The following is a 143697-nucleotide window of genomic DNA, read 5'->3' as shown; positions in this document are numbered from 1 at the left end:
TGGGGAGCCGGAGGGGTAGAAGCCATGGGTGCTGCTCCTGGCTCTGGAGTTGCAAACAACTGAGTTGACTTTGCAGATTTTATTATAGCAGCATTCATGTTTCTAGGTACAGCACCCATGCAAACTAATGTGTGGCGTTGTGGCAATCTCCTCATCCCTTCCCTCCCCTCCCCACGTAAATAAGTCCTTTGAAAGAACCATCTACTTCACCTGGCTAAGGAGACCCAAGGGTATCTGCTACACATTTAATGGTTACCTAATCAGAGAGGGAAAAGACAGATATATTTTGTTCGTGTATTACATATCCTTGGCCTGTTTCTGATTATTTCAGCACCACAGTGCGGACAGCTCCAGCCAACAGATTGTCTCTTACAAGAAGCTTTGTGTAATTTCAGGTGCCTCTAGAGGCAGAAGCTAATGCAGCATTAGGTGAGCAAGAGGTTTTTAAGGGGAAACTCATGTGAAGGATAAAATAAAGATGAGGAAGCTTCAAACCACAGTGCAGTTCTGCAAAATATGTCGTTAGTATTTTAATAGGAATTGAGTTGAATCTATAGATTGCTTTGGGTAGTATGGACATTTTAATGATGTTAATGTTTCCAATCCATGCACATGGTATATTCTTCTATTTGTTTGCATTTTCCTCCATTTCCTTTTTTTAAATGTCCTGTAGTTTTCCAAATATAAGTCTTTTACCTTCATGGTTAAGTTTATTCCAAGGTATCTAATTTTTGTTGTTGAAATGGTAAATGGGATTGTATTTTTAGTTTAACTTTTTAAAAAAATATATTTTATTGATATTGTACAGAGAGGAAGGGAGAGAGATAGAGAGTTAGAAACTCGATGAGAGAGAGTCATTGATCAGCTGTCTCTTGCACACCCCCCAATGGAGATATGCCCACAACCAAGGTACATGCCCTTGACCGGAATCGAACCTGGGACCTTTCTGTCCCCAAGCCGACGCTCTATCCATTGAGCCAAACCGGTTTCGGCTAGTTTAACTTTTTGAGAGTGAGTTCATTATTGGTGCCTCGTCTTTTTAAATCACAAGGTGGCTCTCATCCACTTCCCCAGGCCTCTAGTCACATAGTATGTATTTAGCCTGTTGGCCTTGCTCATGCTGACAGTGTTTCTGACCTTGTGAAACCCATGCTGCTGCTCTTTGGTGATCACCAAACTTCTCAGGATCTGCTGCCTGTCCTAACAGCCTATTGCATAAGGCTCATCAACTTGGAGATCACTGCTCTGTTTTCTATGTATGGCAAACAGCGAGATCTCCCTAAACTTTTCTTTCTATATTTGTATTTTATACAAGTATTACACTCTAGCCCTATTTTGAAATTATATTACAGTGTTTTCATATCAGTTGTCTTCCCTTGGAAATCACTCTTCCCCTTCCTTCATCTTAGAATCTTCCTAAATTTTTATCTTGAGATTTGCTACAATAGAAATACAGTGATGAGAGTGGATTTTTCTCCCCTTCACTCCTTTCATTCCTTCCCTCCCCTTAGTCTCACTACTGTTAGAAGTGGTCTTTGATAAGACAGAACAAAGGCAGAAAATTCTATTAGGCCAAGAATCTGTAGTCCCTGTGGAAGTGCACATTCCTTATCCTTACCACCTTGCCATCAGACTTCCATGTATCTGAATGTTGTTGCCTGAGGGCTTATTTTGGCAACAGAATACTTTTTTTGTTTTTTTTGTTTAATAATCACAAGTAGGCCTAAAGCTCCAAGGAATTAACAGCTCCTGGAAATAAACATGGATTAACAAATACTCCAGTTCTTTGAGGTGTTCTCCCTTAGCTCCCAGAGTATCCCTGTGGGTGGCATTGAGCTCCAGTGGCCCCCAGAAATAACTAGCTGAATAAGGAACTCTTCCCTGTTCCACTTTCCCATTCATCTAACAGTGTTTCATAGGGTCACTTCCCAGGTAAAATTTCTTGCACTCAAATTCTTATCCAGGATCTGCTTCTAACAGAACTCAAAATAAGGTATAACTCATCCAAGCTCTACTCTGAAGGAGTTTAGTAGTCAAAGGGAGGTTTTTTTTGAACGCTACACAGAACCAGAACTTCCTCCAGCAAAGCCATGCTACCTCTCCAGGTAGGGCAGGACCCTGGCAGGAAGGAAGAGATAGGGCTTGGAACAGCAATGGTAGGGGAAGGGAGCTGGTGGAAACATGTGGTTTTCCTGGACACCCATCTGACTTGACACTAATGGAGATGTGATGGAGAGGTAGAATGATGTGCTCAAACCTAATGATAGACATGACTCCTTCCTGAAAATGGGCTGGAACCAAGTAGGCTCAAAGAGGTTATCCTCCATGTCTGTGTGTAGGTCTATGGATCCCTCAATATCTTTGACAGATTTGGATGGGAACATATTAGATATTTCTCTTTAACTGGAATTTCAGGGCTTCCTGTCTCTAGGCCCGTTCCTTCCTGTTGGTTAAATCTGCAACATAGTCTAAGACAAGTGGCCAGAACAGGAGGCTAGTCTTTCCTGTGATCCAGTGTGAAGGAGCAAGATTTTGCATAGATTGCTGTTGGGAGCTGGTAGAGTGGCCTCTCAATGATGGTGCTGGGCTGGCTCAGGCTGAAAGGTGATGACTGCATCACTATATATCTGTCTGTCCAGTAAATCTTAAGGAAAATTTTATTTTATCATTAGCTATTTTGATGTTGGTATCCTTAATTTTTCCAAATCTTGATCCAAATGGGGGCGATTATGTATGAAACAAGAAGCCTGGGGAGTGTGTCGGTGGAATGGTTCTGAGCAGAAATAACCACAGATATTGGACTGAGGTAGAGATGGGTCCCTTTCAGATGTCAGGAAATCCCCAAAGAATTCTATTTGCATAACACCTACCTGCCCGGTCCATGCCATACACCTGCAGGTGGCAGCCTGTGTGTTTCTTCTCTTATTATTTGATGTAATACATGTTGTCTTTGGGGTGTGTGGATTATACCTAGTTTAGAGTCCTGGAATAGCTATAAATAATCATGAATTATAAAAAATCACATTCATGCAATAGAATGGAATAGAAATGAACAACCTGGTTCATTTGTGGGCTTTTAATCCTCAAGGTACAGAATTCTTTGTAAAGCATCAGATTTCAAGCTGTCCTAGCTATTGACAGGCAAAGCAGCAGCTTTCTCTGATCCGCTCCAGTATCTCTGGGAGATTAGGGCAGCAGTGGACACAGGGGTGTTCTGGGCATACTTATATATTATAGAAACATCCATTTAAAGGAACCAAGTGAGAATCCAGAGATGACCTTTATATAGAATGACTGGCATCCCAGCTTGAAAGAGAATCTCAAAGCCTAAAATCAGCCTTTTGGACTGGAACTGAGGAGCTGCCTGTAAAACCTCCCCATGACTCTCATCTATACTAATGTGTGAGTTTCTGCTCAAAATAGTAGAGGGGACTGTGGGTGGAGGAGGCAAGTCTCTCTTTAATTTTCTAATTCAGATATTCTGTCACATGGCTCCTGATTTCTTTTTTTCTTTTCGAAAAGTGCACAAAGCAGACTGTAGGATTAGAGGACACAGAAACCAACAGGTTAAACAAAATCAGGAGGTTCATATTGGAGGTCAGGAAATGTGACTCACATTGAATGTGTTGGTGGGCATGTGGCCCAGTTCTATTTTTCTAAGATAGGGACACATTAATACATTATGGAGCAGAATTCAAAACATATATGAAAGTTTCGGCTGAAACAGGATATTTAAAAGAAACATTAAGCCTGGTGGAAGTGTGAGTGGGAAGGGATGACTTGCTTCAAGTTATTCCCCCAGATAGTCAAGGTGCATGCTCCCTCTGGTTCTCAATTTCAGGTCCCTACTGAGGTAGGAAACATCAGTCACACCTTAGTACAATTCTGTTTAATTTGGGTAGCTGGGATAAGTGGGATTTATCGAGTCTGGAGGCTCTTTGGTGCGGGGGTGGCTCGCTTTTTGGGCAGCAGGAAGGCACCATGAACCTGATAGGTGAGGGAAGGAGGGCACTGACCACATGATTTTGTCTGTGGCTTTACCTGCTCCTCACCATCTTTCTTGTGGGCTACAGGGTAATTTGATCTAGAAAGTAGTCCCTCTCAATGGTCCTTTGAACATCAGGAACTTAGTGGATGATCATCCATGGCCAAATTAAATACCATATTAGAAGCTTCCCAGCTCAGGGAATACAGAGCCCCAAAATGTAGAATAATCCCATAGTCAAGCCCCACTCCACCCTCAACTATGTATTCTCTATGACAGGAGAGATTGAATGTCATTAAAGTGTTCACTGTGCCAAGAGCTTGCCGTGCATCCTCTTGCAATCTTCCCCACACCATACGAGGTGGTGTCTTGAGTTGGATTCTCTCCAAAGCAGTCCCTGAGACAAAGACCCAGGTGGCTGACTTGGGAGGTGATCCCAAGAAGCATGGTGATGTTGAAGGAAAGTGATACAGAGATTTGAGGAAAACAAAAACAGGTGTATGGCTTTGCAGGTTATATTGTATGCACCTAGGCTCCAGCAGATGGGGGGCCCTTTGAAAGAACTTGTGGAGTACTCCTCAGAATCATCTCACCTTGGGGCAAGGATGCTGGAGTATCTCTCCCCCAATTTCCAACCTCAATGGTTGAGGATGGTTTTGGAGTGTTAACTCTTGGGCACTTGTGACCTTCCCGACACATGCTGTTGAGCTTGCTGGCTGTGGCCAGAGGAAGCTATGGCCTTTGTAAAACTGTCCCTTTGTAAAACCTCCTGAGGATGCCAAGTGGCTATGAGTGAGACTCTGACAGCACCTGGTACATCACTTCCATTTAGATGGGAAAACAGATTAAGGAACTCCCCAAATCAAAGAACTCAGATCTGTTGGTCTAAGCAGGACAGATATCTTGGCTGACTCAAAATATAGTAGCATGATCCTGGCTGGGTGACTCAGTTGGAGCATTGTCCAGTACACCAAAAGGTTTCGGGTGTGATTCCCAGTCAGGGCACATACCTAGGTTATGGTTTTGGTCTCCAATCAGGACCTTTACTGGAGGCAGCCAATCAATGTCTGTCTGTCTGTCTATCTGTCTCTCCTCCTCCCCTTCTCTCCCTCCTTTCCACTTTCTCTAAAATAAATTACAAAACAGGTGAGGATAAAATATTAAAAAAAATATATAGTAGCACATTCTCAACTATACCTTCATTCCTCTCTTCTCCAGGGCTCAAAACGTTGATAGTCAGGAGTGGTCATTATAGTTGTGAAACCAGGCCATGGGGTGGGATGAAGAGACAATAACAAGAGCAGGCAAAGATCTGAGACTAACAGACAAGCAGCCAGCCCTTACTACCCTCCAGCTCTATCGTCACCCACAAAGCCAGAGATGGCCCTCCCTGTTTCCATAGACATCTCCCTCTGTTCTTTTGTCACTATCCTCCTGGGCAAGGCAGTTCCAGCTGATCACTTTCATAGTATGATGTCTAAGAGCACACATTCAGGGGCTGAACAGGTCTGGGTACAGGTCACAGTTCCATGGCATGCCTGCTGTTTGTGCAGGTCACCTACCCTCAGTGATGGGGAAACTGCAATCTCATTTGTAGACCAACCATGACACGGACCCCTGTGGGATATTGTGAGGATCAAATGACTCAGGTGCCCACATATATTGTGTTGAATAATGTGAGCTGCTGTTATAATTATTGTTGTTAAAATACCTGGGGGAGAGGAAAGGGGTGGTGTGATTTGTCCAGTTGGAGTCCTCAAGGGTGGTCTATAGTCCCCAGTAATGTTAACCATTACTAATTAATTACTAATTATGCTGAACTAGCACAGCCACATGACCTCTGTCCAAGTCCCCCATAGGTCTTGTGGGGACACTCAGGTGATCTGAGGACCTTAGATGTCAACATTATCAGCCCTGGGCTTTATGCTGATGGGGAAGTAAGGAAACTGGTAAAGCTATGCACAGACTGAGATCGGTCCCAGGGCTGGGGAGGGCTTGCAAGGTGGAGGCCGCTATAGAATGTGCGCTCCCTCTGCTTCTTAAAAGCCAGCTCCCTTGGTTATTTTTGCTGCTCCCGGGGGTGGAGGGGATGGGGAGAGGGTGCTCTCCAGGTGGATTGGTCTGGCCAAGCCCTCCCTGTGCCCAGTTCCTCTGCTGGAGGGCTGAGGCCTGTGCCAGGACCCCATGACCTCCCTGCATCCTCAGCATGCTCTGGAAAGCTGAGCAGGACTGGGAGCAGGTCCTCCTGCCGGCTCACCAGCCTGTGCCTGGGACCAAGCTCTTAGCACCCATCTTAGTCACTTCAGGGGAATCTTCTGGCTTCCAGGAACAGCTAAGCTCACAAGGCCACATGGGGCAGAAATCACAGCCCTCTCCACAGGCCTTTAGACATCTTTATTGACTGCAAAGTGAAATCCCTGTGAGACTCAGCAGGAGCTCAGGCACAGGGTAGGTGTGCCTTGTTTCCCAGGCACTGCCCTTGCTGCTTGATCCCAGGGTTGCACTGCACACTCCCGGGCTTCTCTCTCTCCCTTCCCAAGGGTATTTTCTTTGTGACTTAGAATAAGTATTGGGTCATGTGGATGTTACTATGGCAACTGGTATTTTAAATAAAAATAGGCCTACACCCCCGGTAGCCTGTCAGTGTGAAATGTGTCTATAGGCAGTGAAAGGCTGTTGGCATCTGCATCCCTTCGATTCCCAGCAGCAGCCTCCTGGCACCCCCCAGGCACCCAGGGCAGAACCTGAAGCTCTGTGCACTGGGCGGGGCTCCTCCATCCTTTAAGGAAGCGGGCAGGGAGCTGGCACAGGTGTTCCCAGCTAGCCAGGGGGTTCTGCCTGGCGCCTCCTTCCCGCTGTAGAGGGTGATGCTGTTCTCGAAGTCTTTCTGGAGAGAAACTTTACCTGACTCAAGATGGGCTTTGTCTTAGAGTCTACTTACTGAGTCACGGACTTATGTGCAAGTAATTTATTTTGGAGTGATCCAAGAAACACCAGTAGAGTAGGGAAGTGAGGCGGGAAGGGAAGGCAGCCAGCTAAGGTGTTTTCACTGCTGTAGATGGGCAGGAGGGGGGCGATGGGGAGCTCTGGGAGACCATGCTATCCCTCCAAGGGGCAAGGAAGCTGGTGGGTTTATCTAGCAAATTATCCTCTGTCTTTAGGTGAGGGCTCCTCCCAGGGGCATTCACTCCCTACACTCCCAGCTTGTGCATCATCAGAAAACAAACAACCCCACAAAAGGCCATAGGCAGAGTCACAGGTGTTGGCAGGCAGCAGTCTTCAGCATTTGAAGGTGAATGCCTACCTAGAGGATATGGGCAGGGTACCACATCACCTGCTGAGGGCCTCCTGGTTGAGCTGTCAGCCTTCGGCATGTTAATGAATTTCCCCAACTATCAGAAGTGCTTTAGAGTTGGAATAAGGAGCTTAATTTGAGAAGTTAAAGGAATGAGAAATAGCCTTTAAAGATGTTGAAAGGTTGCCAACATTTCAAAGCCTGGTGATGAAATTGGTACTATTAGGGCCCATTGTTCTCCATCACAGTGGAGAGTGCAGGCAGGGTTAAATGAGGGAGGGGAGGAGAGAAAGGAGGAAGTTTACTACCTGCCAAACAAGTGATTCTGAGTATGTCCTTGACTCAGTATCTGATACTTTGGGAGATGAGAAATATTAAGATTAGGCACAATGATATTGATCCCAAGCAACTCAAATTGCGCACTTGGGGAAGGAATGGGTGGCTCCTTAGGAAGGAGCAGACAGGCAGAAATGCATTGGAGATACATTGTTTTGAGCGCTTGGCAGAGACTGGGGCAAAGTGGGCATTGGACATTTTTCCATCTGGCAGATCCATGCACTTCTAATGGGTCTTGCTTTGGATGCAGACTGATGGTTCTGTCTAACAATGGAAGAAGAGTTGCTTCCCAAAGTGCCCCACCACCTGCTGGACCCATCTGACACATTGCTCCTGGAATTTGAACCCTGAGTGGGATGTTACAGGACTACAATTTAGAGTTACTGATATTAACAGTGGTGTCCTGAACAAAACAAAACAAAAACAAAAGAGCTCATTAATTCCGGGAAGTTGGGAGCTTTTGGGTCCCTGTCCTTTAGGAGCCCGGTTCTTCAGCTTTTCCTGAAATGCTCTGAGTATGCCACAGCATGCCAATAAGGTCTAACTCATTTTCCTCTAAATAAACTAGTCCATTTCTGTTGCTTGCAATGGAAAAGCCCTGACTGATCCTGATTCCTTTGGAGGGATCCCACTGGGACTAAAAGCCTAGAGATTCTCAAATGCAGCCCAATAGAAACCTCTCTCTGGGGCTGCCATTTCCTGCAGTAGGTCTACTCAGAAATAGGAGAAAGGAAAAGGGTGTCTTAGCATCATGGTTTCAGGGGACCCAAGTGAGAGGGAAGTGGGAGTGAAAGAGGTCTATTTTGGGTAAAGTGGAAGGTTGGGATGCCTGTGAACAGTAAAAAGGGGAGGAGGCAGGACCGGGCAGGAGCACCTGGCTGGCCACATGGGTGTGAGGAGGTTTTAGCTGGTCCAGTGGGGGAGCTCCTGAGCTGGGGGCTTCCTGCAAAGCACGTGGCCTCTGCTCTATAAAGCTGAGGCCCAGCTGAGAAAGCTGTGCTGGAGACTGTCAGCTGGCTGCACTCCTTGCCGCTAAACATCAAGTTCTTTCTCAAGGAGAGCTGAGCAGCAGAGCTCCACCAGATTTCCCACAGACAGGGTGGCTGCCTTCTACAGAGTACACACTGTGGGCATCTTGCTTAAGCCTCTCTCCATTCCTGTGAGGTTGGTGTTATTTCCATTCCCACAGTTGGTGGAGACCTACCAAGGTCTTTATCCACTGAGATTGCCCTGCTAGTGAGTGGCAGAACTGGGGTTTGAACACGGATCTGTCTGGTTGGACTGCTCCTGCTTCGATGTTCTGTGACAGTGGCTATTACCCCTATGATAAGGCCTTGGGCTCTGCAGCTTTAGTGGCTGTTTCCTGTCCCCAGAGCACATTCTCTGTCTGGGTAGTGTATATGCATCAGCCCCTGAATTTGTTGGTCTTGGGTTCAGAGCACAGCTCTCCCCCCATCTTTCCCTGCCCCATGCCTTCAAAGGCAGATGCTGGGACAAGTAGTTTATTTGAGAGGAGATCTCAGGAAGCAGAAGTTGGGGTAGAGGAGTCAGTGCGAGGGGGAGTATGAGCCAGTAAAGGGGCATCAGGGAGCTGGTCATCATGGGCAAGGGAGGCTCAAATCTGCAGAGGACTATCTGAGGAACTGCACAGGTTAGAACAGTTTTGACTTCCATTCTTCCATGGTGGAAGGCAGCCCCACGTGTACTGGCTTCCCTGCACTTCTGGGCAGATGTGGATACATGCTGAGCAGCAGGAAGAGCATCAGGTGCAGAGCTGAGAGGTGATGCAGTCAGCATGCAGGGAACTGTCTATCAGGGCTGCGGGCAGCCAGAGGTGGCCCGAGTGATGGGTGTCTACGGCATCTGCCACTTAAGTATTCAAGGCTTGTGGAAATGACCTGCCTCCTGTTGAGAGTACTGGATGCTTGTGGCTCAAGATGCAGAAGCAGCAGTGGCCCCCATAGCTGCGAGGGCATCACATTGGCCAACTCATGCTGCCATACTAAAATGCACAGAAATTTATGTTCTTTTAGTTCTGGAGGCTGAAAGTCCGAGATCAAGGTGATAGCAGGTTTCATTTCTTCTGAGGTCTTAGCTGGCTGATAGATGGCTGCTTCCTTGCAGTATCCTCACCTGGTCTTTCCTTTGTGTACTTTATCAGCTTAGGCCTCCCCATCCCACTGCATGACCTCATTTAACACAGTTGCCTCCTTCAAGGTACTGTCTCTGAATATATTCACATTCCAAGGCAATAGAGATTAAGACTTCAACATAATGAATTTTAGAGGGGGACACAATTCAGTTCATAACAGGCATGAATGGTTGGTTAGAGAACTTGGATCTGAGCTATATTTCTTCATTTCACTAGAGACAGAACATTGAGAAGTGTAGGGTCCCACAGTTTGAGTGGCAGTACAGTGCTGAGTCAGAAGCAAATCTGTCTGCCTAGGGTGACTCCCACACTTGGAACTGCCCACACCCATGCCCCAAGGTCTCTTGGGATTGGGCCCTTGCTTCTTGGGAACCCCTGATACCGTTCCTGCCTTCTGAGGCCCCCACACTTTCCTTCTTCCTGGGGTTTCTCTCTACCCTATTGGTGCTCCAGGAGGTGGCATGACACAGTGTTGAGGGGCCCAGCCAGGGCTTCTGTCTCCTCATCTGGGAAATAAGGGGCTGGGTTGGCACCATTCCTATCCCCTAGCCTATCTTTTATTAAGCATTGGTGAAAAATTCTTTTTGGGAATGGGCGCTGGTACCTGCTGGAAGGATTGAACATGGGCATCGTCCATCTGGGAAGACAGTTTGGTAGGATATTTACAAAGCTCTAAAGAATGTGCATATCCAAGATTATCTCCTTATGATACATTCCGAGGGGGAAACAGATGGGCCAAAGGCTTAGCTAAGAGGAATCAATAGTGTTGAGTTCTCACATACTATTTTAATAAACATCAAAACATCCAACACAAATAAACAATCAACAAATCATGGAATCTTATTCAGTGAAACACGCACACACATCAAATGTGATTCTGTAAAGAAAATTTAATGATTTCGAATGATTTTCTTTTTACCATATCAAGTGAAAGGCTAATTACACAGCAACCTATCATGTGGTTTCATTCATGCTAACAATACAAAGATCTGGAAAGATAATAAACCAGGAATTAACAGGGGTAACACCTGTGAAGGGATTAGAGATTTTTAAATCCTTATCTTCTAAAGGAACAATGTAGATTTATTGTTTTTGTAGTAAGAAAACCCACACACACAAAAACAACAGTTACATTAAACAACTTACATAGTTTTGGCATATGCCCTGGCTAATTCTACAGCTATAACTGCCCCACTCCTCTCTCACTACTTCAGCTTTCCACTCTCTATGGTTGAATCCTCACCTTTCTAGCTTTGCTAACTATGAGGGTGGAGGTCTAGCCAGTGAGATGCAAGTGGAAGTCTGCTGGGTGGAGGTGGAAGTTTCTGGAAAAGTGATGTCTCCTGATAATAGAAGGGAATCCTACGGCCTCCCTTCCTTCTTCCTGGAATGTGGAGGTGATGGCTTGAACACCAGCAGCCCTCATGTGACCCTGAGGTCATAAGGGTGGGGAGTGGAAAGGTAAAGCCTGTGTGTGTGTGTGTGTGTGTGTGTGTGTTTGTTTTTAATTGGCATTCTTGAATCATTGCATCAATCCTGGAATCCCCACTGCTAGGCCTCTTGTTATGGGCGATATTCAGACATAACTCTGGTGACAATAGTTATCAAGGCTTTTGGCTTCGAGTAACAGAATGTAGGTCTCTCTTCTAGATTCCAGATCATTCCTGCCACTCCACAATGACCTCATGGATAGAAACAGGGTCACCTTCACCAAGATGCTCTCTTCCCAAGCTAGGGGTACTATTAGGTGTTAGTCTCAAATTTGTTCGGTGGCCCTGGGAGGAGAGGGGCACTGTCTTTTGCAGGATAGGGGATGTGTTAAGGACCACTATGTGCCAGAACAGAGCACTGCATGAGACGGCGAGTCAGCTCTCCCTCAAAACAACTATGTGTCAGGCATTGTGCCAGGTGCTGGGGAGGCCAAAGAGCAAAACACCTTAACCCTGTGCTTCTGAGGTTTATTGCTTCAGGGAGAAGTAGGGTTCTACAGTCACAGTTAATTCTTCGCTTAATTATGTGTGCAGTGTTTTGAAATACAGGGCAGCATACAAATGATAGGGAGCCTGACCTGGTCTGGAGTGCAGGGAAGGCAGTCTAGAAGCTCTTTTCTGTGCCTTAAGTGCAGCAATCCACGTCGAAAATTCCCGGGCTTGTCTGTGCCAGCTTCCGGTCACAATACCTATGGAAGCGTTCTCCCCTTTGGCAAAAACTCTGGCCTGGGGGCTTTATTGTCCATATCAGTGGGGACTTGAACTTTTAGCTTGCCAGAGCTTAAATGACACATGAACACAGCTGAGCGGAAGCCATCCCTGGGAACACGGGCATGCAGGCAGGAGAGGCAAAGCTGGGGGCTGTCAGGAGAGGGGCTGTTTACTGCCCAGCCTTGGCAAAGAGGAATCCCTCATGTGATCATTCAGCAAACCCGCAATGAACACCAACACTATCCTGGGTACTGGGGATACATCAGTGATCAGAGCAGACAGTGATCCCTGCCCTTGGAGGCCATGCTCTGATGGGAGGAGACTGGATCACAGGTACATTATGTAGTAGTCTGCGGGTGGTGCATGCTGTGAGGTCAAGGCCAAGCAGGATAGCGGGATGGGAGGGAGTCGAGCTGACACCTGGGGAGGAGAAGCATATGCAGGGGACAGAGTGTGGAGGCATCTGGGCAGGCACTGTGACAAACGGCAGAGTATAAAGGGGGCAGGGTCGGGTCCCCCATGGCCATGGACATAGAGGTCAGAGCCCTATAGTCCGACTTGTGTTTCAAAGGGACTGCAGGTCAGCCCTTGCCTGTTCTGAGTCAAAAATTGGAGGGAGGGCATGTCAGGGGTAGGGAGGCCTGGTAACCTAAATGTCGAGCTGCATCAATGGGTATGGTCTCAGACCTGTGCCTGCCAAGGAAATGTTTATTTCCTTTCAGTTTGCTCTGATGAATCTTTGAATGTGTATGGTTTTTGTAAGCACGAAGAGTATATAAATCATTAAAGAGTGGTTATTGCTGGGATAGGATAATAAAGGACTTTGATATCTTATACATCTGTACTCCTGATTTTGAACGGTTTGGTCCTTGAACAGTGTTTTTATTTATTTATTTACCGTATTTTCTGGCATATAAGACGACTTTTGAAACGAAAAAAAAGCCTGCTCAGATTGGCCAGAGTCAGAGAGGCTGTCTATTAAAAAAAGAACTGGTGTTGCCTCGGAAGTGGGGGGTAGTCTTATGCAGCGAATATAGGCCTAAACCTATGTTTTAACTGTAAAATTAGGGGATCGGCTTATACACCAGAAAATACGGTATTTATTTATTTTGCTGTTATTTGTTTTGTGCCTCTACACATCATAGGTATTCCTCTAGGCAATGTACAAGTAGTAATAGTACAGGCAAAGGCAGAGGAGAATGAAATGAGTTTCACAGTCATAAAGTCATTTACATACAGACCTGCACACCCACCCACACACCCTGACTCTCACATTCACACATCCTCTTCCATTTAAGCCAGGCCCCAAGGGAACAAACTTAGAGGTTTACTCCATGATGGAATGGCTCCCCCCTCCCTTTCCCACTTCCAGGGTTTTCTCTCCCAGTGTTTCAAGCCGAAGGCAGGTGTCACCTGTTGGTGGGTGAGGGGAGAGCTGTCCGGGAAATAGGGAGTTGGAAGATGTCTTTGGAGCCTGACAGCCTACTCACTGGCTGAGACCTCAAGTAAGTTCCGTGACCTGTCTGAGCTTGTCCCTCACCTGCAAATGGGAGTGACTACACTGCTTCCCTTCCCAGGGCTGCTCTGTACCTACAGGAAATGACACAGGCCAAGTGCCTGGCACTTGGTAAATGCCAGCAGAGTAGTGGGGTCACTATCCCTGGAGCACACAGACCTGTGGCTCTGGAAATAGAAGGGCAGGCTGTGTGGCCTAAAGCAGGTTACTTGACCTCTCTGAGCCTCGGCTTTAACTGTAGAGGGAATTGCAATGGGGCAAGGCCAGGGGTAAGCATTTCCATAGCAGGCTACAGTAGCTGTCACAGCCATGACAGCAGCTTCCCTATCCCCAGTGGCTCTTACCTTCCCATTCACCTGAGACCATGATGGACAGCTGGCAGGCCTCCAGCCATGGGCTCCTGTGCCCGGACCTGCTCTTGTCCCCCTTGGCCATTTCCCCATCATTTTTAGTAGTTCTCAAACTTGAGGCACTTCAGACGACTTGTTAGCACACAGGTGACTGGGTTTCACCCCAGAGTTTCTGATTCAGGGTTGAGGGTGACCTGGAGGATATGTATCTCCAACATATTCCCCAGTGATGCTGATGGTCTAGAGACCACACTTTGAGAAACACTGCTCTATTTGATATTAAATATTTACTCAGGAAACATCCTTTGCAAACCCAGCTTTCCCCAGAGATGCTGACCTAGGTCAGCTGATAATGACCAGTTTGAGAAGATGAGATGGAGGAAGTGACAGTGCGTCTGACAAGCTCCCTGCAGCACCCTGGCTTCCGGTTGTCTGCACTGGGGCTTCTTGAGAGAACCCTGTAATTTGGAGTGCGGCTGGCTGCAAATGTAGGACCCCAAGGTAGTTTATACTATAAGATTCTGCATGTAGATTTCAGAATCTTCCCTAAATCTAGGTTTTTGAAGAAGGTGGGGGTGGATACTTTTTTCTCTGGTCAGGTAGTATCGAGCCTACCTAAGTGGGGGATCTGGAATGTTCTGGAGGAGGGCAGGCGCTCTCAGTGAGGCAGGGTACATTTCGGAAAAGCAGCCACACTGTGGGCAGAGATGCGTGGGCCAGGCGTGGGGTAAGATGAATGGGGCGGTGGGTAAGAGTTGGAAAGGCAGCCCAGGTTGTGCTCACTCAGGCTGGTTCTCAGCAGCGTATGGTCCTGGGGATGAGAGGGACATACGTTTGCCTTTGCAGCCTCCAACCTCTGTGCAAACCTCCAGTGAATTCAGCTTAACAACAAAATTAAGTAGAACTTTCTTAAAGCAATTCTCTATCTCATTCTCTCTCTGGAGTTGACCCCATTTAAAAATTTTTATTAGGTTTTTAATCAGGTTTCATGATTAAATGCTTTAAACAAGGTTAGAATCTAGCCTTTTACAAAGCACAAGCAGGGAGAATACAATAGCCCCCCTTTATTCATGGGAGATACAATTCAAGACCACTCCCCGAGAATATTTGAAACTGCTGATAGCACTGAACCCTGAATATACCGTTTTTTCTTATATATAAGTACTTATGATAAAATTTAATTTATAAATCAGGTACAGTAAGAGATTTACAGTAATAAGAGAATAATTATATACTATGTTACACATAAATATGGTCTTTCTCTCAAAATATCTCACTGTATTGTACTCATTCTTCCTGTGATGATGATACAATGCCTGTGTGATGAGATGAAAGGAGATGAGTGACACAGTGGTAAGTAAAACAGGGTTACTTCAACACCAGCACTGCGACATTTGATCTGATGACTAAGTGGCCAGTGGGTGGGCAGAGTGTACATTATGGATACTTGGGCAAAGGGACAGAGTGGGATAGCATGTGATTTGATCATGCCATTCAGACAGGTGCGTAATTTAAGACGTATGCATTGTTTCTGGAATTTTCTACATGATATTTTTGGATTGTTGGTAACAGGAAGTAAAATTGTGGATAAGGGGGAGAATGCTGAACGGCCTGGTCCACCGGGTTTAGGAATGGAGAGGGCTGTGCGGGGTTCCTGGGAGCAGGCCCTGGGGACTTCCACATTCAGCTTTGTTCTGGCTCTTCAGCTGCAGGGAGCAGTGGCTCAGGGTGGGGGCCAAGAGGTGGCTGGGGAGTGTGGGGCGACTCCTGTGGCAGGCAGGATGAGGCCACCTCTTTAAGCAGTCTTAAGGCAGAAGGTGGAGAGATTCACATGATGTTGGCATGCATTTCGAAAAGAACATCCTGGCCATTACATGTAGAAGAGATGGGGCTGAAATGGGAGCAGGAGAGGACGTGGGGAGACCCAAAGGGGAGAGCAATTCTAAAGAATGCCCTCACCCCCAGTTCCTTAGCCCCTCCCCATGCAGCAGGTGTGTGATGGCCCAGATCCTGCCTTTCCAACATGCTGATGCTGCCACCGCAGGCCACACTGAGGGGCCCTTGCCCCGGCTCTGCTGGTGGCAGGGGAGCTGGTGAGTAGACGGGCTGTCAGTGCGGCTTGTACATTTTGAGAAGGCAGGGAGACCTTTCTGAAAAACTGGACTCTCTGTAGCCTGAAGAGACTTGTCTACAAGCATAACTAGTTACAAATTTCAGAGATGCCTTGGCGCTGCGGGGCTGCCGTGAGGGTGGAGCTCCGCAGCAGCAGCACACTCACTTGGAACACCAAAGTGACAGAGCCTGGGGTGCTCCGGTGAACCCGGGCTCTGGCCTGGGACCTTGATGTTGTGCAGGGTCTGCCCTGCACTTGTTTTGTCCACCCCTGTTTTCCTATCAGACAGCAGCACAGCACTGAGGTGACAGAAACTGGGCTATCAGAGTGGCCCTGGGTCTCTCTGTCCCATAGAAAGCCAGCCAGACGGACATCCTTCTTTTTCTTAGTGTTCCAAAAGGGCCACTAATCAATCCAGCCACCCTGTCTTCCAACTCCATCCTCGGCTCTGACTATGGTGGTAAGATTTAAGGCACACATAAAACCGTTCGGACTCTGGAGAGCCCCAGGTCTGCCAGGCCCCTGGCTGGGAGGGCCCAGGGAGAGGAAGCCCACCTGCCAGCATGGGAGTGTCGGACAGATGGGCGTCCTAGGCAGGGTCCTCTTGGCTCTCATCCAGCGGGACACCTGCCTGGTGGGGAGCCGTGGAGCTCCCACTCAGAGAAAGGCCTTTGTTCCCCAGGGCACTGGAAAATGGATGTGTGCCACGTCTAGGGGGCTGCAAAAGGCTGTCCATCCTCTCTCTAGGACTGATTGCCCTCACCTGGCCACCATACTGTAACTAGGGCCTCCCTCCCCTCCGGTTTGCTGTCAGAGGTGCCACCACTCCTCCAAGCAGAGGCCGCCGGTCACTGCTGTGGATTCCCAGCACCTCGGAGGGACGTTCAGTTCAGTGGCGCTTCACCCTCCTGAGAGCCCCTAGCCCCCTTCTGCCGGTGGCACCAGTTTCCCTGTAGGAAGTTAATGCTTCCAGGTTTTTCCCTTAAAAGGGAGGCTGTGCTGGGGGACCCACAGCCTAAGGCCCCGCGTGGAGCTCGTACTGCAGGACAAACCTCGTGCTGGGGTTCTGCGGGGTCTGGCGGTGTCCAGCAATGATGAGCCACTGTGGGGGGCTTGGTTGGCGCTGGAGCCTGGAGTGCTGCCTGTGGTGGGGTGTGACCCTGGTGTTGTGAAGTAGCCGTTCTCTGATTGGCAACGGCCTGATTCACAACACCAGCTGCCCCACCGCACCGTGCCTGGGAGGCTTGGGGTGGCCGGTGGTCGTGGGGTTCCCTCCTCGGAGCTGCTTCTGGATGAGGGAAGAGAGAGCGGCAATAGGTTACAACCAGAATGCAAGCAGATCCCACACTTCATCTCTCTATTTCCATCCCACTGGCTTCGCTTTTTGGTTGTCCCTCGTCAGCCTTCCTCTCCCTGGGTTCACAGGTGGGCATCAGTGGCTGTAAGGAGCCCTGGGCCCACTTATCTACACATTGACACTTCCTTGGGGAGGGTGTATAACCCTCAACAAACCTTCAGCGGGGAACACAAGCCTCACCAGTGTTCTGAGTAGTCACCCTGCCCAGGCCCCTTCCCTCTCAAGGTGCATGCTCTCCAGGGTCCCCAGACATGAAAGGTCTGTGAAGTAGCCCCCACATCTACTAAGGACAACCAGAGACTGAGGCTGGAGAGTACCTAGCTCCCTAGCTCAGTCCTCCAAAGGCTGGAAACATGGTCCCATCACAAAATAAGGCCGATCACTGAGGATCTGGGCAGTTACATAAACCAACAGAAACCGAGATCAGCTGAAAAGAATCCGGGCAGTCAGTGTGAAAACCGTCCCCTTCCCTGCCTGCCTTCAGCACGTGCGGCCGGGCTGGTCCTCTCGGGGCCTCAGCTGGGAGGGGCTGTGTGTGCTGGAGGAACTCAGCAGTAAAATGACTGTCCTTTTGGTATCTGCCTGGATTTTATCAGCACTATGAAATAGCGTAACAAAAACTGCCATGCAAATAGCATTTGAATCCCCATTTCCAGGTTTCGATAAACGCTTTTAAATGAGCAGCTCTTTGGCCCCGGATAGCTCCTGCCTGCTCTGTTGTTCTTAGTTACCCAATCAAGAAAAATGACATTTCCCACTTTCTGCTGCCTACCTTGGAACACGCTTTATTTTAAGGACGCGAAGTTGGCAAGTTCCTAGTACTGGATGCGGCACAGAAGTTCTGCCAAAGTTCTCGCTGGAGTCGGGGGAGCAGAAACTTTGAGTAATTCATCAGTCACGCATAACACCTGGCCATATGGCGTTGGAGTTCAGAAATGTCTGGTTTTTCATGTCTACAATCTCTGTGGGGACATTAGGTCACAGTCTGCACTGGGGCCTCTGCAGCCCATCGTTGCCACCTGTGGGCCAGCTGTGCAGTCACTGGGACGTTCAGGCCCAGCTGCTGTTCTAGGCTCTTCACACCTGAGGAGTCATGCTCTAACACTGTGCCCACTTGGTTAGTGATGGGAGGCTCAGGGGGAGGAGCCAGAGTGGAGAGGGCACCGGCTCCAGTTCAGCTGCCAACTTCCATGGGTAGACACAACTGCGTCTGGGTGCCTCTCCTATTCAGATGCTCCATCGCTGAAGGGGGGCCCGAAGCTCTGCAGGCTGGGAGCTGTTCTCTGGAATGCAGTGTGGACTGGAGGGTGGCTGTGTGGCACCGCGGTTGAGCAGGGAGAACTAAGTGTCATTCAGCCACTCTGAGTGGCCCTGCAAGAACATACCCAGTTCCCTCCCACCGCAGGGACTTTTTAGCTGCTGTTGCCTCCCTCAGACCATAGCTATCTTTTTAAGGCCGCAGCTGTTCGCAAATTCTGCACCGATTTTAACCAAAGCTTTTCACCTCTTTATTTTCCAGTTTGCCCTGCTTATGTTAGACCTTCTTCACTACTTGTTTGATAGGGTCAAGCCAGCTAATTGTGTGTGTGTGTGTGTAAATGTCACATAATGATCACTTGGTGTAGGCAATCCCAAGCACATGGCATTTATCTAAGCTTTGTGACAGGTCTCAAATAAACAAACCATTTTCTGCCTGTTACTTCTGGAAAAAATGATGGCAACAGAAACACAGGTTGGCTTTCTTACTGACGGCCTCCAGGTTGACCATGGGTCAGTGCAGATTCCAGTTGGTACTTATCAGCCCCATTCTGGCAGGCTGGGATTGGGGGACAGGGAGGGGAGGGTTTCAGGTGTCAAAAAACATCAAGGCCGTTCCTGCTTCAGTCGGTTTGGAAGTGAAGCCAGGAAACGCCCCTCCCCCCCACCTCCCCAGGGACTCTGACTGGGAATGGCTGCTCTAAATCTAGGCTTTGTTAAAAACCCATGTTCCTAAGGAGCCTCACGCAGTGGGAGTCTGATATGGCTTCAACATCTTCAGAAGAAAATTAAATCTTACCCACAGGGCAGACACTGTTCTGTGCACAGGTTAACCTCAGCCTGGAGCTTCCTTGGAACAGGAACGGGAGCAGGAGTGTGTGTGGTCAGGTTGCACACGGCTGGCTGTGGGTTAACATCCTGGAGTTGGTGGGCAAATAATACCCCTCTTTTGCCACACAAGCTTGCAGAGGTCCCCACCTGCTCACAGCAGTGACCTGATGGATAACACCATCTCCATAGTGCTTTCCTGGACCCAGGTCCCAACACCCAGCTGTGCATCAGTCAGTGCTAAGTGTATTTAAGTGCACCCATGCTTTGGATGGGTAGGTTTTAAGTTGTTCCCTCAGTCACTCTCAGCAGCAGCTGGGGAGACCTGGGTAAGGGGAGGGAGACAATCACTCTTAGATGTTGACCCTGCTTTTGCACCTGCAGGCCTCTGAGCACCTCATGCAGTTTTGTACCCTGGACTGTCTTGCTTGCTCACCCTGATCCCATCCTGACTTTCCGGGAATTGGGATGTAAAAATCAGGCAAAACAGCCCATTGATTGCAAGAAGTTTTTTTTTTTTGTTTTTTTTTAAATTAAATTCTTGATTGTTTAAAGGGAGGTATTTTCTAAAGTGTGTTGTACCTAGGTTTCCTCATTGTTTTTTTCACAGACAATATCCCTCCAAATGGAAGACCTTTTGGCACCAGAACTGAGCTATTAGGCTCGTTCTGCATGGTCAGTAAGTCACACACGCTGTCTCAGGCATTTAAGACAGCATGTCTACTCTAGGACCGTGGCAAAAACAAACCCAAGGGCAACCTGTGAAGCCTGCTTGCTGGTACCTTATAGGTAGGCTTTCAAACAAAAACTCGTGGTTCAGACAGGATGCCCGGCTTGGCAGCCCCAGCCCAGAGTTTATTAGCACAGTTAATATCGCATGCAAATAGATTTCCCCGCTCCGGTCATGCCAGTCCATTAATTCAGCCCCTTGTCTGCTACATCTTTATCCTTGGCAGGTTAATCCTGCCAAATGCCTTTGCTGTAGCACATGTCACGCTGTGCCTATGTCCAACAATGTCGTTTTGCTAATCCTGTTGGATCAGCTTTGTGGCCCTGTCTGGTCAATCCAGTGGTGGAAAAGTGCACATATGGTTTTTGCCAAGACCTTCCTCCTACTCTGGTACCCATGCCTTGCCTAAAAAAAAAAAAAAAAAAAAAAAAAAAAAAAGGTTTCAATTAAATGGTTTGAAAGTCAGCCACAGTGTTTGGACAGCTGCCAATGCCAGCGTCTTTCAGAACAGAATGTCAAGGCTCTCAGCAGGCCTCCAAATTCTCTCCAACAGCCTCAGCCAGCCGCCAGCTGAATATGCTTAAACAGGAAAAAAACCCCAAACTTCTCTTGTTCTTAGGCTCTCCACACATCAAGGGCTTGAAGATGATGGAATGTATGGCATATGGATCATCCCTTATCTTTGATGCCAACCTCTTCCCAGTTTAGTAAAATCATTAACACATGTTATCGGAAGAGGAAGTTATCCCTTCCTGCAGTCACCTTGGCCAGGTATACAGCTAACAGAGGGTGGAAAAGTGTCCCCAGGACTCACGGGGTATTGCTCCTCTAGTCTGATGACTGGCAGGGTTAAAAGCATGAGCTTTGTAACCAGATTCCAATCTCAGCCGGATCATTTTCTTCCTCTGTGACCTCAGGCAAGTTGCTTTACCTCTCTGGCCTTGCTGTCCTCGTCTGTAAAATGGGCATAACCATAGCACCTGCCACATGGGACTGCTGTGAGGATTCAGGGAGTTAACACATTATCACTCAGAATGGTGCTGGTACACAAAGAGCAGGCAATCGGTAAATGTAAGCTGATATTAGCACAGATGGTGAAATTGGTTAAAACTCTGTCATTTGCAGCAAAGTCATAGTAAAATGGCACATGGGCAGGTCTTTTTCAGTAAACGTCACTTTCTTGCCTGCTAATGAGAGAAATGTGGTCCTGAAGTTAGCCATGTAATTAACCCCATAGGAGTCAGCCCTGGCAGCATTCCAGGGTGGGCCTTATTGCCTAGGACTGACTCTTGGGCCTTTACCACCCAACTCCGGGAAGGTCCTCCACCTCTAAGACTCGTACAATCCCATCAGAAACGAGACTTGGTTCTGCATTGCTGAGTCAATGTGAGGAGCTTGGCACGCTGCTGACAGCACAGTAATTGCTCGGTAAATAAGGGCCATTATGGCTCTGGAGTCTCCTGCAAGAAGATACCGGGCTTCCCTCTTCAATCCTCCACCCATCTGCCTCCTAATCTCACCACAGCTTGAATGGAGAGGGTGAGAGTTATGTGGGTTCATATAGGGAAAGCCGTCGGCACAGAGCCTGGATTTCAACACAGGCTCGGGAGATGGAGCCGTGCTCACTGCTGTTAAGCCATAGTTCATTCACCTGGCTCGTTTCTTACCCCAAATGTCCTCAGTACCGTACACTTTTGTATTAGTCTGAGCACCTGCCTCTAGTTTGAGCCCAGTGAAAACCTGTGAGTGGTCTTTAAATGAGGGTGGGCATGTGTTGGTGTGAATTTGCCCATGTTTGAATTTGAGCTAAGTGTACATTCTGACCTGAGCACCGATGAAAACCAAGGGCAGAGGATTCAGTGTATTTGGCATTGGATAAATCAGGACAGGATTTTTGCCTTTGATGTGGGGGGAGTATTTTGTTACTGGGAAGAGCTGTATGCTTCCCCTGGCAACCCACCCACCCAACACCACCTACCTCTCCTGGATTCTGCTAAATTTGTTCTTTTTAAAAAATTTTCAATTACCGTTGACATACAATATTATATTAGTTTCAGGTGTACAACATAGTGATTGGGCATTTATATAGCTTATGATCACCCCAATAAGTCTAGTACCCACAGGACACCGTACTTAATTATTGCAATATTATTATTATTATTTTTAAATATATATATTTTATTGATTTATTACAGAGAGGAAGAGAGAGGGATAGAGAGTTAGAAACATTGATGAGAGAGAGTCATCAATCAGCTGCCTCCTGCACACCCCCACTGGGGATATGCCCACAACCAAGGTACATGCCCTTGACCGGAATCGAACCCCGGACCTTTCAGTCCCCAAGCCGACGCTCTATCCATTGAGCCAAACCGGTTTTGGCGCAATTTGTACTTCTTAATCCCTTCACCTCTTTCACCCATTCCCCAATACCTCTCACATCTGGCAACCATCAGTTCTCTGAGTCTATGAATTTATCTGTTTTGTTAGTTTGAGTTTTAGATTCCAATAGTAAGTGAAATCATATGGTATTTGTCTTTTTCTATCTGACTTAATGTATGTACTACATCTTCTTTATCCATTTGTCTATTGATGGAAACTTGGGTGGCTATTATTAATGCTACAGTGAACATAGGGGTGCATGTATCTTTTTCAAATTAGTGTTTTTGATTTATTTGGATAAATATGCAAAAGTAGAATCTTGGGATCATATGGTAATTATATTTTTAATACTTAGAGGAACCTTCATACTGTTTTCCATAGTGGCTGCACCAATTTACAATCCCACTAACAGTGCAAGAAGGTCCCCTTTTCTCCACATCCTTGCCAACACTTGTTTGTTGGTTTACTGGTGGTAGCCATTCTGACAGGTGTGAGGTGATAGCTCACTGTGGTTTTAGTTTGGATTTCCTTGATGACTAGTGATACTAAGCATCTTTTCATATGTCTGTTGGTCATTTGTATGTTCTCTTTGGAGAAATCTCTTTTCAGGTCCTCGGTCCATTTATTATCTATCAGATTTTTGGGCGTGTTAAATTATATGAATTCTTTATAAATTTTGGATATTAATCCCTTATTGGATGTACTATTTGCAACTATCTTCTCCCATTCAGTAGGCTGTCTTTTCATTTTGTCGATGGTTTCCTTTGTTATCTAAAATCTTTTTTAGTTTGATGTAGTCCCATTTTTATTCTTTAGTTTCCCCTGCCAAAGACGTATCCAAGAAAATATTACTAAAAGCAATGTCAGAGTTTACTGCTTATGATTTCTTCTAGAAGTTTTATGGTTTTGGATTTTACAATTAAGTGCTCCAGGGGTGTGTGCCCTCTGTTGTATTAGTTTTTGATTGCTGTTGGTATAACCGTGGGTGGGTTTGACCCCCAGGCTGACTGGCTGTGACTACACCAGAGGAGCTATTGTGCATGGACTGACCCCACAGTGCAGGAGTTGCCTTTCCAAGGCTCTGATGCCAACCGAGTCTGCCCTTCAGGTCTGTTGTTTATAGAGCTGTTTGGGTGGTGCTCTGGTGTGGTCTGAAGCTGGCCACCAGGTCTATTATATATCTTAATCCAGTTTCCATTTACCAGTCTCTTGAATAAAATGGGTTTGTAATACTTTATGCTAATTAAAGCACGAGGAAATCAAGCTATTTGCAGAATGAGCAGTTCTGACTCCGGCCTCCGTGGCTCAGGTGGGTCCACTGAGGCACACCTGTGTGCTGCCTTGGCGAGGATTCCTGCTGAGAGGGCAGTCCACCTAGGTTAGGTCTGGAGAGAGCCATGCTCACCTAGCAGAATGCAAACAGCTCTAAACTTTGCTTTCTGGATAAAGGCAGCATTAGCCTCCCGCTGCATGTCCTTCGGCAGGCTCAGTCTCACATCCCAGCCTGACACTTGGCCCTGCTCGTGATTAATCTCGCAGAGGTGAAGCTCTGCCTTGTAATGGGCTGCTGGATGCGAGCACAGCCTTCTGGGGGGAGGGAAAGAAAGGCTGGGAGCAGAATAATAAGCGTGGAAGTTTGAGAAGCCTGCTCTGTGCCATGTGTTGCAGGAAGCTTTATTTAGTGGTTCACTGTCAGAAAATTATCTTTGGCCATGAATGCTACTGAAGCATTATGGAGGGAATGTATAATTTCATTTTTTTCTTTAATTTCATTTCTCTATGGTGTGAATTTGGTGCTTCAGTTGTGTATTGTTGTTTCTCCCCTTTTCAATCAAATAAAAGTAGGCTAAATCTGGTCTCTTTGGTGGTTCTAGGGATGTGCTTAGCACTTGTGTCCCTCTACTCAAAAGAATCTGACAGTTTCATTCAATTGAAAGAGACCTGCTTCTGATTATTCATGGAATTTGAAAATGCCTGAAGTTTGTTGAATTTTCTTTTTTTATTTTACTGTGGTCATCTCTGTTACTAGGCTTGATGAAGGTATGTGTGTGTGGGAAGGGTGATTACAGGGAAGTGAAAATCCCACGTGCTCATCAGAGGTGGCTAAGATCTGAGGTGCTAAGAGCTTTCAAACAGTTGTCAGCTCCTTGCCTTTCCTGAATAATTCTGTTACTATTTAAAGAACCAAACCAGGTGCAGGCAAACCTTGCTTTAAAGAAACAATACATGGGAACCTCTATTTATACAAACTAAGGAGTGACTTCAAGAGTTCTAGTTTCCTGTTAAAAAGCAAGTTTTCTTGATACCGTGACTATTACATGAGATTCACTTCATTTTGGGGATGTGCCCATTGTATAGAAGCCCATCTACATATCTCTCTGAAAAGGGATTTCTTTTGAAAAAGCCCCTCACAAACTCCTGGTATTGACAATAGAAGGATTATTGCCTAACCTGGTGTGTGACAAGTGTCCAGTATTAATAAATGAACCGGACATTCCTGTCTTCATTTGCACTCAAAGCCCCATCGCCCACTGACCAGACCTGAGGTGTCTGTAAGGTGACTGATCTCTCCTTTCCCGCTGCCTGCTCAGGGCTCAGGAGAGACCTTCTGGATAGGTCTCACAGTCCAGACCCAGGTGGCCCTGGAGGGGCCCAGAGCTCCACCACCAGGACAGCCATCATTGCCATCGGTGGCTCACCAGTAGGTGCCCCAAATACCACAGTGGGGTGTCCCTACAGCTGGCTCTGCCTTGGGGAGCCCTGGGCTCAGAAAAAGGTCTGAGAAGACCCTCTGCAAAGCTTGTCTTCTTAGTCAAAGGTACAGCCTCACTCTCTAGTCTGCAATAAATTTCCAGAAAACAGTCACACTCCTTCTGTCTTCAGACCCTGAAAAGATAATGTTGGGACTCTGGTGAATTTCATGGCAGCCATTCTAGTCCAAAGAAGGTGCAACTTATCAAGAACCTGCTATCTTAACTCTGGGCTGAAGATCTTCAGTGGCTAGGGTGGGCTGGTGGTTCCTTGCAATTTGTGTATTTTTTAAAGACAAAGTGACAGGACACAGCTGACATTATCACAGCACCCGTAAGTGCCTCTTAGCTCTCATTTGATGCAATGCTTCTAGGAACATACTAGTACTTTGATGTCTTAAACACAAGTGGCAAGAAGATGAAGAGTTTCCTGTTTTAGGGATAGATGCAATACTCTTAAGACAAAATACTAAGCCTGCAACCTAGCTGATGTTATTCCTTTGTCCTTTCACTAACAGAGGCAACAGCTTCAGACCTGGGGGTCAGGAAAAGGGGTGAAATGAGAAACTCTGCAAAGCTTGTCTTCTTAGCTGAAGATACACCTGACCTCCGTGCCTCTTGTCCTTGTCAGGCCCTAAAGTGGGCCATGAGAAGATGGGGAATGGGCCATGGCTTTGTCCCCATTTTGCAGATGGGGAAAACTGAGGCAGTGGGGCTTTGAGCAAACTTCTGGAGGCACCTATTAACCTTTATGGAAGTCACAGGTTGGTAGGGGCCATACATATTTTGTAAAGGTCTTTGATGTTTTAAATTTTTACTTCATAGTTAATATTGTTTATTTTCTTTATTCCTTTCATGGGTTCAGACCAGCAAAGTGATGAAGAGGTGGTAAAGGACAAGGCAGCTGGCCCACAGCGTTTCTTCAGACTGAGTTGGTGGGAAGTTCAGGTGAGCAGGCTGCACAGCAGCAGGACTGGGAGGGAGCGTTCACCACAGCAGTGCCCAGCGACACTTCTGAACTGAACCTCTATTGCCTTTTTCAGTTTGAGTCACCTGCTAACAGGCAGCTATGGAAGTTACATGAGATCACGGCCTGGCTTCTTCAAGAGGAGCCCTGGAGGCAGGTGAGAGATGCTGTCACTCAGCCCGTGTGACCCCGGGCCACCACTCATCTACCCCAACTTTCAGCTGTGTCACACAGAACAGGGAACTGGCTTATGTGGACATATTGTCTTGTTCAGTGACAATAAGGCTTTGTCACTTACAAAGTGTTCTCCTCACTGCCACCAAGCACGTGTAACTATAAGAGACTGCTCACCTTTCGTGGCTGCTTCTGAGTGCCTGAGCACCTAGTAGTCATCAGAGCGAGTCGGTAGGAAGTTCTGTGTGAAGAAGGTCTGAGAGGACTCCCACAGAGACACCGGCACCTAGGGTGGAAGGGTAAAGGTCCGTGAGACAGATTGCCAATAATTAGCTGACAGTTTCCTCATCTGTAAAATGGGGACAATACCACTGATTCTCCTTGGGCTTAATATTCACAGCGATCATTGTCATCAGTGGCTCACCAGTAGGTGCCCCAAATACCACAGTGGGGTATCCCCATAGCTGCCTCTGCCTTGGGGAGCCCTGGAGGAATAGTACACACTTGGAGCATTCCTTCTAAGTAACGCTTCTGGGCTCTGACTTCATTATGTCGAAGGATGGCATGTTAGTTGAACCCACTATGTTCTTGGAAGTGATTTACTCCAATATCAGATTAGGAGGAAAAAATAAAAAGGGATCAAAGTAGAGGATTGGTGATTCACAGTCAAGATAGACTACATAGTGTTTAGGTATGCACAGTGAAAGCAATGGAGAAAGGAAACATTATGTGGGTCAGTTGGTAGGAGAGCTGGACAGCAATACTGAGCAAACATCTTGATGCACATTGGGTAACTGCCCACTTTGTCCCTGGCCTCTGCCATGCAGTGACCCCAGCATGCCCAGCCTACAGAGTTCAGCCACCACAGAGCTCTAAAGGGCGGCTGGCACCCCCTCCCTAACTTAATTCTCAGGGTCTTAGCAGGGAGTGCCCTCTGAGCCTGCTCTGAGGACAGGGTGAGGATGTGTGTGCAGGGCATACGTGATAAATCCACTCCAACACCCTGGCCTTCCTACGCCTTGATTCCTTCCTTCTACATCATGCAGGGAAAACCTAGGACCTCAATGAATGTATCATAGAACCATTGAGCCCAATTTTTAGCCAATCAGCAAAGCAATCTCTTATAGCCCCTTCCAGCTGCTTGAGCTAACATGTTAAGTTGAAAATCTATTTCATCCTTCTTAGCCTATCCTTAAAGCCATTCTTACTTGCATTCGTTAGGCTTTCACCAATATAAATTTGCAAAACGTTATCTTTCCAGAGGAATGCCATCCTGTCTGCCCAAGGGGCTTCTGGGCCCCAAATTGTTGCTCCCCTAGTTTCCACCGGTGGAATCACAGTTCTTTGGGAAGCGAGAGATTTGCTGATTTGCTAACAGATGCTCAGCTCTGGTTTGGTGTTGTGCAGAGATTTCACTTGGGCTGGAGATGGAAGAAGCCGGACCATGAAAGGGTCCCTGTGGAACAAGCCTGAGGAAATGCCCTGGAGTCCAACAGAGCTGCCTTCCAGCGACCTCTCAAATTGTCTTTGCAGGCAGGGATGCGGGTGGCCAGCCAGAACCTGTATGCTCCCTCCAAACACCACAAGATTGTGAGCTGTTATCAACCACAGTCTGTGAGATCGGGCCTGCTGAGGAGGGGCAGAGATGTCTGGACCAGCTGGCAGCTTCAGGAATGCCTCTGCTGCAGTGACCACCCTTCACCAAGCCTGACTATGCACGGTGGCCCAGGTGCGCTCACACCTTCTCTCCAAGCCTCACGGGGAGATGGGTATCACTGCTCCCTTCATGGGTGAGGAAATGGGGACTTGACCTCACCTATGTGCCCACAGTGGGAGTGATGACAAGATAGGGAGGTTGGTTTGATTTCCCTTGAAGAGGAGATAAAGTTGCCTCTGGATCAAGGAGTGGGTGGTGAGGCGAGGTGGGAAAGTGGCTTTCACGTGGGTCATGAGGGTCAGGACTTGGGCTCTGTCCATGGTCCGCCAGCTCCGGGCATTGTCGGGAAGCCTCGCCCTTCCTTTCCTCACCGGTTGGCAGGCTCCTAGCTTCTCCAAATGCCCTGGTTGCTCCATTTCACTCCTGCTTTTGAAGCATTCCTTAAACTTGTTTCCAAAAGCCTGGAATTGGCAGCAAAGTGGACATTTCAGATTATCTAAGATTTAAATACTTAGGTTGCTTCTGAAATGTGCATGAGAAAGTGTAGGATTCCTAAATGCAGAGCTGGGACATGGGGTTAAAAAGATAGGGTCTTGGGGAAGCCCTGTGAGCTCAATCTCTCCTCTTGGTAAAAGGGGGACAGTTATCCGCCCCAAGGGTCGTTGTGGGGAGCAAACCAGATGAGCATGGGTACAAATGCTATTAACTAATAGTGAGGACAGTTGAGCTCGACACACCCCCTGTTTTAGTCTTCTTGCCCTTGAAATTCTCATTCTAGTTGCAGGAAGAGACTTTTCTCACTTTTGAGGCATTCCTACGGGAATTTCTGCTTCAACATCTGAGGAAAGTGAGTCAGACACGACAAAGTTGGGTAACCAGTGATCAATAAACACATGAGCACCAAAGTCAAGTTAAAAGGCTGGTCCTGGCTACCCTGAAGAGAAGACCAATTTAAGGGATGAGACTTTAAACAAGGAGACTTCCTTCCCAATGATTGCTGCTGCTAACTGCTGCCTACTTGGCTATACCATTAGCCAGCAACTTCCAGTAAAAGCTCCTTCTAACAATAAAAGAACAGTGAAAACTATCAATATTAATACATCCAACCAAGCTTAAACAGGCTGAGCAAATCAGGACACAGCACGTGCAAGTCATGAGAAGGCGAGGATTTAAATCTTTGGGGACAGAATTTTGCAGGCACTTCGTTTTTATCCTGCTCTTCAATGACCCCACACTGGGGAGTTGGGAATGCAGTTGCCAAGGCAGTGGGGTGCGGGGGAATGAGATCGCGTGGGGTTCACTGTGTCTGCTTTCTATCAGAATGGACCTGGGCGGGAGGGAATGGACTGCAAGGGCTGAGACTTGCTGTGAACACCCCAGATGAACCAGGGGCTCGGACTCCAGCAATAGAGCTGTCCCCCTTTCCTTCCACGGAAATAGAATCTGCCTGATGAAGCAGTCCAAATGCAGAGAGATCCTCCTCCCAGGGGACTCCGCTCTTGGAAATCATGTTTTTATGCTTTCAGCCTAATTAACAACAAAGGGTCAGTTTATCTTGCCATCCTGATTTTGTTAGTTGGCTTTCAATTTAGGTTATTACGAACCAAATCAGCCAGAAAGGGATTATGGACAGATCTTTCCTCTCCACACACAGACACCACCCGTGCCCCCTCCCTTAGTCTCTGCTGATAGGACTAAGTCTACAAGCGAGCAAGTGCCATTAACTGACATTGATCAAAACACTCTCCATTGTTCGCAGATGTGAGCGGCTGAGAGGTGGGAATTACTTGGCATTTCATTTAAATCTGTATTGAAGACCTGCCTGACAAAACATATTAAGGGTAAGAATTGCCGGCTTGGGAATGGGGCTATGTTTATGGCTTGCCCCATATTTTTCTCTCCTAAAGAAAGAAAATGACACTTCCCCTCTCCTTCTGCAGCTCTCCATCCCCTGCCCCACTACCGTCATCCACCAAACGGCAACATTTCATTTTCCTCTGTGAGCGAAGCTTTTGTTAGCAGTGTCTATAAAATTATGATAAACACTCTGGGCCTCTGCACCAGAATCTAATAGTAAAATAACCCACAAGCTCTTTTTTTTTTTTTTGGAAAGATGATTTATTGAACTTACTAGGGTGACATTGGTTAATAAAATTATATAGGTTTCCGGGGTACAATTCTATAACACATCATCTGTATATTGTATTGTGTGTTCACTACCCCAAGTGAAGTCTCCTTTCATCACCATTTATCCCCCCTTTACCTCTGGTAATTACCAAACTGAGGTTTTATTCGATTTTGCTTAATCCCCTCACCTTTTTCACCCTGCTCCCTCCCCTCTGACAGCTGTCAGTTTGTTCTCTATATCTATGAGTCTGTTTCTATTTTGTTTGTTACTTGTCTTTCTCTGACTGGCTTATTTCACTTAGCATAATGTTCTCCAGGTCCATCCATGCTGTCACAAAAGGTAAGATTTTCTTTCTTTTTATAGCCGAGTAGTATTCCATTATGGAAATGTACCATAACTTTTTTTTATCCACTCATCTACTGATGGGCACTTGGGCTGCTTCCAAATCTTGGCTATTGTAAACAGTGCTGGCTATTGTAAACAGTGCTGGATTAACATAGAGGTGTATATATTTTTCAGAAATGGTGTTTCTCGATTCTTTGGATTTATTCTCAGAAGTGAACAAGCTCTGCGTTTAATAGTGTTATAGGTAGGATCTCCCTCGGGGAGGTACGTGGTGGCCCTCTACACACAGGCACACGAGCTGTGTGCTTCTCTGGAGATTCGGTCACTAAAGGCCTCTGACCAAGAATGGAGCCGTGCTAATGAATGCACAGAGCTGCCAAGGGCAGTGATTTTCCCTGCTGGATTCTGCCGGTCTCCAAGGGCAATCCTGCACATGTAGTGCTTACCACCATGTTTTTATTGATATTTGGATCCTCAAGTTTACATATTATCTTTCAGGTTACTTTTGCATTGTAATCAAAAAGTCAAAGAAGCTCATAAATGGAAGATTGTTTTTACCTTCTTTTTTCAGTCTGCCTTGGATCAGGAGACTGCTCCAGAGAGCAGGTAGGCACAACATGCACGTGTGGGCCACAGAGGTCCAGGAGAAGGAGAATGGTGGGGGACCTATGGGAGCAAAGTGGAGGTGGGGAAGCCGGTATAGGTCCTTGGGAATCAGAGGGACACTTGCTTTTGACCATTTGGTGCATCTTTTGCTTAGGAGCCCTCTGATGTTGCAAACTGGTGCTGAGTGTGGGTGGGGTTGATAAATCCTGTCAGGTCTTGCATTGTGATGAAAGCTGTGCATTGGGCCACCGATGAGTTGTGCTTCTTGGTGAACTTTCTGTTTCTAGGCTTTGAAGTGTCACGAGCCCCTGAAGATAGGAAGTCTGGCCGTGCTCTGTTGAACTTGGTGAGGGTTATGTGGCCACAGTCTCTCCAGGGAGACCTCTGTGGTCCCCAACATTGCTGGGATATGAAACAGCTGTTAATTTCAGCCCTTTCTTTGGGCATTTGCTGTTTCCAGGATTTCTGGGATGAGTTGAGCAGAGGAAAGGAAAACATAGTAGTGCTTTATGTTGTCCCCCTGGAGTGGCTCGCCCACCCCTTCAAGCTGTAAGCCTCAAGGCGTCTGGCTAGGGCTACCCATGCAGCCCATAGTTCCCATCCCTGGATGAAGGCTATGGGAATCCTGAGATTCATGGGGGAGGGACTGAGGAACCAACTACAGAGTGATGGCAAAATCCCCAGCTCACTGATGGCGTGTGGCTGATGGCCTGGCTGGATGTCATGGTTCTGTCCTGTCATAGGCATCAGACCCTCCTGGTTCCTCACCCTCCAAGTAAGAGCCTTAGGCCCAGTTTGGTGAAAACATACATTTACTGGAGGGTGTGTGCACACTTTTCTGTAATCTATATATATATAAAAGGTTACTATGAAAATGTCCCCTTGGGAGTTCGACTGGGAGACCAGGAGTTTGATCGCTCACTATGATGTGCACTGATCAGCATGGGGTGGCGCACTGAGAGAGTGAGGGAAGGAGGAGGTGGGGAATCTAATCAGCTCTGATCACCAGCCAGGCCTAGGGACTCTACCCGTGCACAAATTTCATGCACTGGGCCTCTAGTATACACTATAACATTGCTCTTCCTAACTGGTTTGGTTCAGAGGCTGGAGCATCGGCCTGCTGTTAGGGACAACTGTGAAGGAAATGGTAATCACTCGTCAAGAGTTACAATCATTTGAATTAAGTATATGGTCTAGTCCCATCTTGTCTAGGAAGCATAAGCAAGATGATATCTGTCCTAAATTGTTGTACATACTTCTGATCTTCATATAAAAATCAAACAAATGCTAACGCCCTATTAGCTTCCCTTTGAACAAATAAAAAGTTCAATTTCTTTAGTCTCAGATTATCATATGAACTCTTCTGCCGTTCCTTGACCTCAGGTTCTGCCTCTACAATGCTACACAATGCTGTTTTGTCTTAAGAAACCCCAAATGACTTAGAATCTCCTATAGACTGCCAATAAGGAGCTCCTGGGACCCTGCTCACATCTCCCCACGTACACATCCTGGATCCAGCCGCAGGGAAAAGCAGCACCGGGGCAGAGACGACAGACTTGGGGAGCCAGGGTGAGTGCCTTTCCCACTGTCTTCCAAGTTAGCTATTTTCACCTGGAACTGTTTTACTGGTGTATCACATGACTCTCCATTGGACATAAGCTCCATAAGGAGGGGAATCTGGTCTGACCTGTTCAGCTCTGTATCTCTAGCTCCAAGAAGAATGCCTGGCACACAGTAAGTGCTTAATACATACTTGGTGAATGAATGAGAAGCGACATCTTTGTTCCACAGAGCTGCCGACTCTCCCCTGGGATTTGCACAGAGCAGGAGAGTGAGGAAGCAGTTCAGGAGATTCTCGTGGAAGATGGAGAGCAGGCAAAAACCTAAGCTCAGAATTATGGCTCAGACAAGAGCCATACGCCAGAAGGATGCACTAAGTACTGTGGTTAAAGCCTCACGACCCTGGCATCACAGCCTAGAGACAATTTCTAGGATCTTTCGGGTCTGCATTTTTAAGACTGGAAATCACTGCAGAAAAACAGAAAGGGGAGGAGGAGAAGGAAAGAACTGAAGAAAGGAATTAAGTTGAGCAGCAAGCAGCTCACATAGAGAGGCTGTCAGAACTGTGATGCTGTTCAGAATTTACCATGTGTCCATGGGTATGGATGAAACTGGCCCATGCCAGCAGAAAACTTAGGCCCTGGAAGGCGTAGACATGGAGGTCTTCAGTTCCAGGGGCAAGAAAAAAAATCTCTAAATACTTCTTCTAGATCCAACCTTGTGTAAACATAAGCTCTGACACACATTTCCCACAAAAATATTTCTTAACCTTATTAAGATAGCCTACGTATGTTTGCTAATGTATGTGGCCCTTTATTTTAGGAGTTTTTACTTCTCAAACACTTGCTTTCCTATTTTAGGATGAATAGCTGCCTACTCTGTGCTGAGTGAGATCTGAGGCCAGAGCCCTTGGCTTAGTGCACTGGGGCCACACTCACCCAGACACACTTAGGGGTGGTGGGGCTGACTTCTGCTTAACAATCCTCTTAAGGAATTAGATTACCCAAAAGAATATTTCAATTGATGACAGAAAAATGTACTTTCATCTAATCAAGAGGGAACATTAGCAAAACCCAAAATGAGGGACATCCCTGTTCCCTTAAAAAGTATAAATGTCATGAGAGGCTTAGGAAGTGTTTCAGATGGCAGAACATCTAAGAGACATAGCCAAATGCAATGAACACTACTGGACTGGATCATGGACCAGGAGATAAATAAATTTATTTAAAGGATATCATTGAGACAAACGGCAGAATTTGAATATGGATTGTGATACTGTATCAATACAGTCAACACAATACAGTTGTATGAATATAATAATATTACATCAATGTTAAATCTCCAGAATTGAATAATTGCATTTGGTTATGTTTTCTGGAAATACAAGCTGAAATATTTGAAGATTAACTCTCAAATGGTTTAGCAAAATATGTGTATATGTATGTATATATGTTTGTGTATGAAGGAGAGGAAGAGAAGTGATAAGGTAATTAATTTAGGACTAGAGTAAATAGGAATTCATGTATTATTCTTAATAATCTTAAGTTTTAAATTATTTTCTTTTGGGAGGGATAATTTTTCATTTTTCCCCTCATTTTTTAAAAGGAGTTAAAAAACATATTTGAAGTAACTGACATCACATTTAATGTCAATTTACCATGTTATTTCTTTAAACTCCGTTATATGATCCCAGTAATTACTTCATGTACTGTATAATCTTAAACATGTACTATATAATCTTAAACTGATTCTTAATTTTCTGGGTCTTGCTGAAAAGCTGTTTTGGTGAAACAGAAGGTTTATACTTTTCTTCTATCAGTATAATGTGACTTAAATCATATCATGCCCTTTGGCTTTTTAATTGAGTCAGAAAAATAAATTCCTACTGGTTAATCAGAACTTCTTCCTGCTCCTACCGTTAAGTTGGTAATTTTGGGGTCTGATGTGGCTAGAGGTCTTTGGAAAGCCCACTTCTCTCTCATATGCTCAGTCATCAAGGGGTATTCACTTTTAGCAGCAATTAAATGCAACTGTTACTTGTTTGGCATGATCATACTCTTTCTTCCACTCAAATGATCAAAAGGATACAAGCAAGAATATTTTGTTTGGCAAGTGGCCAAAAATTTCTAAATTTATGTATTCTATTTTTGCTTCATCCTCAGATTGGATTAGTTACTAGGCAACGGAAGTATTTAATTTCATTTGCTAATAGTTACATTTTAATAGAGGCAGCTGTGTACATGACCAGTGTCGGCTCTACAAACACAGCTTAACACCAGCCTCCGTGAGCAGCAGTCCACACTACTTCCTCATCCTCTTAACATTATATTTGACATGTACAGGAAAAGTGATGGCTCTTTAAAATATTTTTTTTTCTACAAATAAATCCAAGTGATTAATTTTTTTTACTCAAACATCTACCTGTTAGGGCATCCTAAACCCTCTTTCAGACTCTGGTTCAAGATGGCAGACCAAGCACATGAAAATAAACCCTTAACAGCATGGAAAGAGCACCATCAGTGCCCCAGTGATACTGATGAAAGACCGGAACAGTGAAAACCGCTACCCCAGCAGGGAACGTGGCAGAAGTCTGTGAGTCTTTCCAATGGTGGGCTGGAAAACCCCTCATTAATAGAGAAGGCAGACCACAGGTACAAGTTTGTGAGGGAAACTGGTTACAAGCCGCATCCGTACACCTGGACCCTCCCCCCAGCAGGTGGAAGGCTGGATGCAGTGTGTTCTGAGAGTGGCTTTGAAAGAACAGTAGTCAGAGAGCACAAGGTGCCTCGGCAGATGGAGGTGGGCAAGGAGAGGAGGAGAGAAGCCCAGTTCTTCCCAGAATGGAGCTGAGTGGGGGAGGCTGATGGCTTGACCCCAGGCTGAAGCTTCCCTATGAGAGGGGTTCTGGAGGGTCCTCTGCTGTTAGGACACCCCCTAACTGACAATGTTCTCAGCCATCCCAGAGAGAGCTGCAGTGGGGAATTGCCAACTCCAATCCATACACACCTGCACTTAAATGTGTGACTGGACACCCAAGAATCAGGAGATGTTGGAGGAAATCATTTGCATAATTGAGAAAGATAAAAATAACCTGAGCTGGAGTCCAATGCAAAGAACCGAACTCGCACATAGACAGACAGACACAGAGGGTTACTGCATCGGTGAAACAAGATTGGGCTACTGTGGAAACGAAGCAGTCTGAGAACGAGAATGTGTCCCTGGAAGTTTGTCCTGTGGGGGGCGGCATACAAATCTGGACTAAAATTATTTTCCCCTCACAGTGATGAGAGTGAAATGCTCTAACAACTGAAGAAGAGTCGGACGAGGAGCTTTTGAAGCACTAAAGAAAGCAAGAGAAACATGAGTATAGCAATAAAGAAAAGGGAGAGAAACAACGAGGATACTAGAAAATGACAGGGATAAGTCCAAACAGACCAGTGTTTACAATGAATACAACCGTCTCATTCCCCCATTAAAAGATAGACTTTCCGGTGGGACTGAACTGTACGTTTACGAAAGACTTAAAGTGACATAAAATAGAATGATTAGCATGCTTGGAGAAAAACCTACTAAGTGTTATAAAATAGTATTACTAACAGACAGAAATTGGATTCAAGGCCAAAGGTAAGGGAATATTTTATATAGATTAAAAATATAATCAGAAGATAATAGTCACAAACCAACACAGCACTAACTGTAATAAGTGTTACAAATGGCAATAGCAACAAATGGCAATAGCAACTATTAAATTCATAATCATAGTGGGAAACTTGAGCACATCTTTCTCAGAAATTGACAGATCAAGTAGACAAAAATATAAGTAAGAATATACCTATTGAATACACAGCTAGATGAATTTCATATTTAAGCTAGATGAATTTCATATTTAAATTCAGTTTCCAACTAACAGAAAACTTACGGTTTAAATTTTTATGTAATGCTCAAAAGATAAACACTACCAGTTTCTTAGAATCTAACACAAGAGTAATTTATAAAAGAAAATGAAAGGTGAAATTAGAGATGGTATGGCAATGAATGATGATGAGAGCACTCAGCAATGTTATGAATTAAAACAGAAAATATCACTACATACTCCAAAAGACATCAAAAAGATAATCAGGGATTACTGTGAGCAAATACACACTATATATATGAATTTAACAACTTAGATGAATGGACTAAATCCTCAAAAAAGACAAACTACCGCAAGCCCGCCAATAGGAAGTAGATAATTTGACTAGCCCTGTAAGTGTTAAGGAAATTGAATTTGTGATTTAAAATCTCCCCAAACAGAAATCTCCTGGCCCACATAGTTTCCTAGGAGAATTTTACCAAGTAATCCTTTTTTTTTTTTTTTTTTTTTTTTTTTTTTTACATTTCACAGTTTATTCTATGGTCTTTGCAACAGAAAGAATTGCTCATAGAGAATAATTCTGTCCATCTGCCGTATTAGTTTTGTTTTCAATTACAGTTTACATTCAACATCTTTTGTATTAATTTCAGGTATACAGCATGGTGGCCAGACAACCATATACCCTACAAGACATTCCCCTGATATTTCCAGAACCCACCTGTACTATACATAGCCAGCACAACATTATTGACTAAGTCATGGGATGTGAAGTACCGGAGGGACAATTTTGTATCAGTCTGTACTCTTCAATCCCTTCACCCTGTTCCCCAACTTCCCTTCCCTCTGGCAACCATTAGTCTATTGTCTGTATCTGTGAGTCTGTTTCTATTTTGTTTGTTCTTTTCTATTGTTCTTTAGGTTCCACATACAAGGGAAATCATATGGTACTAAAGAAGAGTTAACAGCAATATATATATACATTCTCTTCCAATAAATAGAAGAGAAGGAAATACTTCTCATCTTGTCTTATGAAGCCAAGATTATCCTAATATCAAAACCAGACAGGGACAGTATAAAAAAGAAAATTATAGGTCAATATCTTGCATAAAAATAGATACAAAACTCCTTAACAAGACATTAGCAAATATAATTCAGAAATATATAGAGGAATTATCCACCATGGCCAAGTGGGGTTTATTCTAGGGTTAAAAGTTGGTTCAACAGTCAAACATAGATCAATGTAATCTAACACATTAACAAGCTAAAGAAGAAACTCACTTGATCATACCAATTAATGCATAAGAACATTTGACAAAATTCAACACCCATTTATGATAAAAATAATCAGAAAATAGGAATAGAGGGGAACTTCCTCAACTTGATTAAAGCATCTACAGATTGTTGATCAGTAAGTATTATACTTCATGGTGAATGCTTTCCCCATAAAATGGGATAAGACAAAGTTGTCTGCTTTTACCATGCCTGTTCAATATAGTACTGAAAGTTCTATCCAGTGCAATACGGCAAGAATAAGCTAAAAAAGGCATAAAGAATTAAGAGGAAGAAAAAAACTCTGTATTTCTAGATAACATAAGATTATGTAGAAAATTCCAATGAATCTAAACAAAACAAAAATAACTAGAATTTTTAAGGAAGTTCAGCAAGGTGACAGAATACTAGACAAACATACATAAATCAACTGTATTTTTATATGCTAGCAATGAACCCATGAACGCCAAAGTAAAAAAAAACCCACATACCATTCACAACTGCTCAAAAACAAAGAGAAGTACATGTAAATCTAACAAAACTTGTAGAGAACTTGGATGCTAAAAACTGCATTGAGAGAAATCAAAGATCTAAATAAATGGAGAGACATATTGTATTCATGGATTTGAAAACGCCACACAATAAAGATGTCAATTCTGCCCACATAGATACAGTTTAACTCAATTCTGCCCACATAGATACAGTTTAACACAATTCTTAACAAAATCTCTCTATTTGTAGTTATAGACAAGATTATCCTAGAATCTCTCAAACAATTGTAAGACGAAAAAGGTAAGAGAAATCAATCTGCTCAATTTTAAGACTTAGAGCTATAGTAACCAAGACTTTGTGGCATTAGCAGAAGGAGAGACACAGACAAATCAAAAGAATAGAGAACTTAGAAATAATTACACATTATTGCCCAACTGATTTTTCACAGATGTGCAAAAGTAATTCAGTGGAGGAAGGATAGGCTTATTAACAAATGGTGCTAGAACTGGACACCAATGCACAAAAAAATAGAAAAAGGAATCTCAAACCTCATATCTTATATAAAAAGAAACTCAAAATGGATGAAAGCCTTAAATGTAAGTCTTTTATCTAATATAAAATTTAGATAAAAACAGACTATCTTTGGGGTTTGGGGTTAGGCAAAGGATCTTTAGATATGACATGACACCATAAAGGGAAAAAAAGTGGATTTTCACAAAATAATACAGACCGAGAGAAAATATTTGGAAGCCATATATTCCCCAAAAGATGGCTATATAAAATATTCAAGGAACTCTCTAAACTCAACAATAAAATAATCCGATTTGAAAATGGGCAAAAGACATGAACAGACAGCCGTTTTCATAGAAGAGCAAAGAAGCACCTGAAAAACTATCCATTAGGGAAATGCAAACAGACCATGATGAGGTGTCCCTACACACCTGTTAGTACCGACAAAATTAAAAATAGTGACAGCACAAGGTGCTGGAGAGGATGTGAAAAATTGTACATTGCCTATGGGAATGTAAATGGGATGTCCACTCAGGAAAATCGTTTGGCTGTTTCCTAAAAAAATAAACGTACACTTGGTGTATGACCCAGCAACTGCACTCTTGCGCATTTTTCTTAGGAAAATTATAAAACTTTTGTATTTACTTGTAATAGCTCCAAACTATCCCTTCCTAGGTAAATGGTTAACCTAACCATGGTTCCCCCACACAGGACTACTATTCTGCTATAGAAAGGGAAAAACACACACACACAGACACACACACAAAACTGATACAACAACTGCAATGGGTCTCAAGGGCATTATGATGAGTAAAAAAGCCCATTAGAAAAGGTCACATTTAGATAGTATTCTCAAAAGGATGAAATTTCAGAGGTGGAGAACAGGTTAGTGGTTGCCAGAGGTTAACATGGTGAAAGGTGTGTGTGCTGATTATAAAGGGGTAGCACAGAGCAGATCTTTGGCTAGTTGTGCATCTCAATTGTGACAATTACATAAATCCATGCAGGTGCTTTTGTAAGGTTGGTTTTGATAATGTATTATAGTTAGGCATGATGGGGGGAACTGGATAAAGGATGCACAGGCAACTTTAAGTGATTCTAAAATTACTCTGAAATAAAAAAAAATTGTTAAAAAGTTACAAAAGGTTAGAATATAAGCTCTCTGAAATCAGGAACTTTATCAGTTCTTTGGTATTAAATCCTTAGCACCCAAACAGTGCCTCACCCCATAGAGTCCCGTTTTTGTTCTTAAGGGCACATGATTATAATGGTGAATATTTGAAAACATAAACACTACATGGTGAATGGTGATGATGGACAAAGGTAGACAGGGATGGGAAGAGGTGAGGAACATCTTACAGACAGTGCAGACATACACAGATAATAGTGTATCAATCATTCTAATACAAGGTCTCCCCCATCTTAATGTGTTTTTTTAAAAAAAAGGATTAATAGATGCTTATTCTAGAAAAAGAAAACATATACATATATAAGTCATACCCCTCATGTCTTCATTCTGCTGTCCTGGGAGGCAGCAAGGAAGGAGCCATGAACACAAGGCACAGCTGGCCTGTAGCATGGCATCCTTTCCAGGGGTTGGCTCACCCTGCCTGCCAGCTTGTGTCTGAATAGACACTGGTCAGTGTCAGAATGGGAAATGCATGTTACATATGAAACAAGTCCAGCTTGTTTTAAAACTTGTTAAATTATTAAAATAACACAAAAATTATAGTCTATAAATAACATCTACCTACTATTTGGGAATCCTTCCTCTTCTCAGGCCCCCTTGCCTTTCTGCCAGTACAACACATTTTTAAAGCTTTCTCTTAAATCAAGGGTTTTCTACCGTTTTCATCTCCTGGCACACATAAAACTAATTACTAAAATTCTGTGGTACACCAAAAATACAATTGCCAGTCTGACAAAGAAATATGTATGATTTTGGTTCATTCACACCAGATGGCTATTGTTGTGTTGGCTGTTGTAATTTTTTATTTGATAATCTATGGGAAAAGAGGTCAGTGCCCCTGGCTAAATAGGTATTGCATATTCTAAAAATTCTTGTGGCATACCAATTGGAAATGCTGTTTTAAATGATAGTGGTCTTTTAACCAGTGTATTGCCTTCTGCAGCTGGTGGCGTAAATTCCCTTTGCCATTAGGGCAAAAAAGCATTGAAAAGTTACCCATTATATTCTTCACTTCCCCTTTTAACTCTCTTTTTCTATGAGATGCTACCTTAAATGTAAAACAAATTGGCAGATACTTTACTAAAGACCCACTGCGGTGGTTTGGAAGCCCACTTCCTACAGAAATTCCGCTGGGGAAACTCTAGAATAAAAGGAAACTTCTGGCCCCCAAAGCATCCTTAATTTAAAACAAAATTATGATCTTTTACAAAGCAGAGCCAAAACACAGCTTTGCTTTTAGACAAAGGTCTGGTGAAGCACAACAAATAACTGCTTTAGAGTCGTGGAGTCTTTGTTACCACTGTTAACAGCCTGCAGATGGACTAAATTGGACCAAGAGTGTAAGGTCACACACAGCTTAAAGCTTTAAACCATCTTCTTGGTGAGAAACATGGCTATTAAAGGCTGTGCCAGCTGTGGAGGGAAAATGAAACGGTAGCATGAAATGTATAAGAAAAATCAATGGGAAAAGTATAGAAAACCTGGAGGTTCTACTGACTAAGGGGGGACTAGGAGGCAGGCAAGTGTTATTCAAAATGAAACGGTCGTAAAAGCTGTCTCCGAGATCAGTGGTTCTCAAACTTGGCTGCACAGTGAACTCACGTGGGCTGTTTGGAAAAGTACCAGCACCTCTCCCAGGGACTCAGTCTGGGCAGAGGGTTTCTAAAAGCACCTCGTCCCCCGGTAATTCCAGTGGGCAGCAAGGTTTGAGCCCCCCTGACCTCTAGATACTACAGATCAGTGGGTCTGCACAGCCTCCACCTGCCCCTGAGGTCACTGCAAACCTAGGGTTGCAGAGCACGAGAACAGGTGAGCCGGAGGGCCAGCCTTTGGAGCAACCTGTTGATCAGCTCCCGGTGCAGCCTCCCCGGCGGGGTTATGGCTCAGTGGCCCTGAGGCAAAGTGTAAAGCAGGAGGTATCATCTGTCTCGTGGGGACCAGCTGCATGGAGGGAAATGTGCTAAGAATGAGATCCTTATAGAGACCCCGCTTCCCTTTTTCAAGGATAAGAGGATAGCTGATAAGAGTTAGTGATTCACTAGGAAATCAGCCTGGTAGCAATTGCCAAAAATTACATTTCCCCTCCTTGACTTGGTGAGTAAGTTCCCAACATTGCGGCTTAGGCACCTCTCTTTTAAAAGCCAAGAGGGTTAGGGTTAAGGGGGAAAATATTCCTTTCCTCTGCTTCCACTGTGAGTGAACTCTGACCCTTTGGTCAAAGAAGCAAAAATTGCCTCTCCCCCACCCCCCCACCAAATGAAGTCCAGTTTGCTGCGTGGAACAGGGAGGCAGGAAGGACACATGGAGGAAGGCTGTCCATCCATCCCAGGGATCCGCGCGGCCAATGACAAGGCTGCCTGTGGGGGTACACTTCACGCTGGGCAGGTCTGGCCCCCTGGGGAGCAGGGTGGAGGCAGGGACAGACTCAGTAAGAGCTGGGCAGAGTCACCTGAGATCAATGTCATCTGACTTAATTATCGAAGAGCTCAGAGAAATTAAGCGTTTGATTAGCACCTTCAAACACAAAGGCAGGAATCACAGCTTTTATCTCTCTCCGCTTTCCCCCTCCCCTCTTTCCTGGCAGTCATTAAGAAACAGACACAATTAGAGAAACAGCGGCAGTGTGGTCCTGTCACTATTCCAGATGTGGGAGCCACCCTCACCCTCCCATTAGTTTAAGGCACACAGAACCTTCTAGAACGTGCATCTAAAAGGGGACATGGGCGCTGCCTGACTGTTGATTTCACCTCTTCCAATTAAGTATGGCTGCTGTTTCTCTGAATCATTCATTGGACATTAATCCCCTTGAAACCGATCACCACAGGGACACTTTGCTTTTTAAAAATCAGGGCATGTTTCGCCGAAACCGGTTTGGCTCAGTGGATATAGCGTCGGCCTACGGACTGAAAGGTCCCGGGTTCGATTCCGGTCAAGGGCATGTACCTTGGTTGCGGGCACATCCCCAGTAGGGGGTGTGCAAGAGGCAGCTGATTGATGATTCTCTCTTATCGATGCTTCTGGCTCTCTATCCCTCTCTCTTCCTCTCTGTGAAAAATCAATAAAATATATATTTAAAAAAAATAAATAAAAATCAGGGCATGTTTAATAAAAGGCGCCGGCCTGGCTTTGCTGATGGACCAGCAGCTTCGTCGTGGTAAAGCCTTGGCCCCCTGGCCCCCTTGGCCTATGCTCCCCAAGCCCCATCCCTGCCAGGCGGTGAAATACATCTCCTGCCTTTCTCAGCTGATAGACTCTCTTTCGAAAGGAAAGTTAACCCTTGGGCAACGCAGTATTAAACCGCCCGAGGAAGAATGAAATGTTTCAGAGGAGCACAGGGCGAAAAATGGCAACTGCTATTTTAGACTCTTTGAAAATTTAAGTAGAGGAGCAAAAAATAGAAAGCAGCTTGTACTCGGTGCCACGGATCTTAGCTCGCTTTTGTGAGACTCTCAATACCGTGCAGGGAGACTGCGGAAACGGCAACACGCTTGGACACAGCAGGCGCTCGAGTTTCCGGGGCCTGGAGACGGTCCTAGCCTCTTAGGTGTGCAAAGGATCTGCAATTTAAATAAAAACTGACCTATTTTCCTTCCCTCACAGCATCACAGCGAAAAGCGAATCTTTCACCCTTGGAAAGAGCAAGCTCTAGAGTCTGGTGCCCCGGGCGGGGTGGCCTCCTGCTCCACGTTCTCGCCTGGCAGGTGGCGTGGCCTCCGACTCTGCTGAAAAGGGGAGGCCCGGAGAGCCTGCAGCAGGGTAGGTGTGGGGGATAAATGCCCTGTGTCTCGGGGAGTGGTGAGCAATCAATAACCCGGATGACGACGGTATAATCATGAAACAGACTTAACCCGGACACCTGTTTTACCGCAGAAGCATAAAGAGAAAGCACTCTCCTCTGTGGATTGGGGAGAACCAGGTAATTGTAAAAACACTGCAATCATTTTTCTAGCCTGTGCTCTTACAATCCAATTTATAGCTCTGCTCCTCACAGCTGCTTTCCATGTGCACACGGCGGTTAAACGTATTAGCTGGATTCGGAATACAGGCTCTCATATTTATGGCTCACCCTGGAGAGGCACAGTGATGCGACTTTAGCTGTTTTTTTTTTAACTTGCTGTGCCCTGTGTCCCTCTGCCTGGGGCTCTGCACACATGCACGTGGCCGGCGGGGACAGAGGGGTTGCGGTGAGCATGCCACCAGCCTCAAATGTTCCTTCCCATACCCCCCACTGCCTGACTGACACTCTTTGAAGTCCTGTGGGGACCTCCCTGCTTCTACTGGCAATATCCCCTCCTCCCAACAGGCTGGGTCATATTGCCTCATTCCAGTCTTGTCTCACATGCCCCCTCCTCCATGAGGCCTCTCCAGTCCCCTGCCAGCCAGTCCCCCCCCCCTTCCCTGACACGTGGTGTATGTTATAAACCCGCAGTGGTGTGCATTATGGATTAACACGTGCCAGTGCCTGTGAGGCCCTGGACACAGGGTTGTGTCTTAGATATCCCTCTACCTGGCCTGTTTTCTCACCACATCCACGCATGCACTTAGTAGGTGTACAACATACTTTGGTTGAACTGTATGTTTGTTCACCAAAATGAAATAACCTAGCTCTCAGAAATCCTGAGTCAGGGTCTGGCGGTTTTGTGTGTTGGGCGCCCAATGCAATCAAACAACACAGACCCTCCCAGAACCTGAGAGAAGCCCTGACGCCAAAGGCATGGGTTCAGCGCCTAACCGAGAAGCCCTTGGTCCCTGGAAGGGGTGCAGAGGCCCCGGCAGGAGTGGGACTCCCCACTGAAGGAATGTGCCTCGACAGAAGCCCTGGACATAGGTGTCTGTGAAGCACACAATGCCCAGTTCTCCGTGGGCACCTTGTCACTGTTAGACCGCAGGGTTCTAAGGGCCCCCTGTTCAAATCCGGGCCCCAGGAATGTCCCCTGAGCATGTGTGTGGTTAGGGTGGAAGCCGCTCAAGCTTGCTCTCAACTGGACAGCAGTGTGAGGTTCTGGAGCAGGGCCCGCCCAACACCACTATTCCCAACCAGCTGTCCCTGTCCACGGTCCTGATCCACGTCTGTCTGTTTCCTCCTGTGAGGTGGGGAAGGTGACTCTGTCCCTACCTCCCAGAGGCGTCTGGCACAGCTAACGAGCTACTGGAGGTGTAGTTCTAGCACAGTCCCTGGCATACAGTAAGCGCTCAGTAATGCTCACTGTTATTAGGGTGCCGCTGTTGTGAAGGGGCGGTTCCACTGGGAGTGAATTACGGCTCCATAATCTGGTATAAGCCAGAGAATATGGGTGAACCTGTTTTGCTTGCTGAGTCCAAGTGGGTAGGAGGAAGGCAGGGACTCAGAGATCTAGACCACTCATACTGGCAGATGCAAAACTGCTTTTTAAGTTTTAAGATGGCGTAGAGGAGGGCGGGAGGTGGGGGAGGCTGGAGAGAGAAAATTGAATGTTTTTTTTTTTCTCACTGACTTTAATTTAAAAAATAAACTGTCTCATGACAATAACTACTTCCCTACTCAGCTCGTCACCCAAAGATTAGAAATAATTAATAGATGGTAAGTGAGAGACGGGACCCAGTTTATGACCCTGAGGAGCTGAGGAGCTAGGACACACGCTGGCTGTCTTACCAGCTTCCTCTTAGCCAACGAGGGCCTGAGTGAGGGTCTGAGAAATCACCATCCTCCAGCACCCTATGCTTTTCAAATCCAGCGGAACTACAGCAGCTCTCTCCAGTTAATGACTGACACAGCACCGGGACCTGCCTCCCTGAAATTCACTGGCACAGTCCAAGGGCAGGGAGGCCAGCCTTGCAGACAGCGGTGCTTAAAGGCTCATCAACTATCTGCCTTCATCCCTGGACTCAAATCACCCCGGGAGGCTGGAGAAAACCACTTTCAGTGTGTGCAGGGCGGGCGGGGAGAGAGGGTGGTGGTGAAAAAACACCGCATTTGAACTGGAGAACCATTTCAAGGAGGAGGAAATCAGCGAACCACTCAAGCCAAGCTATTGATGGTGCGGCTGCTATTAACAGGTAATTTACAGTGTGCACAAGAGCCTTTGCTGCCAGAAGCATCTGCTTTCAAGCAGCACCAGTGAGTACCCATAGGGGACGTCTCCTAGACACGTGGGCTTAACCTACTCAGGAGGGCAGCAGCGGCCCTGGACTAGGGGAGAGCGAGCTCATTGCTGGGGGAAACACTGCTGGACCAGGAGGCCTAAGAACGCCTGGCCCAACCCAACGGGGGCCCTGAAGCTGAGGGAGCAATCCGCCCGAGGTTAGCTGGCAGCTGAAGGATGTGGAAACCCAGGTGGGAAGTTCAGGCTCCTTCCACCTCCTGCCTCCTTTCCTGACCTGCGAGCTTCCGAGAGGTGCGACACCCATCCGTACCCTCTCCCATGCCCATTCCAAGTTCTCAGTTCTCCCCCAAAGCCCCCTCTCTCATCAGCTCCTTGACGGTTCTTCTGTTTCAGTCTATGTCATTCCACCCACGGGGGCAATTAAGTCATCTTAAAAGTACCATTTGAACATATCACCCACTAGCTCCAAACTGCGTGGCGTCCCCGTTTGCACAAGCCCCTTGCCTGGGTGTTCTGCCACCTTTCAGCCCTAGCACAGCCTGCAGCTCCTCTCACCTGCAGACAAATCTTCTGCCTCAGCTCCAGGGCGTGCACAGACTCCGTCTCGCCACACCTTTTCCCTCCGCTCTGTTCGCACCATTGCCTGCATCCGCCTGGAGTTCAGATCCAGCTCCTTGGGGCTCTCTCCTCCTCATTTCCTACAGTCCCTTGTTTTCTGTCCCATTTATCATTAAACAATTAGTCATGTCCTACTTCTGCCTGCTTTGATCGGCTGTGAAAGACACTCGTTTAACTCTGTCTGCTCCAGCCAGTCCTGCAGTTAGTTCTCTGGAGATGTGACTCGGCGTCTGTCAGAGTGCCAGTCAAATAGAAGGTGCGGGAAAGACCGAGTGTGAATAAATTAGGTAAAGGCCTTTTGGGGTCTGAGTGCCCTGTGAACCAGAGAGAGTGCAGTGACAGCTGTTCTCCAAAGGGCCCCAAATGAGGTCCCTGATTTTTGTTTTCTATATAAATCTGGCCTCACTGCAACTGGTTAAAAGTTTTGCAAATCCTATTTAAGTATTGGTTATGACTAACAGACGTTTTTCTCCAAAGATGCTTAAATGTTTGTGTCCTGACCTTCATGTAAGACCCATGTGTGAGATAGTAATGCCACTCCTGCTCAGGGGCAGGCCCCGGTCACATGTCGTCTGCAGCGTTATAGTCCTTTCCCACTGGCTACCACTCCTTATCCTCTCCCAGTCTAATTCCCAAATGAAGATTTAAAAAAAGACGAAGTTGGCCATGCCATTCTCTATCCCCCACCCTACAGTTCCTCAAGGCCATTCCCCTTGTTGTTCCCTATCAGGATGACCCCCAATTCCTGCTCATTCTCCCTCCACCTGGCGGCCTCATCGAGCCACCCTTTGGGTTTCTGCCTAAATGTCACAGTACCTATCTACACAGTACAGGCCCTCCCGCCCACCAAACATAAACCAAGAGGCAAACACGTTGGTGTGGTTCCCTCTGTGTCTTGTACTTCCTGTGCATAGTAGGTCCTCACATGTCAGTTTCATTCAAGATAAAACTGACGACAGTGGCATTCAGAGTGAGGCAGCCATTCCAAGGGGTTTATACTCCCGAGCGTCTCAGGTCTGTTAACTTGTTCAGTCTCCTCCCCAGCCCTCTTGAGGAACATGTGATTTTTATCCCTGCATCATGGAGGGAGGAAACCAATGAGCCCCACGGTCTCATTTTACCCCAAGTCACCCGGCTATCGCAGGCTCCAGCACCCACACTCCTAACCACTGTGCCACCCAAACTCCCAGAGTTCCATGGGGGCAATCACCTTGCCCTTCACATGGTCCCTGTGCTCTGCGCCTGTCCTCTCTCTCTCTCTGAGCCTCAGGGCAGAGCTGCCTCACTGTCACAGGAAATCCACATGGAAAAACAAATGCCTGCTCACCATTCTCAACCTGCCACGCTTTGCTGACCCCTGTTCAGAGCAGTTTTGCATGAATAATGGCCACAGCCAGGGTTCTGGTGGAGAGACAAACCCTGGACATTTTCTGAAACATCTCACCGGGTGTCAAGGGCTCGGAGTTTTGATGGAAGTCCTTCCTGCCCCGAGGGCAGCCCCTCAAGAGGCCCTGACATCCTGCTGCCACGAGTCACTGGAATCATCTTAGTCCCATCTCCTCTGCCAAGTTACACATGTTTTAAAGTGGCATGATCACAACAGAATATGGCACACAAGTAGAGAAATATTTATACACACATACACACACACACACACATGCGTGCCTTCCATTTGCATCAAACTCGCACATCCCTTATCTTATGGTGGAAAAGACATGGACATTCACACCAGGTACTGGGCCAGGTACTTGGGGGGCGGGGGATGCACTCATCTGAGGTTCTTAGAGTCTAATGAGAACAGACGGAGAATTTGCTGTAAGACAGCATTGTGAGAAGGCTGGATACACGGAGAAAGGAGCCACTAATCCTGCCAGGAATGGGGTGGGGTGACCGGGAGCCAAAGAAGGCTCCCGGAAGAGGAGACTGTAGCAGGGTCTTGAACACTTAGCAGGAAAAATTTATAGAAAAAAAAAAAAGGTATTCAGGCAATGGGTTGGTGAGGAAGGGGTTATGTCCTAGTCTGGCTTGTGGAGACAAGGGCTGTGGCTGTGAGATGTGGCGCCTCACCCCCTGGCCGCACCTGCTGGCCCTGGGGCCTCCTTACCTGCAGCTCGGGCAGGCATGCACCATCTCATGCAATCCTCATTAAGAAGAGCTTAGCCTACCTGTTTATTAAAACGGCTCAGGAACAGAATAGACACTTTGTTCTCTCCCACGACTGCCATTGTGGTCTAGAGATGTTCCACAGGGGCCTGACTCCCGACCTGGGCCCCGACTCCTGACCTGAGCCCGGAGGCATGAATAAAAGACCCTCTGGCTTCCTGGCAGAATAACACACAAGAATACATGACGGCTGGCGTGCTACCACGAAGAGGCAGGAAAAACTCAGCAGGCTCCAGGAGACGTATGTCTTCCAATCGCTTGAGGGGTCCATTCTTTAGATGGTCGTATCCTTTGGAGGGGGTAGGGTGGGCTGAAATGGGATGGGCAGCTTAGCTTGAGGGAGAAGGAAATTTCTGCCAAACAGAAGGTTAACTGTAGTGAACCTCCGAGAACCAAGAAGAGAAACCCCCGTTTCAGAAAACAACTCACAAATAAATTGCCAATCAACACAGTTCCAAGTCCCTGCAGACTCCTCTGCAAAGCAGGGGCGGGGCGGAGCAGAGCGGAGCGAGGGGAACGTGTGGTCTCCTTGCTGGGCACACACCAGCCTGCATTCCGACAAGCAGTGACAGTGACGGGAAAGAGGTGTCCTGCTGGCTTCTCCCCAGCCGCTGGCTCCCTAACCTGCTTCCGGGGCCTCCCTGTGTGGGTACCGTTCCATCTATTTGGGATCCTGACGTGTCTAGTGACCCAGACTGGCATGAGGCTTGCTTAGGATTTTAACGACTCCTCATCTGGACTTTCCATGGTCTACACTCGCCCCAGGTTTCCTGGCCCCTGGTCCCTGGCCTGGAAGGACCTCAAAGGCGGTACTGGGAGTAGCAGCAACGTGACTTCGGGGACCAGGGACTGAAAGCGTCTTCCAGACAGGCTTTCACGAAAGGAACTGGGGGAGAACGACAAGGAAGGTACAAGTGGAATAACAACGGTTTCCAAAGGATGAATTCGAGGCTTCTAGAAGGTGCCTTAAAACCTATTAAAAAAATGGCGACATCGGAGACACCAGCCTCTGTCCCTCCCCCTCTTCTCTCTCCCCCCCCCCCCCTAGAGAAAGAGAAAAAAATCAGGCAGGCATCCACGAACAAAACAGCTCTGAGGAAGTTCCGGAATCCACTCAGTAAATGCTAGCCACGCAGGGGAACCAACGACCGAGTGACCACACCGAGAAGTAAGAGGGCTCACGTTGCAGCATCTCCCCCCCCCCCCCCCGCCCTCTGTCTCTGTTTGAGAAGGACCAAAGCCATCCGAGATGAGGAAGAGCATGAGGAGCTACCACTTCTCCTCAAGGAGGGCAATCGGGGCGCTTCAGAACTTATCAGAAAAGGAAAACCGAGCTGTGATCTCAACCAGTGGGAGGAGGCATTTCTAGAAAAAAAAAAAAATAATTCCTTTGCAAAGCTTTTGAGAATCAAATGAAAAACATCTGACATGGGACAGACTTTCTTTGATGATGTGAGCGGCTTGCTGGGTGGATTCTGAGCATGGCCACGAGGCCTGGGGTGGCGGGGGGGAGGGAGGGCGGCTTTCCCACACCGCCTGCAAGGGGGGAGGGGGCAGTGGAAGAAGCTTCCACCATTCAGCCTCCAGGGATGAGGGCTGTGGCAGGGGGCACACAGGGCCCCAATTCTGACCCGCCAACCCAGCCCACTGCAATATGAATTTGCAATTCTTCCCACTAGAAGGGAGAGGAACATACTTCTTGGCCCCTTGACTGTAGGTTGGGCACTTAGGTTGCTTTGGGAAGTAGAACGAGGCCAACTTGGTGGAGCCTAGAGCGCGAGGCTCCTCTGCTTTGACCGTGAGAGGAGCTTGCGGGCCACCTCCCTGGACCACAGAGCAGGCGGCACCAGGAGCACAGCCGCCCACGTCCCGGCCTGAACACAGGGACCGGGTGAGGCCACCCCATCTGCTGAACCCCCGCAGCCCAGAAGATGCGGCTGCTGAGCCCTGAGCAGCAGCGGCTCCTGACCTGGCCCTGGCTGGGTGGCTCAGGAGCCCCGGACCTCCCTCCCTCATCCCTCCACCTGTGCGCTCTGCTCAGGGCAGCTCCTTACCCCGCCCGGAGCCTGTGTGCCCAGCCACTGACGGAGAGGACAGGACAGCCTCCGTCACAGTCATCGCTGACTCCTGGCTCAGAATCCCCCTCAGTTTCAGCCCCTTCCTTCCATCCCTGCCCATAATGGCAAGAGAAACTGGGTTTTCAGTCATGGCGGCCGGCTGGAAAAAGGGCCATTCGTGGTAATCACAAACATGTGACCACACACACTTTGGCTCAGGCCTCCCGATGCTTCGTAAGCACGTATGCGTTCATCACTCGGAGGCCTGAGGCCTCTGCTCACGCCCACAGCAGACAGAGGCCCGGGGACCAGTCCCCGGCTCCGACCAGAAATAATTGATTACCCGTCCCAGTGTTGGCCTCGCCAGAGCCTGGCTTGCATTTTAATCTGGCTCAGCTTCTTGTGTGTTACTTCAGGAATATCACATTTTCTTCAACCTAAAACCTCAGGCATGGCTGTCAGGGTTCTAGAAAATAGCTTGGGGGTTGCGGGGACAAAGCTGTCTGGTTCTGCGCTCACATGTGTGAGTACTCAGGGTAGGATTTTCTCCACCAGGACACACATGAAGCAGGTTGCCACGCGCGACTGGGTAGGTTAACTACACAGACTCCCGGCCAAGGAAGCGAATGGGACTGACGTCCATGCTGGGCTCCTGCCCAGAAAGAAAGCTCCCTGTTTCTAATTTGCACGAAAGGCATGTGGCAGCCCCCAGGGCAGGCCGGGTATGCGAAACGATAAAGGTATGACTGTGCTGTAACTTCTCTGGAAGAAAGTGAGAAACGGTCCTTTCGCTGAGTAGCCTGCAAATCACCAGACAAGCTTTTAAAAAGGCCAGTGGTCTGGTTTTCCTTTCCGCGTGGAGGTTCTGCCGCAGGCGGACTGAGGAGAGGCCTCAGAAGCTGTCCTTGCACTCACCGGCTCCGGTGCTGGGAGCACCGAGGGGGTCAGAGAACCGCTGTAACGTTTCCGGTCTGCTGGGCCCCCGCCCGGGCTCCTGAGAGCCACGACCAGGCAAATCAACGCACACACAGGAAGAAACGCTCTCCAGCAGGTCAAGTTTAAGTCCCAGGGTTACAAACCCAGGGCGACCCTCTGCCTCTTGTTAATAAGAGGCTCCGCGGCCAGGGCCCTCCAGCAGTTGGGCAGGGAAAGGGCGGGCAGGGAAGGGGACACCCAGCGGGAGGTGGCCGGGCCCCTGACAAGCAGCCTCTGATGCACCAATGACAGGAAGGGGCTTGGCCACCAAGGGACGAGGCATCCAGCAAGCCAGAGAGATGGGGGCGCGCAGGGGGATCTTACTGTTTCTCTGTCTTGCTTAATGGGAGTTCATAACAGGAGGGGGATAAGACAATGGTGTGCGAAGTTTAGTGCCGATACAGCCTAATGCGCACGCCATGTTTTTATGTCCGAGAGGACACAGGCCCACATTTTATACTGAAAAAAACAAATGTTAAAAATTAATTATAAAGAAGACGCCAGAGGGCCCGGAGCATGTTCCCTGGGCGACTGATTAAACGCCTGCCTCCTTCAGCTGGTATAAACCCCAACCTCCTGGAAACAGGCCAACGCTATTTGCCAACGTCCACAGAGACTCTCCGAGAAAACGATCCCGGTGCCAGGAGGGAGAAACGCCTCGTCACCACGGCTGCCCGGAGCCGGGCGCAGGCAGGGCCGCCAGTGGTTCTGCAAGGTCAGCGTGAGTCAAGAGCGCCCTCCCTCACCCCAAACCGATCCCGGGCAGACCAACCAAGGACACCCCGAGGCCTGAGAGGCAGTGGCCTGCGAGTTCCCGCTCCCTGCAGGCTCCAAGGGGAAGTGACTTTTCCTTCTCCTTCTAAAACACTGCATTCTGTCTGCTCTCAGCACCTTTCTAACTCTCAGGCTGCGAGCTCTAATGGAAAATCTTAGTGCCAGGAAGGACGCCAATGACTCCGCCATCTCTTGAATTTTAAAATTTCGTTTTAATGGCAAGACGACCTTTTCCTTGTTGAAATAAAACGGAGAGGTTACCAAGAGCGCCAGCTCCCCCCTTCACCGCTCCCCAGCCCCAAGCCCTGGCTGTTTCTCTTTGCCTGCAGAGGCGGCTGCGGTGAGTGGTCCGGTGTGTGTGTGTGTGTGTGTGGGGGGGGTCCTCTCAGGCCCACAGAGATCACAATCACACGGATTTCTTTTATGTGGCATTTCCCCCCTTGGCGATATCACACTGGGCGTGTTTTTGTGCAACTTGTATTTTTCATTAAATGACAGGTCTCGGAAATCGACTCGTGTTGGAGGAGGTGCATATGCTAACTGCGGCATAATCTTCCAAACGTGGACGCAGTTTCTCCACGTTCAAAAGAATGCAATGTCCGTGTTCCTCGGGCTTATTTTTAGGGCTGTCCCCACTGTGTTTCCCGCAGTGGCAGGCCTCCCTCCCCTCCCGAGGCAGCTCTCCCCGAGCCAGAGGAGCCGTGAGCAGCTTCTCACAAGGGACCGGTGGCGTTTCAGAGGAGGACCACCTCCCCCTTCCGCTCCCCCCTCCGCAGGGCCCGCTCCCAGGGGACGGTCACACCCCTGTCTCGGGACTTCCAGGCTGCTCTGCCTTCCCCTTGGGTAGGACCCTTCTACTGCTGCGGGCATTTGAGTAATTCCTGTTCTCCTGTCCCGTGTTAGCAGTGAGCTCTCTGAGAGTAGGAGTGTGGACTAAGGATGCAGCAGGTACTCAACAAATTTTTGAATTAAAAAAAAAAAAAAAAAAAAAGGAACAAAGTCTTACTGATTCTCTAGACTGCTACGGGCAGAGAAGCAATAGGTCAACTAGAAGCTGGAGCATCGTCGTCCCACCTCTGCTCCTGATCCTCTTACCGCCTCCCATGCCCACGTGCCGTCTCAGACCTCAGTTCCTGCCTACTCCGAGCAGACGGACCCCATGTCCAGTGTAGGCTGCCGACTCTGCCTGGGTGGCCCGGCCCCAGGGCTGGTGGAGCCCCTGGCAGGTCCTAACACCCCGACTTGCAGGGGGCCATCCGCAGGTGTGAACAACAAGCACCCGAGAGCCAGCTCGGGAGTGACGGGGCAGCACCAGCCTCTGGCGGACTGAATCAAACACCCGAGGCCTCTGGCTGTGGCCTGGCGAATGGAGGGAGAGGCCGTCGGTTTTATCTCTCACGTCCCAAGTGGGCACTGAGCGTTGGCCACGATGACGACGGTAATACAGAGAACGGGAGGGTAAACCCATCTGTTTCGTTTTGAAAAGTCAGATGAATATGAAACATATTCCTGTTTGAATGGGTAGAAGATACACTGGACTCTAGGAATCTTCAAACAGATAGTAATTTGTGGTGCTTTCCAAAGGAAAGGGTAAAGGAAGTATTTTTTAAAAAAAATTTAAAATGTGCCCCTATGGTTAATGTATTAGCTTCTGTAATGTTTATTTCAAGCGCATAAAACCGCACCAGCGTTACCCTGACTTTGGTATGGGGAAGAGGGATTACCTTCAGGTTTGTTTTCCTTTCAGATACTGCAGGAGCCCTCAACGACTGGTGGGCCAATGGGGTGGCCCCTCCCCACCCCACCCACAGCCCGGGGGAGCCCCGCCCCGCCTGCTCCTCTGCTCCTGGAGGAGACTCACACCCCACCTCTCCCTGGAGGCATCGTGACGGGCTACACGTGGCCCTTGCCCCGCCATCATTAACCCAAATCGCTGCCTCTTCTAGGCAGCTTCCTCTGTCAGCTGAAGAACTCATTCTTCCCACTCAGAGGAGATGGCCCAGGGTCACCCAAGGCGTCCCGAGGCCCGTGCTGGCATCGCCAGGGAGCAGCCCCCGCCCAGCCTGGGAGCCACCAAGCCTCTCCCTTCGCAGGGGAAACCAAGCTGGCCGTCCCTGACACACGTCAAGGCTAAGTCCCCCAACCTTCTAGGCCGCCGACACCTGCGATCCCCTTTCCTTCCCACGGATTCATCTCACGGCGACTGTCCGCCAAAGGCCGGCATTCCTACGCGCGCGTTTCTTGGGGGCAATGTCCCCCTTTTAAAAGGTTGCCGGGTTGCTCGACGCAGCCGGCCGGGACGTGGGGATTCTGAGCGGGCACAGACCTCCCCGGGCGCGCGCCCACCTCCTCCGCCCGCGGGCACTTTCCGGGGGGACGGGCCAGCCCCGGCCGCCGGCCGCCTCGCAGGGGGCGCCGGTGCCCCCCCCGCCGCCCGTTAATCACACTCCGTGCAGGCGTCGGGCGGCGTTATCTTCGCGCCCAGTTCCGGGAGTCTGTAATTCCACCGGAGCGCTCCCCCCGAAGTCTGAGTCAGGCTCCTCGCTCTCTCTCCCAACTTCCTTTGTGCCGCTAAATTAGAAAGCCTAGATGTCACTTCTCCCCGACGTGAAACCCCCTCAAGGTCAACAGAAAAGAGCCAGGCAATTAACTTCCCGGGTGTGCACTGTCACGTGGCGGGGAAGACACGGGGCCTGGGGAAGGGGCTGGAAAAGAAAGCCCTTCCTTCCCGCGACGCCCCCTGTGGATGCGGGGATCCGGCAGCCCCCAGGGCCCCCGGGAGGAGGGCGGGCGGAGGGACACGGCGGGTGCGGTGCTGCCTGCCGGGCACACGGGCTGTTGGAGGAGGCAGCTCTGTGGCTCGTTGCTTTGCTTTGCTCCCCCTTTCTCTCGTTCTGATACCTTTTCTCACGTTTTCTCAGAAAGCACGCTCCCCCTCTGCATTCCCAGGGGGGCCGCGGCGGTCGGACCGATGTGAGCCCGGCGCACCAGCTAAACGCACTGGGCCCGTTAGCGATCGGGGCTAGTGATGAGGAGGAAACAGACAGAAACAAAAGGACGGGGAGGGGAAGGGGGGGAGGTTCCGACGAGGGGCCTTCACCAGGGGTGTCACCCTGTTTGATGAAACCTGGGGTTTGCCGGTGCCGTCCCCGCGAGCGCACAAATGGAAATGCAAACTTGCTGCTGTGCGCGCGTGTCTCTGTAACGGTCCCCTGTGACCCGGAGGGGGGACGGGGCCTGCTCGACCGCCTGTGACTGAATCTCCCAACCGTCGTCCGAGGTGCTGGGCCTGGCCCAGAGCCCAGGACAGTGGTCGGCAAACTGCGGCTCTTCGGCCCCTTGAGGGTGGCTCTTCCCACAAAATACCACGGCCTGGGCGAGTCTATTTCGAAGACGCGGCGTTAGAAGAAGTTTACGTTTAAAAAATGTGGCTCTCCGAAGGAATGTCCATCGTCGTCCTGTGGGTGTTTGGCTCCGTGGACTGATGAGCTTGCCGACCACTGGCCTAGGAGTTCCCATCACCACGGGGGGCCCAGCAGTGTCCCCGGGACTGACCCTGCAGGGGGCTGGCTCCCAGAACACAGAGCGGCACCAGAGCAGGGCTGCACGGGCACCCAGGCGTGTCCCGAGCACCGGAAGGACACGCCTCAGAGCATCACCGCACCCTGTCCCTCTCATAACGGGGTGGAGCACGGGGAGCTGAGGTCTGTGAAGCTCCCATCCTGCCCGGGCAACACCGCCGCCTCAGGCCTCTGGGCGCCTGGCGCCTCCGTGTGGCTGTGCCCAGGCCTCACTGGCTCTGGGAAAGGCCGGCCAGGCCTGCCATGGGTTCTCGGGAGGCTTGCTCGGCAGCTCTGGCAGGCACCTTTGGGGTTCCTAAGCACAGTTCCCCAACTGCTCCAACGCCCGTCCCCGTCAAGCTGCTCTTCTCATCACTCCCCAAACGCATCTCCCGCCAGCGTCTAGGCATTCTCCCTCCCACAACCATCGCCCCTTTTCCTTCCACTCTCCCTGCGAGCCCCCCGTCTCCGAAACCAGCCCTGAGCATCACCGACAGACCCCGAAAAGCAGCCCGAGCCACAGGAGCCCCGGCTTTGGCCCCAGGGACGCCCTGGTCCCAGCCCCCCAAAGGGTCTCCTCCGGCTGCTGAGAGCAGGAGAGTAGGGAGCAGGGAGGGTGCAGCGGGGGGCGGCGGGCTGGGAGGGTGCGTGTGGTCAGCAGAGGACAGGATCCCTTTCCCTGTGACCCGCAGCTGCAAATCTTCTCAGCCGTTTGCCAGGCACCTTCCCAATCTCTCCAGCCCGGGCAGGGCCGTGCCCTCCTGCTGCCTGGCATGATGAGTCTGCCTGGCAAGACATCTCAGCCCCGGCGACAGGCAAATAAATCCTTAAGGATTCAGAGGAGCCCGGTAGGGCAAGCCTGAGCACAGTGTGTGAGTGTGTGTGTGTGTGTGTGTGTGTGAGAGTGTGTGTGTGTGAGAGAGAGAGAGAGAGAGTGTGTGTGTGTGTGTGTGTGTGAGAGAGAGAGAGAGAGAGAGAGAGAGAGGGAGAGAGAGAGAGAGTGTGTGAGTGTGTGTGTGTGAGAGAGTGTGTGTGTGTGTGTGTGTGTGAGAGAGAGAGAGAGAGAGAGGGAGAGAGAGAGAGTGTGTGAGTGTGTGTGTGTGAGAGAGAGTGTGTGTGTGTGTGTGTGTGAGAGAGAGAGAGAGAGAGAGAGAGAGGGAGGGAAAGAGAGAGAGAGAGAGAGTGTGTGAGTGTGTGTGTGTGTGAGAGAGTGTGTGTGTGTGTGTATGCATGCACCTGGGAGGCGGGGGCCGGGGGAGGCGGGATCACGCCCACCCTGAGCCCCTGCTCGGAGGAGATGTGAGCGGAGGAGCCGGAGGGCAGCTGTGCAGCCCGCCGCTCTCAAAGGCCCCGTGGGCTCCCTCCCTGTGAGTCACCGGCTGCATTGGCGGGCCGCTCGGTGCCTTTTATCTGCCACAAATGTTCCTGTCGGGAGCCGGAGGTGTGAGCTGTTCGAGGCGCTCAGGGTGTGAGCACACACACGGCTCCCGCGGAGCTCATTTGTCTCCCTTGCAAACGAACAGGAGCCGCCCACCCGCCTGCCTCCGAGGACTGCGCCCGGATGAAGAGCCAGGGCCCGCCTCTGTTCCAAGTCACCGTTAACTACACGGAGCGTCCCTCACTTCCCGGCGGTGGGACCCAGCCCGACGGGGCGGGTCCAGCCCACAGACGCCCCGGGAGGAGGGCGGGGGGGGGGGGGGCGCTCCCCGAGGGTGCTGATGCCTCGGAGGGAAAAAGGCAGCCGAGGACGTGAAACAGCCGAACAAGGTCACGGGCGTCAGAAAGCCTGGGGCCCAGAGGAAGAACCCTGTTTTGCACCCAGAACCAAGGACAGCCACGGTCGGCTGGCGCCGGGGCGGAGGGGGCGGGGGCGGAGGCCCTTGAGGAAGCGGGTGTGGGCCTGTCTGAGGCCTGGCAGCTGCGTGGAGGGCACTCACAGGAGGCCGGGAAGGGAGGGCTGGCGGGTGAGTCTCCTAAAACCCCCTAGAGACCAGTATCAGATGCTTTGGGGGAGGGGGGGGTGAGAGGGAGATTGTGGGGGTGGAGGGGGAGAACCAGGGAGGACAGTGGGGAGGACAGGAATGTGAGAGCCAAGACACATCCGAAGGCAGAGTTCACTGGATCGGGGCTTGAGCGAGGAAGGAGGCCGACAGCGCTGCCCACAGTGAGAGGGTGAGGGGAGGGGGCCGGGATGCAGGGTACACAGACTGTGGGGGGCAGGGACAGAGCCAGCGTGGGACAAACCCAGAGGAAAGAGCATCATCTCCGTGCAGAACTGCATCTTCCCGTGTCTGGGCCCTCTCGGCTGTGCCCTGCACTGACCTCCGGGCTGAGGTCAGGGTCAAGTACATAGTGAGAGGCCAACGTCCAGCTGTTACCAACCCAGCATCGTCCGATGCCATGGGGCTGGGAAATACGGGCCCTGAGGGAGCTTGAAGCAAGGACCCTGGTGGGGTCGAGCGTGAAACGGGAGCTCAAGAGGCCGCTGTAAAAGCCGAGGAAAGTGGGTCAGCTTCCTGCTGCCAGAGGCTGGCGTGTCACAGGCCGCTGGAGGGCGGGTGAGCAGTCCCCGAAAGCTGCTCCCCATCCATCACTGTCCCCTCTGGCCCCCAAAGACCAGGGAGGACTGGGAACCGGGTCTGTCTCCAGAGCCCTTTGTGGGCCTCAGGTTTAGACCACGTGCGGGGGCTGTGACAGCACCGGGCTCCCAGCCTGTGCTCCCGTCAGCCCCACACCCCTCCCCCTGGCTGCCTCCCGTAGGCTCCTAGCTCCTCTACGTTGAAGGCCCTTCCCCCAGGGGTCCTGAGTGGCAGCCTGATCCCCTCTCCCCTTGCCTCCCACCAGTCACAGAACTCCAAAAGTGTAACCCGAGGCAGCCAACCTTCTCGTAGGGACCCCACGGTCATGATGTTAGGCGATTACACAAAACTAGAGGCCCGGTGCATGAAATGCCCGCCATCGATAGGTTCCTTGCCTCTCTGCCTCCTCCCTCCTTCCCTCACCACCTGTGTGCTACCCACGTGGTTTCCCCCACCTCCTCCCCAGCTCCCTCAATGCCCCACAGCCGCTGGTCGCCTGCCATGTTCCATGCCGCCCCCTGGTGGTCAGTGCACGTCAAAGCGAGCGACTGAACTCCCAGTCTCCAGGTCAAACTCCCAATCTCCAGGTCAAACTTCCAAGGAGACACTTTGTATATTAGCATTTTATATATATATATATATATATATATATATATATAAAATTACCAACCTTTTTACCCCACACTGCAAGTTTCACGTAAAAAGGAGAAAATACATGAACCATGGCAAACCTGCTCTTCCGGGCCCTGGCTGAGCTGCCGTCCGACTGGCTCTGCTGATCCTCTTTCCACAGAGAGGAGGAGGAAGGAGCAGGAGGGAGGACCTGCCGCCGTCTCATCCGTACGGAGACCGGGTTTTCCTACATAAACACAAACGTTCCGCCCGACCCATCCACTCCACAGCCGCAGGGTGCTCCCTCTCAGGTTACGGCAACCAGGCCAAGGCCGCTTGTAATGCAATACACAGCGGAAGGAGATTCTCTCCTGAGGGTACGGTTCACCGAACCCTGATGGCTCACCACCCCGCAGGTTCAGGAGAAACCACCCACGTACTCTACCCGCCTATTCGAAATCCTCGGTCAGAGGTCCACCCACCGAGCTTCCTGCTGTGGACCCTCAGGGACGTTCCTCTCTCTTCTCCTTTACCCAAACCGTTGCTTTTTGAGGAGGGGTCTACAACAGCGAACAAACACCACGCAGGGAGTGCTCCCCGGGCACCCCACAGACACTCAGGACCCTGAGGCCCTCGAGGCCGGCTTGCTCGGTGTGAGGTCGTCTGTATTATAATTAGCGGTCACTTGCGCTGTGATTGATTCTCCGGCTCATTCCACCCCTGCCATTGGGTGGTGAAGGGACTTGAGGCGGCGAGGGCCTGGTCTTTTCAGCGTTTCTCCAACACACTCGCCTGGTGTCTGATCACTCTCTGAATGAATGGCCTTGCCAAACCCTCCCGTCCGTCCCCCCCAAACCGGAGAAATGGCCACGTCAGCTGACTGCAGCAGTGGTAGGACTAGCTCGGTGCTTTCCGTCTGTTTTACATCCACGAGAATCGTCTCGGGCTGGGGGAACGGACGGGAGGACTTGGAAAGGACGGTCCCGAAAGAAGGCCAACACATGGCACTTGAGCCGGTCCTCCAACCTTCCTGTGCCCTTGGCAGACATTAATAATCGATCCAGGGCTCTTGCTGAGCCCTGATGAGGTCTCCTGTGTCATCTGACGCCAAGCCCGATCAATCACAGTAGCCACCGTAAATACTATGCAGAGACGGGTCTAGATTTTAGAAGCGACACTTTACTTAAAAAAAAAAAAAAAAAAGAGAAAGAAAGGCTCTAATGTCACCTCTTATTTTTAGACCCCGATTCCTTCCTTCACGGATATTTTTCCTGCTTGACCATCCTACCTCATCCTGTTGAAACACAACTGTGCCTGACAATCCAGTTGACTTTCCTTGCGGGTGCTGTTGCTCCTGCCTGCTATCCATTCCTCCCCCATACACACATGGGGGTTCACACGCACCCTGCACCTGGCAGAACCCCTCCCCACCAGGAGGGAGCAGGACGCTATGGTGAGAAGCGCTATGCTATGGCCTTCAATCCACAAGCACCCCAGCTTGTCCTCAGAGCTCTAGTGCCCGGGCCCAGGCTGGACCTCAGCACAGAGGACTTTGGGGGAGCCAGAGGGCTCCCCGCTGGACCTGGGCCATCACTCTGACTGCTGTCGACGGTTTGCACATCAGTTGGGAGTGGTGGCTCTGGGGCCCCACCTGAAGGTGCCTGGGCACGAGGGGTCCCTGGCACGTGAGACACCTCAGGAGGCAGAGGGGTTGGTGTGAGGGAAAGCCCAGGGGACCCTGTCTCTGCCCTCAGGAGGCGTCTGCTCCCAGGAGGCAGGAGGACGTGGCTAACGCAGGAATGTGGCTGCCCCGTCCTGCCACCAGGGAGGTCAGCAAGCAGGCCTGCGGCTCCTCTGGCATTTGGAGAAAAGCCAAGAGGTTCGGATTGTTACGTTTTCAAACCCCAGAGGGAAGAAGCCACACGGGGGAGGGCCCTGGGGATCTCCCAGGCTTCCACCGGCCAAGCGGGGCCTGGGGGAAGGAGCCTGTGCCCGGCCCTGCTGGGGGGCACCTGCCAGGATGGGAGCAGACCCCCCCGAGGACCCCAGGAAGGCTGGGAGCCACGCCCTGTGCTGACGGAAGCTCCTCCCAGGAGGCCTGGGTCCCCCTGCCCCCGCACCTCCGCTGCTCAGCGGACCCACTGCCCCCAAGAGCTCAGTCACCCTCCGGAGGGGAGGACCACAGGGACCGTCAGAGAGGCTGCAGGGAGTCCTGTTAAAGGATCCTTCACCCAGCAGCGTGCTGTGTGCTGGTGACCGCCCTGGTGAGGGGAGGACAGGGTCAGCCTGTGTGAGTGTCAGGGTGTTTTTTTGGGGTGTGTGTGTGTGTGTGTGTGTGTGCAGCCTCACACCCCAGCCGGTGCACGAAGTGAGGCCTTGCAGGGTGGCCCTCGCTGCAGTGGGGGAGGAAGGCAGACACACCCTCCCCCTGGGGAAGGTGGGAGCTGGGAGAGGCGCTCAGGGCATGGCACCTCCGGGGCGGGGGTCTATCCAGCGTCCCCTGTTCCATCTCCCTGTTCCAAGTGGCTGTGCTGGGGTTTCGGGGTTTCGATGTGGCAGGCTGACCTCAGCTGTGCTGGGGGGGTGCGGGGGGAGTGAAGGGAGGCGCAGGTGCCCCTCCCTCCGGGCCACACTCAGGCAGCAGCATCTGCGCCAGGGCGGCTGGTGGTCCTGACCTGCAGGGGGAGGAGCTGGGGAGGCGGGGGGCAGGGCAGAGAACCAGCCTCAGGCCCTGGCAGACTGAGAGCTGCCCCCGTTCCCCCCCCCCGGCCCCCCGGATTCCCCGCACAGAGTGGCAGGTGGGCAGAGCATTCTCGGCACAGTCACCGGGGCCATCCCCAGAGCCCCCGGCTCGGGGCAGACGCTGCTCCTGCAGGGGAAGGGCAGGCCGAGGGGCAGGGAGGAAGGGGGCTGCGAGGAGTCGTCCCCCCCCGCCCCCCCCGAACCCCCCCCCCCCCCGAACAGGGAGTCTGCGAGGCCCCGGGCACCCCAAGCCGCAAAGGCAAACGCTGTGGCTGGGGAGCATCCATCGCGGGGGTAAACAGAGTCTCCGCTTTCCCCTCGGTGGGTGTTCCGCGGTCCCCTCTCCCCCGGGGACTGGGGGGTCCCCAGGATGACTTACCCCCGAGGGCTCCCACCAGGGCAGCTCCGAGCTCCGCCTGGGGAAGGGGAGCGCACCCCCTTGTCCCGCCCTCCCGTCTGCACCCACGAGGCCTCCCCGGGACCTGAGCTTCCCCCAAACCTGAAGGCCCCCCTGCTCCCCGGCTCCCCGCACCAGGCAGAGCCCAGGCGATGGTTTTAGAGCGCCTTACGAAGGAGTCCAGGCCCAATTTGCTCGTCTTCCTTGAAACTCTAGAAAACACAGTCTTTACCCTTTAAGAAAAGGTCGCATTTCATCTCGGATCGCGCTTCCGCGTGCTTCTGGGGATACAGGCGTGTCTGTAAGATGCACTACAAGTTCTGAACCCAGTTCCGTGCCCCACGGGCTTCAGAGGCGTATTAAAAAATATATATATATGTATATAGGAAAGCGACCTAAAACTCCAGACCAAACACATCTCTGCAGATGCAGGGGCTGGCCGCCGCAGCAGCTCGGCGCAGACAGTGGGGGTTTGTTGGGGGAACGTTATATCCGACGCCCACCGGCCCCCCCCCCCCCCCGCCCCCGCCGGCTCTGTCCTTTGTGCACACAGCGCAGATGTGGCCGGCCGTCCTCGCTGGAGGCGTCTGAGGATGTGCCGGGCCCGATTCAGAGCCCTCAATGGCCCCATGGAAAGCCCTTTGTGATGGGCCCGGCCCCAGGGGTAGGGGTCCAGGGACCAGGGATGAAGGACCCATTTCAACCCGACAAGAATGCACTGAGGGCCCCCCGGGTGCAAGGCTCGGCGCCCGGCCCGGGGAGGGCCGGCGGGCGGCGGTGTCAGGCCCCTGGCACAGCGGGGCTCTTTGCTGCCATTGTCCCCGCTCGCCGACCCCTCGGTCCGCGTGGGGGGAGCTGTGGGTGCTGGCAGGCACGGGGACCCTTCTGCTATCTGCTCAGTCCACTCTGTAGCATCTCCAGTGGCCGTCTGTCCCTCTGCAGGCGAGGATGCAGATGTCGCCTAAATAGAAGACGCCCAGAGGGCGCCCAGGTCTCCCCTCGATGCTCTCTCCTCTGCCCGCCTGCTGTCCCACCCTTTCGCCACCTGCCCGGGCGTGTCCACACGGGACCCCTCGCAGCGTCGCCATCCGCTGATTCCTGAGCGGAACTAGCGTTGATTTTTAAAGTTGGATTAAGCGTGCTGACGCAGGAGAGTTGAATCGTCCTTGAGATGTGAAGATGGAACAATAATATCTAATGAGTTGGTAGATAAAATTCCCTTAAAAATAGGGGGGGGGTTATCTTTTTGTCATGAGCCACAAGGGCCTTCACACAGGGATGTATAAAAATAACCACAGCAAAGAAGTGGGGGGAAAAAAATCTACTTACTCTAGTTTTTCAGGATTTTATGCAGCGGCACGAGGGGGCCACAGACGCTAAATGCAGTTTTATCCCCAAATCGCATCCTCTTCAAAAACGATTCCCGGAAGATCCCTGTTTAGCATCGCGGAACCCTGTCATGTTCTAGTCGAAGGGCCGCCGAGCCTCGGCTGCCTGCCGGAGCTGGCTGGGGGCTTTCCCTGTATCACAGGTTCTCATCTCTGACTGAGGCAAAGCCCTCAACAAACCACAGCTCTGCCTACAGGCCAGCCATCAACTCAGACGCCCGTGTCCGGAAGATACTTCACAGAAGCAGAGTCCTGGCGCTGGGAAAGACAGATGCGCAGGCTCCACGGCGGGAAAGCCACCTTCCACGTGGGTGAGTCGCTGCTCCGAGTCCAGAGGCCGACTCCTGGGGATCACAGGAGGCCCAGGACCCCTCACCCCGGTGTTGTGAAGCCCCCAAAGGCTGGTTCAAGTGTCAGCGGGGCAGGGCCTACACGGTGGGTTGGTTCTGGGGTGTCAGATGGACAGACAGCTCTCTCCCCACCTGTGCCCACGGAAGACATCACTAATCCATCCCATGCAACCTCATCCCTCCTGACACTGACCCCAGGCTTCTGCACCCCTCCGTCCAAGGATGAGTCTCCAGCCCTAAAGCAGAAGGCAGTGTCTCCATCAGTAGCCTGTGGACCACACACCTGGGGACGCCCCGCTGAGAGAATGGGTCGCAGCAGCTTTGTTCAGAAGCCTGCCGGCGCTCATGCTCGGAATTCCAAGAATGGCCTGGCTGGCATGAAGAAGGCTGGCTCCACGAACTTGGTAAAAATACCAACCGACCCCAGCACACTGGGCCCTTTGTTCACGTGGGCCGTTCCCAGAGAACTGTCCCGATTCAGAAGTGCTTCCAACGAGCTGAAATGACCATTCACCAAAGACCTCTGGGGTTGCTCTGAACTCATTATCCGCGGAGGACTGTCCGCTGAGAGAGGACAGAGAGAATGTGATGAGGAAGCAGGACCTTCAGCCAAAGTGCATTCCAGGGATAACGCAGGAGGACCCACGGGGGCAGGCGGCGCAGATGGCAGCAAAGATGGAACCCACAGAGCACTCTACAGACTGTACAAAACCTTCCTGCCCCTTTAAAGACTTTTTATTGATTTTTAGAGAAGAAGGGAGTGGGAGGGAGGACGAGAGAGAGAGAGAGAGAGAGAGAGAGAGAGAGAGAGAGAGAGAGAGAGAGAGAGAGAGAGAGAGAAATATCAATCAGCTGTCTCCTGCACACCCCCGATTGGGGATTGAGTGTACAACCCAGGCACACGCCCTGACCAAAAATTGACTGGCAATCTTTTAGTGCACGGGACATGCCTCCTGCCCCTTTAATCCTGCGGAAGTGAAGCTTAAGAGAGGGAAGGAACCCACAGCTTCCCACCCACGGGCCAATGCTGTTAACGGAACGGCGTCTAAGAACTGTGGATGCCAAGCACACTTTTGCTCCCTGTCCGGGTTAGAAAAGCCCAGCGAGGTCCCCGCAGTTCCTCAGTGCCCCCTGGAGGTGGGGCAGAGATACTCCGCAGAGTATCCCGGTTAGAGATACTCCGCAGTGGAGACTGGGGGTCAAAAAGCGATGATCCACAACCACATTCCTAAGCTCCGATGCTGTATCCTGCGGTAACTGGAAACGATGAAGTGTTAACATTTTTAAGACGAAGATTTGCTTTTAAAAATAGCAATTGCAAGAGTATAAAGGTGATAATCACTACTAAGAATAAAAATAAAATTTTTTTAAAAAACCAGAAAAAAAATAAAAATAGCAATTGCCAGGTCTATCTGTGCGTTCCGATGAGCCGCTGGAGTGGGAGAGGGGGTGACCGTCGGGGACTACCAGCTGCTCGGAGCTGGCAGCCTGCCCCGTCTATGCCGCTGCCCCCAGGGGTGCCCGTTCACCCTGCCCTGTTAGCAGCGATGGATCCCTAAGTACCGTTGTGCTTCACTCCCCTGCCCGAGTCCCTGCTGCTGTGAGTTCTGCTGGAACCTAAGGATGCCCAAGGAAGTTGGTTCCACATGTCAGTTTTACCCGGTGCCTGTGACTGGGGTGGGGGTGGGGGGAGGGCCAGGGATTTTCTCTGAAGCAGCCAGGAATCTCCGGAGGGAGGACCTGGAACTGGATGGAGGAGGCTGCTGCCTGGAGCAGCTGGTTCCAGCTCAGCCCAGGCCCAGCGGCCACCTGGCTGGGAGGTATTCGGGTTCAGCTCCCGTCTACGCAGCTTCCCAAGATCTTTCATTCACTTCAACGTGGACTCCATGCCAGAGAGAGAGAGGAAGACACGCCCTGGCCGCCCCGCATGGCGGTGTGAGCGGAGGCTGTGTTTCTCACTGCCAGGCACCCCGTGAGGTTTTGGATTCCAAAGGATGCGTGAGCCACGAGGGCCGACTTTTTTTTTTAGGCTCCGCTTCTCAGAACGGAGAAACCCAACCTCCGCCAGTGGCTGCCCTGTCCCCATTATCTCACGCTCACCCTTGGACAAGGACAAAAGACGCTCTTCAGTGGAAAAAAAACCGGGTTATAAAACTTTGTTCAACATGATCACAATCTGGTAAACCGAAAACGAGGCATTCCAGGGGAAAATCCTGAGACACCTGGCAGAGCGTGAACGGTCCCTTAACCACCAATCTCCGCGGCTTTCAGCATCATATGGAACAGGGGTCCTCAAACTTTTAAAAGTGGGGGCCAGATCACGGTCCCTCAGAGAGCTGGAGGGCCGGACTATATGAACTTCTAATTCCTACTGTAACACCTCGGCTGCGCTCACTGCCCAAAAAACCTGGCGGGCCGGATCAGACTCCCCTGGGGGCTGCATGTGGCCCGCGGGCCGTAGTTTGAAGACCCCTGATTATGGAAGGAGCACTGACTGCCCTGCGCTCCACCGACAACGCTCCTCGCTGTACTCTGCGCAGGCCGAGGCGAGGCGAGGCGCGGATACGAGCCACGGCCGCTCGCGGTTTTAGGTTTCTGCAGGGGACAACCTGAGTGCTATTAGGCGCACACCAGCATACGGTACGGCGCTGTGAGGAAAATTACCGTGCCTGATGTACACAATCGGGGCTTAGTTTGAAGTCTCTTAGCATTTTCCTCCATTCAGCTGAAAATTGACCCTCTCTGTTCGAGATTAATGGCAATCGCCTGGCGCAGTGGTCCCCAAACTTTCCCGAGCACGTGACCCCATTAGCAGAAGAAAAGCCGCTGGTCACGCCGGCGATAGGGGCGTGCGTATTTATGAAGTGGGTACGTATACTGCCGACGTGCAAGGGCCATTGTCAAGTGAATGACAACAGAACGGCTCTTGGCTGGTGAGGTGGAATTTTCCTGCACGGAGGTGGGGGGTGGGGGTAGGTGGGGGGTCCTGTGTGTGCCCACTTTGGAGACCTCAAGTTCAGGCAGCCGAGAGAAGAACGTGGTCAGCACGACGGGGCTGCTGTTGGTTGGCTGCCTGGAAGGCTTCCGGGGGCAGGGGCTCCAGAAACCTCGCCCCTCGCCCCTCCCCCACACGGCCACACCCTGGAGAGCCCCCGCCGGAGGATGGGGTGACCCTGACCACCACACCTGCAGGCCCCCAGCAGGAACGCATCCTTCCTTGGGCTGAATGTCCCTTCCCGGGGACCTCGACGCAGCTGGCTGAGGGGCAAGGAGCCCCCGAGAACAAAGCCCTCCCCTGCGCTGTTCAGAGGGCTTGTCTGGAAGGTGAGGACATAGGAAAGCTTTAGTGATGCCTTTTCTGCTCAGAGATCTAGACCCGAGGTTTCGCATGCTTTCAGAAAAATCGCCGTCCATCGGGACGCGAAGGGGAGTGAGAGCGCCCCGTGGGGCAATGCGCACCCAGGTGTGCCTTTAAGACGGTCCCTGAGAAACGCTGAGGGCCGGCATGGTCTCCAGCTCCCCCAAACCAGTGCTGAGGGACAAGGGAGAACTCTTTATAAAGTTCAGATCTGGAGGGAGATGGAGATAAAAAGTGGGAAAAAAAACAAAGTGCCCCGAACTATGGGAACCCCAAACAAAGTCTCATATTTGTTCACCTCAGCTCCATCTTTGCCAGGCAGAGACCTGAAGAGTCCCGTCCCTAGGATTTCCAGCTCCTGGTCTCACATCCAAGAATCACCAGAAAGCAGGAATGCAACGCCTCTGCTGAAGAATGAGTGAATGAAGCAAAGAAGGAAGGAACCATTGCTTGGATTTATGAAGAAAGTATAAGCAACAAGGGGGATTTCCTAGGGTCAGAGTCTCAGAACAAAAAAGCCAAGCTACCACATGACCTTCACCATCATCACCCTGTCCCCATGATCTGCTCATCCTTTAAAAAAAAAAAAAAAAAAAAAAAAAAAAAAAAAAAATATATATATATATATATATATATATATATATATATTATTCATTTTTTACAGAGAGGAAGGGAGAGGGATAGAGCGCTAGAAACATCGATGAGAGAGAAACATCAATCAGCTGCCTCCTACACACCCCCTACTGGGAATGTGCCTGAAATCAGGGTACATGCCCTTGACCGGAATTGAACCTGGGACCTTCAGTCCGCAGGCCAACGCTCTATCTGCTGAGCCAAACCGTTCAGGGATGTTCTTCATCCTTCTGATGAGGAAAGAACATTGAGTTATAAAACACTGTTCAACATAACCCTAATTTGGAAAACTCCAAAAATGATGCCTCACACATTTCCGTATCCGAAGCGCAGACTGAGGAGTGTAAGGCCTGCGTGCTCTGGGATTTGATTTATAGACACTATACTTGTGGCCTTCCGGAGGCAATTTTCTTTACGAAATCCTGGGAACACAGGCGGTGGTGAAGACTCCTGGCCTCCGGGAGCTCAGGACCAGCAGCGAGGAAGGGAGATGGAGAGCAGCGGATAACTTGGGGAGCAGAGGATATCTTAGGGTGCTCTCCTGGTGTCTGAACAAGCTGCAGGGGTCATGGGGAGTCGGAGGCTTGGGGAGGAGCTGGTCTGTGGCCTGGAGGGGATGGGTGAGGAGGGGAGGGCTGTAGGCCTGAGGGGGGTGGAGGGGCACCCCCAGCACAGGAAGCACTGAAGGGGTGCACAGAGCAGGGCAGAGCGGGCCTGGGGACGGGGACCCGCTCCAGTGCGTAGGCCGCAGGAGGGCGCCTGCCTGGGAAGCACCTTGCAGGTGAAGCGGTTGCGTTGTATCCTGCAGGCAACGCGGAAACAAGGTGACTAAGTAGGACACAGACTTCTCCGTCTGCATTTTTTAGAAAAAAAAAAAAGGGGGGGGGGTGTAAAAAAAAATCTCTAACAATGTGAAACAAGGAAAATATCTAAAAATAACTTATCAGCTCAGATACGTTGAGATATCATTTCTGTTCTATATGAAGCTCTCCAGCTCCAGCTCATTAGTCCGGGGGCAGAGACACCTTCAGGCTGGCCGGAAGGGGCCTGCTCCACAGAGGGGTGCTGAGCACACAGCCTGCACCCCCGTGGGTGCTGGCCCCACAGAACAGAGTGACTTTAAGATCCAGACAGAGCTGAGGTCAAGGGCCCCCTTCTGATGTGCAGTTGAGAAACGGCGATGGGTGCATAGAAATGTGTGGATGATCATCCAGTGGAAACCACTGCAGGCAAACAGTGATTGAGATTTCTCTGCAAGGATCTGGAAACACTGAATGTGACAAGTCTTTTGTTGTGGTTGTTCATCTCCACCCAAGGATCTTTTCTCATTGGTTTTTTAGAGAAAGTGGAAGGGAGAGGGGGCGACAAAGAGAAAGAGAACATCGATATGAGAGAGGCACACCAATTGGTTGCCTCCCACATGTGTCCCCAACTGGGCCTGGGACCAAGCCTACAACCAAGGTGTGATGTACGTGCCCTTGACCGTAATCAAACCTTGGACCCTTCAGTCTGAGAGCCCATGCTCTATCCACTAAGCCAAACCAGCTAGGGTGTGACAAGTCTGGATATATATATATATATATATATATATATATATATATATTGATTTTTTACAGAGAGGAAGAGAGAGAGGGATAGAGTTAGAAACATTGATGAGAGAGAAACATCGATCAGCTGCCTCATGCACACCTCCCACTGGGGATATGCCCGCAACCAAGGTACATGCCCTTGACTGGAATCAAACCCGGGACCTTTCAGTCCGCAGGCCAATGCTCTATCCACTGAGCCAGACAGGTTTGACAGTCTGGTTATATTAAATATGGAAAAAAGCACACCGCACCCATCCCCTCGGACAGCGCTCCACTTCCCCCCACCGCGACGCCCTAGCTGATCTGGTGGCTGTGGAATGGCTGCCTTCTGACGAGCGTGGCCCCCATTACTAATGGAGCATCTTTTCATGTTACGGATCATCAGATGAAACGCATCTGCAAAGAGCTTCTGCCCACACGTGGGCCTCTCTCTCTGGGCTTGTCAGTGGATTTCTCCAGGAAATCAGAATTAGTTCCTTGTTACAGTTGAGAATACCTTCTCCCAGAGAGGGGCTGGCATTTCCACCTTCTACAAAGGGCTTCTACGGTCATTCAGAAGTGTGAACTTCCATTCATAAAATGTGCCTGTCTTTCCTTTAACCATTTGGGCACTTCTTTGTGTCTTAAGAAATCTGTCCCTCCATAAGGTCAAAAAGATATCGGTCTGGTTTTCTTCTTCATATTTTCAAACGTTGTCTTTCACATTTAGGTCTTAGATCCACCTGGAATTTACGTTTAGGTGGGACTGAGAATGTGAAGTTTATATTTCCTTGAATGAAGAGTCAGTCATTGGCCGAAGCCGGTTTGGCTCAGTGGTAGAGCGTCGGTCTGTGGACTGAAAGGTCTCAGGTTCGATTCCGGTCAAGGGCATGTACATTGGTTGCAGGTACATCCCCAGCAGGGGGTGTGCACGAGGCGGCTGGTTGATGTTTCTCTCTCATCGACGTTTCTGGCTCTCTCTCTCTCTCCCTTCCTCTCTGTAAAAAATCAATAATATATATATATAAAAGAGTCAGTCATTGTAGCATTAATGTATAGACTGGCTCCCTTTTTCCACTAATAAATGGTACCGCCTCTAAAATATAACTGATAAACTCCCCAGCCAAAGAGACAGACCAGAGGATCCCAATATAACCTCTCTCCCAACACCACATCGTTTTAATCACTATCTTTATGATTACAACCCTTTCTCACTGTGCCAGGCTGCCTTCTCTCTTCTTTGTCTGGGTTTCCTTAAGTCTTTTATTCTTCCATGTGAATTTTAGGGTCAGCTCATTAAATTCTGTGGAAGATTTTTACCAAAGCTTTTATTGAAATTGTTCTGAACTAATATATTTATTTGGGGGAAATGTGCCATTTTTATAGAATTACTTTAGGTCTCTTATTTACTCTTGTCCTTCAATGAAGTTTTATAATTATCTCCATATTTACTCACTTTCCTTACTGGATTTATTTCGGGTGTTTTCATTTTAAAAAATATATTTTATTGATTTTTACAGAGAGGAAGGGAGAGCGATAGAGAGTTAGAGACATCGATCAGCTGCCTCCTGCACACTCCCTACTGGGGATGTGCCCACAACCAAAGTACATGCCCCCTTGACTGGAATCTAACCTGGGACCCTTCAGTCCGCAGGCTGACGCTCTATCCACCGAGCCAAACCAGCTAGGGCACTGAGTGTTTTCATTTTTATGGTTCATGGAATCTTTCACATTTCATTTTTTACTTCAACGTGTTTAGGAACGTTATTGCAAGTCCCGCCAATTTTCTGAATTCACTGGATGGCTCTCGTCATGAAGATTGCCTTGGATTTTCTAAGCAGACAGCCATGTGGGTTTCTAAAAAGTGATGAATATCTCCTCTCTTCCCTTCTTAGGCCCCTTATTTCTTTTCCTTGTTGTGCTGTGGTGCCCAGACGGTGTGTTTTATTGGATGTACAATACGTCTCCATTTAAAAAAATTTCGGACGTGGACGTGAAGGGCCAGAGATGCGCATGAGGTTTATTAACAGTGACACCGACGGGATCGCCATTCGTTCCAGTGAAAAAAGCCAAACAGCGCATGCATCCAACGGGAGGCGAGCAGTGAAATGCTCCCACACTCTTAGGCAGAACACGGGTCACCTATTAAAATTATGTTTCCGGAGAAGGTTTACTGTCATGAGAACTCCCTCCAAATAAAATGAAAAGCGGGGAGAAGACGGGATGTGAGACTGTGGGTAGAGCAGAATTCCAACGGCAGGCTTCTCTCCGCACAGCCCACGAAACGAGGCATCCGAAGAGAGCAGTATCGTTTGTCACCCCCTGGGGGTTTGACGGTGGGTGAGGTTTTTTTTTTTCCTTTATACTTTTTCTATTTTCTAAATCGTCTAAAATGAACATATATTCGTTTGAGAATACGAGGGAAAAAAACCAGTAAGGAGTGAATGTGTGTCATACAGCACTCACAGAAAATAGTGACGCTAAGGTAATGAGGCAGCTGCCCCCTGCACCCCCCGGCCCCTCGGGCATCCGGACCGCTGTGGCCAGTCATTGCAGATGGAAAACGCACATCTTATTACGGGAGAAAATAGTGCCACTGCCTGCAAGGCAGCAAAGCTGGAAACTGGGTTTTAACACAATCAAAGTCACTGACTAAAAGCCGAAGGCACCGCTGAGGCGCCAGTGGGGAAACGAGAGATCCGAATACCTTTTGGATGATTTTAGAATTTCAATCCTCAAGGCACAAGAGGCGTTTCTCAGGGAGAATAATCTAAACGGTTATTTTGTACGTGACGTGACATTAAAAACTCACTCGAGGATCACCTTGGTGTTTATCACCGTCATTAGGATGATCGTGATATTATTTTGTGAAAGTGAATTGTCTGAAAGGCGAGGAGGATGGCCTTAAATGTCCAAGTTTAAATGAGAGATTGGAGTTTATCTAAAAAAAAAAAAAAAAAAAAAAATTACATCCTGCAGCTAAGAGTGCTTTTACTGGCGGGATTTTACACTCACATCCTCCGGCTTTTAAGAAAGATCCGAAGCACAGTATCATCTTTGATTTTTGATCGTTACCTAAAAATGGCTCATGTGCCTGAAGGACTAGCGTTCAAGGTCATAGGTCACAACTGGGTGGAAACCCAAACTCCACCCACAAGGGGCACGACCTCAGGCAAGCAGCTCAGCCTCCGGCCCCAGGCCCACCACTTATTCCCAGCAGGCTGTGCTCTGCTCTCTTCTGGCGACTGAGCATCGGCCACGGTGGTGTCATCACCCGCCCGTGTCCGAGGAGGTCTACCCACGCGGCTGACCTGCGCTCCATCACCCGCGATGGCTGAGAAGCGACCTCATTCCAGTGATCGCCAGTTCCAAATCCTTGCATTCCTACGCCGAAGTGACAGTAATTGGGGACATTTCCCCAGCGACGGGGCTGGTCTGAGAGCTGTGCGGAGCTCTGGATGAGGGAGGCATGAGGAGCCTCCAGCTCCAGGCTCGGCTGCGGGCCGCACAGGGCAGGGATCCCCCTGGTGCCCCCCCTGGGCGTGTGGGAGGCACTCAGGGGGCAGCTCACCAGGCGGCCGGCCACGCCCGTCCTTCCTACTGGTTGAGTCAGACGGGCTCCGAGCTACCAGCTCTCTCTTCGGAAGTGTCTTCAGAACAAACTATAGACATTTCTATCTTATTTAAAAAGTGGCCGGGCCGGGACCGGTTTGGGTCAATGGATAGAGCGTCGGCTTGGGGACTGAAGGGTCCCGGGTTCGATTCCGGTCAAGGGCATGTACCTTGGTTGCGGGCACATCCCCAGTGGGGGGTGTGCAAGAGGCAGCTGATCGATGACTCTCTCTCATTGATGTTTCTGGCTCTCTATCTCTCTCCCTTCCTCTCTGTAAAAATCAATAAAATATATTAAAAAAAAATAAATAAAATAAAAAGTGGCCGGAACCAGACTGACATCATGCTCTCCGTGGGCCAAACTCCGAGGCATCCCCACCCGGGTGGGTGGGTCAAAAAAAAGCCAGGAAACCCCGCTGAGATGTGTCCCCAGGCACCGGGGACAGTAGGTGCTTCATCGGGGGAAGGAGAGGGGCCCGGAGGCCTTGCCTGGCGTTTGGACGTGAGAAGGCGAGAACGGGGAACAGGGATCTAAAGGAACGGAAGGCGCCCCAGCACCCCGGGGCCCGCGGGCAGGGCCTCTTCCCTCCGGAGACTCTGAGGGCGGCGGAGGGTTAACCCACTCATTCCGGAGGCCTGGTCTGTCCCACTGCACGGTTCCCAGGGCCCTTTCCCACACATTCTTTCTCTTCAGAGGAGACGTGATTGCCCTCTGTTTAGGGAAACACGTTATTACCTCGTGGAAATGGCAGCTAAGAGAAGGACCCCCCCTCCCGCTGCCGGTCACAGGCCCTGGAAAGGCTGTTCCCACGCAGAATCCCAAAGCCCCGGCCTCACACCTCCGGAATGAGAGCTTTGGGTTTGGGGAGGGGTGGCCTGGAGTGGGCCAGGTGGTCTCAGGGACCTCCATTTTGGAAGCTCTAGTCCCTGGGCCATCACATGGGACAGTCTCCTCAGCAAGCCCCCCCGTTCTCTCCCAGAGCCCCCACTTCATGACCATAAACCCCTCTCATCGGGTAACTCGAACCTTAAACCACCACCCTGGGAACTGGGCCAGCGGACAGATCCACGGAGTCCAGGGGGCCGTGGGGGTCGTCACCCTAAGCCTCCTTTGTTCCTTCCCCTCATCAAGCAGATCCGTGAGCTATTCCATCCACGTCACACGGACATCGGTAGGAATGTATGATTACCAAGAGGAAAGGGTAGATTCCAGAATGGTACTGCGCCTGGACACAAAACCAGAGGGAAGGGGGGCGAGGAGTCACCTGTTTCACGTGCCAGGCGCCTCCCCACGGTGCCCAGCACCCAGCCGCCCGCTGCTGCTGCGGAAAGGGGCCGGGGGGTCGCGAAGGGAGCGTGGGAACACAGCCCGCACGGAGGAGGCAGGCCAGGGCCGCGCACACCGACGTGCTGCGTACGTTACCGGCGATTTTGTGCCTCTCACCCCGTGACCCTTCCACGGTCCTGCTGTGCCTCAGGTCTAGGCTTTTAAGAAACATGAAACAGATGCTTTTAAAAAACAAGCAAACAATGGAAACGTGGACACGGTTCTCCCTGAGGTGTGACCGCCCAGGGATGGCTCCTCAAACAAGCCGGAGGGTGGGGTCCTGGGAAAGCGGAGCTGTCAGCTGAGGACGGACGAGGAGGAGGAGGAGGAGGAAGAGGAGGAGGAGGAGGAGGAGGAGGAGGAGGAGGAGGAGGAGGAGGACGACGACGACGAGGAGGAGGAGGAGGAAGAGGAGGAGGAGGAGGAGGAGGAGGAGGAGGAGGAGGAGTGGGAGGAGGAGGAGGAGGAAGAGGAGGGGGAGGAGGAGGAGGAGGAGGAGGAGGAGGAAGAGGAGGGGGAGGAGGAGGAGGAGGAGGAGGAGGACGACGACGACGACGACGAGGAGGAGGACGAGGAGGAGGAGGAGGAGGAGGAGGAGGAGGAGGAGGAGGAGGAGGACGAGGAGGAGGAGGAGGAAGAGGAGGAGGAGGAGGAGGAGGAGGAGGAGGAGGACGAGGAGGAGGAGGAGGAGGAGGACGACGACGACGAGGAGGAGGAGGAGGAAGAGGAGGAGGAGGAGGAGGAGGAGGAGGAGGAGGAGGAGTGGGAGGAGGAGGAGGAGGAAGAGGAGGGGGAGGAGGAGGAGGAGGAGGAGGAGGAGGAGTGGGAGGAGGAGGGGGAGGAGGAGGAGGAGGAGGAGGAGGACGAGGAGGAGGAGGAGGAGGAGGAGGAGGAGGACGAGGAGGAGGAGGAGGAAGAGGAGGAGGAGGAGGAGGAGGAGGAGGAGGAGGAGGAGGAGGAGGACGAGGAGGAGGAGGAGGAAGAGGAGGAGGAGGAGGAGGCCCGAGCTGCGCAGAGGGTCCAAAGGTCGCTGGTGGCACTGCCCGCCAGCTGCCGGCGCGCACGCATCCAGATGTCCCTGCTTTGCCAGAAGCGAGAGGAAGATGAAAGCCTCACTGTGGGAAACACAGACTGAAGGTGCGAGGCAGCGAGCATCGCGGAATCACGAGCGAGGCCTCAGAGAGAACATGAAAGGAAGGAGCGTCAGGAAGCAGACAACAACCCCTCCATGAGGACCTGCGGGGTTTCAAGAGGCGCGAGTGGGAAAACAGGATGCTGTTTCAGAGTCTCTCTTTGCGGGGCACGGTGCCCGTTAGGGGAGAGATGGCTGCTCTGGCTCCTTCTGCCCCATGAAGACCCCTCAGAGCCGCAGACAGCCAGGGCCTGGGAGCCGCACTGCTCTAAGGGTGACTCTGCTGTGCACTCAGAACCCGAAGGAAGGAGAGACCCTTCCCCACAGGGAGGGCGTGGCGAGAGCAGACACTCTGCTCTCAGGGCCAGGCCTTTCTGCCTGGTGCTCCCGGGGTGACGGCCAGCACAGGGGGGAGCAGCGGCGGAGACTCCTCCAGGCAGGACGCCCTGGCTGCACCCGCAGGAAGCTGCCCGCAGCTCTTGCGACGGAGCGGTGCGGTGCCTGCCGGCGGAGAGGGTTTGCAGAGGTGCAGGAGGCGTGCAATGTGTTCACGTAACAAGCCCTTAGTAAGCGCCTGCTGTGCACCAGGCCGCGGGGACAAAGCCGAAAACAAGACGGGCAGGGTGCTGGCTCCCTCGCCCGCCGTCTGGTGCAGATGACAGTGAAGAAGCACGTAAACGGGGCGTTTCGGATCGGGATCAAGTGCCTAGAAGACAGTGCAGGGGGATCATGGGGTCGGGGCAGAAGCTTTCTTCAGAGGGAGGGACCAGAAGCACCTCTCTGGGGGGTGGGGGGTGAGCTGGTGCCTGGGTTCCAAGAAGGAGCCGGCCAGGGATGCGAGGGGCAAGCACAGAGGTCCCGGGTGGGTTGCTGGAGCCGCGGGAAGGGCAGCCTGGCACAGAGGGAGCTGCACGGAGCAGGGAGCGGGGAAGGGCGGGCAGGCCGGGCCCGGAAGGGCCTCGGAGGCCGAGGTGATGAGCCTGGCTTTATTCTGAGCGCTCGCTCAGCGGGAGCAGGAGCGGGACACTCTCAGGCAGGGGGATTTGGTGATCTGGTTGCTGTGAAATAGAACGAGAGCAGGACTAGGGAGCTGAGTGACTGCCGTGTTTGTAGGTCAGAAACGGCCCAGCGCCGGCCGCCGCGTAGGGTTCGGCCTGATTCCTGTCCTGCGAGGCCGACACCGAGGACAAGCGCGATGTCTCCATGAGGCTGCGGGCCCGTGACCCACAAGCACCTTCCCAGCGGGCCGGGGACCCTGGCTGCTGAGCTGGCTGGGAACCTGAACCCTGGGGGCTGATGGTGGGGACCAGCAGGAGCGAGGCTCCCTGTGTCCCTGCGTCCCTGCCACCGCACAGCGCACGGGCGATGACTGCTTGCACCACCTTCCTGGGTGCTGGGTCCCTCCGTTCCGCAGCACCCGCCCCGGCAGCGCCCCAGCCTCAGGCCAGCTCATCTGCGCATCGCAGTCAGGGCGGGGGGGGGGGGGGCGGGGGGGGCCTCCCTGGCTCTGCTCTCTGCTGCACCGGCCCCTCCTGCCTCCAGCTTCCCGGGAAGAGGGGCGGGTCTGTGCGAGAGGGGGCCGCGACGTCTGATCCGCACATCTGCTCCACGAAGTGACCAGTACAGACTGGGCAACTGCCAGGCCCCGCTGAGCACACGGACCAGACTGGCACCCACTCCTGTTCGTCTACCCAGCCACGTTATACTCAGGGGCATTCGACATGCAGTCCCACCATGGTGGTGGTGGTGGTGGTGGTGGTGGTGGTGGTGGTGGGACTAGTTTTAAAATATGTGTGAGAATATGGCACCAAAGTTTCTCTTCGGGCGGCATACCCATTACGAGTATCCAGTATTAGCCGTGCAATTTTAGACATTTAAAAAAAATATATATTTTATTGATTTTTTTACAGAGAGGAAAGGAGAGGGATAGAGAGCTAGAAACATCGATGAGAGAGAAACACCGACCAGGGGATGTGCCTGCAACCAATGTACATGCCCTTGATCGGAATCGAACCTGGGACCCTTCAGTCCACAGACCCGACGCTCTATCCACTGAGCCAAACCGGTTTCGGCTTTAGACATTCCACCACTTTCCATTTCAAAAAAATGCACAAGCTGTCTAGTCACTAAAACGGCACCTTGATGCTACTGTACGCGTTGGCTTTCGTGTTGTTATCCTGAAAGCCTAGAGGGAAGCGTGGATTTAACCCCTCTGCCGCCTGGAGAAATCCTCGGGGAGACCCTGAGCCGTCACTGCGGATCACACCCACCTGAATCCCTCCTGATCACCAGCAGGGAGAGCCCTGGACTGGGGGTGACGTTTAGAGAAGAGGGCAAGAGCTCTTCCTCATGGAATCTATCAGAAACCAGTGGCTGAGGGCCTCTGGGGCTACCAGGCTCATTCTTAATTTATTCTTTCTAAGATACAACGGGTTGGTTAACACTGGCCCATCATCTCACGCAGCAAAATAGGCCACTGACCTGAAATAAAGAGCTTAAAATACGAAAATTACATAAAGGCGAGCCACTAAGGTATTTTACTGTCTCTCTGGAACTGGATTCTGCAAAAAGACACCAAAATCAAGTACATGGAATATGTAGGCTATTTTTTCCATTGATTTCTAGAGAGAGTAGAAGGGAGAGGGAGAGAAAAAGAGAGAGAAACATCAATTGGTTGCCTCCCCCATGCGCCCCTACTAGGACCAGGGAAACCTGCAACCCAGGCACATGCACTTGACCAGGAATCAAACCTCCAATCCTTTGGTCCCTGGGCCGATGCTCTAACCCACATGTGTCAAACACAAGGCCAGCGGGCCAAATCCAGCCCGCCAGGCCTTGCAATGTGGCCCGCACTGCGCTGTCATCACTGCACTCCGCTGTCAGTTTATGACATTGTCAGTTTATGACTGTTCAGTAAACCATTCGGCCCGCGATTTAGGCTGGATTTTAGATTTTGGCCCCTTCTCTGATTGAGTTCGACACCCCTACTAACCACTGAGGCCCTGGCCAGGGAGAAGATGCAGTTTGGGGGGACTGGCCCCCAAATGACAATGTTAAAGTGAGCCTAGAGACAGCTTTGACTAAAAGATGGCTAGAAGTCAAATACTGGCTAGCAAGGGAGGCCAACTCTGGCAATGTTAGCAGTCTTCATTCATGCAATTTCTCAAGGGAATTCAAATCATCCTGGTGGGGCCACTGGATGGCCTAGTGCCCAGTGGACGGGAGGTCAACACCAACAGCCACCGGAAGGGCTCCCTCCCACTTTGAGCTACGCTTAACGCCACAAATCAGAGACGTGCGTGCCGGGAAATGCCTATGCAAATCATCTCCAATCGTCCCCAGTGGCTTCTTTCCCAACATCAGCCTTCATACATAAGAGATGATCAATAGCATCTACAAAGTGAAAATAAATTCCCCCCGGCTTCTGGATCCAACCGCAACAGACCACGGCGCCAGAGTCTTCTGCCCAGCTAGAGTATCATTTTGCCCAGCCTTCTTTTATATTCATTCCCTTTCCATTATTCATCCAAATGAGGAAAAGACATTTTTAGTGAATCCTTTAACCAGTCCGATAGGATGGGTGTCTCAAATGTTTCTGAAACTCAGGACTATTCCACTGGCTCTTCTTGCTTAGGACAGAAGCATAAGTAAGCAAACAAAACAACATCAACCCTAGACAAAACAGCAGCAGCCCTATTTAATCGTCAAGAATTTCCGGCAGAGAAAAGGCCCCTTTCTAGGTTAAAAAAACAAACAAATCACAACTAGTGATTTGAAGGGTCATGGTTTAGAGCGGTGTTTAAAAATTTCCCTTCTATTCTTTTAAATGAATGTGAAGAGGACGGCACACACACGTGTGTGTGTGGGTTACCAGCTAATAAGTGTGTGTCTGTGTGCATTTCATGGGAGCACAGTGGAATTCAGACCATCAGGAAGAGATTACACACACCATAATTCTCCCCAGGGTCCAGTATCAACTCCGCTCACAACAAACAAAAGGCCACACACAGACGGTGCCACTGACGGTGGCCGGGGGACTTGGACTGTCTGTTAACTCAAAAATCCACATTTCCAGACCCGCCTCCTCCCTGCTCAGGGGAAGTCAGCCCAGCTCACCGGACTCCTTCCCTTCCCCGCATTCTCCATGGTGAGTCTCCGCTCGCCCCAGACCCTAGGAAAACCCCCTCCGTCCTGCTTACTGCGCTCCGCGTACCCTGGCTGCGTTCAGTCGTTACACACGCGTCCCTGCAGGATACACCCAGGCGGTGGTGCACAGACAAGGGCCGTGTGCTTCTATTGTAGAAAGCAGGCACAGAGAAGCCCCAAACACAGGTCCACAGGCCAGATTCTCCCCGGCCCGCTTAGCAACGTCGTCTCAGCTCCTGTCTGCGACTCCTCGTCAACTCCTGCCCTCACGCCACCTCCAGAAGGCCAGCCTATGGCGAGTTCTCGGCAGACAATAAAGGCGTTTCAAGAACGTGTGTAGTAAATACACAAAATAAAAACAGCATGCTGCCTCGCAAATGTTCGGCCTCCCGCCTTTCCTTACCCCAGCACGATCCGGGTGCCGCCGGGAGAAGCCTGGTTAAGAAGCGAAGCAAAACTAGAAGCATCTTTGGCGCCTTTTCACGGGGCGACGGACGCGCAGTGGGTCCGCACTGGTTTCTCGCTTGGACAGGCGCGTGCTTCCTCATACTCACCTGATGGCTGCTGTTTCTACCCGAGGACTAAGTCATATAGGTACTAGGCATAGCGTGTTCATCTATTTTATGTCTAGTAGGACTTGGCAGTATATTGAACATTTAGATCATTAAAAAAAAAAAAAAAAGTAAAAGAAGCCTATCTAATAGAATACACAGAAAGTTTGCAGAGAACACAACCCCCAAAACAAATGTCACTCCCCTTTTAAGTACCGTATTTTTCGGACCATAAGATGCACTTTTTTTCTCCCAGAAGTGGGGGGAAAAAGTCCCTGCGTCTTATGGTCCAAATATAGCCTACACATATACTGTAAAAGTTTTTTTACTTGCCCGGCTCTGTGTGGTCTCTGTGTGCTTGCCCGGCTCTAAAATGGTTCTAAATGCTGCTGTTTACTTTACAGGGTTGATTACATGTGTTTATGACTGTGATGTTGGGTTTTAATGCACAGAAAATATTTTAGGACACTATTTGTTTCAGAATCTTTTTTTCTTCATTTCCCTTCTCTAAAAACTAGTGCGTCTTATGGTCCGGTGCGTCTTATGGTCCGAAAAATACGGTATCCAGGCTCCTTTCACCAAACATATTAAGACATGCATGCTTCCCTCTGGAGTTGGGAAAGTCAGAGTCACACACTTTCTGGAGTGAAATTTCCATTGTTGCTCGGTCAGCTATTTCCATACAGGAAAATTATAATGACTTAACCGCTGACCGTGAAAACGTCTTTTGTTAGAAGTGCCCCGCATGTTGGTTAGAACCGGTTGGGTTGATCCGGGCTGTGAAAGGACTCAGCCTAAAAAATAGTCTATCCGGATCCGACAAGACCTTTTTTTGCTAGGCCTTCACCAGCCTACCCGCGTCTTTAAAATACAACTTAGATCATTTGGCTGAGGGGTTCAGAGGGACTTATTGACCCACAGGCTACGATTTCCTGCCTGACAGGTTAACCTACCAAATTGCTAACACAGTTCAGGCCAAGGCATACTAGAATTCCTGAAAAATATAAGCCAGTCTGCAGAGATAATTACACACACACACACACACACACACATACACACACACACAACGACGGGGCTGTGGATAGATGAGAGCAGGAGTAGGAGCAAAGCAAGATGAAAACCAGAGTTGGAGGGTAAAACCAGGGCAGAGGGAATACAGTTGAAGGGGTAGCTTTCTCTGCCCTCTACTTGCTGTCATTATACTGATTTCCATGTCCCTTCGGGGGAACTTTGCCGGCTACTGTCACGGAAGTAACGTCCATCTAGAATCGCCCCAAACTGAAACCGCACACAAACGCTGTCCCAACTTCACAACGCACCCGGAAGTAGTTACTTGTCAAAAGCTGGGCTTTAAAAAACAGCTGTGTGCTTATAAACACGGACATTTCATTCAGTGATTCCTCGTGGGGCGGGGGGAAGGGGGAGGAGGATGACATTGCTGACTGGCTTTCCCTAAAACAGGCCAGCGGTCCCTGGGGAGGAAGTGAGGGAGGGGGAGGTGGCCCGACCACCTTTGTCTGCCGGCCCCAGCAGGGAGCGTGTCTGGGGGCTGCAGACGGCTCCAGGAACCCAGATCGCCTAATGACTAGAATAAAACACACTTCACACATAAATCAATAAACCAGCCTGCAGCGGCAAAGCCGGGCGCCGCTCAGGAGACAAAATGAATATGCATAGGCACCCCCTCCGAGGAGGGCTCCAGCCCCGGGGGATCCCCAAACCCCACGCCCTGGTGAGAAATGACCTGCGGGTGCCAAAGCCCCGGGAAGAAGTCGGGGGAGGGGAGCCGCCTGCAGGACGGGGGGGAGTCCCAGGCCATCCTCCCCTGGGGGCCGGGAGGAGGGGCGGGCAGCCCGGCTAGGTCTTCGCTGCTGCCCGGTGCCCAGTGAGCACCAGCCAGGCGCAGGGACAGCCCAAAGCCGGAGGCTGGCCCCAGCTCCGCTCCCTCCGCTACTCACCTGCTCCGCCTTCCTAATAGCGGCTAATGGCTCCGCTACGTGGGGAGAAACCTCTTTCTTCTTGTCCTCTGGGGCTTTCCAGTTTAAAAAAAAAAATCCGAAGCAGCAGCAGCGGGCTCCCTGGTGCCGCGGAGAGAGTCACACTCCGCCCCCCACCGCCTCCACACTCATCGCCAGCCCAACGAGCCAACGAGCCGGCAGCGGGAGCCGAAGATCAATCCCAGCCGGAGCGGAGCGCGCAGGCAGACAAAGACCTCACCCCGGGCACAGCCGGAGCCCGGCTCGGCGAGGAGAGCCGGAACCCGCAAGTGGCATTTCGGAAACGGGGTCCCGCACTTGTTGTCCTCCAGAGGGTTCTTCTATGGCACCCTGCAATGCTCAAGCCCTACCCTGTCCCAGAGGCTGTCCCAGGAACCATGTCTCATAATTCTCCAAAAAGCATCCCCAACCTCCTTTGTGCCAGACCAGAGAGCGCCTGGCCCCATGCCTCCCTGACACACCCACCCTACCTGCCCCCGGTCCGGACCCACCTTCCTCAGTCTGGCCACAGAGCAGCCTCCAAGAGCTCCTTGGATGTGGGGAGGGAGGAAGGGAAGGCGTGAAGGAGAAAAGGAGGGAGGAAGAGAAAGAAGGGGGAAGGAAGGGTTTGGTGAAGGAAGGAGGAATGAATGAATTAGGTTGAATCCATTCAGAGATGCCACGGTTAATAGCAATCAGCTTGATGCTTTTCTGTTCCAAGACAAACCGCTTCACTAAATGGGTGAACATTGTTCTTAGAGAGACTCGGGTCCGGAGGCTTGGCCTGAATGCTCTGAGCAGACCTGCAGTCCTGCCGCAGTGCCCTTCGGCCCGCCCAGTAACCCGAGGTGGCCAGGCCCGTGTCCGTCACACGCCAGGCCTGCCCTGTGAGTGACCGGAGCAATCCATGTGACAGAGTCAGCGAGCATCCGCCGCACAAGTACCTAGCTGGACTCGGTGAAGAACGCCCTGGTTTTGGAATCCGTAATAACGAAATCTGTGGAGGCGGGGCCCTGGGTGGGGGACTAGTTAGCCGACTTCCCACTTTCTTTCTTTTTTTTTTTTTTTTTTTTTTTAAATATACTTTATTGATTTTTAACAGAGAGAAAGGGAGAGAGATAGAGAGCTAGAAACGTCGATGAGAGAGCAACATCGACCAGCTGCCCCCTGCACACCCCCCACCGGGGATGTGCCGGCAACCAAGGTACATGCCCTTGACCGGAATCGAACCTGGGACCTTTCAGTCCGCAGACCAACGCTCTACCACTGAGCCAAACCGGCTTCGGCCCACCTTCTTGATATTTGGGATCTTTTACCGTGTGTGTGTGTGTGTGTGTGTGTGTGTGTGTGTGTGTGTGTGTTGGGGGGGGGGAGGGGGGCTGGCCACCTAAACCAGGGGCTCCTGTTTCTTCACCGTGTCTTCCGCTTCTTGGTCGAGAAACGGTTCGGTAAGGAACCTTAGCAGTTAATATCTAATCCTGTTAAACACGCCTGGTGTGCATTTTAATTACGTTAATGAAGTTACCTCTCCCTACGCCTTAGTATTTATCCATAACTATGGATCTTCCTCGGAAGCAATGACATTCTGTTAGCACAATGACTACTTTTTAATAAATCAGATTGGCCTTCTCGCCATGATTCTCCATCAGTGAGAATGGACGGGACAATACGCTGTGACATGTTGCCACTGAAGTCACAGGTGAGAGGAACACCGGGAATTCCACCAGGACTTCGGACCGGCTGTCTAATGCCCTACTCCTGTGCTCTTCCCCACCCGTGGGCAGCACCCGGAGGACACGACAGAATGTGATCGAGTGTCAGAACACTGGAGCCTCGTAGGGAGACACGTGCTTTACAATAAATAGCCTGTGCTGCTGCTGCTTCTTAAAAAAAAAAAATTTTTTTTTTTGGCTTTGAATGAGCAACTGCAGAAGTTCAACCACCAGCTCTCCACCGCTGCAGGGTCTGCTTTCTGAGAAAGGCCATCTTCACGGGAAAGCTCTGCAAATTCCAGTCAACCGGGGGCAATACCGTTTTTAAAATAATCGATAGTGGGAAGTAACTGCATGGGGCATGGCTGGTCCCGGCGGGTGCGGGCGGTGAGAAAGGGCTGTGTGCTGAGATTCACCTTCGTACGTGCGGATAAAGAGCTGGGACTGTTTTCTTGGTTTCACCAGGAGAATGAAAAACGCCATTAATTCTTTCAAGACAAATGCAAGCAACTGGCTTTGTTGCTGTTCCTCCTCCTTCTCTCTCTCCTTCTCTCCCTCCCTCCCCCCCTCCCCTTCCTCGGCAGCTTTGGAGAAAGGCAGCAGCAAGACTGTGGCAGCCATGGAATCACGGGGTCTGGCTGTATTAGCAGAATCACAGACAGAGCCAGAGTGATGTCTTAGCCCTCAGCTCTCTAATTATTTACCCGGATCAAGCCTGACTGCTGGAAAGATCGGCTCTCTCCAGGAGGTAACTGAGCTGAAAGGTTCTTTTCACGGAGCAATGAGGGGCTGGTGGCTGGCCTCTGGCCCCCGGGCCAGGGCGCTCTCGAGGCCGGTGCCACCGCACACACGCCCGGGACCACACCGTTCTCCGCCCTCGTCCCCGGCAAAGCATCGGTCAGTTCAAGAAAATTAGGCGTGAGGAACCCACCTGGGGTGCAGACACACACAGAGACGGAGCCCCTAGAAGACACGGTTCTTAAAATGAACGCTGCGACACGTGGAAGGGCGGCCCGCCGGGCACGCCCGTGGTGTGTAGCTGGCGTGTCCCTCGAAGGCCCGGCATGCAGACAAAGCAGACTGCTTTATTGTTCCCGCTCACGGGTGCCGTTTTCTCCGGCAGGCCTTCGGAAAACACAAAACATTCAGGCACCACTGATGTCCTCATTTGCTCAGGCTCTCATACAAATAAAAATAAAAACACAGAAGGCCACCGGGCCTCTGCCAGCTCGCAGACTCCCCCGAAACCTTTGTGGTCCTCCCCTGGGCCCCACAGAATAAAAGATTGAAGCAATCCATTCCAATCAATCAATATCACCGATATTTGTCTGGCCCTAAAAGCCCTGTCAGAAACAACACCTAATTTACATGCTTCCCACACGTCCGTATTCACTCCCCAGGACCGCAAAACTACTGTCAGACACATGCAAATGTTTTCATTCATCAGGCCCCTCGAGAGGACACGTCACCTTCCCCTTTCTCCATTTCTCATCACTCACTGGCGAACATGGCTGCCCACGAGGATCTGCTGTGAACGTGAATGTGTGTGTGTGGGCCTGCCCCGTCCCCGCCACCCTTCAGAAGCACCCTGTCAGGACTGACCCGACAAATACACTACGGGCTCGGAGAGACAATGTGTGTGTTTTGGTTGCCATTTCAAAATGTATGCTGTTTTATGCTAACATTAAAATCAATTTGTATTCTCCCCCTATTACAGACATCTCTTAATGGCACATTGGAGGATTCTTTCTCCTGTTTCCCCGTCAGGACTGGCATTCCAAATCGGCTGTGGTTGATTTGCTTGCTGATTTTTAACAGCTAATTTCCCTTTTTTTGAAAAGTCCCTCTTTTGGGGCAACTGACGTTCCAGCGAGCTTCAGAGGGTTTTATTCCTGCTTTCAACATCTAACCAAACTACTTCCTTTGAGTTCAGCTGGGACTTGTAATATATTCATCCCATTTCCGTCACGAAATATTTGCATCTGTATTACAGCTTCCAAGTCCAAGAGAAGGGTCTCAATAAATTCGCTGTTTAGAAGGTAACTAGGATGAGTTTCCTAAAAGTCTACATCAAGCTTCTTGCTAGATACCACAGAAGTGCACCCAATATTCCACAGAACAAAGTATTGACAGAATTCTGAAGAGGGTAAACATTTAACCAGGTGGGACCAAGGGGTCACCCCTGTTTCTGGCATGAGAACCAGAAAGAAGAGAACGATTCCTCTAGGCAAGCAGGAAAAAACAAACTCATGTCTCATGTTGACAAATTTACTTATAAGAAATAACAGCGTAATTGCTATCACATCATTATCCACTGGGAGACTGCCTATGAATGATAAACTATCTTCTCTTTTCTTTGAAACAAAGTTTTCCTTGAAATTAAGAATCCCCTCCCCAGGCCCAATTCTGAGGGGGGGAATAAAGACCCCAGTATTCTCACAGCCATCACACAGACTACAGACTAGTGTTGACATTGAGAATTTTTTAAATCTCCTGTAGAGAACTGTTAATTGCAGTGAGAGGATTAGAAAGGAAAACCCTCCTAGTAAGTTGGGGGCCATTTCCACAGCTCGTTGGGTTTACAGCTATTTAGCCATTTGGAGCTTTTTGTCTCAGCCACATCTGGCTCTGCTCAGGCCAAACCGCTGCTTCGTCCGTGTGCGTAAGGACAAGCCCTACTACCCCCCCCCCCCCCCCCGAGCTTCACTTTTCACCCAATAGCACCAAATGTCCAGTTATCGGAGCATCGGTCCACACCCTTAAAGGAAACGCAGGAAGGCAGGAGGACCACCCCAGCTGGAGAAGAGCCGGAGAAGAGCCAGCTGATTTGCTTTGCGACCAAGTTATGAAAGGAAGGAGAGCCAGATGGTGAACGGCCTGGGGGTTGGCCCCTGACTGCCATCGGGGGGATCCGGGGAGCAGCGCGGACCACTCGGGGCATCTCATCTTACAATCAGTTCCCAAGCTTTCCTCCTGGTCTGGGTTCCCTCGGATGTGCCTGCCCTTGGCCTCGGTGCTCAGGGTCAGGGGCTGTGTGTAATCCTGGTGTTTCATGGGGCCTGTCTGGTGGGACCACGAGTGCTTTGTGAGTCATTCACGAGGGAACGCAAGACTATGATGATGAAAACCAACTCCAGCCTAGAGGGACGGGGGGCAGAGGGGCCCAAGCCGTTATTGACACCATTATTGACGCATTGGCATGTGAAGGAAACATGCAGCAGACCCGGATGCGGTCTGCCTGGACAGGCCTGACACTGCAGCGCCACAGCATGGAGGGCAGGCAGCAGTTCTCCTTTGTAGGAGAGGCAGTGATGCGGCGACACAGCAAGCTACCGTCCCCGTGTGGGATGGTGCCTACTGATTTCAAGGTGTTCCTTCTCGGGAGTCTGAAGCTCTGACTGCCCAGGCGATAAGGGGGGTGGGATTATCCTGGGGTTCTTTCTGGAAAGCAAGGCCGGGTCCTCTTGGGGCCTCTCGTTCCTCTCCACCATCCTTCAACCCTTGTCCCTATTCATCCCTCACCCGGGAGGCCAGGACCGTTCTCTGTGCGGCTGAACCATCGACGTGAGGGAAGCTACAGTTTAACACTGACTCTGAGACTCCCTCCTGTAAGTGACGGTGACCCCTGGGCCATGCCACCCTCTCTGTGTGAACAGGACTGAGCTTGACCATCTGACCTGCACTGGCATCTAGAACTGGGGCCTGCTCACAAGCAAGAGTTGACCCGGAGCGTGTGACTGGTCTCGGGCTGAGGAAAAGATCAGGAACCACCTCTAGCAATCGCCCTCTGAGCTCTTTGATCCTTCTCCTTGGACCGTGTCACATCTTCTGCCACCATCGCACTGTCTTTGTCTCATGGCCCGGCTGTGACAGCTGCCCCAACAAACTCCATTCACCCCACTTGTCATCAGTTAAGCTCTCGCCTCCAAACCTCAGCTGCTGCTATGGACACAGGCAGGGCCCCGCTCTGCAGAAGGAGGTTTGGTCCTGCTGTTCCTCCCGCCTCCACCCACATCTGTTCCTGACACCGTCTGTGCTCCGTCCGGACGACACGGACGACTCCTGACCTTGCTTCAGACCTCAAGATCTCCAGCTGAGGGGAGGCGCTATCCCTCTTACACACTGCTGAAACTGAGCTACTCTTCCCTGGAGAGTCCCAGGCAGTTCCTGGAATCTCCAGGTAAAAAAATCAACAACAAAAAAACCTGTCCACCTGGCTTAATGGGCCGTCATCAAGGAGAGGCTTCCTCACTGTGGGACCTCATCTTGGCTGTGACCAGAGATGCAGTGGTTTAGTCACACGGAGGCAGCAGGGTCTGAGCACTGGCTTCTTTCTAGTGGCTTCGTTCAGCTCCGGCTCATAAGCAGGCGGGGAGCTCAGCTGGGCCTGGAGGGTTTCCTTCGCTCGCCCTGGCTCCTTCCTTCTCCGCCCCTGAAGCCTGGCCTGCCTGGCTCTGGAGTCAGGGAGGAGGGTAGCGGCTAGCCCTGAGCGAGAACCCCTGCCCCATTCTCTCAGCCTTTCTCCAGCTGAGGTTTCGGCTGCCCCGAGACAACACATCTGATTAACTGGGATTAAAAAAAAACAAAAACTCGTTCCACTGAAGCTCATGTCCAGAGTTGATAGCATACGGTGATATATTTCCCAGAGACAGAAATCTAATACTCAAAACAAAACATAATAATTCTGGAAGTCTTTGGAACAACTTCAAGAAATGATCCGCAGAAGCAGACGTAAATCATTGTGCGGGATGCTTTTCTTCTTTTTCTTCTAAGAGGACTAAAACCCCGAGGAAAAACAAAGCGGAGGAAATGACTCACGGATGAGTCCAGGGGCGAGGGACCGAGGGCCCCGGGGAGCCACGCGGAGGGATCAGGGGGCGGGAGGCCTGGCTGCGCAGGAGGCTGGGGCATGTGGCTGCTGGAGCACATCCGAGCAGACTCCTCCCTTCTTCGCCCTCGGGGCTTCTGACTCAGAAACACCTGGGGCAGGCGAGCAGGGACCAGCACCCCGGATTGGGGCAGCTCAGAGTGCAGGCCCCGGACAGGCAGGCCCACCCCCACTCCTTCCAGCTGTGCGACCTTGAGCCATCGGCCTGCCCTCTCCGAGCAGACAGGAATGTGATGAAGATAAAATGGAAATATCCCACCCAGTGCTAAGGAAACGCTACGGAGCGATAGTTAACAAGGCGGTAACCACCAATCATGGGGAGCAAAATCTCTTTACGTCCTGGATCCATCTTCTCAGGGGCGAGGTGGCCAATTTGAGTCCAGCCTGAGGGACGGAGAGCACACAGCTGGGCATTAGCAGTTCAAATGATGTCCCTCGAGGTGGAGCCAACTGCAGGGCATCACCCTGGGCGGAGTGAGACCCCGGTCCCTGTCCATGCGGTGTCTGCGCCCTGGCCCCCCAGGATAGAGCAGGGACCGCAGGAAGAGGGGGCCGAACTTGGTGGGGAGGAGGGGGCGGGCTGAGGGGCAGATGGGACCAGGTACTCTGGATCCTCCTCTGTCCCTAAAACCACGCCAGGTCCCCAACCCGATACCAGTGCATGAGCTGGGAGGGTGCCAGCGGGCCCCGGGGAGCTGAGGGAACACTCGCACCAACAGCCGGGGCTACAGAGAACCATCGTCCTTCCATGTGGGCTCCAGGGTCTGTGCGGTCACCTTACATGGGGAACCGACCGAGCTTCTCGGATTTGCCCACGTGGGTGCTGTGTCTTCCTGCAGAGGGCTCTCGGCCGCCTGGCCTGTCCTGGGCCGGGACCCGCAGGCACATCCCTCGCCTTCTCCAGCCCACGTGCTCCCTGACAAGGGCCCTGCCAGCGCCTCCCTGCCACCCGCTCAGCAAACTCTGACCGGGCCCTGGGCCGAGGCCAGCGTGCCCAGGGGGACAATGGACCCTCTCAGTGGGCTCTGGATCCAGGGACTGAGCACCCTCCCCACAGCCATGCCGCCGGCCGCTCTCAGGCCCAGGGCCTCCTACGGCGGAGGGCGTGGACGGTGCTAACGCGCACGCCGGGGCCATTCCTGCGGATAGAAGGACGCTTGTCCTGGTTGTGAATTGTCCTTTCTCAGGGCCTTGATTGTCAGCGCAGAGACGGGCGGCAGAGGGGCGCAGGCCATGTCCGAGGGGACCTGCTCGCTGGGGGCCACCCAGAGAGGCCCACACCTTCTCAGGCTGCGGCCCGTGGGGTGGCCCGATGGGTCCCTGGCGCCGGGCGGGGCTGTGACAGGGAGGAAACCCGAGGGTGCCTCGGGGATGAGCCCCGCTCTTTCTCCCCAAAGTTGGGGAAGGGGCCCCCGGCTGAGGGACACGTTTGGAATGGGGTACTCCTCTTCCTCAGGGTCACAGAGCCCTGGGGCTTTGTGGCCACGCTTCTCTTGTCCCCACCTTTAGCTGTGTGACCTTGAGCCACTGGCCTACCCTCTCACACTGACAGCCTCCTGTTGTCCTTTCCCACAGGAGGCTGTCCGTGTGTCAACCACCCTCCACGAAGGCGGAGAAGTGCCCACCCCAGTCCCCTCGCCCTACTGCAGGCATGGCGGCCAAGCTCTCCACGCGGAGGGCGGGCGGTGTGGCTCAGGGGGGCCATGGCCCAGCAGCGGGGAGCCAGGTCCCCGCCCAGCCAGCCTGGAGCATCCCTGTGGGGGGAGGTTCCCAGAGGCAGAATGCGGCAAGCGCCCCCGGTGCCCCTGGGGGTGTGCAGGGTCTTGCTGATCCGAGGTCCTCTGGCCCAACCACAGGAGCTCAGAGTGCGTGCAGGGCAGGGCAGGCCGGGGCCTGGCGCTCCGGTCTCCTGCCCGCCTGCGCGTCTACCCCACACAAAACACTTCGCATGCTTGCGGTTCCTCAAAGAAGCTGCCCTGTGACCCTCCCCCCGGCCTCTGCCGCCTTCCTCTTCCTCCTCCTTCGCCAAGGTGGACTCTGGAAGCTTCTCCCAGGCAGCCCGGCAGGTGACCCTCAGCACCCTGGCCAACGCCCTCCCACCCGCCCAGGGAAAGGCAGGGCAGAGCAGCAGCCTCACCTCCGTGGGCTGCCCAGTGCAGGGACCTGGCCGTCCCCACATTCCCTAAGGGGTGTCTTAGGGAAGAAGGGGGGTGCACCTTAGGGTCTGGCTACCCCAGAAGCAGCAGCCCAATAAGGGGTTCGGGGGTACAGCCAGGACGGGCCCAAACGGATTCTGTGTTGGCGGGACCGCGCGTCACGATGTGTCCCAGCGGCTGGCTGAGTACAGAGGGGAACACGGGGAGAGGACAGCCGCGGGAGGGTCCCTGCCTCCCCCCCACACACCACAAACACGGGCCAGTGTGCCTCAAATGCCTCGTTCCTTCCGAGAAGAAGGGGGTGCAGCAAAGTGCACCCCAACGCGCCGGCGAAGGGCTGGGAGGCTTTGGGAATGAGGGGTCCGGCCCAAAGCACAGGAGGGAGCTTGTGGGTGACCTTTGAACCAGGCCTTGAGGGAAATACAGAACAGTAAGCGCGGGGGGGGGGGGGGGGGGGGGGCTGAAGAGCGGCTGGGCCCCACAGGGGCCTGGGCTGCGGGGCCTGGAGGGCCCAGCGAGAAGCCCCGTGTGGTGGGGCCTGGAAGGCAGGCAGGTGACCGAGATGTGGGTGGTCCCACCCTCACCGAGGGGCCCTTCTGAGGCCCGAGCGGTGCCAGTCCTGTCCCCAAGCCCCTTCCCCCAGAGCCAGAACCCTCTCTCTGAGCGCCTCGATGCAAGCCAGCCAGGACCCAGGGAGGCCCTGGAACAGCGGAGACTGCCCCCGGGGTGGGGCACGGGGGAGACTGATTCTCGGGGCAGCAACAGTCAAACTCATGGAGGCCGAGAGGACGACGGTGGCTGCCAGGGCTGAGGGGTGGGGGGCGTGGAGAGCTGCGAATCACAGGGTACAAAGTTCAGGTTATGCGCGCGACGAATGCATCCTGGGACTGGCTGTAAGACAGACAATGCTGTACGGCACACTCAAGAACCTGTTCAGAGGGTAGATCTCATTTTAGGTGTTCTACACACACACACACACACACGACAGTAACAATATCCCGCACTGCGCCCCAAATGGGAAGGTTACCAATGAGAACCCAACAAGCACAGCCTGACCTCCCTCCGCAGCAGGCAGACCCCCCCATGGAGAGCGCCCGGGTCCGCACGGAGTGACCCCGAGTTTCTGGGGTGTGCACACCCGGGGCTCACGTCGTCCACAAAGCTGACTCCATGGCACACCTGGCTCACTCCCCCAAGATGTAGCCACCAGCCACATGCATGTGCTTCCCCCCCCCACCCCCCGTTTAAATTTTAATTAAAATTAAAATCACGGTTTGGACATTCAGTTTCTCAGGCCAACTAGCCACACCGGCGCCTGGCTCACAGGGGCTGTGTCACCACCGCAAGTCTCCCTGGACAGCGCTGCTCAGGAAACCCGCCACGGGGCCCGTCGGCCGCACGGGCAGAGCTAGGAAGAGGAAGCATGTCGAGTCCTCACGGCCAACAGCGGCGCCCGCCCTGGACTATTCCAGAAGAAAGAGGAAAAAAGAAGAAGCCCTGGATTTGGCTGAGTTTCCTACAGGACTAACATCTTCGGAGAGACGGCCACAGTCCTCATCTCTATAAATGCTCAGCTGGTGCTGTTTTATTTCCCTGCCCGAGTAAGCCCTGGCCTTAGGGTCTGTCTGCGTGCGTGAACCCAGAGCCCCAGCTCTGCCAATGCCCAACGAAGATGCAGGACGGCCCGGGTTAGAGCTCTGGGGTCAGTAACTTAAACACCCTTTACGGATAAGAGGAAGATGGAGCACAGCCATGAAGTGACGGTTCTGAGGAAGGGACAGCTGCCTGGCTGGACACGCACCTTGGCTGTGACACTGTGTTCTCAAGCTCTGGGTTTGGGGACAGAGTCACAGACTGGACACCCCCTGTGCTCCGCTGAGGAAAAACAGAAGTCCATCCGATGATGGGTTTGCATGTGTAAGCGTGATGGAAGCCAAGTCTGAGAGGCCCGGGCCATAGCGAGATGAGGAAATTTAACCTGAAAGTGGGATTAACTGGTTTCACTTGATTGGCTGATTTTTAAAAATGAAACTTCCATTCCTTAACACCCCCACCACCTCCAGCCAATACACACAACGCCCCACCACCTCCCCCACCACCTCCAGCCAATACACACAACGCCCCCCCCCGCAACACACACCAAAACCTACCATTAATTACTCTTTCACCTAATTCCACCCTAACCATGGGGTAATTCCACCCTAACCATGGGGCATTAGCCTGTCAGTAAGAAGATAACTTTTGCCTGGCCAGCCTGGCTCAGTGGTTGAGCATCGACCTATCAACCAGGAGGCCATGGTTTGATTCCAGGTCAGGGCACATGCCTGCATTACGGGCTCCATCCCCAGTGGGGGACATGCAGGAGGCAGCTGATCAATGATTCTCTCTCATCATTGATGCTCCTATTTCTCTCTCCCTCTCCGTTTCTATCCGAAATCAATAAAAATATATTTAAAAAAAAGAAAATAACTTTTGCTCCCACTTGTGCCCCAGACAAACACTAAGCTGGGGAAGTGGTTAAGCCTATTTCCTTTAATGTTATACAACACTTGCTTTGTCTATTTCTTCATATTAGGTTTGGAATTGAACTGGCCTGGCTTATACTTGTTGGGAATGGTACATGCATTCAACTATTAATAAGTATAACAATATGGCCGAAACCGGTTTGGCTCAGTGGATAGAGTGTGTCAGCCTGCGGACTGAAGGGTCCCGGGTTTGATTCCGGTCAAGGGCATGTGCCTTGGTTGCGGGTACATCCCCAGTGGGGGGTGTGCAAGAGGCAGCTGATGGATGATTCTCTCTCATCGATGTTTTTAACTCTCTATCCCTCTCTCTTCCTCTCTGTAAAAAGCAATGAAATATATTTTTTAAAAAGTATAACAATATGCTTGCAGTTATCTTAGTACATATGTATATAACATACATGTATCATTCTGTCAATAAGTATACTATTCGGAGTCATTGGCTGACGGTGACCCAAAGCTATTCTCTTCTTAAGTGGATCCTTAGGAGGCCACGGAGGCTAATAAAGGCTTCCGCCGTGTTCCAGTATTTCTCTCAGAGAAACAAACTTACGTAAGGCTCCAGAGTTACACACCCTGAGCACACTGTTGATTCTCTATTAGCATGAGCAGCTAAACTGGAAAACACATGTTTTATTAAATGTTAAAGCTAGATTTATTAGAAGGCATACACCCCAAACTACTATTTCCCTGATAATTAAATTAACACTTTGTAATTTTACTTCGCCTCTATGTGTTTTTTACTAACGTGAAGAAAAAAAAACCCATCATCTTAAAAAAAAAAAAAAAAAAAAAAAAGCAGCAGCATATAATTCTTCACCCACTGCATCAGCGTAGTTAGTTTAAATCCTCGTTGGAGGGAGAATGGGTCCCACCGCTGTTCTTCCGCTAAGTGATTAAGTTTAAATTTGCCGCATCTAATGGAGAGCTCTTCAGCGTCTGAGACTCAGCCATTACAGACAACGACAACAAGGAGTTCCGCTGTCTTCATTCGGCAAATGCAAAAGGCAAACCTCAGAAGTGCTAACGTCCACTGCTGCCAATCCAACTGCTTGTGAAATTTTTACCGAATAAAGGTTAAAAAACAAAATGTAAAAGCTTTACCAGGAACCTGGTGAGTATCCTGCTATTTCTAGTTCCACTGAGATGTCTAAAGGATACGCGCTTAAACGTGCTCTGTGTAATTTGTCTCTAAATATTTTCACTGTGAAATGGGTCAGGACTGGTAGGAAAGCAATCTGTTAAGACGTGGTATTTATATTAACAACACATAATCCTTTCAAACATATATAATTTTTATTGATTTCATAGAGAGAGGAGAGAGAGAGAGAGAGAAACAACAATGAAAGAGAATCACTGATCGGCTGCCTCTTGCACACCCCCACGCTGGGGATCGAGCCTGCAACCCGGGCATGTGCCCTGACTGGGAATCGAACTGTAACTTCCTGGTTCACAGGTGGACGCTCAACCAGTGAGCCATGCCGCTGGCCACAACACACAATCTTGAGTGTATTTTAAACCAGAAAATAGTTCATGTTCACTTTATTTATTTCCTATGAATTTTCCTGTCTTCACTTTATTGAAGTAAATTAGTAAAACTATCCAAAATTCAAGACAACAGCAAGCCCTATAAACATAGGTTGCAGATGCAAATGTCTCCAGAAATTTTTTTCTTTCCCATTTCATTTGTCCCAGGATTTAAATTTTTCCCTTTTATTGATGATATACCAGTTATAACATCTGTAGATGTACATTTCTCTGTAGGTTAAAAGTACGGCAGTTCATTTAAATGGCCAATTCCAGAGTTTAAAGTTCCCGCCTAATCTGTTTTTTTTTTTTTCCTAAAAATCTCAACAGCACAACTCTCCTAGCTTAAACTATCAAATCGGATGGCCTCTCTTTGTGCAAACAGCCACGTACTACACGTCGTTTCTAATTGTTACAAAACTGCAAACACACATAAAGGGAGTACTCAGGTGAAAGATTTTGGAACTCTCCTATAAACACATGCTGTTGAACTTCCGCTCCTGGCCAGTTTCTCAGCAAACTTCGCCCCCTCTAACCAGAGACCCTGACAAACAATAAATCAGAGGCATTTTCATGAAGCAGAGGGAGGTAGGCAGAAGTTCTTGAAACCCCGTGGAAAACCAGTAGATATGACTGGGGCCCGACGCCATGTCCTATATACTTTAATAGCTTCTCCTGGCCTACTTAACACACGCGTGGTGATAGGTGGAGTCTTCGGGTGATCGGATATGACCTGAGCTTCTGTGGAGCGCGTGATTCCCGTCCCCCTTCCCATAACCAGGCAAATTAAAACCTGATTAGCAAAGAGCCGGAGAGCTTCATCCATTTACAGGAGAGAAAGAATTTCTGATAGAAACGAGGTTGCACCCCATCCAGCGGGCTGGAAAAGCATAATGTACCCCACACTGTCCTGGGGGGGGGCAGCCACTACGATATCCGGCGTCCCTCTGTGGCCACATTCCACACAGACAACCGAGCAGCAACGGTGTCAACTCCAAGTCAGCTACCAAAAGCCATCACTCTCCCGGAAATACCTACCATCATCATCACTGCTCCGTTGGGAAAATAGACTTTAAAGAATTACACATAAAACTTGAAAATTGAGATTCCTTTACTTATCATCCAGTGGGAAATTTCAAAAGGGAAAAAATAAAATAAAATAAAATAACAAACCATGATATAGCTTTCCTAATGCATAGCTACTCCTTTGCTCCGTTGTTCTTAAAAAATAATGTATGCAAAGCAGGATTTTTCTCTAAGTGTACCTCGCTCTCCCGTATATACATGGAAAATATTTGCATACAGTGTGTGTGTGCACTGATACATGCATGGTGAGAACTTACAAATACGGACCGCGTAAGTCAGTAGCTGATTTTAAATCTACCCCAACTTCAACAGATTTGTTTTCTGTTCCTGAAGTCCTCAGGTAGAAGCTCTTTCTCATGGGCTGTGGTTCTAGTCGATGTTCATACTCTAGGGCAGTGGTCGGCAAACTCATTAGTCCACAGAGCAGCAAACCGAGGCTCGAGAGCCACAGTTTGCCGACCACTGCTCTAGGGTGTGCAAAAGTGCTTCCCCATTCAAACACAGAGAGGAAGGTTCCGGGACCTTGGTCTCCTAACCTTCTGCCTTTGCTATTAAACATCGACTGGGTGAACGTGAGGGAGCCGGGAGCCCGGCGAACTCAGACTGCCATGCTACAGTAAACATGCTCTTTTGCCCAAGACATTTTTTTTTCCCTCATGAATATAAGTTGCCTGCCATTTATTATGAGATTTCTCCCCCCTGATTGACACCCCATTATGTATATTCAGTCAAGCTAAAAGGGGATTTCAAGTGATCAATATACCATTTGCGCTGAACGTCTCTCAGCAGCTCTAGCAATAAACTCTGCGGCGACACAGAAATAGAGAGATCTCCAGTGGACAGAGTTGGATGAAAACCCATGTTTTGGGCAGACAGGACAACAGAAAAGTCCAGGGAAGAGAAGGCAGGGCAGACATTTTTTTCTTAATGAAAACCAGCTTTCTAGTCCCTGACCATTGAGGAAATGCTTTAAACTCCTACGATTTTTTTTTAAAAAAATATCGTAAATATTATACGTTGAGGTCTCTAGAGAAGCAGGAGGGGTCTAAACCAGCACCGGGTCCCTTTCCGATAAGAGGCAATTCCCTCCATCAAGGGCCATGCGTGAAGGTACTTGGCGTCCATAATGTGGAGAAGGCGGGCCCGGATCCATCCCCAGGAAACCCGTGAGGTCCCGCACCCCCCAACGCCTCTGAAAGAGCAGTGCCTCCCGCATCTTTGAACCCTTTCCACTCATCCCCGAAGGGTAGCAGAGCCCAATGGTGTGACCTTCCCTGGCTGAGCTAAAGGGGCATTTTGGTTCATGTATGTGGTGGGAGAGGTAGTTCAACAGTAGCCACGGCATCTGGCACAAATGCGTCTCCTTACTGGAGCATCTGCCTGCTTGAGCCAGGAAAAGGAGAGAGGAGGCCGCCCAGAGAGATGAGACAACGGGAAGTGTCCGTTCGGCGTTAGCCAGACACCAAAGGCTCATGTTCCTGGAGCAAGAATGCCCAGTGGTGGGGCGGGCAGGAGAAGACGGCTTGATGGCGGGTGTGTAAAGTGCCATTGCTGTACCGTGATCCGATGCTGGTCTACGTTAGACGTCCCCACCCCCACCCCCCCGAGGGGATGACACCATCTCCTTGCAGACGCTTACTTATGAGGCTCACGCCTTGGGAAGGAGACATGACCGTGGGAAGAACTGCTCTGCGTAAAAGCTCCAGAATGACCCCGGTGTGACTGGTGGGTTTGCCGAACTTACGTTTTGAACGACTCTCGGGCAGAAGGGCGGTCTCGGTCCATGGTATGGGAGGAGCACCTGGAAGACCAACGTATTTTGATCGTTAGCAGCCTGGGCGGTTTCCACATTCCACGAGTCCCAAAGATTGACAGGGACTGGACCAACGGCGGGCATCCTGGTCTGCATCCGGACAAAACCGATGTCCTGTGACTTTTTAGTTCTGAAACCTGGAGCGTGGCTCCTTTTAAAGGGCCAACGTAAGGTAAGACACATCGCAGAAACACTCACTTTACTTTATAATATTGTATCTGTTCACGGCTTCTTCTCAAGGACCCTAAGCTCAAAGGTACAGACCTAGAGCCCAATATCCACCAGGAAAGAAACAAAAACTTATCCCCCCCCCCCCCCCCCCCCGACGCGCCCTCAAAATAAGTAACCCCCGTCTGCGTGGGACGTGTGTGTATGCGGAAAAGTGCGCACAATCCAGAGAATTATGTGTAACTATTCAGTGCCACCTAATTTTAAAGGCGCAGCAATTTCCAAATGTTCTTCTAAAGGCAATTCCTGATCAATACTCAACCCAACTAAATACTCACACACCCCAGGGTGCGAATATATTAATTTTTAAATACTTAAAAGACAGTGATGCGATTGATATTTGTATCTTCAAACTCCCTGTAATAAGTGGATTAGCAAAATGTGCTTTCTGCCATTCCCTTGGCAAATGCACATGACTGGACATTCTCAGATGGAAAAAGGTAGATTCTTTTTTTAAAAAAATATATATTTTATTGATTTTTTACAGAGAGGAAGGGAGAGGGATAGAAAGTTAGAAACATCAATCAGCTGTCTCCTGCATACTCCCTACTGGGTGTGTGCCCACAACCAAGGTACATGCCCTTGACTGGAATTGAACCTGGGACCCTTGAGTCCGCAGGCTGGTGCTCCATCCACTGAGCCAAACCTGCTAGGGTGAAAAAGGTAGATTCTTGTGAGGCCAGCTCTTAAGTCAGATCTCAGACACCCCTGTCCATCTGCAACACTCTCTACAAAAGCTCCGTGTACATTAATACCATCCTTTATGATTAAAAAATAAATAAATAAAAATGAGATCGGTTAGCAGGCTAAAGCAGCCCAGGTGTTTACTCAGCCAACACATTCACTTGGCCGGGAGGTGGGTGTTCTGGAATGCTCTTGGTACAATACTGTGTACACATTCCCTGTCGGAACTCAAGGAGGTACTGTTCTGGAACCTTCTCCCACTGCAATTCACTGTGCAAACGGGCAGAGCGCTAGCTTCCACAAAACCATCACAGCAAACCGGAGGGAAAGACCCCTTAGGAAACCAGGCTGCCAGCATCGGGGGCGGGGTGGGGAAGCAGCAGAGGCATCCTACCAATCTGATTCTTGAAGCCAAAGTTGAACTCAATTTTGACTTTAGAAGGACCCGCAACCACAGCAGTTTACCTGACTGGGTGCTGCTGGTAAAATCCCAAGGCCTTCCAGGTGCTAGGATTTGTAGGTGTTGGTTTGTGGATTTAAAAGAGGGGAAAGATGGTATGAGGAGGAAAGGGATTGGGGGGGGGGAGCAAAAGGTGGTTCCAGCAGCCTTGACCTTAACATTAGCTCCAAAGAGAACATGCAGTGCCCCCCGGAGTCTCACTTCCGACTGGAGTAGCTGTTGAGGTACCGCTCACCGGTCACCACATCCAGCTTCAGCAAAGCGTTAAAATTCACTCCAGCCATCAAGGGGCAGGTATTTGCTTTATTTTCTTTAAATGATGAATTGGCCTTGAGAAGGGGATGGTAACCCCAAGTGGGCACCCTTTCAAAAACTTTTTGTTTAATAATAATAATAATAATAATAATAATAATAATAATAAAAAGTCTTGGTGTCTCTCTTCCTCGTGGTCGGACCTGCTGTCTGCAGTAGGCGATGCGGGTAAGCATGGCGCTGACAATGAATTGTGCCTTCACAATGGACGCCTCTTTCCTCAGCGCAGCTCAGAACGCCTTCTCTCCCACTGAAAGGAGGTTTGAAACCTCGCCTTGTGCGGAAATGGCCGTCCTCTAACCCGACACGACATGACACGCCTGGGTCCTGACTGAAGGACCAAGCAGTATGTCCATGGTCACGCCACAAAAACCACCTCTCACCTGCTTCCTGCCCCAAGCACGCACCTCTGGGCTGAGAGGCCAGGTGCTATCCTTTCCGCAAGCAGGTTCACTGCCCGGAAAAATGGACCCCCTCTTTCTTTAAAACAAACAAACAAAAAACACCAACCCTTGTTTTATGAAGAAATCTCATTAGGAATATCAGAGCAAAGAGGACTCTTTTTGGCTTCACTCCACGCTCTGATATTTGTCCTCCCAATCATGTCATTTAGCCCCGGATCTCAAAATGTGGAAGCGGCTCCCCCTTCATATCCCCTTTCTATCAAAATCCACCTTTCAAAGTGAAACAGGCATTTTGACAAGTTGGCAGGTGAAATGGAACAGGGCTGGAGACCGACTTAGGGGTGAAAGCCCACCCTCCAGAATTTCCCTGATTATTTAAATATACGTAACGCCCAGCCTCTCCCTGCCTCTAGCTGCACCACTGCAATTGTTGAATTCATTTCCTGGCCTTTCATGCAGATGCTCAGAAACAGGGTGGGGCTCCCTGGCCTGCGCGCTGGGAAGGCAGTGTGTGCGGCAGAGAGAACTCCATTAATCCTCCCCACGCCCGGCTCTCAGTGTCCTTTCCAAACACCTTCGGAATAACCATGCTGTTCGAAGTGCCACCACTTCTAACGGTAAGGTTTACATGAAAATCTCTGTGTCAAATCAGATGTTCAGTGCACCAGCATGGATGACAAGTATTGAAATGAAGGTGACAAGTCAAGGAATGGGAGAGAAATCCCCCTGAGGAAGACATGAGGAGGAGACAGGCTTCTCTGTGGATGGATGTCTCTGTTGAAGCCTTCTCATTCTCTCTCTCTCTCTCTCTCTCTCTCTCTCTCTCTCTCTCATTCTCTCTCATTCTCTCTCTCTCTCTCTTTTCTTATTTTTTATTTTTTTTACAGGTATGGTTCTTTCAAGTCCACAAGTCCACCTCACCCTGCTAAGCCATGCTGGTCCCCTTATGAGTCAGCAGGCCACGGAGCAGTTCAGACAGTGTGCCGGCAAGGGCGGTCTCTGGACACACCCATTTTACCAACCTGACTCTGGTGTTTTAAAAAATCATCTTTGTGCTGCTTGGTATCTGGTCTCAGAACTTCCATCAAACACTGCACCCTCCGCCTTCCCCAACGAGGACCCTGGCTCCAATGTGGCAGCCCTTTCCTTCAGCTCTGACCTAGGGCAATTGAATTAGGGCTCATTTCTCTCTCAATAGGCAACTCCTGTTTCTAGCCTGCATCTTAAAATCAGCTTGACAATCCTTTCCGTGGCATATGACGAATCAAATTGGCCATCATTGCACTCCTCAAAGACATCTTTCCTATTTCCACTCCTTTTACAATATGGACACACCAACAAGGAAAAAAAAAAAAGAGAGAGAGAAAGAAAGAAAGAAAGAAAAAAAATATATTCACTCAAAAAACCATATCTTGGTGTTTGGTTTTTTTGTGTGAATTCTTTTGGGGGTGGGACGGTATGGGGAGGTTGTAAAAGATAATGAATGGATACAACTCATCCTAAAGAAAGAAAAGCCATCAATAGCCATCAAGTCAAGGACAGAGTCTCTAAATGATTTTAAACACCTGCTGTCCACACCTTTCATTTAAACATTATTCCAAAAACATGGACATCATTAGCTTTGAAAAACTTTACCAAAGAATAATTTATTTTCCATGTCTTTTTTTTTTTTAACATGATTCAGCACTTTTGATACTAATTTATGCTTAGAAATTCAAAGGGTATTTTCTGGATGCCTTAAGACCTCAGACACTCTTCACGGAGCCACTGCAGGGACCTAGCAGAAAGACGGGGGTCCCTGGTGGGCCGCCCTAACGCCCAGAGACCCCCTCGGAGCAGCGCAGCTCCTCTCTCGGCATCTCAGTGGCTCTGGGGGAGCTGAACGACCCGCCGCACAGGCTTTGCCCATCTCGGGCGCATCCCCCTCGCCCAGATGCCACCCATCCGGGCACACTCCGTGCACCTGTACAACCCCCACCAGCTGCAGGGCTGAATGCCCCACCTGATGTGTCTTTTCAACCTTCGTCAAGCATCCCAAGACCGAGCTTTCCCTGAAGCCCTTCCCCCAAGTGGAGGCTTTCTGCGGGAGCCCCCCAACTGCGGGAGCCCCCAGCCTGCGGGAGCTCTCCAGCGAGGGGAGACCGAGCTGGAGAGAGAGGCGCCTCGGACTCGCTTTGCAAACTTAAACCTGCGAAGCACACGGACCCGCGTCCGTCCGCACCCGGAGACCCGCACGGTCCCCGCAGCATCCCACGCCCACGGTGCACACTCACCTGCCGGTCCGCTAGCCGCGCGCCCCCGCGGTCCCACCTCTCATCCCGACCTCCGCTCGCCGGGTGCGGGGAGCGCCCTGCAGGGCGGGGGCCCGGGGCCTGGCTCCGGGCTGGGCTGCGGGGCTGCGGGGCGGCCGGACGCCCGGAGCCGCGGGAGGAGCGCGCCCGCCCGGACAGGTCCGCGCCGAGCCCGAGCCAGCGGGCGAGCGGGGCGGGAGGGGCCATTTGTAAGCGAGCAGACGCTACCACCGCCCTCGCTCGCGGGGGGCGGGACCCTCCGCCGCGGCGCCGGTGGTTCCTGCCCGGGAGGAGCCCCCCGGCGCGCGCTGATTGGCACTCCCGCCGCAGCGGGGGCGGGCGGGCACGTGACTGACAGCCGGCCCGGCCCGGCGCGCCCCACCCCCCGGGCGCCCCAGCTCCCTCCCGGAAAAGCCGGGGGACCCAGGCAAAGAGGGGGGAGCACGGGGGGTGCGGGAGAGCCTCCCAGCTCCTTTAGGCGCAGTGCGGGGTGCTTCCGGCCGCCACCCCGGGAGGAGGGGTCCCCCTGCGGCCAGGTCCTCCCGCCCCGCCCGTGGCCGCAGCCCCTCCCCCACACCCAGGCCCGGTGCTGCGGGCGGACCCCCGCCCCCCGGAGCTGTCTGTCTGCGCTGCCTCCCCGCACCCTGCACCCCGCACGCGGCGACGCATTGCAGACACCGCCCGGCTCCCAGGTCTGGGAGCCCCCGCGCCACGCCCGGGAGTGTCACACGGCTCCCGGGTTAGGTCGGTCGCCAAGGGTCTAGGGGGGCCGGCTCCCTGGGGAAGAGGAGGGAGGGGCGCCGTGGAGGCTGCAAATCCACGATCCTTCCCACGAGCGGGCAGGGGGGAGCGGGGAGAGGGTGGCCTTGGGGTGCGACCCCAGCGCCCAGCCTCCGGGAGCTCGTTGGGAATAATAGATAGAGGTCAAGTTCAAACAGCTGAGCCGGCGGGGCCGCAGGGGCGTGCCGCGTGGCCGTGGGGCGCCAGGCTGTTCGTCACCCACACGGAGCGCGGCTGCTGCTCTGGGTGGGAGAACGGGGTGCGCCAGAGCCCCCACCCCACCCGGCGCCGGGAAAGCCTCCGCTCGGGCGGAAGGAATGGATTCCGCAGCCAACAACGCCCCCCCCCCCAGCCTCTCCGAGGCCCCCCCCCCGCCCCCGGGCGGCGCCACCCTAGAAGGCAGGGATCCGGAGAAAATGCGGTGTCACGTTCGCCACCGCGCCCCGCGGCCGCCTCTGCGCCAACGCCGGCAACACGTGGCGGCCGCGGGTCTGGGCGTCTGCTCTCCCGGCGGGTGGCTCAGTGGGTGGCTCTGCGGGTGGCTCAGTGGGTGGCTCTGCGGGTGGCTCAGTGGGTGGCTCTGCGGGTGGTTCTGCGGGTGCCTCTGTGGGTATACTTGTGTGATTATGTATCGCAGCCAGGTTGGAAGGAGCAGTCCGTCTATACACTAGATGCTTTCAAACTTTTATCCAAGGGGGTTCTGTACCCCGATCTGCGTCCAGGGGACCGCAGGGAGGAAGCCGGAGGCCCCGTCCCAGGGCGCCGCGGCCTCGGCCTCCACAGCCGGGCAGGGCAGCCTGCCTTCGGCCCGGGAGCGGACCCTCCGCCGGGAGGCCGGCGGGCCGGGACCCATTGGTACCTGGTTCCGCTGGGCGTGGGTGGGACAAGGGGCCGGCAGGGTTACCCCAAAGGGGGCTTGCCAGTGAAGCTCTGGAACAAACACCAGATAGCACGGAAAGTTTGAGAAGCCAAGGATCAGGGTCCCTTTTGGAGGATGGCGGGAGCATCTGATAGAAAAGAAACTCGGTGCTCGCCTACGTCCCCCCCCCCCCCCCAATTTCTCCAAACCGCAAAGTTGGGGCAATCGCATCAATAAAGTCTAAGTCCGGCGGGAGGAAAATGCTCAATTAAAAAAAACTAACAAACAAAACAAAACAAAAAGGCGGGACGGTGGATGCGGTGTTTATTTTAATGCCTCCACGTTAGGATCGGAGATTGATTGTCACAAGAGAACCCTACCGCCCAGGACACAGCATTTTCACCATTAAAAACAAATACCCTTCCTCCCCCCTCCCCCACCCCACCCACCCCCTTCACACCGACACCCAGCGGGGTGCGGGGGGGGGGGGTCCAGGGGCCGGGGCGGGGCCACCTGCTGCCGCCGCCGCAGAGGAGCCGTGTCCGGGCGGGCCTGGCGGGTCCGGGGAGAACCTCCGCCGGTGCGGACCCCCGGAGCCCGGCGCACGGAGGGTGACTGTGCCTGCTGGTGCTTAGTGCAACTCCACACCATCTTTGCTGGAAACGCTTTGCAGCGTGCCCTCTCCCCCTCCCTCCCTCCCTCCTCCCCCCAACACACAGGCAGGGGGTCACCCCGCAGGCAGGGGGTCACCCCGCACGCAGGGGCTCACCCCGCAGGCAGGGGCTCACCCCGCACGCAGGGGGTGAGTGGCAGGTGCTCTGTGGACGTTCAGGGGCTCTGCCCTGGGGAAGCGGGGGAGGGGGGGCGGCCTCCGGTGGCCCCGCTGCTGCGGAAGCGGGGAGCTGGGGACGGAGGGGCCGGGCGGGCCGGGCTCAGCGCCGGCGCCGGGAGAGCCGAGGTGTGTGTGTGGGGGGGGGGGGGGGTGGGAGAGGGGGGCAGAGACTGGGCGCGGGCAGCCAGTTCTCGGAATCCCAAGTTCATTGTCTACCGGGTCACGCTCCGCTGAGAAAATGCGCGGTACCCGAGAGGGAGGGAGGGAGGGGGAGTGAGTGAGAGAGAGAGACAGACAGACAGACAGACAGACAGACACCGGGACCCAGCGTGGGCGCGGGCCTCGCCGGCCGTGGCGGGATGCGGGCGGCCGGGGCGGGGCGGCTGCCCGGACGTGGCCTCCGTCCCCCGGCGGCTCCGCCCGGGGTGCGGGGCAGACACCGGGCACGGGGGCAGCGCGCGGTGGGCGGGAAAACCACGTCTCAGGGTCGGGGACCCTGGGGTCGGAGAGGGTCTCACGGTGGAGGATTTGCCCTGGCTTTTACATCAATGCAGCCTCGGCCCTTACGAGGCTCCGCTGGGACCGTGGCGGGGGAGCGGGGTGATCGGGGTTCGTTAGGGTTGGAACCGCCGTGGGAAACGCTCCGTTTGAACGTCTCCCCGCCCCGCCCCGGGGGCGCGCCCCGCAGGTGGCTCCGCATTATGACACCCGGCCACCCCCCCCCCCCAACACACACACACACACACACACACACACACACACACACACACACGCGTGCCCCGGCCCAGCCCCGCCCAGCCGGCTGCACCCAGCGGCCCTGGGCCTTTAATGGACCCTTTTCCTTCCCCTTCGCTCCGAGGGAGGAAGGTGAGTGCCGGCGGCCCGCAGTGCGCGGCGGGTGCCTGCCCCCCACGCCGGGCGGCGGCGGCCAGAGCCCCGCAGAGCCCCCGCCCCCCGCCACCACCTCCCCCCCCATGGCCGACCCCCCGCCCCCGCAGCCACACCTCCCCCCCCATGGCCGCCCCCCCCCCCTCAGGCCCGGCGGGCGCGGGCCCAGGTGCCGCATCGCACTCGCGGGCCGGCTGTGGGGAGCGCACACGACGGCGCCCCGCGGCCCCGCCGCCGCTGGCATCTCGGGGCCCACCCGTGCGGAACCCCGGCCTCGCCGCCTGCCTCCGGGCTCGGCGGGGAGTGCGGCTCCCTGGAAGCCCCAGGCTCCCCCCGGTTCCTGGCTTTTCACACCCCCCCCCCCCCATGCTAGGCTTCGGCCCGTAAGGAAGCCGCCCGCACCCCAGCCTCCCGGACAAAGCGCCAGCTCCCGCACCGGAGCGGGAGGGAGGCCCGCACCCGGGAGCAGAGACCGCACTCCTCCCGCACTCCTCCCGCACTCCTCCCGCACTCTCTCCCGCACTCCCTCCCGCACTCCTCCCGCACTCCCTCCCGCACTCCCTCCCGCACTCCCTCCCGCACTCCCTCCCGCACTCCCTCCCGCACTCCCTCCCGCACTCCCTCCCGCGCCGGCACCGGCCTCTGCGGCGCTGCAGGGAGGAGGCCGGCGGCGCGGGCTCTTCCACACCCACGTGCCCTCGTGTGCGCGCCCCAGGCCTGCAGACGCCTCCGGCCGGCGCCCCGGGATTTCCGCACCCCCCTCCCCCCTCTCCGGCCGCTACCCTGTGCCCCGGCGTTTGGAGTCTCCCTGGAGCCTGGGCGGCGGCATCCTAGACCCGGCTCCGCCTCCGGGAGCCAGCAGCCCCGAGGGAGACCGCACCCCCGCCGGTACTCACCACCTTTTCTCGGGGACCGCGGGGTTCCAGCCACCGCCCACGGCCTCTTGGGGGCACAGCAGGAGGGCGTTCCCGGGGCGCCAGCACCCTCCTGGAACCCTTTCAGGGCTGTCAGCACCGTGCCTCCCAGCCTGCCACCTCCCTGGCAGTAGGGGAGGCATAGCTCTGCTCCCTCTGCTCTTTCTCACTCCCACCAGTGCCCACCTACACACACACACACACACACACACACACACACACACACACCCCTGAACTCCGCGAGGCCGAGGCCGTCTCCCCCTCCAGCTCCTAATTCCAACACCATGCAGCGCACAGCAGCTGCCGGCAAGGTGAGGGAGTGGCACTCAGGAGCTAGGTGGATTCTCAAAAATGTAGAAATAGCCTTCTGGCCCTCGCCTCTGCATGTTTCAGAGGATCGTGCTTTTATTTTAGAAAGAAATAGCCCGGGCCCGTTCTCACATTTAAAACAACATGAAAGCATATTGAGATCAGCATAGATTCACATGCAATTGTTCAGAAACAATACAGAGAGATTGCACATGTTTACCCAGCTTTCCACAATGGTAGCAATTCCCAGAACTGTAGTATAGTATCTCAACCAGGATGCTGGCACTGATGCCACCCACCCATCTTATTGGGATTTTCTCAGCTTTCGCTGTACTCGTGTGTGTGTGTGTGTGTGTGTGTGTGTGTGTGTGTGTGTTTAGAGCTACAAGTCTATGCTATGTGCAAGTAGGTACACATCATCCCCACAGTTAAGGGGGGATGTGCCATCATCAGAGGATCCCTCTTGTTTTATAACCACCCCTACCTGCCAGGTGGGGGGGGAGGGGGGTGAGGGGGTTGACAACCCCTGATCTGTTTTTCTATCACTTTGTCATTTCAAGAATGCTATATAAATGGAATGACACCGTAAGATAGTCTTTTTGGACTGGCTTTATTCACTCAGAATAATTCCCTGGGAATTTATGCAAGTCATTGTGTGTACCAATAGTTCATATTTTAAAAATTGCTGGGTAGTATTTCATAGTATGGAGGGTACCACCAAGGTACACAGTTCATTTAGCCTTTCACTCATTGAAAGACATCTAGGTTGTTTCCAGATTTGGGCTATTACATAGAAAGCTGCTTATGCCACATTAGTATACAGGCTGTGTGAACATGTCCTCATTTTTCTGGGATAAATCCCCAAGAGGGCGGTTGCTGGGTCCTATGGTGAGCACATGTTTGGCTTGGAAGAAATGCCGTCCTCTTTTCCAAAGGCCTGAACCATGTTGACATTCCCAACAGCAGTGTATGAGTGGTCTAGTTTCTCCTCATCCTCGGCAGCATTGGGTGTTGTCACATTTTTATTGTAGATTTTGTTAGGTATAATACCACCTTACTGTGGTTTGGATGTTCATTTCCTCGATGGTTGATGAAATGGAATATCTTTTTATGTGCTGATTTGCCATCCCTATACTCTTTTTGTGAAATATTTATTATTGGTGTCTTTTGTCTACTTTCTAGAGGTTCTTTTTTCTTTTTTTTTTTTTTAAACCGTTAAATGTTTCTGTTGTTTTATAAAGCACTTTATTAAAGTATAGTTGATGCCGAACCTGGTTTGGCTCAGTGGATAGAGCGTCGGTCTGTGGACCGAAAGGTCCCAGGTTTGATTCTGGTCAAGGGCATATACATTGGTTGCGGGCACATCCCCGGTAGGAGGTGTGCAGGAGGCAGCTGGTCGATGTTTCTCTCTCATCGACGTTTCTAGCTCTCTATTACTCTCCCTTCCTCTCTGTGGAAAATCAATAAAATATATATTTAAAAATAAAGTATGGTTGACATACAGACCCTGTATATATTTAATGTATACAACTTGATGCTTTTGGAAATAAATATACACTTGTAAATACTACTACAATCTATGCCATGAACATCCATCCCTTCCAAGGGTTCTCCTGCCTTCTTTATTTTTTGGTGAGAAGAACAGGTAAGATCTACCCTCTTAACATTTTGTTAAGACACTGTTACCTGTGGGCAGTACCCTGTCTAGGAGATCTCTAGGACTTACTCATCTTGCATAACTGAGACCATACCCTTCTCCTAATATCTCCCTCTTTCTCTCTCCTGCCAGAGAGTGATGCCTCTGGCTTTGTTCATTTTGCTCAAAATTGCTTTAGCTATTCAGGATCCTTTTGTGGTTCCTTATGAATTTTAGATTTTTTTTCTGTTTCTGTAAATAATGCTATTAGGCCACTGATAGGCATATTATTGAGTTTATAGATCTCTTTGGGTAGTATGAACATTGTAATATTATAAATTCTCCCAATCCATGAACATGGGATGTCTTAACATTTATTTGTGTTTGCTTTAATTCCTTTCATCAGTGTTTTATATATTTTTTTCAGTATACAAGTCCTTCATCTCCTTGGATACATTTATTCTGAAGTATTTTATTATTTTAGATGCTATTACAAATGGGATTATTTTCCTTTTCAGATAGCTTGTTATTGGTGTACAGAAATGCAACTGATTTTTATATGTTGATTTTGTGTCCTGAAACTTTACGGAATATCTCCATCAGTTTTAACAGTTCTGTGTGCATGTGTGGTGATAGGAGATGCCCAACCAACTGTGCCATACCGGTGTTTCTCTCTCCATCTTTCCCCCTCCCTTCCACACTCTAAAGTTCAATGGGAAAGTATCCTCAAGTGAGTATTAACAACAAAAAATTATGATCAAGATGATTCCGGAAGTTTAAGTTGAAATACCAATGTAGTTATTGTTTTTATAAAAATTAACAGGTTAAAAATATGATGAAAAATAGAGAGTGAATGTAGATTGTAGGGTGTCAGGGTAGCTTATGATTTTCCTTTGTTAGCTTTCTTTCATCTGAACAACAGAGTGGAAGATTGCATTTCCAGAAACCAAAACTAGGTTCTATGAATTTATAGAATTTCATTCTTGAACTTCAAAGACAATAACGAGGAATTTTCTGGCATACCTGGTTTTATACAATCAATGTATTCTTTTTTAAAAAAAAAAAAAGATTCAAGGGAACTGTTAGAAACAGAATTATGTTTGAAATGCATTCAAGAACTTGGATATTAAAAGAAAACCTGCATTCATTGAATCCTTTCATACAACAAAAATAATTGTTATAAAGCAACAAATTACCCTTAATTTGCTTGATGAGAAAACTCAGGCTTCAGCACGGCTTTGTCACTGCCTGTGGGAGCCCACCTAGACTGCACAATGGCTCCTCTTCCTCCCATCAGCCTGAGGGTGTGCAGGTGGAAGGAAGAGGCAAGAAGGCGGAGGGGGGGTGGGGGTGGGTGGGGAGGTACTGTCAGCCTTCTTTAGGAATGCTTATAATCCATTTCCTCCTTGAACAAAAAGCTTCTCCTAAGCAAAGGAAGACAACAAGACCCAGAGACTTCACTGGAATCAACACTGATTTTTAACAATTTGTCCTGCGTCCCTTGGCGTTTTAAAAAAGTCCCTACGTCTGGTCACCTTAGTCTATATAAATGATTAGAGAAAGGTCTGGAACAAGAGTTGGCTTATTTTCTTGTAAAGGGCCAGATAGTAAATACTTTAGGCAGTATCACTTCTGTTGCAATTATTCAAATCTGCCATTGTAATATGACAAGACATGAATGAATGAGCGTGGCTGTGTCCCAATAAAACTTTATTTACAAAAACAGATGGTGAGCCAGCTTCAGCCTGTGGCCCATAACTTACCAACTCCTGGTCCAGTAGAAAGAGGGAATGCGAAAATGTTCCCTGTTCTTCACCCCTTCCTGTAGCTCTATCCCTTTGTCTCTTTGCTCCTTTGTCTCCCCCTTCCCCCCTGACTCTGAGCTCAGCCATGGCTTTTGCTTTGAAGCAATGGGATGCTGATGAGGGTGACACTGGTGCCATGGGCTGGCTTGCTCCTGTGCCTCGTCCATTACTCAGAGAACACGCCTAGGCCAACCGCTGGAGGAGGCGAGTCACGGGGAGGAGAGTCCAGAGTGCACAGCTGTTCCAGCTGAGGCCACCCACGATTGCCTGATGGCAGGTGGGCCTCAGACGTGTGGGCAAACCCAGTCAAAATGAGTGGAACTGCCGAACTGACCCCACCAGACATGCAAGCCAGCCCTGTCTAGTGCCTGGGGCCACAGTGTGTTGGGCCACAGAGTGTAGCTCTGTAGCGTTCGCTGCTGGAGGGAGAAATAAAGCACAACCAACAGAAAACACTCCTTCCTCCTGAGGAAGGGAGGGGATCTGCAGGGCTTTTGTAAGTGAAAGGAAAAGAATACATTGAAATAAGGAAAACTGGGCAGTGATTCTCAGGTTTAGAAAATGTAAGTTCCGGGCAAGGTTCTTTGGAAGGTGAGGCAGAGGCACAGACAGGAGTCAGAACCAAGGTCTAGTTGCCATTTCTTTTCTTTCTTTCTTTCTTTCTTTCTTTCTTTCTTTCTTTCTTCTTCTTCTTCTCCTTCTTCTTCTTCTTCTTCTCCTTCTTCTTCTTCCTCTTCTTCTTCTTCTTCTTCTTCTTCTTCTTCTTCTTCTTCTTCTTCTTCTTCTTCTTCTTCTTCTTCTTCTTCTTCTTTCCTATGTTTAATATCTTTCTATTTTTTCCTTTATCCTCTGACTATAAATATGTCCAAGTGTTTCGTATGCCAAAAAACAAACCACACCACTCTGTTTGCCCTTATGACTTGCTTAGCTTTAATCCAGCTCTCCTCTTCCTTTTTTTAAACATAATTTTACAAAAAGGCAAGGAATTGATGCACGCACGTGCTGACAAAAACTCAAACGGTACAGGAAGCCCAGCAGAAAAAATCAGAGCCTTCTTTCCTGCCCACCCCCTGCCCTGTGCCCTGGAGCCTGAGGCCTTCCCAGGATCCTGCCTCTCTCTCTTTGGGCAGTTAGCCACATTTTTCTAAACGACATGTTTACACCTCTGTTCCTTCACCTGAATATTTTGGCTTTTCTCTACAGAAGATGTGGCGTTTAGCTAAGGTATTCCACTCCTCTGCTCTCACTCTGCTTCATGCAAACGGTATCTTAAAAATATTTCAGTTCTTTTGTTTTTAAAGTTTATAGCTTCATCATATTCTAAGACAGTGATCGGCAAACTCATTGGTCAACAGAGCCAAATATCAACAGTACAATTGAAATTTCTTTTGAGAGCCAAATTTTTTAAATGTAAACTTTTAAAAAAAAATTTTCTTTTAAAAAAATATTCTAATTGATTTTTTACAGAGAGGAAGGGAGAGGGTAGAGAGTTAGAAACATATTGTAGATGAGAGAGAGACATCGATCAGCTGCCTCCTGCACACCCCCCACTGGGGATGTGTCCGCATTCAGGGTACATGTCCTTGATGGGAATTGAACCTGGGACCCCTGAGTCTGCAGGCCGACGCTCTATCCACTGAGCCAAACCAGTTTCGGCTAAAACTTAAACTTCTTCGAACACTACTTCTTCAAAATAGACTTGCCCAGGCCGTGGTATTTTGTGGAAGAGCCACACTCAAGGAGCCAAAGAGCCGTGTGTGGCTCTCGAGCTGAGGTTTGCCGACCACTGTTCTAAGACATCTCTTTCCTCTGTTTACAGTGGCTTTTACACTTCCATCAGTCATATGTCCACTCAGGTCAGCACTAGCCCGGCCCTTCCTGCCCTCAGTTCCCACCTGACCCTGCCCAAGGCAGGCCCGTCTATAGGCCAGATGTGACAGGAGCCCTGGGAATCTGGTGACAGGCAAATCCTGTTAGTCGGTCTCCAGGGAACTGAGAATCTGCATTCCCACCAAGCTCATGACGCTGGACCATGGACCACACTCAAGTTCAGGGCTGGCAAAGGGTCCTTCGTCATTGGGACTTGGGCTCTGTTAGGGACTGAGACTCGGCCTGAGTCCTGGCACGGGGACAGGCCAGTATGTTAGAAGGAGAGTGGGCAGCCTCTGCCCTTTCCAGCCCGGCTCTCCATCTGGACCGACACCCCCGGAGCCTGCGTGCTCCCCAGTCCCTGCTCACGGATCCTTACACCCAAGCCTTCCAGGGGTGAGTGACTAGACCCTCCTGGTGCAGAATAAATCCCAGGACGACCCTGCAGCCCAAGGAGAACCTAGTAACGCTGTGTTCTCACTGCGCTCCTCCCTCCATGCAGGGTCTTTCCTCGTCATCAGCCTGGTTCGCAGCTTCTCCCATTAGGCTGTGGTCCCTATGACAGCACCTCCAAATCCAAGTCCCTGGCCCCCTCCGATGGTCTGCACCTGTGTTCTGGAGAAACAAGCCAGTGAGGACAGTGAAAGCCACAGTAGCAGGCACTCCTTTGTCTTCACTCGCCTTTCCCAGAAGCAGGCCCTGGGCTGAGGAATCAGCACAGAGTCTCCTCGGAAGGCCATTCCGGGAGGCCCGGGAGGCGGTGCAGTGAGAGGGCGGGAAGGCATCCAGAGAGGATGGATCTTCATCCCTTTGGGCAACTCCAGAGATCCATGTAAGACCTCAGCTTGGTCCCACCTGGCAGCCAGGCGGCGGGGGTGTTTCTGCTCCGGACTGGGTGAGGGGGTGTAGGGGGGTGCAGGACCCGTTGTGAGGCAGAGAGTAAGATCTCACAGCAAGACAGAGCCCCCAGGAAAAGGAAGGCAGCTCAGAAGTCTGGCCACCATCAACCATTTCACAACATCCCTCAGGCCAGCAGCTGAAGGCCACTGATTCCCCCTGGTTCCTGTCTGCGTAGGAGACACTGCCCAGACCAGCTCCAGGCAGCACTGCCGCACGTCCGCCCCTGAGAGCGGGGCCCATGGCTCTCCCAGGGCCGGGGGAGGGAGGAGGCCTGGGAACCCCCAGCCTGGGCCCCTGGGGCTTCACACCCGGGAACAATCGGGATCTCAGGGCTGTTCCTCCATAGAATCCACCCTGCACCCCCCTCACGGGCTCCATCTCCCCAGGAAAATGTGTCAAGGAGATGGATCTGTGGAGAAAAGCCAGCCGGAGGGGCTATTTTCAAAGCAGCTATTTTAAGCTGCCCTTCAGTCCACCACATCCTGACACTCGGTATATTTAGCATCATCCATAGACAGGGCTAATGGATTTTTAGTTGCAAATCATTATGATTCAAACCGCTGCAGGCTTTCATTTTTAATTGCGACTAAGGTGGGCATGCATGCACACAACACACCCATTAATGGCGACCTTACATTTACACGCAGGAAAGGCTCCCAATAAGAGCCCACGCCAGGGAAACCTGCAAGCCTTCGCTACTGAGCCGCCCATCTGTGAGGGAGGGGGCCCTGCAGGTTAGCGTGCGTGGCCTTCACACGGGGCGGGAAACGCACATCTACTCGGTGCAAGAGAGGAAGGCACAGAAGGTGCTTCGATGGACAGCCGGACGGGAGTCCTTAGCAGGCCATTCTGTGCCTCCCGCTCCCGGAGTCACAGGACACTGCCCCTCTGCCCGACAGGACATAACCTCCTCCCATCCCTCCCATGACTATGATCCCTCTTCATCCCGAGAATGAATCTCCTTTTGCCAGCGCAGTGAAGACAGTAGAGCAGTGGTTCTCAACCCTTCTAACGCCGCGACCCTTTAGTACAGCCCCTCATGTGGTGGTGACCCCCAACCATCACATTATTTTCGTTGTTATTCATAATTGTCATTTTGCTACTGTTAGTGAATCGTAATGTAAATATCTGTGTTTTCCGATGGTCTTGGGCTCTACAGCAGCGTCTCACAGGTTGAGAACGGCTAGCAGGGGCGCCTAAGACCAGTGTTTCCCAACCTTCTCTCATGATGAGAATCACCTGGTGGAGTTGTTAAAACACAGATTCCTGAATCCCAACTAAGAAGTGCTAAACTAGAATTTTTGAGAACATATAGGTAAAATTGCATACCTAACTTAGTGCTCTGTATATAAAATCTGTCTTAGAGCATTAGTTAAGTATACAATTTTACCTATATGTTCCCAAAAATTCTAGTTTAGCACTTCTTAGTTGGAATTCAGGAATCTGTGTTTTAACAACTCCACCAGGTGATTCTCATCATGAGAGAAGGTTGGGAAACACTGCCTAAGACCATCAGAAAACGCATCGTTATTTACGTTACGATTCATAACAGTAGCAAAATGACAGTGATGAAGTAGCAGTGAAAATAATGTTATGGTTGGGGGTCCCCACAACATGAGGAGCTGTATGAAAGGGTCGCGGCATGAGGAAGGCGGAGAACCACTGCTGTACAGCGGTGTTTCCCAAAGTGTGGTACGTGTACCCCCGGAGGTACGGGGGGAGTTTGGTGGGGATATGCACTGCACCGTGCTTAGCTGCGCCCAATTCTACGTTCTCATGAGCACGAGGGGTACACATATGTCAAAAGTTTGGGAAACACTGCGTGTGGAGGAACAAGTCCCAGTGACGGAATGAAGATGGCAGTGGCCTCAGGCTCGCTGCTCAGAGCCCCATTCCACGCAGCCCACACCCACACCGATGAACCGGATAAGACAGGAGTCCTACTGCCAAGAGCAGCGTCCACAGGCCACCTCCGCCCTGTGCCACCACGCCCGGAGCCTCTCCATGCTGGGGTACCAACCCCGGCGGCGAGCCTGCCCTGCTTTTAAAACCAGCTGCCTGGTGTCGGGGCCGGGGCCGACTGCTCCACCCCAGGCCGGACCCACCTTCTCCGAGAGGAGATGCCTCCTGGGCGGGCACTCGCCCCCTCGGCTGCCGGGGTCAGGGCACTTGGGGCTGTGAGCAGCCAGCAAAGGCTGCGGGTGTGGCCAAGATCCTGGTCCTGTTGTGTATGGTTCCATGGGCAAAAGGCCCCTCTTTAAAAAAAAAAAAAAATATATATATATATATATATATATATATATATATATATATATATATATTATTGGTATTTTACAGAGAGGAAGGGAGAGGGATAGAGAATTAGAAACATCGATGAGAGAGAAACATAGATCAGTGCCTCCTACACGCCCCCAACTGGGGATGTGCCCGCAACCAAGGTACATGCCCTTGACCGGCATCGAACCTGGGACCTTTCAGTCCGCAGGCCGAGGCTCTATCCACTGAGCCACAATGGTTTTGGCGAAAAACCGCTCTTGATGCCCACGGAGCCTGTCATTGGCACTCGGTCTGCTGGGAGCCCGGTCTGCTCCTCGCTCTGTTGGGTGAGGAGAGCGGAGAGAGCACGTGCTCTCCTTTGGTCTCTGTCCCAGGCTCATGGGAGCTGGGCCGTAGGATGACTGACCTCACACCACCCCGACCCCCAACACACACACACACACACACACACACACACACACACACACACACACAGTGTCTCAAACACAAGAAGCTCTGAGCTCCAAAGAGAAAAGGAAAAGGGTACCTTTGGTGGCAGCCATGGAGGTGCGGAGCTTGGAAAGGACGTGCCAGGCAGCTGGGAGAAGCAGGGGGAGCCTGCCCCCTGTGAGAGCCTTTGGTCAGCCTTGGCTTCTGAGCAGCGGCCCCGGGCCCGCCGGCCAGGGCCCCAGCACCGGACCGTCTGCCCCACACGGCGCTCCCCTAGCGGACTGCAAGCTGGCGGTGTTCTCCCCGCTCCGTCCTGCTTCCGCAGCCGTTCCGGGGTCACAGGTGTTACCGCTCAGCGGGCCCAGCGCACGCAGGGCACCTGTGGGAGGGAGGGCGGGAGCCCTGGCTCTGTAGTTGGCAGAGCCTGCTGCAAAGGAAACTCGGAACGCACTTACTCCAAAGTTATTGAGCCTGGCCGGGTGGCTCCGTGGTTGATTATCACGGTTCCATTCCCAGTAAGGTCAAATCTTTCATCTTTTTTTTTTTTTTTTTTTGCAAGGAGAGAGTTTTGTGACCCAAGTGTATGCTATGATGGTAGACTTTTGGGTCTGGATTCCTGCTGGTCACGGGGCTTACATCTGGCTCACAGTTTTCACCAATTGTCCCGAGGACTCTCTGAACCCATTCCCTTTTTAAAAAAATTATATCTTTTTTTATTGGTTTCAGAGAGGAAGGGAGAGGGAGAGATAGAAACATCAATGAGGAGAGAGAATCATTGATCAGCTGCCTCCTGCATGTCCCCCACTGGGGACGGAGCCCACAACCCAGGCATGTGCCCTGACCAGGAATCAAACCATGACTTCCTGGTTCATAGGTTGATGCTCAACCACTGAGCCATGCTGGCCAGTTCATTTTCAGGGTTTTGAATCTCTATGCTCCCTCCATTCTCATTCTCTGTCTCTGCCTCTCCCTCCGCTCCCCCTCCTTGGCTTCATCCCCCGCCACCCTCTCTCTGCAAAACGAATACAGCAGCAGACCAGCGTGGCAGATTATTTCATTAGCAGAGCCCGCACAGGACAGGAGTCGATGAACGCTAAGCACACCGATAATTACGGCCTCGGTTCCCGGCCAGGGCCCCCGCCCCCATTCCTGCTTCTCAGGGTTCTGCAGCCCCACCCTGGAGCCAGCCTGCCACCCGGGAAGGGAGCTATCTCTGAGTGTGTACGTGGGAAGGGTGGGAAGACGGGAAGGAAAGTGAGAAAATGGATGTAAGCAAATCTTTCAAAGAAAAGAGGGGGCAGCTCCTCTTTAAGCAGCATCACAAACTGATCCCGCCAGACCTCGAAGTGAGCAGCGGGCCGCGTCCCCTCGTGGCCCCGGGAGGCGCCCGGGCTGCGGTGTGTGTCCAGGGCAGGGGGAGTCCTGGGGGACAGGGAGCCGGACTGGGGCCGCCCCTGCCGGGCAGTGGCCAGCAGGCGGGCCGCAGAGGATGGCTGCGCTCTGGTCCTCTGGGGCCGTGTGGAGGCTCGGACATGTTTATGGCGACGCCAAAATGACTTCAGCCTGATGCACTTACCGGAACAAAGGATGAGAGGCAGGAAGGGGAGTCATCAGGCCCAGGAGTGAATTCTGCTCCTTAATATATTAGCAGGAAGGACTACAGGGGAGGCTGAGCTAAACAGGAGTCACTCCTTCCCGTCAACTCCTTTCCTGTCTGCACGCTCAGCAGGTTCTGGAGCTCCCCTCCCTCCCCCACTCCTCCACCTTCCAGGGGCAAATGGAGAGGGTAGAGGGGGCAGTTCTGAGGAAACGGTGGTGAAGGAGCAGAACGGAGAGGAGAACATCAGGAGAGAACTGAGCCGGCTGCTGATGGAGACAAATGTCTGCAGGGGACGCGCACCAAGTAAAACTGCACCAAAAATCATCAGCCTCGAGGCTATTTTGCCACAGAGGCTGGACTCTGTTTCAATCATTTTCAAAGTTTATAAGTTTGCTTAAGGTTTATGTTTCTTTTTTTCTTTTTTTAAATATATTTTATTGATTTTTCACAGAGAGGAAGAGAGAGGGAGAGAGAGTTAGAAACATCGATGAGAGGGAATCATCAATCAGCTGCCTCTTGCACACCCCCTACTGGGGACGTGCCCGCAACCAAGGTACATGCCCTTGACTGGAATCGAACCCGGGACCTTTTAGTCCGCAGGCCGACGCTCTATCCACTGAGCCAAACCGGTCCGGGCGTAAGGTTTATGTTTCTGATTCGTGTTCCGGTTTTTAAAAAAATGTTGCATTTGGTTCCATTTGGATTCAGCAAATTCACATGTTTCCCCCCTGGGTTTGGCTCTGGGCTGGGTCCAGCCTCAGCCCCAGTCACACGTAGCTCAGGAACACACGCTTCCACACGGACAGCTCCGTGGAGCCAACCAGTCTCGTTATTGATTTGAATAAAGTATCAGAATGTACGGGGGGGAGGGGGGGAAGATATAGAAGAGCTTGCATTGGCCCCCAGAGGACCGGACGAGGCAGCACAGGAGCCATGCTTTATGACGAGCTGGGGACCATGGTGCTCACGCCAGGGCCGCTCCATCCATCTCCCCTGGCTGGGATCTGAGGTGTTTATGGCTGCCAGCCACTCCTGTGGATGAAGACAGTCTGAGGTTGGGTGTTTCCTCCCATAGGGGGCGCTGTGGGTGCCCCACTCAGATCCCTTTACAGCGCAAGTGCCCTGTCCTCTGGCTGCTGAGGGTGTGGGCTGCGAAGGGCACTCGCTGTCCCCTCCCCAGGACGGCTTCGGCCTAAGGTATAGCCCCCCTGCCCCCCCGCATCTTTCACCTCCCCTGAGGCTACAAGTCACCTTGGCCCCCACACACCTGGCGGATGACTGGCTGTCATGGGATTACGAAGCCCCTTTGCCTCAAGGGGGACAACACGGGTGCAAGCCATGCTCTGAGCGCCCTGAGGGGACCGTCTGAGATGGTCTCCAGCTGAAACCGAGTCCTTGCTCAGCTGCTTCCCCTGCTCCTCCTGCTTCCCTGAGAGCATCCCACACCGGAACCCCACCTCGGCCGCTCTTTCTTCCAGCTCAGCCTGCCTGCTACCTTCTGAAGTCCTCCCCGGTTCAGTGTCGGCGGAAGCCCCGTCCTTTATCTTAACTCTATGCTCCGGCGCCTGCGAAGTGCTTTTGGTTTGGCGAAACGGAGCCTGCTCCCCGGGACTGGTGCCTGCGAGCTGCCTGCGGGCACAGGCCTTCCCTGCCCAGGGGCCTCCAGGCCAGGAGATGCTCCCAGTTGTAACAAGCACAAGTCAAGGTCAAAGTGATGCTGGACTTCTTCCTGAGCTAAAAAGAATTCCTTTCCAAGTAACACTCCCACCCCCTTCCTGTATCCTGAAATGCAAAAGAAAAGAAAAACAAAACAGTGGAAAATGCCTCAACCCAGCAATTCAGTTATCAGCTCTGACAGCTCCTTCTGTCTGCCTGCCCCCACCCCAAATCGCTTTGTCTCTCCCTTGGAGATCTCCCGCGCAGCTGGAAGCACCACGGAATCCAGCAGGGAAACCAGCAAAACCATATAGATGGGTCCTGGGCACCCATGTGCCAGCCCTTTTGCCATCTGCATGGTTCCCTGCTGGACACTCCACCCTGCTCTTGGAATTTTTATCGGGGTGGGAAGGACCTCTCAGCCATAGAGACCGTACTTTCAGTTTGCTCAGAAGAGCAGAATCCTGTAACAATTCAGGAGCATGGAGCGGCACTAGGAAAGATCCGTGGCCGAGACCCTCTGAGTCAGAGTGAGAGACACACACAATCTCTCGGGGTTGGGGTGGGGGTAAGGAACTGGACGCCTGCGCCTCTAACTGCCCTGGGCAGGGCGCAGCTCTTCAGAGAGCAAATACTTAAAAGTGCCTTTGACCATCTACAATGAAAGCAATGCGTCTGCGTTGGAATGGTCTCGGGGAAATCTTACCCCTTTAAGTGCAATACCATGGCTGGCTCCATCTCCTGGTCTTCCCCCCACACCCCAGATCCTGCTCCTTGGACCGTGCACTTGATCCCAGAAGCCCTCACAGTTCGATTCCCGGCTTAGCATCTCAGACAGTCTCCTTCCATGAGACTGTTTTTGTTGATTAAATTCTTACACGATGAGTCTACCGCTGTTTATCAAGGGAACGAAGAGAGAGCTAAGATTTCCAGGTGAAGGGAAGAGAAGGTGGGAAGGCATGGAGGCACAGACGTGAGTGGCAGTGCCTTAGACTTCTGGGGTGTCGGGACCTGAGCAGGCAGGGGGAGACCAGACTCTGAGACCCACAAAATGTCATTCTAGGGGCCTTGGACCCTGTCCTGTGGGCTGGTGGCAGCCCCCAGGAGTTGCTGAGCACAGAGCTGGTGGCTCTGAAATGATCTTCCGAACGTTTAAAGTGGGTTTCTTGTAGACAAGATGCCTACAGTGGGGTCTTTTTTTTTTTTTTATCCATTCCATCTGTAGATAAAACTCTTGTTGGAATGGATGTATTTAGACAACTCACTTTTAACGTGAATATGAACATAGCTGGATGAATGACTACTCTGTTTATAACTATTTTCTATTTGTTGTTCCTACCTTTTGGTGCTTTAACAAAAATTATCCCCTTTTCTGCCTTCTCTGACTCCGAGCATTTTATAGGGTTCCATCTTGTCTTCTCCCTGAGCACATCAATTACACTTGTTTAAAAACATTTTCTTTCTGTGGTTGCCCTAGAGCTTAGCAATATGCACTTACCACGAATTCAAGTCTGCTTTCAAGTAACAGCACACCCCTTCACAGGCAGGACGGGCACCTCACAACAGCAGACCCAGTTCCTCAGTCCCGCTCCCTGCCACCACTCATCTCCCTCAGAGGGATCTTTCAAAGTGTAAGTCTGAGCCAGCGTGGGTGAGGAGCTGGCATGAGACAAAAATAATCTGGGAGGACTTTGGAATCATGGAGGCAAGAGCCGGTGTGCGGTAGACTGCAAAGATGGCTTAAATAATCCTAGCCACCCCTTACTGGTCCCCTTTGCAATGCAACTTTTGTTACTCCTCATCAAGGAAGAGATGGTATTGGCTAGCCGGTGTGGCTCTATGGTTGGGTGTTGACCCATGAACTAGGAGGTCACAGTTTGATTCCCAGTCAGGGCACATGCCCGGGTTGTGGGCTTGATTCCCAGTTTGGGGAGGGGGGTGGCGTGCAGGAGGTAGCCAATCAATGATTCTCTCTCATCATTGATGCTTCTATCCCTTTCTCCCTCTCCCTTCCTCTCTCTGAAATCAATAAAAACCTATATAATACGTTTTTAAAAACAATAAGAGAAAGAGGTGGTATTAACTTCTCCAGCCTTGCAATATGGGCTTGGCCCCTGTGACACGCTGACCAACAGGATGTGGGCAGATGTGCTCCACGCAGGGACTCGAAAGGTACCTGTGCTTCGGGGCTTGGCCTCTTGTATCTGGTGCCTAAAAGCTCAGAGCAATCGCCACCCCGTTGAGAGCTAACCTGAGTTGTGTTGCACAGACACAAAGGACGCTCCCCGTGTGGGTGCCCTGGGCTGTAGTCTGGGCAGCTCAGACCCGCTGTTCTTGCAGCAAAGCCCCCTCCCCTGCTCGGCTGCCTGCCCATCAGCTCATCCATCACAGGCTCTGCAGCTCCTGTGCCCGCCTCCGGGAGGCTGCCAGTAGACAGCCCTCTGTCCGCCCGCCCGCCCGCCCGCCCGCCGGGTAATAGCATTAGGAGAGCCTGGCTCCCGTCACTGGGCTGGCCCTTGGTATTCCAGAACAGTCACCGACCTCTCCGCTTCCCGAAGAAACTGCCAGGACGCAGGGCACTCGCCGCCCTGCCCCCGCCACGCTCCCACCTTCCAGGCCAAGCCGGCAGGGCTGGGAGACGGATGGCTGGTGGCTAGGAAAGCGGGAGGGGGCCCACAGGGGCCCGTGCTGTCCTTGGGCTTCAGACGGGGAAGCGGGCTCCCAGGCCGGCGGGGATAGGCCTCCCTTGCTGCCCCCAGGGCCGCGCTCTGAGCATTCCCGTAAGCCTCTGGCACCAGCGGCGCTTAATCACCACATCGTATGAAAATTTAAGGAGTCTGCCATCTTAAAGAGATGAATCCCAGATCGTTATTGAAGACTTCCGCCCCCACTCTTGTTCTTCCTTCCTGCTCTTTCGTAACCCTCGCTCTCCCGAGGAGGCCGAAGGAAGCGTGAGGAGGGGCGTAGGTGTGAGCCAGAGCAGGGGCGGGTGCAGCCGCCCAGGGGTGAAGCCCCCCTTGCCTTGAGGAGCTGGAGACACCAAGTCTGATGGGGGCAGCTGTATACGCAACCCAGCGCTGGGGATGCAGAAGCTAAGGAGGTGCCAGCTGGGGGTAGGCGGGGCAGGATCTCGGGGGTCATGCTTTATTAAGATCTCCATCTGGCCCAGCCTGATTGTCACCCCCTTCTGCTCCTTTCCTGTGAAAGAAGCCCACCCCAGATTCTTGGCCAGTTCGCAGGCATTTGCCTCAGTTTACCCATACATGTGTTTGACAGGGAATGGATGGTGGCACTTGGCTGTGAGAGGCCGGCTGTGCCCACTTCCTGTGCTTCAAGGTCAATGGATGACCTTGAGGTGTCCGTTCTGGCCTTAGAGTGGACGGTCTCTGGGATTGACAGCAGCGGGAGGAGCTTTTGCCTGCTCCGTGCAGCAGCTCCCACCCAGGTGCCCAGCATCCTAATAAAGATAAAAACCAATAAGACCAAGCCAAGCAGCCGCTCCAGGAATGGCTGGGGCAGGAGACGGCACAGGCTCCATTCATTAGCAAAACCAGTCCTGGTTATTATCTGTAATGCACGGCCTCAGTCTTCGTGGCATTTTAATCTGCGCCATTCACTCTTTGCGGGCCCAGGATTTGATTCAGAAATCAGGCCGAGAGCCTCAGGGTTGCAGTTTGTTGACAAAGCAGTGGTCTGAGAAAGGTTCCCTGGTTCTTGTTCTCGCACCGTGGAAGGAACTCTCGGCTGCCTAGTCGAGAGGTCCAGGTTTGATTTCGGATTTAGCCACCAGCTATCCGGTGAGCATTCAGAAGGCATCCAAGGGTCCCTTCGCTTGGGTTCCTCCTAAAGCTGACCCTGAGATGGGGATCTGGCGGCAGGGAGTCATTGTGGGCAGGGAGCTGCGGAGAGTGAGGCAGGGATGGGAAACCAGGGCAATGGGTGTGATGGAGAGGGACGGGTGGCCACACACACACACCCCGGCTCCTTCGCCTCTGGCTGGGAACAAGCCTGCGCCTCATTCCCGCAGAGCTAACTGCCGGGTAACTCCCTCTGCATCTTTTGCTTTCTCGTACCTCCCACCCCAACAGGCGTTTCCTGGGGTTAGCTCCCAAAACAATGACCCGCACCAGCGCCTGGTGTCAGAGTCTGTGTGGGGAAATCTCCAAAGAAGACAGAAGCAGCTGAAACCGGTTTGGCTCGGTGGATAGAGCATTGGCCTGCGGACTGAAAGGTCCCAGGTTCGATTCCGGTCAAGGGCATGTACCTTGGTTGCAGGCACATCCCCAGTAGGGGGTGTACAAGAGGCAGCTAATTGATGATTCGAACTCTCTATCCCTCTCCTTTTCTCTCTGTAAAAAAAATCAATAAAATAAATTTTAAAAGAAAAACAAAACAAGAAGACAGAAGCAGAGCAGGAATGTAGTAAACCTATGTCCGGTTGATCCCAAAATGATGTCTTTTCAACGTGTAACTCTGTCGGCCATGCGAGGTGTTTCTGCCCATTACCTGGTCCCCAGCACCTTCGACTTCCTGACTGACTGTCCCCTATCTCCCACGGTCCTGTCTCGTTTCCAGTCGCTCCCACCCTGGCTTTCTGGCCTTGCTTGGGGACCACCGGCTGAGCTGGGAGCTCTTGTTTTGAGACTGTGGGAAGCCCTCCACACGCTGAGACGGGGTGTGTGTGTGTGTGTGTGTGTGTGTGTGTAATTATTTGTGGCTGTGGTTTGCCTCGCCCCGGAGTTTTCCAAGTTCCCTGCCATCACTGAGATGCAACCTGCCCCGCGTGTCTGTGATGTGGCCGTAGGAAATGGCCTCACTGTTTACTTGGCTCCCTCCTAAGTGCCTGTGAAATGGGCCACCGCGGTCCCGTTCACAGCCCGCGAGGCTCATCTGTCTGCGGTTACTCAACCGCCCCCCTCGCCCCCATGAGAAAAAGTAATCAGAACCGGCAGGCTGAGTGGGGGTCACCCGTGCAGACAAGGAGCCGGTGGACAGGGGTATGGACAGGGACTGGCACTAGTTCCTGACTCACACCATGTGGGGCCCCCCTTCCCAGGGACTCCTCCTGCTGTAGGACACTCCCTACCCTCTCTGTGTCCCCGATCAGACAGGAATCTGCTCCTTGGCCGGAGGAGTTGCCTGGAGGTGAGGTGGGTTACGGTATCAGCAGCGATGGAGAGAACCACAGGCCGGGCCGGTGCAGAGCTGACCTGTAAAGCACAGCCTTTGCTCAGCAAACCCATGCAAAGCTTTCCCAGGAAGTTCATTAAGCTCCTCCCACTGGTCAGCTGGTGCCACTGAGGAGGGTCCCCCTTAGAGACAATGACCTTGTGGACCAACCTGGGGCCCCTGAGGGACTGGGCATGAGCACAGGGGAGGAGCAATGGTGAAACCTGAGGACAGCCTGGAGGAGGCCAGGGGCTATTTGCTATTTGAGGAACGAGATGCTGCCAAATCGGAAACAAAGATTCACCAAGTGGCTTAGCTGGTGGGGAGCAGAGTGTACATATGGACTGCTCTGAGATATGATTAACAGATATATGGATATCTTAAAAAATGCAATCTAGTCAGAACACCTGTGTTTGGCCGTGAATGACTGTCTGACAAGAGAATACATAAGAAAGAAAGTTCCTGAGGTCCATAAATTCATGCTTGCTGAAAATGTGATGGATTTCTTAGTTTCTCTAAGACGTTCTGAAACCTCAAATCCCACTTCACTTACAAGGCTATTTCTTGAATGACCGATGTCCTGCACCCAGAGGAGATGTGGGAGCCTCCTCGGCCCCTGTTCCCTTCTCAGGACCAAATAGATCTTCCCTGGTATTCCTGTTGGGTGGGTTCTATTGGTGTTAATAATCTAGGCCAGTGGTCGGCAAACTCATTAGTCAACAGAGCCAAATATCAACAGTGCAAAAAATTGAAATTTCTTTTGAGAGCCAAATTTTTTACATTTAAACTTCTTGTAACGCCACTTCTTCCAAACAGACTCGCCCAGGCCATGGTATTTTTGTGGAAGAGCCACACTCATGGGGCCCAAGAGCCACATGTGGCTCGCCAGCTGCGATTTACCGACCACTGATCTAGGCAGTTAAAAAAACACACCATTCAGCATTGCTGGTAGGAATGTGACATGGTGCAGCCTGCTCTGGAAAACAGTTTGGTGGTTCCTCAAAAAATTAAAAATAGACTTACCAGAGGGCCCAGCCTTTCCACCCCTAGATGCACACCGAAAAGAACTGAGGCAGAGGCCCGAACACAGATCTGCGCGCCCGTGTTCATCACCGCCTTGCTCACCACGGCCAGGCGGTAGAAACAGCCTAAATGTCCGTTGACCAGTGAACGGACAGACAAAACGGCATGTGCACGCAACGGAATAATACTCAGCCCTGAAAGGGGGTGGCATTCTAAAACGCTGGTGAACCTTGAAGGCATCCTGCTAAGTAAACGAAGCCAGACACGAAAGGACACATACTAGTATATGATTCCAGTTCCATGCAATGCCTAGCATGGTCAAATTCGTAGAGAAAGAAACCAAAATAGTGGTTCCCAGGGCGGGGGGAGAAGGGAATGGGAGTTGGTGTTCGATGGGGACCGCATCTCCGTTTGGGAAGACGAAGAATTTCCGGAACTGGGTAGCGGTGATGGCTGCCCAATGATGTGAATGTACGGCACTGAATTACCACTTGAAAATGGTGAAGTCGGTGCTTTTTATGCTGTTCCTATTTGACCACAACAAAAAATGCTGAAGAAAGTGGTTCTGTGAGATTGGTGACGTACGCTTTCATTGTATACAAAAGCCCGCTTTCACGTCATCACCCCAGGTTCGCTGCATACGTTACCCCACGGCACTGACGGTCCTCGGCCTGGCGTACAGGAGGCTGCTTTGCTGTCAGGACCCTGAAGGGCCCCCCTCTTTTCTCGGGTGGCGATGTGGGGAGGGGGGTGGGTGCTGTGGCTTCCGGATGCCTGTTCCTTCGTTCTGCCGAAGATCTGCCTAGCTGGAAGAAGCAAAGGTGGAAAGATGCTGACAAAGGCCGCAAAGATTTTGCCCGGGGCATCTTGGGTAGCAAATGGCTCATTAAAAAGCTGGGTGGGGGGAGAGGGTAATGGGGGGGGCGGTAAAAGCACTTTGATGAGTAAGGTATACATGAGTCAGAAGCTCGAGGAACAGATATCTGAGATTAGGGAGGTTTAAAAATTAAGGGGAAATGGTACTGAGCAAAGTTATTTGTGGTTTTCAAACTCAGAGCGAGAACAATAGAAAAATTGTTCCAGATGTTCCACGAAACTTGGAACGGAGCCAGATCTGCGGACCCGGCGCTGAGGAGGAGCAATCTGGAGAAGAAAGGAGAGAGGCAGAAGGAGATTGCGGAGGGCGGGGTCGGCTCTGGTGTGTGTATGTAACAGAGAAACTAAATGCAAAATGATGGACAAGGCCATGTTCTGAGCCTGCTGGACGCTGAATGCCAGGGCAGCCTGGGTTTCTGGATTGAAAATGACAGGATAGAGGTTTATATGCACTCCAGCCGGGCCGGAGCTCAGGGGTTGAGCGTAGACCTATAAACCAGGAGGTCAAGGTCCGATCCCCAGTCAGGGCCCATGCCCGGGCTGCAGGCTTGACCCCCAATGCGGGGCGTGCAGGAGGCAGCTGATCAATGATTCGCTCTCATCATTGATGTTTCTCTCTCTCTCTGAAATCTATAAAAATATATTTTCGAAAAAGAACAAAATAACTTTAAAAATAAATAAATAGGGTTCCAGCGTTGAACATTTGGAGATCTTTTTTTTCTTGCTCGGGAATCTGGGGTTAGAAAGATTCCTGTGGGCTGTACTGGATCCTTCCTCTATAACTGCTCATGGGTTTCTTTATGCCGTTCTTGATACTTGGGCATTGTTTTCTGCATTGAAAATCTTGTTATGTTAATTTATTTATAATCTAACAGGGGCTAAAAACGCACAGTTTGTTTTTTTTTTTTACTGATGAGCCATAGCAATTAATCTGCTGAGTGGCAGAGTGCTCATGAGCAGGCAGGGGTGTGTGTGTGTGTGTGTGTGAATTCCTGGTCGCTGTTGGTAGTCGCCATAAGGTTGGGTTAAATCAGCCCCCTGCTGTGCCCGAGAACATATCTGCATCCGGAACGAACACGGTTGCTATCTGGAAGCCATCCAGCTACGTTTACGTCAAAAGGAAAGACACCTACTACCTAGGAGTGCAGAAACTCCAGCTCTCCCACACCAGGATGGCTGGTGCTCCCTGAAAGGATGGGACAGTTCCCTCGACACTTGCTACGTGCCAGCCCTGTGCTAGGTGCCAGCGAAGGAAGACTCCGCCTTTACAGAACTCACAGGCCTGTGGAGCCCACAGGCGATCTGCCATCCTGTGGCTGCTTCAGTGCTATGGCAGAAGCCTGTGCACAGGGCTCTGGGTCCCAGAGAAACCAGGGAACCAGTTTTCTGTTGGTGTGCGTGTGTGTGTGTGTGTGTGTGTGCGCAGGGGTGTGTGTGTGCATGTGTGCATGTGTGTGCAGGGGTGTGTGTGTGTGTGTGTGTGCAGGGGTGTGTGCGTGTGTGTGTGTGTGTGTGTGTGTGTGCAGGGGTGTGTGCGTGCGTGTGTGCAGGGGTGTGTGCGTGTGTGTGTGTGTGCAGGGGTGTGTGTGTGTGTGTGTGTGTGTGTGTGGTATCAGAGAAAGCTCCAGAGACACTTGTCCTCTATGTTGAAGGATGACTAGAATTTCTAAAGACAAGGGCAGAAGTCATTCCAGACGGAAGGAACTTGCATGAATAAAATAGATTTCGATTCAGGGTGAAATAGTTTTTGTGAACGAGACAGAGTTGATTAAAAAACAAACAAAAAAAATAGCTTGTTTCTCTTCCTCCTCTCCTCTCCTCTCCTCTCCTCTCCTCTCCTCTCCTCTCCTCTCCTCTCCTCTCCTCTCCTCTCCTCTCCTCTCCTCTCCTCTCCTCTCCTCTCCTCTCCTCTTTTCTCTTCTTCTCTTCTCTCCTCTCCTGTTCTTACTTCCCCCATTAATTCTCAAACAAGTCACCTTAAAGTCATTAGCTGGGGCAGAACAAGTTGACATCTATGCGCAATGACAGCCCAGAGGAGAGGCACAGACCAGACCTGGGGGCAGCCGTCTGCAGACCTGGGGGTGGGGTGATGGAGTATCCACAGAGGGCAGGCAGGAGTGGGATTCAGAGCTTTGGAGAGAGGGCAGGAGGTATCAGAGCCCAAGAAAGGTTAGGAGAATTCAGGGGCAGAACAAGTGAGGTCAGGAGACAAGAGGTGATTTTAAAACCAATCAAACTCAAGATTATACATATTGATCACGTTCATTTATTTATTCAGCAAAAAAAGTGTGGAGCATATATACAAGTTCCAAATCCTGGAGTGGGGGAGGCAGAGGCGAGTGAGGGGGACAGTTTCCAGTCTCATTGGAGCTCAGGGGTTTGGGAGGACATACTCTGCCCCCAAACTGAGGAAGACTAAAACTAATGTCTTTTGCAAAAATTTAGGTCTCCTAACACACAGGATGTCCCCAAATTATGTAGACGCACGTAAACAGCTGAGAGCTCAATTGATGTTTCTTTTCATCCAGGCTAAGCTTTGAACAAAGGAAATTCATCCAAAAAATGCTACTGGAAGTTTGAAAATGCAGTTGAAGTACAAATACCTCCTTTATAATCATTCATACATTTTTTTTGGGGGGGGGGGCAACAAAAATAACTCACTTAATTTTCACTCCTTTCAGGTTCAACTGATTTGAAATAATGGGTGAAGCCAGACTAAACCTTGAACAAAGAAAATTTATCCACTAGACTTTTTTATGGGGATACACAAAAGATAAAGTTTACAGTACAAAACCAGCAACAGTTGACAAATTGAAGGCGCACAAATACCAAACGAAATAATTCTTAATGTTCGTAATTCCATTCCTTTGCATTATCAGCAGTGCCTGGACCAGTATGGTCATCAGTTTGAAAACAGGCATTAACAAAAAACAAAACAAAACAAAATTATCCATTTCTGTAGATTCTTTTAAAATTTGAAAATGAACTGTATGCTATAAACACTGACTTTATAATCATTCAACATTTTTTTTGGAACACCTATATATGGGCAACAAACCAAACCAACAAAAAACATTCTCTAATTCTTTTTTTTTTTTTTAAATATATTTTATTGATTTTTTACAGAGAGGAAGAGAGAGGGATAGAGAGTTAGAAACATTGATGAGAGCCGGGACCGGTTTAGCTCAATGGATAGAGCGTCGGCTTGGGGACTGAAGGGACCCGGGTTCGATTCCGGTCAAGGGCATGTACCTTGGTTGCAGGCATATCCCCAGTAGGGGGTGTGCAAGAGGCAACTGATCGATGACTCTCTCTCATCGATGTTTCTAACTCTCTATCTCTCTCCCTTCCTCTCTGTACAAAATCAATAAAATATATTTAAAAAAAAAAAAAAAGAAACATTGATGAGAGAGAACCATCGATCAGCTGCCTCTTGCACACCCCCCACTGGGGATGTGCCCGCAACCAAGGTACATGCCCTTGACCAGAATCGAACCCAAGACCCTTCAGTCTGCAGGCCGACGCTCTATCCACTGAGCCAAACCGGTTTCGGCACATTCTCTAATTCTTATTACAAGCATGAGTGGAGTGGAGCAGTCCATCACTCCAAAGGGATCACAGTCAGGTCAAGTTTAAAAACACTCATCTAGATTTGCCAAGACTTAACAAGTAATTTTGCTGATCAGTGGCTCTTCCATCCCACTATTGGAAACTCATTATTTTTCTGCGGAAGTACACACACGTTAGCTATTCTCTCAGCATCTACGATTTTGCTGGCACTCCTGAGTACTAGTTTAGCGAGGTTAGAATTCCGGTTGAGAGTGAACCGCCCTTCAGCATGTGGAAGGTGCCCCGTTGCCTTTGGACATCCACAGCTGCTCCTAAGAAGTCTACTTCCCAAACAAGAGGCGGCACATTGGTGGCAATCTTCCTTTTACCTCAGGTAGCTTTTAAGGTTTCTGTTTGTACTTGGTACACTGCCGTACCAAGGTGTGAACTTATTTCTACTTAATCTCTTTGAGCTATAAAGTTCTTTAATCTAAGAATTCATGTTCTTTAATTCTTTAAATATGATTTGTATCCATCTCTTCTACATTCTCCATCTTGAATACACGTTGGTGCTACTTACTCTTCTGTTCATCTCTCTTAATTTTTTCCTCTGCTTCGCCCTCCCCAGGTCCCTCGCTGCATCTGGGTGGCTACAGCTTCCGGGAATGTGGCTTCCCCCCAGGTGGGCCAGTGGGTCTAGCTGAGTGGACCCCTGCTAGTGTGTGAGCTCAGTAGGCTAGAAAGATGCTCTCTTGAGGAAGCCCACGGGAAGGGCCACGTGACGTGCCCATTTCTACAAGCACTTACTCCGAGGTCCTCTGCCAAGACATGCAATATTAATGGAGCAGCCCCGAGGAAGGAAGCTTGGGAAGACATAATGGGACTCGCCGATGCAAAGTGCAAGGCCATAGGGCTCTGCGTTAACAACTCTGCCTTGAGAGGCTGATTCGGACTCTGCCAAGTTTAGAAAACCACTTAGAACTTTGAAAGCAAACAGAGAAAGAGGGAGAGTCGTAAGTCAAATGTCAAGGTACCTCCTAGTAGATGGGTCCATTAGCGATGCTTCGGAGACGGGCAGAGGTGGAGAACCTTGCGGGTGATGTTGAAGTGCTCTGGGCGGGACCCAAGGGTCTGCTTGGAGACGTGCTCTGTGGACAAGGAGAGGCCACACCTGAGCTTGAAAATCAGTGCCACCACTTCACCCTCTTTCCTCGGGTACCCCAGCATGCCAACTGCTCACCCCACCTCGGAGCCTTTTAAAAACTAGCCCTTTTATGCCCTAACTAGTTTGGCCCAGTGGATAGAACGTTGGACTGCAGACTGAAGGGTCTCAGGTTCGATTCTGGTCAAGGGTATGTACCTTGGTTGCAGACACATCCCCAGTAGGAGGTGTGCAGGAGGCAGCTGATCGATGTTTCTCTCTCATCCATGTTTTTAACTATCTATTCCTCTCTCTTCCTCTCTGTAAAAAATTAATTAAATATATATTTAAAAAAAATATGCCCTTTTATTTAGGACAAAATCTCAGACCTACTGCAAAGTTGCAAGACTATTTCCCTGGGCTCCCACATGTCTTTCGCACAGCGTCACCTACTCTTCCTATTTTGCCACGTTCGCTGAGTCTCTTCCCCCTTAACACTCACCCGGCATTTCTGAAAACCTTAGTGTTTCTGACGAAAAAGGAGAAAACACGTGTGGGAAGCTCCCAATGGCTTCCCTGGGAAAATCCCAGCCCGGAGCACATATTTATTTGCACCACAGACAAATCCTCAGATTTGGTTGAAGAAATGTCAAATCATTAGCGTCTACGTTCGTGTCAAACGTGTGATCCGCAGTGTTTTCCAGCGGAGAAGCGCGTGGCTCAGAAATAAGTGGGGACCAAAAGGAGGGAGCCAGGGAGCCAGGAAGTGTGACTCAGACATTTGCTTTTAACTTTAATTAGCAAGCCCTGCCAATGCTTCTGGGAAGCGGAAGCTCCTCTCGTAGCCTCTCTCTTCTGAGAGAGATTTCAAGTGAGTCTCGCCCAAGGAGTGGGCCACTTCGTTGCCTTCCACGTCTGATGGGGCCTGCTCACTTGGTACCAGTCAGCACCCGAGCTGCACACACTAGTCAGCAAAAATGTATTGATCACCGACTCTCTTCATCTTCACACCCTTTCGGAGGACTCCCTAATTCTGGTGGGTTTCTCAAAACGAATCCAAGTCCCAGGAGGTTTCCGAGAGAGGTGATGATGCTTGTGTGCTGGCTCAGGCACGGTTTGCAAAGTGCTTTCCAGTTGGTAGACTTGCAGAGAAGATGCAGAGGGGACATGCAGACCGAATTTGATTCAATAAATATTTATCGAGTGCCGACCATATGCTGTTCTGCTGGGATCTAGAAATGGCTGAGTGGGGTGTAGACTGGCCCTCGGTTACCCCACTCTTGGATCGTCACTCTTGTCCCCCAGGACTGGGGAGCCCCACACTGCCCTCTGGGCAGGAGGGGAAAATAATGAAGGGACTCGGCCAACCTCTATGATTCTAAGATGCATCCTTTTCCTTTTTAGTGAATACCTTAACCTCTCTGGGGGTGAGCACGGCCTCTCGTGTATGCTCATTGTTCTTGTGTAAATATTAACAACTCCACCTTCTCCTCTTACATTTCCCAGTTTAGATGATAACTTTAAGAAATCCACTATGCCCCTCCAGGGTGGCTGGTTCTGACTTTGGATAGAACTGGATCCTACGGGAGCCCTTTGGATCCTAATCCTGTCCTTCCGAGCCAGGGATGGGCTGGGAGGAGAAGGGGCTGATCTGGTGGAGGTCGTGGTAAGAGGAGAGGGCAGGCCCAGCAGAGGCTGAGATGCTCGGGGACCGAGGCACGTGGTGGGAGAAGAAGTCAGAGGTGGGCAGTGTTTTTGGCCCTGGATCCGCCTTTCCGTGCTGATAGCCACTGTAGATTTCTGCTGGGAGTCTGTGACTCCTCTAGCCCGAACTTGGACCCAAGGCTGTTAATAGATACAGCAGGTCCTCACGTTGCGTTATTTCGTTGTGACTTTGGTAAGATGCTGTAGGAACTTAATTCTTGTTTATATCAATTGGCCTGTGGTAAAATTGGTTTCATTACATGTTGTTTCACTTAACCTACAGGTGAGGCTAAGTGAGGACTGACTGTGTAGTATGAGGTGAAGGAGAGACTGCAGTGAACTGGTGAATGTAAGTGGCCAATAGAAAAAAAATAAAAAAGAAAAATAAGGCCACAGGTGTGATAGGAGAGAGAACCCGTTAGAAAACCCAGGCCTGAGGCCCGTGTGTGGCTGCTACAGTCACTGTGCAGCCCACGTGGTTGTGAAATTAGACAGGTCACTGCAGACCTTCCTTCCCGCCAGTGGGTGCATACCGTCCCCCAAAAGGGAACCGAGTGACCCTCCAGCCCACTCTGCCTGGGCACCTCCCACCTCTCCGAATAGTCACAGCCCCATGAGCAGGAGCCCCCGGAAGTTATTGTTAATTCCTGAGTCAACCTCATCGAGGAAACATGATGGAGATGTTGTTTGACCCCGGTGGTGATCTGCTTCTGTGACTTTTCTAGGATTTCATTCCTGGAGCAGGGCTGTGTCACCAACAGGGGGGACACTCATCCCCCTTCAGCTCATCGCCAGGCTGGCGCTGCTCCTGTTCAACCACCAACGAAGGAAATAGTTGGATTAATTCACTGGACCGCTTTTCCATCAGCAAAACAGGTAAAGCACAAATTATATCCATCTCACTGGCAAATAAACGAGAGAGTCCACCCAGGGCCACATAAGATGAATCGTTCCTGCCACCGGCCTTTCGGCCGTGTCTGGTGAGGGAACAGTGGCTGGGCTCTATCCTGCCCCTGCCCACCGCGCCGGGCCACATGAGCAGATGGCTCTGGCTCCTCCGGGGACCAGGTGCATGGCCTTGAGTAGGTATTGAAGCTTCTCCACCATTGTTAGCTCATCAGGAAAACAGGAATATTAGCACCGAGGCAGGCACGCTTCTCCTCGACTCCGATCCCTCCTTCCTTAGTTCTTGCCGATGGAACCCGGACCATTGGAAGCCACAATGTCCCAGATAAGGTGCCTCCTTCCCAGGTTCCCTTGCACCCAGGGGTGATCACATGGTCCGTTCCCACCAATGAGATGTGACCGACAGACAGCTGGGGTGCCTTCCAGGAGAGATGCTGCTTTCTTCATAAATTGGGACAGACTCGGCTGGCACGTGCCTTTCTCTCCCTGCCCTCCCGTTTCCTTCTGGGGGGAGGGGTGGCCATTCTGTGACAAGGAGGATGGAAGCGGGATCCCGGGTTCCGGATGGTTCCTCCAGCGGCTGGACAGGCCTTGGGCAGCTGCTTCTCTGCACTTCGTGTCACATGAGAAGAAAGCTCTTACTTTGGCGAGACCTCTCCCTCTGAGCTGCACAGATACCTGCCCCCAAAAGTGGCTGTGAGGACGGAGAGAGATAAGGATAGAAATTGCCCATCAAGGTGACTGCCCGCAGGGAGGTGCTCCAGTTTACCTCCGAGAGCGGATGGCACAGATTTTACTGGAACGAGAATCACTCCCACCTCCGAGAATCACTTCTACCTCCGAGTGAAACCCGCCTCCGGACCCTGATCTACTCCCCCCCCACCCCCACCCTCACCCCAGCCTCCACCTTCCTCCCCTTGCTTTCCTACAGGTTGCACTGACCCTGTGTTGAAGCAACTTGTGGGCTCAGCAGGAATAATGAGACAGAGAAATAATTAGATGGAGAATCTGAGAAGAGTGTTAATGAGGCAGGCGTTGGTTTGAGGGGTCATCTGAGGCTAAGGTAAAGACGGGGCGGGGGGGGGGGGCATTGGGGCAACTGGTCAGAAGTGCAATCAGTGAGCAATGCCTACAGATTCCTTACAAAGTGTGCCGCCCACTGGCTCAGGTTTCTATGGCGGCGGCGTGTGTGAGTGGTAAAATGTAAACCAGGCTTCTTTCTGGGGGAAAGACAAAGACTGTCCCTCAGTTGGAAATACTCTGCTCTCTCTCCAAGGTTTGTGACAATCGATACAAAGGAATGGGCCCTCTTCCTGCCAGGAGAGGCAGGGCTGTGAGCACAGGCACGTGGCCAGGCCGGGCTGCACTCTGTGGTGTGTTTCTGTCATGTATGTGTCCCAGGTGGACACACCAGGGCCACGGCCATCGTCTGCACGTCCGGTCAGCTGGCCACAGCTGCAGTTAGCAGCTTCTGGTGGCCGAAATTGTGAGACAGAAAAATGTATAATGGGACGAAGGGTTTATGACCTAAATAGTGACACCATTTAAAAGGCTGCCCAGTTTTTCTGGTCCATAAAATTGCGTATAGCAAAGATGTGTGTAGTAATTGCTTCTTTTTCCAATGAAAAAAATACACATTTATTAATGGGACATTTAGTTTCCCAGAGCCTCTCCACATTAAACGTTCAATGAATATTTGAAAAATATCAGTTGACATAATGCCAAAATATTAATTGAAATGCCCCGAAGGAACTTACAGGGGAGAATAATGGTAACAGTGGCTCGGACCCGTTGCTCTGGGTAATCTGGGATCTTCTATAGGTGAACCCATTTAAACCCTGCACCGATTTATGAGGTGCAGTTATTACTCGTGTTTTACAGATGAGGCACACAGCTAATAACACAAGTTTTGCCCTTTCATTTTAAAATTTAATCCTTTAACCGGAGTACAAAGTAACAAGACTAAATACGCCAGCCTGTGGCCTAATTAACAAGCATGTTTACTGTCTCTATTTTATTTGTATTTATGTCCTTCTCTTTAACATAGCGCATATTTCTTCCTGCTTTAATATGGCTCACCAGTAGCATTAGAGAGAGAAAAATAACAACGTGGCCATCGGGAGAATGAGGTTAAGAAGCAGCAGTAGCCATTTTCCTCGGCTCCTGAGGGATTAATTGTCAGGGACATTTGATTTAGGATTAATAATTGTTTTAACCGAGGCGTTTAAAAATGTGCCAAATCGGCAAGGAAGAGGGGAAATGAATTCGTGATCTGAAATTTGGGGAATAAAGCCTTCCTCATTAGCAAACAGCTTTCTCTTTGTAATGTGAATAAATCTAATGAGGGTCAATTAGACCTTATTGCATTTGGCTGAGCCAGTGTTACTGATGGCTCCGCTCCGCCCTCCGCCTGCCTGGCCTCCCGGAAGTTTCATTCTAACGGCTCAGGCTCCCCTCCCTGGAGCATCGGTGCCCTCCGCTTCTGCTCTGGACTTCCCACCGGTCTTTTTCTTGGCAGGCCTCTTGGATGTGCTTATCTGGAAATACCCAGGCCCAAAGCAAGTTCCAACCGTGGTCTTGAGACACAAGCCCGTGGAGTTTGTGGGGAGGGAGCAGGATGGAGGAAAGGGGGGCCAGAGGGAGAGGAATTCTGAAGGTTGAACATTCAGTCAGCAGTCCCACTTCCCAGTATCCATTCAGCCAACCGACCCCGGGAGTAGGCTACACACTGAGCACAGCACAGAGATGGCGGACATATCCCTGATGACACATCTGATAAGGGGTCCGCATCCAAAATTCATAAGGAACTTAAACAACTCATCACCAAAATCACAAACAAACAAAGGATCTAAGCAGACAGGTCTCCAAAGAGGACGCAGAGATGGCCAATCAACATATGAAAAGACGCTCACCGGCACTAATCATCAGAGAAGTGGACATTAAAACCACGATGAGTTGTCACCTCACACCTGTCAGAATGGCTGTCATCAGCAAATCCACAAATGATAGGTGTTGGGCGAGGATGTGGAGGAAAAGGAGCCCTCGTGCACTGCTGGTGGGAATGCAGACTGGTGCAGCCACTGTGGAGTTTCCTCAAAAATTACCTTACATACGTGACAGCATGAGTGGACCTGGAGAGCATTATGCTAAGTGAAATAAGCCAGTCAGAGAAAGAAGATAAGCGCCGTATGGTTTCACTTACACGTTCAATCTAATGAACAAAATAAACAATTAAATAGGAACAGACTCATAGATACAGAAAACAGACTGACAGCTGTCAGAGGGGAGGGGGTGGGGAATTGGGTGAAAAAAGTGAAGGGATTAAGAAAAAAAAACAACCTCATAGACACAGACAATAGTATGGTGATTACCAGAGGGCAAGGGGCATGGGGGGAAGTAGAAGAGAGTAAAGGGGGATAAATGGCGATAGAAGGAGACTTGACTTGGGGTGGAGAACACACATACAATATACAGATGATGTATTATGGAATTGTCCACCTGAAACCTGTATTATTTTATTAACCAATGTCTTCCAGCAAGTTAAATAAAAAAATTCTAAAGGTCACAAAATAACACATGTTGGTGAGGATGTGAAGGAATTGGAATCCTTGTGTATTGTTTGTGGGAATGTAAAATGGTTATAGACACTATAGAAAATAGTATGGAGGTTCATCAAAAAATTATACATAGTCTTACCTAGGGATATCGAACTCAATCAGAGAAGGGGCCAAAATCTAAAATCCAGCCTAAATCGCGGGCCGAATGGTTTACTGAACAGTCATAAACTGACAATGTCATAAACTGACAGCGGAGTGCAGTGATGACAGCGCGGTGCGGGCCACATTGCAAGGCCTGGCGGGCTGGATTTGGCCCGCGGGCCTTGTGTTTGACACATGTGGTCTTACCATATAACTCAACAGTTCCACTTCTGGGCATATACTCCAAAGAATTAAAAACAGGACCCTGCATTATTCACAATAATGGTGGAAGCAATCCAAGTGTCCAGCACTGAATGAATGAATAAGCAAAACATGATATATATGTACCATGGAGTGTTTTTTCCGCCTTAAAAAAGAAAGAAAATTCTGGTGTGTGCTACAGCCTGTATGCATCTTGAAAGCACAGTGTTAAGTGAAATAAACCAGCCTCAGAAAGACAGATCTTGTGTGACTCCGCTTACAGGAGGTCAAACACTAACAGAGGCAGAAAGGAGAATGGTGTTTGTGGGGGGCTGGGAGGGAGGAGGAATGGGGGGAGTTACTGTTGAACGTGCACAGAGTTTCAGTTTTACAAGATGAAAAGTGATGGGGATCGATGGGGGTGGTTGCACAACATTATGAATGCATTTAATATCCCTAACCTGTACATGTTAAAATGACTAAGATGGTACATTTCATGTTGTGTGTATTTCACCACAATAAAAAAAAATTTGGAGAAAAGAATTGAATTGATAAACCAGAGGAGGATGCAGAAGGAGAAATGACAAGAAATGAAAATCCAAAATTGACCTGGGTTCAAATCTCATTCTGTTTCTTAAGATTCTGGATGGGCAGTTATTCTCTCAAGCCTCAATGGCACCCTACCTGCAAATGGGACCAAGGACAGACACCCCAAGGGCGCTGGTGAGGGCCAGGGGCGTGAAAGCAGCCCGGTTGCTGGCACAGTTGTAACCATAGTGGAACTCTAAGGAGCTGCCGGCTCCAGGGCTGTTAGCTGCTGTGTTCCCACACCCTCCCTCACCGGTTCCTGCTGCAGCCTCCACTTCTGAGGCTCAGTTGAACCTCAGGGTCATTGCCCCCAAGGAAGGAGGAAGAGAAGTCACTGATGAGTGCGGAGGAGACTCGGAGCCAGCTTGTCAGGTTAAAACAACAGTCTAGCCGGGAAAGAGGCATCTTTTAACTCCTTTTAACCCCTAAAGAGCGCGGCCTGGTAGACAAGTCCCCGGAGGTTTTATTATGAGCTCAGAGTAGAAAGGCTCGGAAGGCAGGTGACAGAGGGAGGGGAGCTGCCTACCAGGACTCCTGGGGATTATAGGACTCAGGAAGCAGAGGGGGGGGGGCGCGGGGGTAAGGGGGAGGGACAGGCAGGCCCTGCCTGTCTCACTTCTCAAGGCAAAAGCCTTGCAGGGGCCTGGTGTGTTATATAATTACAGGAGGAGGGGTGGCAGAAGAGAGGAGGGGTTTGCCCCCCTGGGGGCTGGCCCTGGGCCCATTACCCCACCCCCACCCCCATCCACCCCTCCCCTCCCTGCCTGCTCTGCATCTTAGTGGGCGGCTCCTTCCTTCGGGCTCTGTTTTCCAGGCTTCTCTCTCAGCTGGCTCAGCTCTTGGGAGGACCTGCGGGGAGGCTGGAGGCTGGAGTGGGGAGGCTGGAGGCTGGGGGAGGGAGAGGCGGGGTATTTCTCCCTGGCCTTTCTGCTTCAGGCTTGGTCAGCAGCAGCCACTGCCCCGCCCCTGGGCTTCAGGTCCTACTGGCTGGGCCGGGCCTCGGCGGTCTAGCTTTCTCCGGGGCCAGCAGCCCCAAAGAGGGGTGGCTGGGAGGGAAACAGACTGACAGCCGTCAGAGGAGAGAGGGGTTGGGGGACTGGGTGATTAACTGTCAGTTTGTTAATCGCTGTCCTTTAGCTTTGAGCTCTTCCATCATCTGCATCACCATTGGCCAGTATGAAATCCTCTGTATTATTAAATACCCAAACTGTTTCTGTCTTCTGGGAAAATACTGCCTGTTGTAGGGATACAGGAAGACAATGTACCACCCAGCGCCCCCATGGGACATTGAGACCGTTGGTGCCGCGTGGCCTTTTCCGAGAAGCACCGAGCTCCTCTGAGCCCTTGGGTTGCCAAAAACGCTTCCTGAGATTTGGTTAAAAGGGGTCATGGCCATTGGGGCTAGAAGGCTAAACACAGGGGCCAGGAACTGACCCTCAAGGGCTATGAAAACAGCAAGACAGTAGGAGGACCACCAAGCTCTTAGAGCAGGGGTCTTCAAACTACGGCCGCGGGCCACATGCGGCCCACAGAGGAGTCTGATCCTGCCCGCCAGGTTTTTTGGGCAGTGAGCGCAGCTGAGGTGTTACAGTAGGAATTAGTAGTTCATATAGTCCGGCCCTCCAGCTCTCTGAGGGACCGTGATCTGGCCCCCACTTTAAAAAGTTTGAGGACCCCTGTCTTAGAATCAACCAAGAGAGAGCAGGTCGCAAGCTCCAGCAGCCACGCCTTGAGCGATGCCAACGGGGCGGGCAGTGACCAGGTGAACAGAGGGCACCGGTGCTGCAGAGGCCAGGGGAGGCCCAGAGATTAGCTCAAGAGACGTAGACACAGGTTACCAACCCTCCCCTCTCCCCCTGCCACCTGGACACAGTAACTGCCTCCAGGCACCCAGCAGCCATCTTGGAGAGCAGGGAGGGCAATGGGAAACTCAAAGGAGCCTGGTTAGAGCCAGAGGCTCTGAGTCATCACTTGCTGACAAATATGGCTTCCTTCCTGCCTGGAGGAGAGGAGGCTCATGAGGAAATGTAGCTCAATGTAAACTGAAGAAGCCAGACTATTGTTATTATAAGCCCTCGTTAATACCGTATTTTCCGGCGTATAAGATGACACTGTGTTCTAGTAAAAAGCCTGCTCAGATTGGCCAGAGTCAGAGAGGCAGTCTATTAAAAAAAGGACTGGTGTTGCCTCGGAAGTGGGGGGTAGTCTTATACAGCCAATATAGGCCTAAACTTATGTTTTAACTGTAAAATTAGGGGGTAGTCTTATACGCCGGAAAATACGGTAAATAGAGTGAGTACACAGCCCATACTTCCTGCCAGCCTCATGGATAGGACCTGCCTCTTGTGGTCTCCATCACGCTTCCTGTGGCTGGCCACTTTCAAGCCACTGGACTTTGGACAAGCCATTTAACCTCCGTGAGCCTCAGTTCTCCTATCTGCCAAGTAGAGAGCGTCTGCCTAGTTGGGGTACCTGAGAGGAACAGTGGTTGGATGGCGAGCAGAAGTGGACAAGTCTGATCAGGTATGAAACTGGTTCCCATGGAAACGGCCTGCCCCATCCTGCCCCTCAAGTGCAATGCAGATCAATCGCCCAGGGAAAGCACAAATTCTGCAAGGTTGATAAATGTGACATTGTGGAATTGCCAATGCCACGTGCAGAGTTGACAAAATTTTGCAGAATTAAACCAGTTAAACTTGAGGAAAAGAAGGATGGAAAGCTTGGGGGCGGAGGGGTGGTGGATAGCATTTGAATCATTCTTTGCTTTTTTTCTAAGAGCTGTTGGTCCTATATTCATTCAAATATTCGACCAATATTTATTGCAATATTTATTTGAGCACTAGCGATACAGCAGACCAGCACTGCACTGAGAATACCATTTTGTAAAATATGAGACAGGCCATCCCTTCATAATTTTTCATTTCACTTTTCAAGCTTTCAAAAGATTCTATTGTGGGTTTTTTTTCACCACTTGAAATGACATTTTGGTTCTCATTTTAAGTGAATTTACTTTAAGAGGCCTTTTCCAGAGGCAAGTTACCCTGCTTCTATTCTTCCTAACGCTCGGAGTATTTTAGAGACTCAAATGACATTAGACACCTGTCAACACTTCACATTTTCTTACCAACTTGACAGGGAAAAGTGGCTACCTCCGGGGACCTGCTCCTATAGTGTCATGTGGTTTTTTTGCAAAAAAAAAAAAAAAAAAAAAAAAAGGTCTCCCCCTTTTAAAAACGATTATTTCTGATATTTTAGGTGTAGAGAGATCTCAAGTGATAGCACATTAGCATCACTGCTCTGGAGGAGTCCTCACTCCCATTCAATTGGTTTGTCTTCCTTTTAATCCCTGAGCGCTTCTTCTATCCCCCTTCCCCACAGGCCTCCACTTCAGTGTGTCTGATAAAAGCCTTCTGGTAAGCACGTCTCCTGGTAGGATACACAGTGCCATTTTGCATTTTAATTTGTGTATCTGGCATTGGGTAATGCAACTTGCTCTGTTTCCTTTTTGCACTCAACACAGTGTTTTGCGACATACACACGTGGCTGTATCGCTGGAGAGTTGTAACTACTGCAGAGCCTGCCTGCTGTGTCTCCACACGATTTCATCCATCGCCCCAGAGGATGGGCCCCTCGGCTGCCTCCAAATCTCTACAACACAGATGTGACCATCCTTACACACCCCCTTACACACCTGTATGAGCAGGTCTTTGGGATATTCACCCAGGAGAGTGGTCGGCAAACTGCGGCTCGCGAGCCACATGCGGCTCTTTGGTCCCTTGAGTGTGGCTCTTCCACAAAACTACCATGGCCTGGGCGAGTTGAAGTTTAAAAAATTTGGCTCTCAAAAGAAATTTCAATCGTTGTACTGCTGGTATTTGGCTCTGTTGGCTAATGAGTTTGCTGACCACTGGGATAGGGCATGAACCAGGTTGGTTTACTGAATGGCTGTCCCAGTTTACCGTCCCCGCAGCTGGGCACCAAATTTTCCATCTCCTCACAACATCATCAGCTCCTGCTGTTAATTTCCATTCTATTTTTCCTTTATGTCCATTATTTTAATTGCATTTGCCTGATTATTATTGAGTTTGAGAATCTCATCTGTGAATTGACTATGCATATCATTTGCCCATTCTCTCTTGCAGAAAACAAAAGTTAATTCTTTACCTTTTTTAGTCATTGTAAATATCTTTTCCCATACTGACATCTGTTTATCATATTTGTCTAATGATCAGAAACCCTTTTGGAGAATATAATCAAATCTATTGATTTTTTGGTTTTGATCATATGATTGCTCATCTCTTGATTATGAGATATTCTCATACATTTTCTTCTTTTGGTTTCCTTATTTTCCTTTTTGCATTTAGAACTTTAATCAGTCTGGGGTCTTTCTTCTCAGCTTTATTTTATTGCATAGTGTGAGAATAAGCAAGTTACCTTTTCTGTCAAAACCGTTTAGACAGCCATCATGTTGGCCGCATGACTTGCAGCTCCCGTGGGGGGCGCCATCTTGAAACTGCAAAGGCCAACCCCTTCCTTCAAATTAGCCAATCACGAAAGACTGTGCGCCTGAGATCCAATCAAGAGTGAGTATAGGTCATGTGAGTCAGGATTAAAGAGCCAAGCAGACCACCTGCTCAGTGTGCGTGTGCTCCCAGACCATGTGCTGCGTACCCTCCTGCAGGAGTAAAGATTTTTGCCTTGCTGCCTGGCTCCTGAGTATGTTTTGTGTTCTACCAGGACCCCTGAATTTGGGGGCTCACCTTATTTCTTACACATCTACCTAATTAATTTTTTAAAATTCTAATTTCCCAACACCATCAACTAAACAATCCACCCTTTCCCCAGGACTCTGTGGTGGCACCTTCATCACTGTGCCTGCTTACCATAGAAAGACAGGCCACCTCTATGTCCTCGATTCTGATCCTTTGGTCTGCTGTGTTTTTTTGTTGTTGTTGCTATTATTTTTCCATCTCACATTTTATCTTTAAAAAAATCATTTGGGCTGCCCAGTCAGCATGGCTCAGTGGTTGAGTGTTGACCTATGAACCAGAAGGTCACTGTTGGATTCGAGGTCAGGGCACATGCCCTGGTTGCAGGCTCAATCCCCAAATGTGGGGCATGCAGGAGGCAGCCAATCAATGATTCTCTCTCATCGTTGATGTTTCTATCTCTCTCTCCCTCTCCTTCCCTCTCTGAAATCAATAAAAACGTATTTAAAAAAAAAATCATTTGGGTTTTACATTTTGTTTCTTAATATCGTATTTGGTATCGTATGAAAATTATATTTAAAACATCATATATTTAAATTCCAAGGCCATGTTACCTAGAAACAGAGCAGTCACAGGGAGCAAGGTTCAAATCCTGCCTCTGCCACTCAACATCCCTGTGACCGGGAGTGGCAGCTT

The 143697-nt window shown here is 51.0% G+C and overlaps 1 long non-coding RNA gene across 1 annotated transcript; it reads right to left on the bottom strand.

Annotated features, from left to right (window-relative positions):
* Positions 1-26564: 26564 nt before the first annotated feature.
* On the bottom strand, positions 26565-102850 carry LOC311632123. Its single transcript, XR_014796723.1, has 3 exons — positions 102666-102850; positions 98236-98292; positions 26565-26676 (listed from the first exon to the last, which is right to left on the bottom strand). It is a non-coding gene; the product is annotated as an uncharacterized lncRNA (long non-coding RNA).
* Between the last annotated feature and the right edge of the window lie 40847 nt (positions 102851-143697).

The sequence above is a fragment of the Pipistrellus hanaki genome (assembly GCF_964339955.1).
Source record: "Pipistrellus hanaki genome assembly, chromosome: 13".
NCBI classification, from domain to species: Eukaryota; Metazoa; Chordata; class Mammalia; order Chiroptera; family Vespertilionidae; genus Pipistrellus; species Pipistrellus hanaki.
This window is presented reverse-complemented; position numbering and strand designations above follow the sequence as displayed.